Source organism: Heptranchias perlo, unplaced genomic scaffold, assembly GCF_035084215.1.
Source record: "Heptranchias perlo isolate sHepPer1 unplaced genomic scaffold, sHepPer1.hap1 HAP1_SCAFFOLD_73, whole genome shotgun sequence".
Classification (NCBI taxonomy): domain Eukaryota; kingdom Metazoa; phylum Chordata; class Chondrichthyes; order Hexanchiformes; family Hexanchidae; genus Heptranchias; species Heptranchias perlo.
The window spans coordinates 93,072-237,250 of NW_027139761.1; the positions used below are offsets into that span (position 1 = coordinate 93,072).

General features: G+C 45.4%; 17 non-coding genes across 17 annotated transcripts; 13 read left to right on the forward strand and 4 right to left on the reverse strand.

Moving 5' to 3' along the window:
• Window positions 1-6,672: 6,672 nt before the first annotated feature.
• On the forward strand, window positions 6,673-6,762 carry trnap-ugg (transfer RNA proline (anticodon UGG)). The gene is given in 2 exon segments: window positions 6,673-6,708; window positions 6,727-6,762. It is a non-coding gene; the product is annotated as a tRNA-Pro (tRNA).
• A 6,842-nt stretch (window positions 6,763-13,604) lies between these two features.
• trnar-ucu (transfer RNA arginine (anticodon UCU)) lies at window positions 13,605-13,696 on the reverse strand. The gene is given in 2 exon segments: window positions 13,605-13,640; window positions 13,660-13,696. It is a non-coding gene; the product is annotated as a tRNA-Arg (tRNA).
• Window positions 13,697-35,248: 21,552 nt separating this feature from the next.
• On the reverse strand, window positions 35,249-35,333 carry trnak-uuu (transfer RNA lysine (anticodon UUU)). The gene is given in 2 exon segments: window positions 35,249-35,284; window positions 35,297-35,333. It is a non-coding gene; the product is annotated as a tRNA-Lys (tRNA).
• A 10,154-nt stretch (window positions 35,334-45,487) lies between these two features.
• trnaw-cca (transfer RNA tryptophan (anticodon CCA)) lies at window positions 45,488-45,559 on the forward strand. The gene has a single exon. It is a non-coding gene; the product is annotated as a tRNA-Trp (tRNA).
• Window positions 45,560-56,887: 11,328 nt separating this feature from the next.
• On the forward strand, window positions 56,888-56,961 carry trnai-gau (transfer RNA isoleucine (anticodon GAU)). Its single transcript has one exon. It is a non-coding gene; the product is annotated as a tRNA-Ile (tRNA).
• A 3,808-nt stretch (window positions 56,962-60,769) lies between these two features.
• trnaf-gaa (transfer RNA phenylalanine (anticodon GAA)) lies at window positions 60,770-60,842 on the forward strand. The gene has a single exon. It is a non-coding gene; the product is annotated as a tRNA-Phe (tRNA).
• A 2,847-nt stretch (window positions 60,843-63,689) lies between these two features.
• On the forward strand, window positions 63,690-63,762 carry trnak-cuu (transfer RNA lysine (anticodon CUU)). The gene has a single exon. It is a non-coding gene; the product is annotated as a tRNA-Lys (tRNA).
• A 1,025-nt stretch (window positions 63,763-64,787) lies between these two features.
• On the forward strand, window positions 64,788-64,860 carry trnaf-gaa (transfer RNA phenylalanine (anticodon GAA)). Its single transcript has one exon. It is a non-coding gene; the product is annotated as a tRNA-Phe (tRNA).
• Window positions 64,861-67,696: 2,836 nt separating this feature from the next.
• Window positions 67,697-67,769, forward strand: trnak-cuu (transfer RNA lysine (anticodon CUU)). The gene has a single exon. It is a non-coding gene; the product is annotated as a tRNA-Lys (tRNA).
• Window positions 67,770-68,795: 1,026 nt separating this feature from the next.
• Window positions 68,796-68,868, forward strand: trnaf-gaa (transfer RNA phenylalanine (anticodon GAA)). The gene has a single exon. It is a non-coding gene; the product is annotated as a tRNA-Phe (tRNA).
• Window positions 68,869-71,704: 2,836 nt separating this feature from the next.
• trnak-cuu (transfer RNA lysine (anticodon CUU)) lies at window positions 71,705-71,777 on the forward strand. Its single transcript has one exon. It is a non-coding gene; the product is annotated as a tRNA-Lys (tRNA).
• A 1,018-nt stretch (window positions 71,778-72,795) lies between these two features.
• Window positions 72,796-72,868, forward strand: trnaf-gaa (transfer RNA phenylalanine (anticodon GAA)). Its single transcript has one exon. It is a non-coding gene; the product is annotated as a tRNA-Phe (tRNA).
• Window positions 72,869-75,719: 2,851 nt separating this feature from the next.
• Window positions 75,720-75,792, forward strand: trnak-cuu (transfer RNA lysine (anticodon CUU)). The gene has a single exon. It is a non-coding gene; the product is annotated as a tRNA-Lys (tRNA).
• A 1,018-nt stretch (window positions 75,793-76,810) lies between these two features.
• Window positions 76,811-76,883, forward strand: trnaf-gaa (transfer RNA phenylalanine (anticodon GAA)). Its single transcript has one exon. It is a non-coding gene; the product is annotated as a tRNA-Phe (tRNA).
• Window positions 76,884-88,570: 11,687 nt separating this feature from the next.
• Window positions 88,571-88,652, reverse strand: trnal-uag (transfer RNA leucine (anticodon UAG)). The gene has a single exon. It is a non-coding gene; the product is annotated as a tRNA-Leu (tRNA).
• Window positions 88,653-90,151: 1,499 nt separating this feature from the next.
• On the reverse strand, window positions 90,152-90,225 carry trnat-cgu (transfer RNA threonine (anticodon CGU)). The gene has a single exon. It is a non-coding gene; the product is annotated as a tRNA-Thr (tRNA).
• A 42,763-nt stretch (window positions 90,226-132,988) lies between these two features.
• On the forward strand, window positions 132,989-133,082 carry trnay-gua (transfer RNA tyrosine (anticodon GUA)). The gene is made up of 2 exons: window positions 132,989-133,025; window positions 133,047-133,082. It is a non-coding gene; the product is annotated as a tRNA-Tyr (tRNA).
• The last annotated feature ends 11,097 nt before the right edge of the window (window positions 133,083-144,179 follow it).

Consider the following 144,179-nt stretch of genomic DNA (forward strand, 5'->3'; position numbering starts at 1 on the left):
ATGACTGTGACTGACTGTCTGCCCATTTATGGCCCTGAATGGCCACATTTCTGAGTTCCTGCCTTCGCTCTGTGTCGCAGGCCTGTCTCTGTGACTTAGGATGACAACACACACACAAGCTTTACGACTGAACGCAGGTTTGGTCAGTCTGTCCTCGCAGCTCCTTCCGAAGCTAATAATTTTGAAATGAATTATTTTCCCTGGGTGCCTTGTGAAATTTTGTTCAGTTAATTATTTGCGAAAGAGAACGGAGGGAAAGGATTGCGAGCCTTTCATGAGGGACAGGAGTGATGTTGTTTAACGGAGAAGCAACCCGATCACAATCAATGCAGAGAGAAACAAGAGCAGCAGGCACATGGGAATAACACCACCTGCACGTTCCCCTCCAAATCACACACCATCCCGACTTGGAAATACATCGCCGTTCCTTCATCCTCGCCTGGTCAAATTCCAGGAACTCCCTACCTAACTGCACTGTGGGAGAACCGTCACCACACGGACTGCAGCGGTTCAAGAAGGCGGCTCACCACCACCTTCTCAAGGGCAATTAGTGATGGGAAATAAACGCTGGCTTTGCCAACGACGCCCACATCCCGTGAACGAATAAAAAAATGGACTCAGTGGTTTATGTTCCAGCGAAACACATCCAATGAGGTGCGTTTGATCAGCTCAGGTTCCCGTCGTGTCGTGATCATCCCCTTTGTTTTACAGCCGCAAAGTCTCCGGTTCGATTCCGGCCTCAAGTGTTGTTTGGGAACTTGCTCCAGACGAAACTTCCGCGATAAACTTGCTCTCCAAAAAGGAGTGGTCACTAGTCGCTCATGTTAAATTTAAGAACGGTTGCACCAAATTCCTTGTGTCCTTAACATTTTTAACCAGATTTTTACAATACGGTCTGGAAAACGAAAATCGGTGAAAGTTCATCACATACAAAACACAAACACTTATTTAAAGTTTCACTATCCATGTTAATATTTCCGTGATTCTGCAGCAGAAAGTTATCGGTTGACCAATGGCGATTACAACAATTATTCTTCTTTCACAGACTTTCATTAGTTTAATTAATTAATTTAATAACGTTCGTTGCTCACTACAACCTCAAGCTTTAGCTCGGTGACATAGTACTTTTGTTTAAAATGAGATATGTTGCCTCTCTCTGGCGCAATCATTGAGCGCCTTAACCGAAAAGTTGGTGGTTGGAGACCACTCAGGGACGACTCAATATCCAGGATTTCAATGTGTGTTTTCACTGCAAGAAAATGCACCATAAATGAATTTGATGAAGAGAGGTGAATATTGTTAACTTGAAATAGTTAGTGTACAACTTGAGATTAGCGCACATCGGAATAGAAAGTGAGATTAGGGACCAAAAAGGAGATGTTTGCACGGAGGGAGCGGGCATGGCTGAGATACGAAATGAGCACTTTACATCTGTCTTCACCAAAGAGGAAAATGCTGCCAAAGTCAGGAAAACAGGGGGTATTTGAGATATTGGATGGGATAAAAATTGATAAAGAGCAGGTACTAGAAAGGCTCGCTGTAATTAAAGTAGGAAAGTCACCCGGTCCAGTTTGGATGCACCCTCGGTTGCTGAGGGAAGGAAAGGTGGAAATTGCGGAATTGCTGTCCATAATATTCCAGTCATAGGGGAGTTGTGCCTGACGGCTGTTTAAGCATTTCTCAGTCCGACTACTCCCATTAATAACACTTACTGATGCTAAATTCTGCGTAATTCAATCATGTCTCATTGTCCTCACAGTGAAAAAGTCTGTAATTTTAGCCCAGTATAAAATTAAAGAAAGTCTTGTATTTATAAAGCGCTTTTCACGACCTCAAGACGTCCCAAAACGCTTTACAACCAATGAAGTATTTTTGAAGTGTAGTCACTGTTATACTTGTGGTAGAGTGGATAATCTGCGGATGCCAAGATGGATAACAATGTAGCTTTAGAGCAATTAACTCCGCAGAGTCTCACTTGAAAATACAAGTCGCACATTCAAAGCGAATGTGGTAACGAGAGGCTAATATTGTTGATATGAAATAGTTAGTGTACAACTTGACATTGCTGTCCATCGGAATAGAAAACGTGATTGGATGGATAGAAGAGGCCTGAAAGGATGGCCGATCGACGATGGGTGCAGTGGCTGCAGTGTTTTGTTACCAATGACTGGTTGGTCTACCGTATGATTCTCGTTTTGGGGATTTGTTGATTAATATGCGACAGATCTTAGCGACAAATTCCGGACGAGCCCTGCGTTATCATTTTAAGTGTACATTCACTAATTGGCTTCACACGTCTTGATAGTGTGTCAAAGGCAGGAATGAGCATTTTGGATCCCGAGAGTATAGAGTGTAGAGGTTCTGTCGACGCAACACACCTGGAGAAAAGAAGCTGTCTCAAGATGGTGTGTAGATTGAAGCTGAATATGAACATAAATGTATCCCAATTCACATGAAAGCAGAATAAAAATACTCCGATATTAACCGGTAACCGAACTGGGGCCTCCCGCGCAGCCAGCAAGATTTATATTCCTGAAACAGCAATGTCCGCACGGCAGCCGGCTGCATGAGTGCAGCTGGAAACCTGTCCGAACAAACATACGGTCTCATAGGTCTCCTGTGATAACCCTTCGCATTCTGATCTGCGGCCGTGTCGGATTTGTTGCATGCAGCTGCGATGACGCAATGATTAAGGCGTTGGACTTGCAATGTAATTTTTCGACGCAATACACGTGGAGGAAGGAGAATGTCTCAAAATGTTGTGCAGATTAAAGCTGTTTGCGAACGTATCCCATGTCACGCGATCTCATGAATGCAGAATGACAATTGTCCTGAATTGGACGAAAATCGAACCCCAGCCTCCCTCTTGGCAGTCGAGAATTCTATCACTCGAACAGCAAAATCTGCATGGTGAGGGGCTGCAAGGGTATAGTTGCAAACCTGCCTGAAAGTACATTGTGCACAGATCGCTTGTGATAATCCGACGTATTCTGATTTACAGCCGTGCATCGCAATTGCTTGCAGCTGTGATGGCCGAGTGTTCAGGCGTTGGGGGTTTTTATACGCAGGTTCGAATCCTGCTCGCAGCGCCGTTTCTTTTAGTGTTGTTCAATGCTCAAATAAATATGAACTGGAGTTCACCAATCGTGTTTCTCTCCTTCAAAGAGATATTTCAGCGCGGCAGACGAGGCTAATTCGGAGCCCAGTGATCTCTTACAAGACACTTCAATGAATCTCTCTCAAGCTCGTTCGCAGAACTTGACATTTATATTATTTGTTTCTGTACTTTAATCTATCCCTGTCTCTGCCTCTGACTCTCTGTGTTTTGTCCTGATGGACTTCTCAGGCTTTCTTGAACGCCCATGGATGACCGAACCTGCAACACCAGCAGAGAAGTGTAAAGACTGAAAGACTGAGACGGTAGGATAAGCAAAGGTGCAACCCAACAGATGAATTCGTAACTAATGTCTACACATTTATGTCTCTTCACCCTCACAGTGAAAAAATCAGCAATTTGATTACAGTACACTTATAGCAGAGTGTATAATAGGCAGATGTTCAGGCAGACAACAATCGAACCATTGCCTTGGTGATAAAAGTGCCGAATGCGAACCACGAGACCACAAGGTAACGCTGAAAATTATTTGCTGCGAACAAGCAGATCCACGCGGCCTTTCCTACATGGCCCTTGATCATTTAGATCATTTTCGGGCCATACAAGCTGCTCGCACAAAATGGCATTTTCTGTTCGACAGAAGATGTTGCTGAGGCAATGACAGCAACAAGTGCAAGTAGACATGTACATGAAATAGAAAGTGAGGTAAAATACTACCACAAGCTGCTGATGGACATGTTTCCATTTCCAAAATTCACGCACCGAATCAATGCAGCTCCTGGGAAAGCTGCAAGGCAGTGCAGGTCTATCGGGCGTCGTGTGAAGCAACTGGCAGTTTAAAGTGATATCGCCTGCTGTTTCTGTGGGGATTGAGGGAGAGACACTGTCGGTATCTGCGTACAGTTTGATTTTGTACAGAACTGCAGAGAGAAACAGCAAATATACCGGGGCTGTGAGATATAGTATCTTATTCACATTTAACGATCGGAATATCCGCAGTCAGAAGCTGAAAGGAAGGGCGAGATAAGAGGCCTGAGAATAAACACAGAGCTGAATGAATCACGGAAGTGTAAAAGATAAATAAATGTCATCAGTTCCACTTCGTCCCGTGCACAATCTTGGGAGCTCCCCGGTGGACTAGTCGTGAAGATTCGCCGCTTTCACTACCGCTTGGTTCAATTCGCGGTCAGGGAATTAACGTCAACTAAAAGGGAGAACCTATTGAATTAACTGTATGAAACTAATTAATCGCAGTTTGTAGTTCAATCAATGCTTTAATCAACTGATAACTTTCGATTTCAGACTGAAGGAGATATTGACATGGTCATCAAAAGACAGTCAAAACGTTAATAAGATTTTTGTGCTTTGCATGTGATGAAATTTTATCGCTTTACAAACTATCGAAAGCCATAAACTGTTACAAAAACTTCAGAAGCCTTCAAACCAGGTAGGAATCCAATCTAGAATATTTTGACCCACAGGCTCAGATTGAGGAGAGCAAATAGCAGCTCACACTCCCACAGCGCTGCAGTATGAACATGTGCCGAGTTAGCCTGGGTCACGACCACGGGAATCCACGAGTCTGGGAACATCAAAAGGCGCTCACTAAACAATTACCAACGATAGGTGCATATTTCTCCGGCAGACGATAGCTCTGCTGGTCGAGCAGAGCACTTCAAAAGAATAAATCTTTAGATCCTTGGTTCAATTCTATCTCAAAGGATCGAACAAACAGCGATTCGCTCAAGGCCGCTCTTGCAAGTTTGCATTTTAACATTTTAGCGCGATGGCACAGGACGCCTCTTTTCCTTTTTCAAACGTTAAGGCTTTCTGTGTCTGCTCGAACACGGCTGTTTTGCTGGAGCATTTGCCTCTCCTCACCAGCAGGGAGTGCCTTCGAGCTGCAACACTTCAAACTGCACTCACTTTCAGGCAAAAAAACTTCCACCAGTCAGTCAGACAGACAGACTCTCGCTGCTCCCTCAAGCTCCGGGCGGCTGGTCCTTTCCGGTGACCTCGTCTGCCTTCCACAGGCTCGGGCTCTTCTCAGCATCATTCATGATTACTGTGGTTTTCCGTTCTGCTGTTGTTCACTTGCTGATGCTCGATACCGCGGATTGAAGCAAAGTAATTAATGTATTCAGTGAGCTGGCCAATCCAAAGCAAAATTTATCTGCTGGTCGTGGAGATGCTTGGAGGCGAGTGCGAAGCAGCTGCTGTGAAGGACAATCCGTTCTTATATTTCTTGCTGGTTTACTTAAAAATAAACCTGCCGGGGACGGATATCGGGTTGATTTTATGGAAGGATCAAATCAACAGCTCAGAAAAATCACCCCCCGCCAAAGGAACAAAAAATATCTCCGTATTTGTTAAGGATTAAATGCCGGAATTCAGAATCGAACCCACGCCTCCAGGAGAGGAGGAGACCGAAAAGCAACGCCTGAGACCCGCCAGGCGATCCAAACTCCGAAACTGTGATTTACTGACCCTGATTTGCCCAATGAGGCGCCAAGAAAGTTTCACGTCGTCCGATTTTCGGTGGATGCTGTTCGAAGGCAAAAAGATCCCACATTAGTCAGAAATCAAACCTTTCAGGTGGTGAGCGAGAATTCGACCCCTGAACCACCAATACTTACATGATCAGTAAATGCATGTGTCCTTATGGAATCTTATCTGAAAGAATATGCAGTCGGACAGAACTCCTGTGATAACCCAACTCAGTCTGATCGACAGCCATGCAAGTACTGCCATGTGCCGCTGCGATCACCGAGTGGTTGAAGCGTTAAATTCAAGATCAAATGGAGTTTTCCTTCGCAAGTTTGAATTCTGCCCGCTGAATTATTGTTTAAAGATCCGTTCAATGTTCAAATGAATGAACTGGATCTAATTCACTTCATTTATCTCTCTCAGAGCATGTGAGATAATCGAGCGTGGCCGGCGCTTTCAATTGGTTGCCCAATGTACACTTGCAAAATTCAAATACACAAGAAAGAATCTTGCCCAATCTGCAACTGAAATTCTGCTACTTTGCAGAACCACCCATTTATACTCGACTTTATTTACATGCATCTCTCTATCTCTCCCTGTCTCTTGTCTCTATGTTTTGTCCCCTGATGAACTTCTCAGTCTTCCTGGAATGGTAAAGGCTGATCTAACCTGCAACACCAGCAGGGAAAGGTAAAGAAAAAAAAGACTGAGACGATAGGAAAAGTAAAGGTGCAACCCAGCTGATAAATTGGTAGCTAATGTCTCCACATTTTTGTCTCTTCGCCCTCACAGTGAAAGAAAACAGCAATGTGAGTAAAGTATACTTATGGTAGCTTGTATACTCTGACGATGCCGAGACAGATGCCAATGTAGCTTCAGATTAACTAATTCTGAAAATTCTTCTTTAAAAAAACAAGCCGTACATTGGAAACGAATTTGGTAAAGACAGGCTAATATTGGCGACTGGAAATAGTTTGTCCACAAATTTCTGTACATAGGAACAGAAAACGAGATTGGATGGACAGAAGCGGTTTGAAATTTTAGACTGGCTGCACGACCTTTTACCCAGCGGCTCGTTGGTCTAGGGGTATGATTCTCGCTTTGGGCGTTTCACTAATTAAATATGCGAGAGGTCCCGGGTTCAAATCCCGGACGAGCCCTGTTATTTCACTGCTTTTTAGTGAAAAGTCATCAATTGGATTCTGATATCTTCGCAGTTGTGAGAATTGAATTATATTTGAGCTCCAGACGACAGAGTGCAGTATTTTCCTCGGCGCAACACAAGCGATGTAAATAAAATGGCTCAAGATGATGTGGAGATTGAAGCTGAATGTGAATTTACCCCAATTTAGGCGGGCTCATTGATATTCGATGACGGGATCGAGAACCACATATCCAAGTTTGTCGATGACGTAAAGATAGACAGAATTGTAAGCAGTGTAGATGGAAGAATAAGATTACAGAGAGATATTACTAGATTAAGTGAATGGTAATGCCGTTGAATGTCAAGGGGAGGTGGTTAGAAAGTATCCAGACTGGCACTTGTCTGGCTCCAATGTTACTTGCCCCTTATCAGCCAAGCCTGGATGTTGTCCAGGTCTTGCTGTATGCGGGCACGGACTGCTTCATTATCTGAGGGGTTGCGAATGGAACTGAACACTGTGCGATCATCAGCGAACATCCCCATTTCTGACCTTATGATGGAGGGAAGATCATTGATGAAGCAGCTGAAGATAGTTGGGCCGAGGACACTGCCCTGAGGAACTCCTCCAGCAATGTCCAGGGGCTGAGATGATTGGCCTCCAACAACCACTACCATCTTCCTTTGTGCTCGGTATGACTCCAACCACTGTAGAGTTTTCTCCCTGATTCCCATTGACTTCAAATTTACTCGGGCTTCTTGATGTCACACGGTCAAATGCTGTCTTGATGTCAAGGGCAGTCACTCTCACCTCACCTCTGGAATTCAGCTCTTTTGTCCATGTTTTGACCAAGGCTGTCATGAGATCTGGAGCCTATTTGTCCTGGTGGAACCCAAAATGAGCATCGATTAATAGGTTATTGGCGAGTTCGTGCTGCTTGATAGCACTGTCGACGACATCTTCCATCACTTTGCTGATGATTGAGAGCAGACTAATGGCGCGGCGATTGGTCGGATTCGAATTGTCCTGCTTTTTGTGGACTGAATAGCGGAACAGGCTCGATGGGCGAAATGGCCGACTCCTGTTCCCGTGTTCCTCATTGGTGCAGAATGTAAAACGATCCTGCATTGGCCAGGTATCAAACCCGGGTCGCATGATAAACAGGCGAGAATTCAACGCCAATAGCACCAGTCCTCGCATGGCCATTTGCTGCATGTGTCCATTTGGAATCTTGTTTGAAAGCACATGCAGTCTGGCGGAGGCACTGTGATAACCCTAAGCAGTATGACCTACAGCTGTGCAAGAACTGCTGTGTGCAGCTGCGATGGCCCAGTGTTTGAAGCGTGAGACTCATACCCCACTGGGGTTTTCTTGCACCGGTTTGAATTTTACTCGGTGAGTTACTGTTTAACGATCTGTTCAATGTACAAATGAATAAACTAGCTCTAATTGACCGGGTTTCCCTTTTTCAAAGCAATAGAGACATTCCACCGTGGCGGGCGCCCAATATTCTCTTTCAAGATTTCAAGACATGAGAAGGAATATCTCCCAATCAGCATCTTAAATTCTGCTAGTGTGCAGAACCTGGCATTTATATCCTTTGTTTATTTTCTTGCATCTCTGTATTTGTCCCTGACTCTGTCTCTTGTCTCTCTGTTTTGTCCCCTGATAGAATTCTCAGGCTTCCTTGAATGGTGAAAGCTGATCTAACAGGCAACACCAGCAGGCTGAGACGGTAGAAAATGTAAAGTTACAGCCCAGCTGATGAGTTCGTAACCAATGTCTCCACATTTATGGAGCTTCAGAGCAATCTATTCTGCAAACTGATTATGATAATTCAAGTCGTGCATTCAAAACGAATTGGTGAACAGAGGATAATATTGTTCACTTGAAATAATTAGTGTTGAATCCGATATCGCTGTATATCGTGCATTGTACAAGAAAGCAAGTTTGGATGGGCACAGTGTTCCGAAAGGATGACCGATCGCCTGCGTGGCAGCGAAATTTTACAGTGGCTGCACGGATCTGTTGCCTTTGGATCTGATTCCCGCTCAGGCAGTTTCACTGGTTCAAATCCAGGAGCTCTTATTCACATTCACTGGATTTCCCACGAAAGCCCAAATAAAGTTTCACTCTCTCCGGTCCTCCATAAATCCTGCACTCGCAGCCTCACTCACCCCGGGAGCTGGGGAACAGCGGAAAACTGATGGCTTTGTTGTCGCATCTGAAATGCGGCTTAGAACTGTTGTTATTCGCCGAGACAGCGCTGCAGGAGCCTTTAATGATCTCTCACAAATCAGCTGAACCCGGTCGGAATGTGCAAACCATGTTGCTTTTCCAAAATAAAGGAGTGACATTCATTGTGGAAACACGATAGCAGTCTGGTCTCGCTCACTGCACAAGTATCCATATCTCTGGCAACCAGCTCTCCGGCAACCATTGAGTCCTCCCTTCGGACCCTGTCTGTGAAGAAGAATTCTGAGTTCCGTGCAGCCAATCTCGGATTTTTAAATATTTTTCATGTGCCTGCTATCGGACCGTAGGGTCAATGGTGGAATATCAGCCGTGCTCCGCTGGCAATTTTTACCCTGCATTTTCTTGCAGACAAAACACACATTGGAAATCTGGCGCAGTGAGTCAATGAATCCTGAGGTAAAAGTTATCCTGGGCGGGCTTAAACCACCAACCTTTCAATTAACAGCCGAACGCGCTGACCGATTACACCACAGAGACACCACGTGCTTGATACTAAACCATTAATTCACCGCGCTGAAGCTTGTGGTTGCAGCGACCAATACAGCAGCTGTCTTCAATCGGTTTACTTTTATAAAATAAAGGGTGTGCAGCTTGCACGAGTGAAGATCTGCGCGGTATTATTTCTGAGCATCAGACTCAACTTGCCCCATAAATATCTGTATGGTTGAAGGATCAGCTCTTGGTGGTAGAGACGATTGTTTTTTTGAGCTGTTATTTGACCAGGCTCCATTTCAGTAATATTCCCGTTACCAGAAAATGAGATGAGATGAAACGAGCAGGTCCAACCTGCCGTTCTGTAACACTACACGGCATCTACAAAGTTGCCTCTTTACACTTACAGTGAAGCGGAGGACAGTTTTCACCACTAACCCAGCAAGATAGGTGACACGGTAAATAGTGCAGATTGGAGCAGAAAGTAGCAAAGGGCCATTGATGATTAAATTAGAGAACAAAACTGTGACAGATGGAGTTCAATGTGGGGAAGTGTGATATAACCCACTGAGAAACGAAAATAGATCACAGTATTTTCTAAATGGAGTGAAGTTCGGAAATGTCGAGGAGCGGAGAAATTCAGGGGTCCATCTCCAGAAATCTTTGCGTTAACTGATTTTTTACTGATCTTCTGGCTGGCAGCTGGTGTTTACGAGAGAATGGTTTCACCTTTGTGCTGCGGGTTCGATTCTCGGTCAAGGAAATAATTTTAACAAACCAATTGTAATCGTCATTAATGAACCAATAACTTTCTGCTGCAGACCGGTGGAAATTCTGACGTAGTTAACGAGTGACAGCGAAACTTTGTGTTTTGCATGTTACGAACTTTCATCCGTTCTCATTTCCCAGACAATAATTTAAGAGTCTGTTTAAAAATGTTCAGTGTTTATGACACCAGGACTGTGATAGAGCCGTTGTTAAATTGAACAGGAACAAACAATTAGCGGCGCCTTTTCACAGGTGAAGCTCAGCCCTGGAGGGTCATCAGGAGTAACTTCCCAAATAACTTTTCCGCCTGGGATCTAACCGGATGTGAGGCGAACCTGACGACCGCTAAACTAGAGAAACCTTTGCTCAGTTCATAGCACTGTTTCGCATCTCCGTTAGACAACATCGCTTCTGTCCCACACTAAGCGCCGCCAATCCTCTTCCGCTTTCCCTCACAAACATCTCAATGATCAAAACCTCACAAGTTACACAGGAAAAAATCTTCAAAATTTCAAAATCATTCAACTCCAGAAGGAACTAAGATGTTAATTCAAGGGATTTAGGCATCGCTGGCAAGGCCAGCATTAATTGCCCATCCCGAATTGCCCTTGAGAATGTGGTGGTGAGCCGCCTTCTTGAACCGCTGCAGTCGGTGCGGTGAAGGTTCTCCCACAGTGCTGTTAGATTGGGAGTTTCAGGATTTTGATCCAGCGACGATGAATGAATGACGAATGACACCATTCCAAGTCGGGATGGTGTGTGACTTGGAGGTGAACGTGCTCTTCCCATGTGTCTGCAGCCGTTGTCTTTCTAGGTGTTGGAGGTCGCAGGCTTGGGAGGTGCTGTCGATGAAGCCTTGGCGAGTTGGTGCAGTGCATCTTGTGGATGGTACACACTGCAGCAGATTAAAGTTGCGTTCAGTCAAAGTCGGTGTGTGAATGTTGTGTGTGTATTGTCTTCCTGAGAGACAGAGACAGGATTGTGACACAGAGCGAATACATGAACTCAGAAATGTGGCCATTCAGGTCCATAAAAAGGCAGACAGTTAGTCGAAGTCATTCATTCTGACACATGATCCGGTACTTGGGCATTCAGTCGGGTAGGGATGCCTGCAGCCAAAAATCAAAAAGCCTGACAATAATGCAGAGACGCATTCAGACGGATATACAGGTAGACAGGCAGATAGACAGACAGACAGGCAGAGAAGCAGACCGTATCCTTTGCCTTTTATCCTGATTTGTCAGTAATAATTTTAAACAGCTTCTGGGTCCGTCTCTTCCTTTGATCCTGTGCAGCAGCAGTGACAATAACTTTGTGGATTTGAGGGTTGAGCAGCAAAAAGTGTTACTAATGGGAGTATTGGGACTGAGAAATGCTTAAACCGCCTGCACCCTGTAAAACAGAGCTCCAAGTATCGGTTTAAATAAAGTCCTGAACTGACAGAGGGGAGGGAAGATGAGGATTGAATTAAATCCCAATTCACTGAATCTAAACAAGGTTTAAATAAGTGAATCTTTCAGGAGTTGGATTCCTGAGCCTGTGTGTGAGCTGAAACTGGATCGGTCCCGTTCAGTAAAAGAGACTGACAGGCGGATCCCAGACAGGGCTCAGGCCGGGACCGGGCAGCGGCTGGATGAGAGAGCGGGGCTCCTGCGCTGTTGCTGCGACTGCTTCCGCCTCTGTGAGTCCCTGCGGCGGCCGGTACTGATTTCCCTCTTATGGATCCGGCTCCAAGCTTTCGTTGTGAACCTCGTGGCGCAACAGTAGCGCGTCTGATTCCAAATCCCAAAAATGCGTGTTCGAATTATGTTGGGGTTGTTGCATTTTCACCACTCTTCAGTGTCACTCTGTTTTATCGCGGGGCAGTCTTTTTGGGATGGTCCATTCACTGTGTGTAAAATAATATTTATCATCGAATGAACACACCACAGAAGGAGGCCATTCGACCCATCAATTCCTTACCTGCCTTTTGTCAGAGCAATCCCATTGGTCCCATTCCCCGTCCCTTTCCCCGTGGCTCTGCATTTTCCCCTTCAAGAATTTATCAAATTCCTTTTTGAAAGCCACGATTGAATCTGCTTCCATCACCTTTTCAGGCAGCGCATTCCAGATCATAGCTACTCGCTGCGTAAATAAGATTTTCCTCATGTCGCCTTTGGTTCTTTTGCCAATCACCTCAAATCTGTGTCCTCTGATTCTCGACACTTCCGCCAATGGGAACAGCTTCTCTTTATTAACTTTATCTGAACCCTTCATGACTTTGAACACTTCCATCAAATCTCCTCTGAACATTCTCTGCTCCACGGAGAATAACCGCGGCACAGCGTAAGTGCGGTCAATTAGCTCCAATTTATTTATTTGGGCATTATACAAAACGTGACAGACTGGCAAGGCGTTGTGCGAACGGAGCTCACTGCTTGAGTATAATAAATCCAATCGCTGCGTGGGCGCTGGGTTCAAATCCTACCACTGATAGAATTTCTGGCAATGTTCATTTTGACCTGTTCGCAGAAAACCCGATTGCAGTGCGATGGAGCAGAGGATGTGAAAGAAGCTGAAAGTGGAAGTGCAGATATTAATTCCATCACAGTGACTGGACACGTTTCCACAGGTAAAGGCCTCTTACCTTAAGATTCTTTCCAGCAGAAGGGGACAGGTGATCAGAGTGACCGGGCTCTCGCGGCGCAATCGGTCAGTGCGCGGTCCTGACATGACAGTACAGGATCAGGAAATACCGAGGTTGTTAATTCGAGTCTCACCGAGATCAAGCAATCATTTTGCTTGTGAACATTTCGATCGGAGTTAAAGGTACAATTGGTGTGTTCCAAAATGCATCTATTCATTTGTATTGCCACGTGGTTCCTCCGGACTACGCTGTTGCAATAGCAGATGAGATGTTCAGTATTACTTGTTTGTCGGAGGGAGGCTGCGGTTTTGGAGACGCAAACTACGATTTTGATTCATCGACAAATCGTGGGATTTAACGAGAGCTTTAAATCAGCGCCTTAGACCGCTCAGCCAGGATACTTTCCATCCGAAACTTCTGGAGCTAGTTTTACAGGAACAGAATTACTACAAGCAAGAATTCTACCCCTCAAGCACCAATGCTCGCACGGCAGCAGGATGCATGTGTCCAGTTAAAAACCTGTCTGAAGGAACATGCAGTCTGACAGAACCGGAAGTCCAGCAGATTGACTTTCGGTCTGAGATGATGTTGAGTCTCCTCCTTGAGAGTGCTTCTCCAATCCAGCTCAGAATGGATTTAGAATCATAAATTCTGGTTTGACTGGAGCCACTTGTGTAAGATGAAGTGTCGGGGGCAGTTTGCCGTCCTTGACGGACATTAATGATCCTGTTGCGGTTTTGCTGCAAAATTTCACTTCCCAGCTCCCGAAACTAAAATTCAACTCTGGTGGGACTCGAACCCACAACGTTTGAATATTTCCTCCAATCATTAAGTAGAAGTCCAACACGCTATCCATTGCGCCACAGAGTCCGTTAGACAGTGCGATCGAAAGCGGGGATCTTGTGCTGTGGTTGAGGCGGCCATACTGCTCCTGCTTCCGCCTTTCACATTCCGAGAGCCGCGGCGGCAGTCTGCACCGATCACCCTCCAATGGATCTGGTTCTTGCCGCTTGTTGTGGGCCTGGTGCAAGAACAGTCGCGTCTGACTCCAAATCAGAAGGCTGCGTGTTTTGAACCAGGTTGAAATCACAGCATTTTCACCGTGGCTCAGGGTCCTGCCGATAGATTTTAGATCGGGACAGTGTTTTAGTGATGGGATGTTCAGTGTTTGTGCAACAATATCAAAATTAAGTTTGAGACATTAATGAGCTTTTTTTCTGTTACTTTCGATTTACACCCTCTCCAGTTTTATGTAGAAACAGTTAACAATGTTTAAGTGATGTGGTGTGCAGTGTTTGTGGAATCAGTGTAATTAAATTTGATACTTTCATCTGTTCCTTCTCTAACCCAGACCCTTATCATTCGATTTGTACCTTCACCCTGTTTAAAATAGGTTACTCAGTGATATAAATAAATCAGTAACAACCCCGAAACCTCAGCGGGTATATTTGTTTCAATGCTTTGTTATGATCTCTATTTCCATTGAAATTTTCAATCAGCAAATCCCAACGGGTGTTTTGGGTTTGACAAACTAATTTTTTACTTGTCTGATTCCTGGAAATGATCCAGTGGGGATTTCCGTACCCGTACAGATATAGAAATAAATACATTCCATCATTTCACAAATGACAGTTGTGTAAATAAATATATCGCGATATCCAACATGGAACAGCAGCTCTTCATGTTCTTCAACAAATTTCCTCATTTTATTTTATGAATCCACTTACGTTTCAATGTAGAACATATATTCAGAGCATTTCTCTAAACTTAAAGAATGGTAAAACAATTGCAGGTTTTACAAACACATAACATGCGATCGTATAAGTAAGATTAAGGCTGACTTTGTGAAATTTGTATTCTAATTGTCTTTATGATGGTGCGAAAAATATTTCTAGATGTCCGTCCCCAACTTAACGGAGAAACTAAGACGAAAACCAAAAGGGTTTTTCAAAAACTATTTGGAGCGATTTGATCAGTTCCACTTCTCCTTTCTTCAATTGTTACCTTTTGCTAATTGTTCATCTTGATCCGTTTGCTTCATTTTTTTCAGTCATTTATGGTGAATTTTCCATCCATTAACGTTCTTAAATATTTGATTTGTTTGTTCCCTTCCTCTTGACTTGTGATTTGTCGACCTTCAGGTAAAAATCTGAAACAGAAATGTGTTTATATTCAGGCGTGACTCTGAAGTGTGAGACCGAGAGGTGATGCCGGATGTGTGACCGAGAGAACAAATGCTGGAGGCAGAACTGTCTCCTAACATACCCCGTGTGGCATTGCTCATGGTAGGTCGGATGACAATGTTTTATATTGACTGAACGGCGATGTGTATAACACACAACGGATTTTACTGCTGCTTTAACTCCACAAAGTATAATCACCATAAATGACCAAAGTCTCAGATCAGTTAGAATTGAATTGCTGTTGGTGAGGGGAGTTTGTACATTGGAAGGAGTTTATACATTTACAGCTCCAGGAAAACTTGCAAACCTCTCTCGCCTGTAGGTGACGTCACCATGAGGTGTCCACCTTCCTTTGCGCTTCTGGACTTCTGAAGTCTAATTGAACCTTCCCAAAAGTTTCCTATAATTAGTGAGGAAGGAAGGTATCAGTGTAAATGGGAGATATAAACGTGGATGTTTCATTGGGTACCATGGGAACCTGATACACTGCTCATTCCAGTTATTTGTCCAGCAGGAAACAGAAATCATTCTCTTCAACTGTACTCGCCCAAAGGAAAGAAACAAAACTGTTCGGTTCTTTGTTTTAGCTTCTTCTGCTGGTTTAGGTTCACTCACCGAGAAAGTGACAGAGAGAGACTGATAGATTGGATTGGCTTTTTCACTTTGTAATCGATTATACTTTGTACTTATTACAAGAGACGGTTTCATCCCAATTGTCATGTGCCTGATAGTCTCATTAACACTAAGATGTGTTCAAAATGAGTTTCTGCTAATCTTACAAAAGCTGAAAAGCGAAAACTGCTCTGAAACGAGTATCGCTTCGCAACTTTTAATGGAGATTGGTTGCTGGTTGTAACTAAAGTAGTTTGTAAAATCAGCCCTCTGGAACAGTATCCTCGAAACGTGTTTCAGACGCATTGTATGAGAGTTCCGTCTGTACAATGAAGGAGCACTTCCGCACTGCAGTTCTGGAATCCTTTCCTTGTTGACTCTGAAACTAATACAAATATTATTTTGTTAAAGATCATTTTGTTGCTGAACTCACAAATTGGGTAAATATCACATCGGAGGCTTAAGTCAATAAAGGACCGGACGAAACAGGCACTTTGAGCAGCGAAGCCACGGAGCCAAATCAAGCTGCAAAATCACCATCTCCCCTCACTGATACCTGTCAGATACTCGCGACTGTGTGTTGGAGTTTGAAGCCGTTTGGTTCATTTCTGTTTCTCTTGTCGATTTCGCTGTGTTTATCTGTGTCAACCTGTCGGTTGATTCTGAATGAAAAATGAAATAAAATACAATCACTGACATCACATGGGCCAGTGGCGCAATGGATAACGCGTCTGACTACGGATTAGAAGATTGTAGCTTCGACTCCTCCCTAGCTCGGGTTCGTGCAATTTTATCTCTGACACTGGGGACATAAGAATCAAATTTCGTAATAAGATATTGTTTATGGGAAAGCAGCAAAGAAAACATTCCATCTTGAAAGATTTAGGTTCAATTACAAAAATAAACTGTGACCACAACGTTTTCCAACAAGCCGCCTTTTAGTTTCATGTCAGACACACGAACATTGCAGCACGAGGTGGAGGCACCGCGCTGATGACCTTCAGGTGTATCCGGGCCGTTCAGACACTTCGTGTGACACAAGAGCTTTCCAATCCCCGCTTGCTCCTGGACGCCGAGACTTTCGTGAAAAGCAGCATTCACCGGCAGCACCGCTATTCCGCTCCCTTTGCCGGTCTGCGGGAAATCCGATGCCGAAAAACACAAAGCAGGACGGACAGTATCTGGAAAACAGTTGAACTTTCAGTGTTCAGAATTTGATGAGAACTACAAACAAGACTTTGGGTACATATAAAGTGGGTGTGGAGTAGGAGTGCGCTGTTCTTTTATAAACTGTGGGAGTGTAGATATGAGTGCGATGTTTATGTATGAACTGTGGGAGTGTAGACATGAGTGCGATGTTTATATATGAACTGTGGGAGTGTAGATATGAGTACGATGTTTATATATGAACTGTGGGTCTGTATATATGAGTGCGATGTTTATGTATGAACTGTGGGAGTGTAGACATGAGTGCGATGTTTATATATGAGCTGTGGGTCTGTATATATGAGTGCGATGTTTATACATGAAGTGCGGAATGACCGGGAGGGGCAATTCCTCCCGGGGTTATACGTTCTTCCAACAGAAGGACACAACGTTCAATTAACAGTGGGGCGGAAATAGCTCAGTTGGGAGGGCGTTAGAATAAAGGTCTTCTGATCTCGTGTTTCGGCAGTTTGAGTTATTTAGTTTCTGCTTCTTTGAATCCTAGAATCATGGAATGGTTTCAGCACGGAAGGAGACCATTTGGCGCGTCGGGTCCGTGCTTGCCCTCTGCAAGAGCATTCCAGCTCGTCACACTCCCCCGCAGTTTACCCGTAGCCCAGCACCTTTTCCCTTCAAGTACTTATCCAGTTCCATTTTGAAAGCCACGATTGAATTTGCCTCCAGCACTCACTCAGGCAGTGAATTCCAGATCTTAACTACTCGCTGTGCAAAATCGTTTTACCTCATGTCGACTTTGATTCTTTTGCAATCACCATAAATCTTTGTCCTCTGGTTCTTGACTCTTCCGACCATGGGAGCAGTTTCTCTCCATCTACCCTGTCTGGACTCTTCATGATTTTAAATACATCGACCAAATCTCCTCTCAACATTCTCTGCTCTAAGGAGAACAACCCCAGCTTCTCCAGTCCACCCACCGAACTGAAGTCCTTCATCCCTACAACCATTCTATTAAATCTCTTCTGCACCCTCTCTAAGGCCTTCACAGCCTTCCTAAAGTGCGGTGCCCAGAACTGGACACAATACTGCAGTTGTGGCCGAAGCATTGTTTTATAAAGGCTCATTGTAACTTCCTTGTTTTTACACTCTATGCCTCTATTTGTAAAGCCCACAATCCCGTGTGCATTTTTAACCGCTTTCTCAATTTGCCCTGCCACCTTTAAATATTTGTTCAGATTTCTCGGTTCTTGCAACTCCTTTCGAATTGTGCTCTTTAGTTTATTCCGCCTCTCCTCGTTCTTCCTCACAAAATGTATCGCTTCGCACTTCTCTGCATTAAATTTGATCTGCCATGTGTCCGCCCATTCCACCAGCCTGTCTTTGTCCTATCACTATCCCCCTCGCTGTTCACGACACTTCCAAGCTTTGTGTCATATGCTAATTTTGAATTTGTGCCCTGTACACCAAAGTCCAAGTCATTAATATATATCAAGAAAAACAGTCGTCCGAGTACCGACCCGTGGGGAACACGACTGTCGACCTCCCTCCAGTCTGATAAACAACCGTTCACCACTGCTCTCTGTTTCCTGTCACTTAGCCAATTTCATACGGTCACAGCCCCTTTTATTCCATGGGCTTCAACTTTGATGACAAGCCTATTATACAACACTTTATCAAACGCCTATTGGTAGTCCATACATATCATGTCAACCACATCGCACTCATAGACTCTCTCTCTTACTTCAACAAAAAACTCAATCAAGTTAGTTAAACACGATTTGCCTTCAACAAATCCGTGCTGCTTTCCTTAATTAATCCACACTTATCCAAGTGACGATTAACTTTGTCTCGGATTATCGTTTCTAAAAGTTTCCCCTTCACCGAGGTTAAAGTAACTGGCCTGTAGTTCCTGGGTTTTTCCATACACGCCTTTTTGAACAAGGATGTAATATTAGCAATTCTCCAGTCCTCTGGCACCACCCGCATATCTAAGGATGATTGGAAGATTATGGCCTGTACCTCCACAATTTCCACCCTTCATTCCCACAGCAACCTTGGATACATCCCATCCGGACCAGGTGACTGATCTACTTTAAGTACAGCTGGCCTTTCTAATACCTCTTCTTTAACAATTTATAGCCCGCCTCGTATCTCAACTACTTCTTTTACTGTAACTTTGCAGCATCTTCTTCCTTGGTGAAGACAAATGCAACGTACTCATTTAGTACCACAGCCATGCACTTTGCCTCCATGCGTAGCTCTCCTTTTTGGCCCCTAATCGGTTCCACCCCTCCTCTTCCTACCCGTTTACTGTTCATGTGCCAAAAGAAGACTTTTGGATTCCCTTTTATGTTTGCCACCAGTCTATACTTATACTCTATGCCCCTTTTTCACTTTTCAGTTCCCCTCTGAACTCTCTACATTCTGCCGAGTTCTCACTTGTATTATCAACCTGACATCTGTCCTACGCCTCTTTTTTTCTGTTTCACCTTACTCTCTGTCTCTTTCGTCATCCAGGGAGTTCTGGCCTTATTTGCCCGACCTTTCCCCCTCGTGCGAATGGACCTAGACTGTACCTGAACCATCACTTCTTTAAAGGCCGCCCATTGTTCAATTACAGTTTTGCCTGCCAATCTTTGATTCCAATTTACCCTGGGAGACCCGTACCCAACCCACTGAAATTGGCCCTCATCAATTAACTAATTTTACTCGAGATTGCTCCTTGTTCTTTTCCATAAACCTTATGGATTCTAAATCTTATGATGAAATGATCGCTGTTCCCTAAACGTTCCCCCACTGACATTTGCTCCACTTGGCCCATCTCATTCCCCAGAATCAGATTTGGGTCGATTCTTGCATTTATTTACAGTGATATTTTATATCCGCCACTGAAGGATTGAGGATGGAATAGAAAGGAATGAAGTTTGGGAAAATTTCGATCGTATTCCTTTAGCTTTTATTTCTCTATTCCCCTCTGCCTTTTTCTCTTGGTTTTGTCTCCCCCGGTTCCAGGTGACCATTTTATTTGATGCATTTGTCCTAAACTGATGTCTTTTCCAGATCTCGGGGCGGTCAGACCCGCTCTGTCTGTCTGTTACTGCTTCTGGCCATTAATGGGAACAGGCCGCGATTTAAACGTTTATCTGCAAACCAGAGGAAGACAAATAAAAAGAAAGATCTGTTTTTTCCGCCCCGGGGGCAAAGATGCAATCGATGTTAACCAGAAAAATTCCCTTGACTCGGAGTGTGGATTTGCTTGTAAAGGTTGGATTTTAAGAGTTGCAAAAAACCGGAACAAATGCAGTGAGCTTCTGATTGCCCGCACAGGGATCAAACCCGCGATTTTGACTAATCACGTGAGCTAACGAACCATTCAAATAGTCCGTTATTGATCTGAATTATGTTTTGTACCTGCACGCTCGTTGGCAGTGGTTTCTGTGATTAGACCCCTAAATCTGTCTACTCCGCCACAATTCCTAGCTTCTCGTCATTTAGAAAATACTCTGATCTATCTTTCTTCGGACAAAAGTGGATGACCTCGCACTTTCCCACATTGAACTCTATTTGCCGCAGTTTTGCCCACTCTTTTAATCTGTCAACGTCACTTTTCAACTTCCTGCTTCCATCCACATTACTTATTGTGTCACAGGAAAGCTGCGTGTTCAAATCACGCGGGGCTAACAGTTGTTTTTAGAGTTGATCGGATTCTGGATGTTCCAGAATTAATGTTTTATTTGCTCATTCTAATTATACAGAACCTTACTCTAAAGTCTGTCTCCCGAGTTCCCAAGTTTCAGGGAGGTGTCGCTTTCTGCCCTCGACTTTTACATAGAGTCTACAGCACCGAAACAGGCCATTCGGCCCAACTTGTCAATGCTGGCGTTGATGCACCACACGAGCCTTCTCTCACCCTTCCACATCCATCCCGATCAGCATATCCTTCTATTCCTTTCTCCTTTGTGTGCTTAACTAGTTTTCCTTTAAATATATCTGTGCTGTTTGTCTCAACTACTCTTTGTGCTAGCGTGCTCCACATTTCGACCACAGCCTGGGTAAAGAGGTTTATCCTGAATTGACTATTGGATTTATCAGTGACTATCTTATACTTATGATCACTAGTTTTGGACACCTCCACAAGGCAAGTGGAAAGATTTTCTCCATGTCTACCGTATCAAACCATTTCATTATCTTCATTACTTCTATCAGGTCACATCTCGGCCTTCGCTTTTCTAGAGAAAAGAGCCTTAGCCTGTTCAGCCTTTCCTGATAAGTATATCCTCTCAGCCCTGGTAGCATCCTTGTGAATCTTATTGCACCTTCCCCATTACCCCTATATCCTTCTTATTATATGGAGACCTGAACTGTAGCCAGCACTCCAAATGTTGTCTAACCTAGGCTCACTGAAAGTTTAATATAACTTCTCTGCTTTTCAATTCTATCCCTCTAGAAATGAACCCCGGTGCTTGGTTTGTTTTCTTATAGCCTTATTAACCTGCGTCGTGACTTTTAATGATTTGTCTATGTACCCATAGATCCCTTTGCTCCTCTCCTCCATTTCGACTCTTATTATCCAGCAGTATGTGGCCTACTTATTCTTTCTACCAAAATTCACCCCCTCACACTTAACTATATTGAAATTAATATGCCATTTACACGCCCATTCTGCAAGTTTACTAATGTCTTCCTGTATTTTTCGCATTTTTCTTTTGTATTAACTACAGCACCCAATTCGGTGTCGTCCGCAAATTTTGAAATTGTACTTCCGATTTCCATGTCCAAATAATTAATACAAATTGTGAACAACAGTGGCGCCGGCACCGATAAATTGTGAACAACAATCGTCCCAGCACCGATAAATTGTGAACAACAGTGGTCCCTGCACGATAAACTGTGAACAACAACTGTCCCAGCACCAATAAACTGTGAACAACAACGGTCCCAGCACAGAAAAATTGTGAACAACAATGGTCCCAGCACCGATAAATTGAGAACAACAGTGGTCCCAGCACCGATAAATTGAGAACAACAGTGGTCCCAGGGCTTTTGACCTTGAACTTCAGTTGAAACTTTTGCATAAAATGAAACGAAGTCCCCAAATCGCCCCACGTGAATCTCAAACGCTTTGGGAAGAAGTTCAGTGCAAACAATCAGAACTTTAAAGGCACCTCAGTGACCTGCACTTGCTTTGAATGGGTTTTGTTGGCTATTACATTCGACCGTGAAATCGGCCTCGGCTTTCATCTCACCGAAGCTCACTGTCGCCGCTTTGTCCCTGTCAGCGTGTAAGTGACGAGCTTGGACCAGGCACGGGTCTTATCCAATTTTTGAAATATCACAAGCGCCAGGGAAAAGGAACTTGGAGTCGAACTGTCCCTGTTCGTGATGAGTTGAAGGGACATCGATCCAAGCAGATCTGGACAGCGCGCAGTGCAGTCTCACAGGAATTCCATATCCACTGTTCAGCTGCTCGGCAATCATAATTTTTAACTGAACTTTACTCTGGCCCGGAGTCACCCTCTGAAATCCAGTCTTTCTCCGACACATTTTTTTCTTAACATTACAACCACTGGTTTAAAAGTGAAAACTACGGTCCGCTTCACTGTGAGTGCAAGAGACAACTTTATAGATGCCGTGTAGCGTTATAGGCCGGTTCGTTGGATTTGCTCATTTCAACTCATCTTATTTTCAGCAAACCTGAATATTACTGAAATGGAGGATGGTGAATCACAGCTCGAAAGATCAATGCTGTCCATCACTGGGTGACTGAGTCTTCCAACATAGAGGCATTTAGGGGCAAGGGGAGTTTGAAGTTCAGAAATATGACAGCACCGATTTTCAATCGTGCAAGCTGCACAGCCTTTATTTTTGAAAAGTAAACTGATGATAAGACAGCAGTTATATTTATCGCTGCAAGCTGAAGCTTTCGCTCCGAAAATTAATGGTTCAGTTCGTAAGGCATCGTGTTTCTGTCGCACAATTGCTTATTGATAATGGTTGTTGGTTCAAGTCCACTCACAGAGAGAAGGGAGTAACTGTTACCTTAACATTCATTGTCTCGCATTGCCGGGTTTCTAATGTGTCTCTTATTTGCTGCTATCAGCTGAGCACGGCTGATATTCCACCAATTAGCCGGCGATCGGAGAGCAGGCACACGAACAATAAATAAAAAACCGAGATCGGCTTCAAGGAAATCAGAAATCTTCTTGACAGACCAGGTCCGAAGAGAAGACTCATTGTTTGACGGAGAGCTGTTTCGCTGTGACGTGGATATTTCTGCAGTGAGCAAGACGCAAACTGTTTCCCATTTTTCCGCAATGATTGTCACTCCCCTTACTTTGGAAAAGTCAAATTGTACTCACAATCCGACAGGTTTCAGTTGATTTGTGAGGGATCATTCAAGGATCCTGCAGCGCTGCCTCCGTTAACAACATCAGTTCTGACCCGCATTTCAGACGCAGCAACAATCCCATCAGTTGTTCGCTGTTCCCAGCTCCCGGAGTGCGTGAGACCGTGACAGCAGCGCCATTCAGGCCGCCTGTCCGGCCTTGCTCTCTCCAATCACCGGCTGCCAACTGAAAGCAGCGAATACAGTCTCAGACCGAGCATTATTGCCCTTCCCTGGGAAACTGGATACCACGGCCCGACCAAACCTTCACATACACCGAGCACAGGCAGAGGAAGCTCCGCGAAGTTTATATACTGATCACTTGGCCTTCCAGCAGGATTGACCGAGAACCAAAGTGAGTGAAACTGTCATTAGGCCTCATTGAGACAATCAGGGTCGGTAAATTACAGTTGTTGGAGTCAGGATGAGCGAGCGGTCTAAGGCGCTGTATTCAGATCGCAATTTCCCCTCGTGGTGTGGTTTCAAATTCTCACATTCAGTCCTTCACATGTAGGATTTTTTTTGTTCCCGATGCTGGAGGTGATTTTTCCGCGCAATTGATTTGCTGCTTCCAGAAAGCCAACCCGACATCCATCCACGGCAGGTTTGTTTTTATTGGTTGTAAGAATGTGTAGTGTTTGGGGTCAGCAGAACACGGCCCGTGGAATCAATCCATTGTGACATTGACCAGTTGTTCCAATACCTCAGCCACTCGCCTCATCTGGCGAAATGGGAATCCAGATGTGGTTAATTGCAATTGAGATTATTAAATAAGAATGATTAATGGGCACAGTCTTTGGGCCTGTGATCTCAATACTCATATTCGCATGACGTATGCATGTGGACTTTAAACGTTTTGTGTGTTTTTGATAAAATGGTGAAAAGCAGAGTGTGCGGGTGTTTTTGCTCGTTGTGAGTGCTTTACTTCCTCGGTTACTGAATGGTGGGAGATGTTTGCTATGAAATGTACACACGTGAAGTATTGTATATTGTTTGTGTGTAAGATGTTTTCTACTAAAATTCGTTCATGCGCCAAAAACGATGTCACCATAGACACGCCTGCGGCTCGTCAGCAATTTCTCCTGGACAACACTGCATGGAGGCATAGAGCATGGCCGAGTGGATTGAGCCCGGACATTGATATTCCAAGATTGTCCGGGTGGGTTTCGATTTTCGTCGCTCACAAACGTTCCATTGACACGGAGTGATTGGCGGCTGCTGTTGCATAATATCACAGTCAAGCAAACGCACACACACTTTGTATGTACACATTTGTGGTTGTGCAATAGTGGGGGGCAATATTTCATGTACTTTAATTGAGGCGGCACGAGTTGGGGTTGTACGATAAAGTGGAGCATTCGTCGCCCTTCTGTGTAATTGAGGTGAGGAATTTAACTGCACCAGATTCGTCGAATCATAAACATGGAACATTTTTAACCAAGTCCGAAAGTCACGACTGTAAAATGGGAACGGATGACAATTCAACTCAGGCAAAACACAAAAAAACTTATTAAAGTTTATACTGTCACTTGGTCACCAAGGTGGAAAACCGACAACGTTGATAATTGCTCAGGTATGTCCTCTACAGAAAAAGCAGGAAAAATCCAATCCAGTCAATTACCGCTCCATCAGTCTCCTCTCAATCATCAGCAAAGTGATGCAAGGAGTCGTCGGCAGTGCTATCAAGCAACACGTACTCACCAAGAACCTGCTCACCGAAGCTCAGTTTGGGTTCCGCCAGGACCACTGGGCTCCAGACCTCATTACAGCCTTGGTCCAAACATGGACAAAAGAGCTGAATTCCAGAGGTGAGGTGAGAGTGACTGCCCTGGACATCAAGACAGCATTGACCGAGTGTAGCATCATGGAGCCTTAGGAAAGTAGAAGTCAATGGGAATCAGGGGGAAACTCTCCAGTGACTGGAGTCATACCCAGCACAAAGGAAGATGGTATGGTTGTTGGAGGCCAATCATCTCAGTCCCAGGACATTGCTGCAAGAGATCCTCAGGACACTGTCCTAGTCTCAACCATCTTCAGCTGCTTCATCAATGACCTTCTCTCCATCCTAAGGTCAGGAGTGAGGACGTTTACTGATGATTACACATTTTTCAGTTCCATTCGCAACCCCTCAGATAATGAAGCAGTCCGTGCCTGCATGCAGCAAGACCTGGGCAACATTCAGACTTGGGCTCATAAGTGGCAAGTAACATTCAACAGCCAGGCAATGATCATATCGAAAAAGATAGAGTCGAACCACCTCCCCTTAATATTTAACGGCAACACCATCGCCGAATCCCCCATCATCAACATCCTGGGGGGCAGGATTGACCATAGACTTAACTAGCTTTGCACGGTAACATAGTGGTTATGTTACTAAATTAATAATACAAGCAGCCTGCACTAATTTATCCAAAAATATGCGTTCAAATCTCGCTACGGCAAGTGGGAAATTTAAATTCAATTCAATAAAATCGGGAATTTAAAAAACTGTAATCAGTAAAGACGACCATGAAACTTCTGGATTGTCGCAAAAACCCATCTGGTTCAGTAATGCCCTTTTGGGAAGGAAACCTGCCGTCCTTACCCGGTTTGGCCGATATGTGACTCCAGACCCACAGCAATGTGCTTGATTCTCAATTGCCCTCTGAAATGGCCCAGGAAGCCACTAAGTTGCACAATCTCGCCAAAAAAAATCATAATAAGAATAAAACCGGAAGGAACACTCGGCACCGGATACGACAAAGGCAAACCAAGCCCTTGTTCACCCTCCAAAGTCCTCCTCACTAACATCTGGGGACATGTGCCAAAATTGGGAGAGCTGTCCCACAGACGAGTCAAGCAACAGCCTGACATAGACATACTCACAGAATCGGACCTTTCAGCCAAGGTCCCAAACTCTTCCATCACACATCTCTGGGTATGCTCTGTCCCATCGGCAGGACAGATCGACCGGAGGTGGCGGTACAGTGATCAACAGTTAGGAGGGAGCCCTCAACATCGACCCCGAACCGCATGAAATCTCATGACATCAGGTAAAACATGGGCAGGGAAACCTCCTGCTGATTACGACCTAACGTCCTCCCTTAGCTGATGAATCAGTCCTCTTCCATGTTGGGAAGCACTGAGGGTGGAAAGGCCACAGAATGTACTATGGCGGGGGACTTCAATGTCTATCACCAAGAGTGGCTCGGTAGCACCACTAATGAACGAGCTGGCTGAGTCCTGAAGGCCATAGCTGTCAGACCCGGCATGCGGCAGGTGGTGAGTGAACCAAGAGGTGGGAAAAACCTGTTTGACCTCGTCTCTCACCAGTCTTCTTGTCGCAGATGTATCTGTCGATGACAGCATTGGTAGGAGTGACCACCGCACAGCCCTCGTGGACACGAATTCCCGTCTTCACAATGACGACACCATCCAACGTGTTTTGTGGCACTACCACCGTGCTAAATGGGAAAGGTTCAGAACAGATCTGGCAGCTCAAAACTAGGCATCCATGAGGTGCGGTGGGCCATCAGCAGCAGCAGAATTGTATTCCAGCACAATCTGTAACCTCATGGCCCGGCATATTCCCCACTCTAACATTACCAACAAGCCAGGGGATCAACCCTGGTTCAATGAGGAGTGTAGAAGAACATGCCAGGAACAGCACCAGGCGTACCTAAAAATGAGGTGCCATCCTGGTGAAGCTACAACACAGGACTACATGCATGCTAAACAGCAGAAGCAACATGCTATCGACAGAGCGAAGCGATTCCACAACCAACGGATCAGATCAAAGCTCTGCAGTCCTGCCACATCCAGTCGTGAATGGTGGTGGACAATTAAAAAACTAACGGGAGGAGGAGGCTCTGCAAACATCCCCATCCTCAATGATGGCGGAGTCCAGCACGTGAGTGCAAAAGACAAGCCTGAAGCGTTTGCAACCATCTTCAGCCAGAAGTGCTGAGTGGATGATTCATCTCGGCCTCCTCCCAATATCCCCACCATCACGGAAGCAGGTCTTCAGCCAATTCGATTCACTCCACGTGATCTGAAGAAACGGCTGAATGCACTGGATACAGCAAAGGCTGTGGGCGCCGACAACATCTCGGCTGTCGTGCTGAAGATTTGTGCTCCAGAACTAGCCGCGCCTCTAGCCAAACTGTTCCAGTGCAGCTACAACACTGGCATCTATCCAACAATGTGGAAAATTGCCCAGGTATGTCCTGTCCACAATAAGCAGGACAAATCCAATCAGGCCAAATACGCTCCATCAGTCGACTCTCAATCACCAGCAAAGCGATGGAAGGTGTCGACGACAGTGCTATCAAGAGGCACTTACTTACCAATAACCTGCTCACCGATGCTCAGTTTGGGTTCCGCCAGGACAACTCGGCTCCAGACCTCATTTCAGCCTTGGTTCAAACATGGACAAAAGAGCTCAATTCCAGAGGTGAGGTGAGAGTGACTGCCTTTAATATCAAGACAGCATTTCACCGAGTGTGGCACCAAGGAGCCCGACTAAATTGAAGTCAATGGGTATCAGGGGAAATCTATCCACTGGCTAGAGTCATACCTAGCAAAAAGGAAGATGGTAGTGGTTGTTGGAGGCCAATCATCTCAGCCGCAGGGCATTGCTGCAGGAGTTCCTCAAGGCAGTGTCCTCGGTTCAACCAACTTCAGCTGCTTCATCAATGACCTTCCTTCCATCATAAGGTCAGAAATGGGGATGTTCGCTGATGATTGCACAGTGTTCAGTTCCATTCGCAACCCTCAAATAATGAAGCAGCCCGAGCCCGCATGCAGCCAGACCTGGACAATATCCAGGCTTGGGCTGATAAGTCGCAAGCAGCATTCGCACCAGGCAAGTTCGAGACAATGACCATCTCCAACAAGAGAGAGTCTAATCACCTCCCCTTGACATTCAACGGCATTACCATGGCTGAATCACCCACCATCAAAATCCTGGGGGTCACCATTGAATAGAAACTTAACTGCACCAGCCGCATAAATATTGTGGCAACAAGAGCAGGTCAGAGGCTGTGAATTCTGCGGCGAGTGACTCACCAAAGCCTTTCATAAGAACATAAGAAATTGGAGCAGTAGGAGGCCAATCGGCCCCTCGAGCCTGCTCCGCCATTCAATAAGATCATGGCTGATCTGATCCCAACCACAAATCTAAAGAACACAGGAAGTAGGAGCAGGACCCGGCCGCACAGCCCCTGGGCCCTCTCCGACAAACACAGGGCATTGACCGATCCGAACTCAGCTTCATGTCCAATTTCCTGCCAGCTCCCCATAACCCCTAATTCCCTTTACTTCTAGAAAACTGTCTATTTCTGTTTTCAATTTATCTAATGATGTAGCTTCCACAGCTTCCTGGGGCAGCAAATTCCACAGACCTACCACCCTCTGACTGAAGAAGTTTCTCCTCATCTCAGTTTTGAAAGAGCAGCCCCTTATTCTAAGATTATGTCCCCTAGTTCTAGTTTCACCCATCTTTGGGAACATCCTTACTGCATCCACCCGATCAAGCCCCTTCACAATCTTATATGTTTCAATAAGATCGCCTCTCATTCTTCTGAACTCCAATGAGTAGAGTCCCAATCTACTCAACCTCTCCTCATATGTCCGCCCCCTCATCCCCGGGATTAACCGAGTGAACCTTCTTTGTACTGCCTCGAGAGCAAGTATGTCTTTTCTTAAGTATGGAGACCAAAACTGTATGCAGTATTCCAGGTGTGGTCTCACCAATACCCTATATAACTGCAGCAATACCTCCCTGTTTTTATATTCTATCCCCCTAGCAATAAAAGCCAACATTCCGTTGGCTTTCTTGATCACCTGCTGCACCTGCAGACCAACTTTTTGATTTTCTTGCACTCGGACCCCCAGATCCCTTTGTACTGCAGTACTTTCCAGTCTCTCGCCATTTAGAAAATAACTTGCTCTCTGATTTTTCCTGCCAAAGTGCATAACCTCACATTTTCCAATATTATATTGCATCTGCCAAATCTCCGCCCACTCACCCAGCCTGTCTATATCCCCCTGCAGGTTTTTTATGTCCTCCTCACTCTCTACTTTTCCTCCCATCTTTGTATCATCTGCAAATTTTGATATGTTGCACTCGGTCCCCTCCTCCAAATCGTTAATATAGATTGTAAAGAGTTGGGGACCCAGCACCGACCCCTGCGGAACACCACTGGTTACTGGTTGCCAGTCCGAAAATGAACCATTTATCCCAACTCTCTGCTTCCTGTTCGATAACCAATCCTCCACCCATGCCAGAATGTTACCCCAATCCCGTGATTTTTTATCTTAAGTAATAATCTTTTATGTGGCACCTTGTCGAATGCCTTCTGGAAGTCTAAACACACTATGTCCACTGGTTCCCCTTTATCCACCCTGTACGTTATATCCTCAAAGAACTCAAGCAAATTTGTCAGACATGACTTCCCCTTCATAAAGCCATGCTGACTTTGTCCTATTAAATTATGCTTATCTAAATGTTCCGTTACTGTCTCCTTAATAATAGACTCCAAAATTTTACCCACCACAGATGTTAAGCTGACTGGCCTATAATTTCCAGCCTTCTGCCTACTACCCTTTTTAAATAACGGTGTGACATTAGCAGTTTTCCAATCTGCCGGGACCTCTCCTGAGTCCAGGGAATTTTGGAAAACTATCACCAAAGCATTCACAATCCCTACTGCCACTTCCCTCAAGACCCTAGGATGGAAGCCATCAGGTCCAGGGGATTTATCTGCTTTGAGTCCCATTATTTTACTGAGTACCATCTCCTGAGTGATTTTAATCGTATTTAGCTCCTCCCCCCGTAGAGTCCCCTGTTTGTCCAGTGTTGGGATATTCTTAGTGTCCTCTACTGTAAAGACTGAAACAAAATATTTGTTCAGCATTTTTGCCATCTCCATGTTTCCCACCATTAATTTCCCGGTCTCATCCTCTAAGGGACCGACGTTTGCCTTAGCCACCCTTTTTCTTTTTATATAACTATAGAAACTCTTGCTATCTGTTTTTATATTTTTTGCTAATTTCTTTTCATAATCTAACTTCCCTTTCTTAATCAATCCTTTAGTTACTTTTTGTTGTCTTTTGAAGAATTCCCAATCTTCTATCCTCCCACTAAGTTTGGCTACCTTATATGTCCTTGTTTTTAGTCGGATACTATCCTTGATTTCTTTACGTAGCCACGGATGGCTGTCATTTCTTTTACACCCTTTTTTCCTCAGTGGAATATATTTATGTTGAAAGTTGTAAAATAACTCCCTAAATGAACACCACTGCTCATGTACCGTCTTACCCTTTAATCTATTTTCCCAGTCCACTTTAATCAATTCCGCTCTCATACCATCATAGTCTCCTTTATTCAAGCTCAGTACGCTTGTGTGAGAATCAACCTTCTCACCCTCTAATTGGATATGGAATTCAACCATGTTGTGGTCGCTCGTTCCAAGGGGATCCTTAACTTGGACATTATTAATTAATCCTGACTCATTACACAGGACCAGGTCCAAGGTTGCCTGCCCCCTAGTAGGATCAGTTACATACTGCTCAAGAAATCCATCCCTGATGCACTCAATGAACTCGTCCTCAAGGCTGCTCTGCCCAATTTGATTTGTCCAGTTAATATGATAATTAAAATCCCCCATAATTATAGCTGTTCCCTTATTACATGCCCCGACTATTTCCTGATTAATACTTCTTCCAGCAGAGTTGCAACTATTAGGAGGCCTATATACTACGCCCACTAATGTTTTTTTCCACTTATTATTCCTTATCTCCACCCAAACTGTTTCATTATCTTGATGCTTTGTCCCAATATCATTTATCTGTATTACAGTGATTCCTTCCTTTATTAACATAGCCACCCCACCTCCCCTTCCTTCCTGCCTGTCCTTCCTGATTGTTAAATACCCTGGCATATTTAATTCCCAATCGTTGTCACCCTGCAGCCATGTTTCTGTAATGGCCACAAGATCATACCCATACGTAGTTATTTGTGCCGTTAACTCGTCCATTTTGTTACGAATGCTACGTGCATTCAGATAAAGAACTTTCAAATCTGTTTTGTGACGCTTAGTTCCTGCTTTTTCCTTTTATAACACTTTACCTCTTACTCCATACCTTCTGTCCCTTCCTGTTACGCTTTCCTCTCTCTCCCTGCTCAGGTTCCCAACCCCCTGCCACTTTAGTTTAAACCCTCCCCAACAGCACTAGCAAACACTCCTCCTAGGACAGCGGTCCCGGCCCTGCCCAGGTGCAGACCGTTCGGTTTGTACTGGTCCCACCTCCCCCAGAACCGTTTCCAGTGTCCCAGGAATTTGAATCCCTCCCCCTTGCACCATTCCTCTAGCCACGTATTCATTTGAAATATCCTCCTATTTCTACTCTGACTAGCACGTGGCACTGGCAGCAATCCTGAGATTACTACCTTTGAGGTCCTATTTTTAAATTTACCTCCTAACTCCCTATATTCTGCTTTTAGGACCTCATCCCCTTTTTTACCTATATCGTTGGTGCCTATGTGCACCACGACAGCTGGCTGTTCGCCCTCCCCCTCCAAAATGTTCTGTAGCCGCTCCGAGACGTCCTTGATCCTTGCACCAGGGAGGCAACGCACCATCCTGGAGTCTCGGTTGCGGCCGCAGAAACGCCTGTCTATTCCTCATACAATTGAGTCCCCTATCACTATAGCTCTTTCACTCTTTTTCCTCCCAGCCTGTGCAGCAGAGCTACCCGTGGTGCCAGGAAGTTGGCTGCTGCTGCCTTCCCCTGATAAGTCATCCCCCACAACAGCATCCAAAGTGGCATATCTGTTTGAGAGGGGGATGGCCACAGGGGACCCCTGCACTACCTGCCTGCATCTCTTACTCTTCCTGGTGGTCACCCATTCACTTCCTGCCTGTATACCCTTTACCTGCGGTGTGACCAACTCGCTAAACGTGCTATCCACGAGTTTCTCTGCATCGCGGATGCTCCACAGTGAGTCCACCCGCAGCTCCAGCTCCGAGATACGATCGGTCAGTAGCTGCAGGTGGACACACTTCCCGCACACATGGTCGGCAGGGACACTGGTAGTGTCCATGACTTCCCACATCTTGCAGGAGGAGCATATCACGGGTGCGAGGTCTGCTGCCATGACTTGCCTTAGCTTAGTTACCCCTTTTAAATTACGTTGAAATTAGAAAATGTTAACTATACTAGGGACCTAGGTTCACGAAAAAAAAACACTATCTGCTATAAAACCTGCAGATCTTCCCTTTCTTATTACTTTACTTACAGTAAAATGGTAGAAATACTCACCTGAACCTACTCACCAATCAGCTGCCTCCCCTGTGCCGCGTCACTTTCTGACTGGTGACGTCACCCCGAACTGCCGCTGGTCTCAGAGTCTCGCTCTCAGAGTAAGCTCCGGTCTCACTCTCTCCGCGCTGTTTATATCCCCGCTCTGGTCTCGCTCTCTCCGCACTGTTTATATCCCCGCTCTGGTCTCCCTCTCTCCGCGCTGTTTATATCTCCGCTCTGGTCTCACTCTCTCCGCGCTGTTTATATCCCCGCTCTGGTCTCGCTCTCTCCGCGCTGTTTATATCCCCGCTCTGGTCTCACTCTCTCCGCGCTGTTTATATCCCCGCTCTGGTCTCACTCTCTCCGCGCTGTTTATATCTCCGCTCTGGTCTCACTCTCTCCGCGCTGTTTATATCTCCGCTCTGGTCTCGCTCTCTCCGCACTGTTTATATCCCCGCTCTGGTCTCGCTCTCTCCGCACTGTTTATATCTCCGCTCTGGTCTCGCTCTCTCCGCACTGTTTATATCTCCGCTCTGGTCTCGCTCTCTCCGCGCTGTTTATATCCCCGCTCTGGTCTCACTCTCTCCGCGCTGTTTATATCCCCGCTCTGGTCTCACTCTCTCCGCGCTGTTTATATCCCCGCTCTGGTCTCACTCTCTCCGCGCTGTTTATATCTCCGCTCTGGTCTCGCTCTCTCCGCACTGTTTATATCCCCGCTCTGGTCTCACTCTCTCCGCGCTGTTTATATCCCCGCTCTGGTCTCACTCTCTCCGCGCTGTTTATATCCCCGCTCTGGTCTCGATCTCTCCGCGCTGTTTATATCCCCGCTCTGGTCTCGCTCTCTCCGCGCTGTTTATATCCCCGCTCTGGTCTCGCTCTCTCCGCACTGTTTTTATCCCCGCTCTGGTCTCGCTCTCTCCCGCCGCTCACCGACTGAACTCTCGCTCTCTCCGCACTGTTTTTATCCCCGCTCTGGTCTCGCTCTCTCCCGCCGCTCACCGACTGGACTCTCGCTCTCTCCGCACTGTTTTTATCCCCGCTCTGGTCTCGATCTCTCCCTCCGCTCACCGACTGGACTCTCGCTCTCTCCGCACTGTTTTTATCCCCGCTCTGGTCTCGATCTCTCCCGCCGCTCACCGACTGAACTCTCGCTCTCTCCGCATTGTTTATATCCCCGCTCTGGTCTCGCTCTCTCCCGCCGCTCACCGACTGAACTCTCGCTCTCTCCGCGCTGTTTTTATCCCCGCTCTGGTCTCGCTCTTTGCCGCCGCTCACCGACTGGACTCTCGCTCTCTCCGCGCTGTTTATATCCCCGCTCTGGTCTCGCTCTCTCCCGCCGCTCACCGACTGAACTCTCGCTCTCTCCGCGCTGTTTTTATCCCCGCTCTGGTCTCGCTCTCTCCCGCCGCTCACCGACTGAACTCTCGCTCTCTCCCGCCGCTCACCGACTGAACTCTCGCTCTCTCCGCGCTGTTTATATCCCCGCTCTGGTCTCGCTCTCTCCCGCCGCTCACCGACTGAACTCCCGCTCTCTCCGCGCTGTTTTTATCCCCGCTCTGGTCTCGCTCTCTCCCGCCGCTCACCGACTGAACTCCCGCTCTCTCCACGCTGTTTACATTTCAAAAGGCATTCGACAAGATGCCACACAAAGGTTGTTAAACAAGATGAGGGCTCATGGGATTGTGGGTAATCTATTAGGATGGATTGGGGATTTGTTGACGTCCAGAAAACGGAAAGTAGGAATAAACAGGTAATTTTCGGGTTGGCAGGTTGTAACTAGTGGGGTGTCGTGAAGATCAGTGCTCGGACCTCAGCGATTTACAATCTATATTACTGACTTAGATGAGCTGACCGAGTATAATGTATCCAAGTTTGCTAACGATACAAAACTAGGTGGGAAGGTAAGCCGTGAGGAGGACGCAAAGAGGATGCAAAGTGATACAGACAGGTTAAGTGAGTGGGCTCGAAGTTGGCAAATAAAGTATAAAGTGGGGAAATGTGAGATTATTCACTTTGGTTGGAAGAATAGAAAAGCAGAATATCTTTTAAAAGATGAGAGACAACGAAATGTTGGTATTCAGAGGGATTTGTGTGTCCTTGTACACGGATCACAGAAAGTTAACGTGCAGGTGCAGCAAGCAATTCGGAAAGCAAATGGTTTGTTGGCCTTTATTGGGAGGTGGTTGGATTCCAAAGATAAGGAAGTTTTGCTGCAATTATATAGGGCTTTGGTGAGACCGCATCTGGTGCACTGTGTACAGGTTTGATCTGTGGAACAATACACTTGCCTTAGAGTGGGTGCAACAAAGGTTCACTAGATTGATTCCTGGGATGGGAGGGTTGTCCTGTGAGGGGAGATTGAGTGGAGTGGGCCGACATTCTCTGCAGTTTACAATAATGAGGTGATCACATTTAAACATGTAAAATTCTTGGAGGGCTTGACAGGGTAGATGCTGGGACGCTGTTTCCCCTGACTGGAGAGTCGAGAACATAAGGGGCCGGCCATTTGGAACAGAGATTTCATCACTGAGAGGGTTGTGAGCCTTTGGAATTCTCTCCCCCAGAGGGCTGTGGATGCTGAGCCATTAAATCGATTCAAAACTGAGTTACGTCGATTTTTGGACACGAAGGCACATGGGGATCGGTCGGGAAAGTGGAGCTGAGGTCGAAGATTAGCGATGACTTTATCAAATGGCGGAGCAGTCTCGTTGGACTGGATCGCTGACTCTGAGCTCCTTTCGCTGATGTTGGTCCGCTGGAAAAGCAGAACTTGCCAGCTGTTTTAAATTTTTTAACCTGAACAGGGACTTGAACCCTGGACCCTCAGATCACTACCTGTTTTAAAAATCTGATGCTCTACCGACTGAGCTATCCAGGCTCGCTGTTGGATGGGTTTCCATCACACAGATACATGGTGGGTCTCTGAATTATCCCTGTCGATGCCGAATTTTGGGGAGGATCCCTTTGAAAAATTTTCAGCAACGTGTTGAGGAGAATCCTTGTTTCTGTTGAACATGATGTAAGAAACATGGGCAGCGAAATCGTGATTTTGCAGTTCTTCTTGGTTGTACAAAATGTCTTGTTATTCGTTAGCAGCAATTAAATAAAAACACTTTACCCAATGGCTCAAAAGCTAAACTTGTTCCACACGGGAGCTGGAAAAGGCCTCTCGACCTTTCAGCGGATCAACAATTGAAAGCTGAATAATTTCACCCGTTGCACCGTGACACCAGGCAGCAAGTTTGCCTCCCGAATTTTCCCTACACGACACTTCAAATCGATCAAAACCTGCTTCACGGAAAGAAGAATTGTGTTTGGTTCTTTGGATTCAAAGATCTCGTGCCGGCCGCTTGACCATTTCAGTTGTCGCCAATCGCACCCTCTCCTCTGAAAACAAATAAACTCGCACCTGCTATTGCAAGACGGTCCGCCAGAGGAGCCTCAGTGCCCACATGGGGACATGAAGAAGTGGATGCGTTATGGAACCGGATGTACCTTGAACTCCAGTCAAGATGTTTGGAAGGTTCAACTACTTTCGATGGCGCTGGAGCTCACAACTCCAGCATTTCTCCAGCGTATAATTATTTTTGAAGTAACGCGCGTTGACCGATTGCGCCACTGGAGCCGCGCACGGTCTGTGTCACCAGTGCTCGCATCAAACAGCTTCATCCTCGGTCTCTCAATTATCGCTTCGTGATCTTTCCCACACAGAAGCCTCCAAACAAGAGGCGATTCGTTAAACATCCGCAGTGACCTTTAAAAACCGTGGAATCTGAAACAAAACCCCAGACGATAAGAACTTTGAATTATATTATTATTATTAACTTAAGGACAATTATTTCCATGCTACTTTGAGGATTTGGGGAAATTGGGAGCTGAAACTAAGTAACTCTCTCTGGGCTATCGTTGATTGAAGAGATGGGCGTATTTTCATTTGGAAACCGAGACTCTGAACTTTCTGATGGAGAAATGTGACAGAAGATTGTGGTTAGTGGCAGTTGCCGGGGAGATTTAGAGGAGAGAGAGAAAAGTTAAAGTCACACCTGTGACAGCTCAAGTGCTCTGCTTATCTGTAATATCCGGAAAGTAATGTAAAATACAGGACAAACCAGTTTGTTCTCGGTTATCAAAAATACCAAAACTCCCGGGTTCAAAGGTGGATTCGGAAAGAGGGAACGGATTTGACCGCCAGACCGAAATCATTCCACATGAATCTGAAGCGCCTTGGGGAAAACGGCAGTGCGAACTGTTATGTTCGTGTCATGACTTGAAAGACCCTCCAATTACCGACAGTATCTTTGAAGGAGTTGTGCAGCCAAGCCACGATAGAAGCTGCTTTGCATTCGTCAAACGTGTAGGTGACGATATTGGGGTTGATAAGGGTCGATCTCAATTATTTGAAATCTCACCATGTGACCCGAAGATTGACCGCAGAATCGAGTTTTTCCTGTAAGTCCTGAATTGAAGGGAAAGGCGCAACAAGCAGGTCGGAGAAATGAAGAGCAGAAAATGTGGATGAAACTTACACGAGTGAAAATCCCTGTATGTTGGAAGACTCAGTCCCCAGTGGTGGAGAGGATTGGTATTTCAAGCTGTCTCACAGCTCACACACACACGATTGGTTCATTTAATCACCTTCAACAACTCGATTACATCAACACTTAATCTTCTATACACAAGGAAATACAAACCTTTTCTATGCAACTTGTCCGCATAAATTAACCATTTTAGCCCCGGTATAATTCTGGTCAATCTGCGCTGCACCCCCACCAAGGCCAATATATCCTCCCTGAGGTGTGGTGCCAAGAACTGAATGCAGTACTCTAAATGTAGTCTCAGCAGAGTTTATATAACTGGAACATAACTTCCACCCCTTTGAATTCCAGCTCCCTTAAGATAAAGGCCAAAGTTCCATTAGAATTTTAAATTATTTTTTGTAACTGTCCACTGACATTTCATGATTTCTGCACTTGGACTCGGAACATCTTTCCTCCCCCACAGTTCCTAGCCTCTCACATGTTAGAAAATATCTGATCTATCTTGCTGAGGTCCAAAGTGTATGACTTCACATTTCCCCATATTGAAAGATTGAACAATCTTCGGTTCTTTTCCATAGAAAATAGAATGCTGAGGGTGAGCTGAAATAGGACTTTAAGATTATGCAAGGGTTTGATAGGTCAGACGTAGATAAGGTGTTTGCAATTTTGGGGGGAGGAGTCCAAAATTGGGGCCATAAATATCAGATAGTCACAATTTAATCCAATATGGCATTCAAGAGAACCACATTTGCAAAGATGCTCGCTAGAATGTGCAACTCGCTACCACAAGGAGCAGTTAAGGCGAAAAGCATGGATGCATTTACGGGGAAGAGAGATAAACACATGGAGGAGAAAGGAATATTAGGGTTTGCTCATTGGGTTCGATGAAGCGGGGTTGGATGAGGTTCGTCTGCAGCATAAACACCGGCGTCGTCTAGTTGGGCCGAATTGTCTGTTTCTGAGATGTACATTCTATGTAATTCTATGTAAACTCCATCTGCCACAGTTTTACCAACTTACTTAATCTATCAATTTCGCTTTGCAACTTTATGCTCCCATCTACATTACTCACCGTGTCACCTAAGTTGGTGTCGTCGACAAACTTGGATATATGGCTCTCTATTTCTTCATTTGCCTCATTTATGCATATAGTAAAAAGCTAATGCCCCGGTACAAATCCCTGGGGGACACCACTAATCACAGCCTGTCAATTTGAGCACAGATCCATTATCCCTACTCTCTGACGCCTACCTTCCAACCAACTCCCCAACCATGTCAATAGGTTGCTTTAATTTCCATGTGCTCTCATTGTTAACAGTCTCTTATGTGGTACCTCATCGAATGCCTCTGGAAGTCAATATGCATATAACACCCATAGACACTGCATTTTCTACCACGTTATTACATCTTCAAGATGTAATAACGTGGAGATGAAATCCCGTCTTCGCACTGAGGACACCATCCAACGTGTTGCGTGGAACTACCACCGTGCGAAATGGGATAGATTCAGAACAGATCCAGCAGCTCAAAACTGGGCATCTATGAGGCGCTGTGGGCCATCAGCAGCAGCAGAATTGTATTCCAGCACAATTTGTAACCTCATGGCCCAGCATATTCCTCACTCTACCATTACCAACAAGCCAGGGGATCAACCCTGGTTCAATGAGGAGTGTCGAAGAGCATGCCAGGAACAGCACCAGGCGTACCTAAAAATGAGGTGCCAACCTGGTGAAGCTACAACTCAGGACTACATGCATGCTAAACAGCGGAAGCAACATGCTATAGACAGAGCGAAGCGATTCCACAAGCAACGGATCAGATCAAAGCTCTGCAGTCCTGCCACATCCAGTCGTGAATGGTGGTGGACAATTAAACAACTAACGGGAGGAGGAGGCTCTGCAAACATCCCCATCCTCAATGATGGCGGAGTCCAGCACGTGAGTGCAAAAGACAAGGCTGAAGCGTTTGCAACCATCTTCAGCCAGAAATGCCGAGTGGATAATCCATCTCAGCCTCCTCCCGATATCCCCACCATCACGGAAGCCAGTCTTCGGCCAATTCGATTCACTCCACGTGATATCAAGAAACGGCTGAGTGCACTGGATACATCAAAGGCTATGGGCCCCGACAACATCCCAGCTGTAGTGCTGAAGACTTGTGCTCCAGAACTAGCTGCGCCTCTAGCCAAGCTGTTCCAGTACAGCTACAACACTGGCATCCGCCCGACAATGTGGAAAATTGCCCAGCTATGTCCTGTCCACAAAAAGCAGGACAAATCCAATCCGGCCAATTACCGCCCCTCAGTCTACTCTCAATCATCAGCAAAGTGATGGAAGGTGTCGTCGACAGTGCTATCAAGCGGCACTTACTCACCAATAACCTGCTCACCGATGCTCAGTTTGGGTTCCGCCAGGACCACTCGGCTCCAGACCTCATTACAGCCTTGGTCCAAACATGGACAAAAGAGCTGAATTCCAGAGGTGAGGTGAGAGTGACTGCCATTGACATCAAGGCAGCATTTGACCGAGTGTGGCACCAAGGAGCCCTAGTAAAATTGAAGTCAATGGGAATCAGGGGGGAAACTCTCCAGTTGCTGGAGTCATACCTAGCACAAAGGAAAATGGTAGTGGTTGTTGGAGGCCAATCATCTCAGCCCCAGGGCATTGCTGCAGGAGTTCCTCAGGGCAGTGTCCTCGGCCCAACCATCTTCAGCTGCTTAATCAATGAACTTCCCTCCATCATAAGGTCAGAAATGGCGATGTTCGCTGATGACTGCACAGTGTTCAGTTCCATTCGCAACCCCTCAGATAATGAAGCAGTCCGAGCCTGCATGCAGCAAGACCTGGACAACATCCAGGCTTGGGCTCATAAGTGGCAAGTAACATTCGCGCCAGACAAGTGCCAGGCAATGACCATCTCCAACAAAAGAGAGTCTAACCACCTCCCCTTGACATTCAACGGCATTACCATCGCCGAATCCCCCACCATCAACATCCTGGGGGTCACCATTGACCAGAAACTTAACTGGAACAGCCATATAAGTATTGTGGCTACGAGAGCAGGTCAGAGGCTGGGTATTCTGCGGCGAGTGACTCACCTCCTGACTCCCCAAAGCCTTTCCACCATCTACAAGGCACAAGTCAGGAGTGTGATGGAATACTCTCCACTTGCCTGGATGAGTGCAGCTCCAACAACACTCAAGAAGCTCGACACCATCCAAGATAAAGCAGCCCGCTTGATTGGCACCCCATCCACCACCCTAAACATTCACTCCCTTCACCACCGGCGCACTGTGGCTGCAGTGTGCACCATCCACAGGATGCACTGCAGCAACTCGCCAAGGCTTCTTCGACAGCACCTCCCAAACCCGCGACCTCTACCACCTGGAAGGACAAGGGCAGCAGGCGCATGGGAACAACACCACCTGCACGTTCCCCTCCAAGTCACACACCATCCCGACTTGGAAATATATCGCCGTTCCTTCATTGTCGCTGGGTCAAAATCCTGGAACTCCCTTCCTAACAGCACTGTGGGAGAACCGTCACCACACGGACTGCAGCGGTTCAAGAAGGCGGCTCACCACCACCTTCTCGAGGGCAATTAGGGATGGACAATAAATGCCGGCCTTGCCAGCGACGCCCACATCCCGTGAACGAATGAAAAAAAAACTAGTTTTGTTAGACTTGACTTACCCTTTACAAATCCATGCTGGCTTCTCTGATCAATTCATATTTATCCAAGTGCTCAGTCACTCTTCCCTAATAACATATACTGGTAACTGCCTCACAACAGACAACAGACTAATAGGTCTATAATTTCCTACCTTATCTCTCCTCCCGTTCATAAATAATGGAATGACATTGGCAATTTTTCAATCCATGGAACAATTCCTGAAACAAGAGAGTTTGAACGATCATGAATGAAGCATGTACAATTTCCTCACCTACTCCATTTAATCCCCTGGGATGGTAAACATCGGGTCCTGGAGATTTGTCTATCTTTAATCTAATTTTTTTCTCCAATACCATTATTTTACTTAGACTGAATCCCCTTGACTTATTTCTGGGCGCGATTAGGTAGGTGTATAATTCTCGATTCGAGGTTCATACCCGGGAGGAGCCCAAATTTAGCCCTCGACTTTTGATCTTGACGTGTGGTTCAAACTTTTGGAAAGAGGGAAAAGAAGTCCCCAAATTACTCCACCTGAATCTCAAGCGCTTTCGGAAGAAGTTCAGTTCAAACAATCTGGACTTTAAAGGCACCTCAATGACCTGCACTTTCATTGAACGAGCTTTCTTTGCAATTGCCTTCCGCCTTGAAACCTCTCTGGGCTTTCATCTCACTGAAGCCGAGTTTGGTCGCTTTGTATCTGTGAGCATGTCGGTGAAGAGGTTAGCTTTGATATGGGTCTCTTTCAATTTTGAAGATCTCGTCAAGTTCAGCGAAAAGAAACCGAGAATCGAATTGTCCCTGTAAGTGATGAATTGAAGGGATTGGTGCTCCAAGCAGATCTGGAAAATGCGCAGTGCGGTCGATCAGGAGTTCCAAATCCACCCTCTCGCCACTCGGCGATCATATTAACTGAACTTTACTCTGGCCCAGTGTCACCGCGCTGAAATCGAGTATTTCTCCGGCACGTTTCTCTTAACTTCATTGTTGCTGGTTTAAGAGTGAAGACCGGCTCGTTGGATTTTAACTCCTGCAAGCTTCAACCATTCATTTTGGAAAAGTAAACTGACAGGAGACAGTTGTTTTTTTGGTCGCTACAATCTCAAGGTTTAGTTGAGTGAATTACTGGTTTAGAAGGTGACCTCTTCACCTTTCTCGTTGGTGCTATTGGTAAGATTGATTCGAGCCCTTATTTTATTTTTCCTGAGGATTCATCGCCTCAAAGTTCCACGGTTTCAATGTGTGTTTTGTCTGCAAGAAAATGTACCGTGATCATTGCCGGCTGAGCAGAGCTGTTAGTCCAACATTTACCCTGTGGACTAAAAAAAACCTTGTGATCGGAGAGCAGGCACATGAAACTTATAAAGGAATGGAACATTGGTTTCACGCAAATCACAATTCATCTTGATAGACAAGGTCACGAAAGGCTAATTCGCTGTGACGTGGAGATTTCTGTCGTGAACGATACCAGACTGTTTCGATGTTCAGAGAATAAATGTCACACCCTTTATGTTGGAAAAGAAAAACGGTGGGGATTTTTGTCAGAGCCCGATGCCTTTCGTGTTGTATCAGATGCTTCTCGTTGCGTTCCTTTCAACTTGACCGCATATCCGGTTAGGGCGTTCTTGTGATAAACGGCGACAATTGCCTGCTTTGATAAATTTAACAACGGCTGCACAAGATTCCTGGTGTCATAAACACTGAACTTTTAATCCCACTCTTAAGATACAGTCGGTAAAATGATGACATTTCTTCACATGCAAAGCACAAAAAGCAAAGATTCCAACCACTCGCTGTGTGAAGAAGTTTTTCCTCATGTCACCTTTGGTTCTTTTGCCAATCACCTTAAATCTATGCCTTTTGTTTCATGTCCCTTCCGCCAATGGGAACAGTTTCACTCTATCTACCCTATCTAGACCCTTCATGATTTTGAATATCTCTATCAATTCTCCTCTCAGCCTTCTCAGTTCCAAGGTGAACATTTCCAGCTTCTTCAATCTATCCATGTAACTTAAGTCCCTCATCCCTGGAATCATTGTAGTAAATCTCCTCTGCACCCTCTCAAGGCCGTCACATCCTTCCAAAAGTGCACTGCCCAGAACTGGACACAATATTCCATTTGTGGCCGAAATAGTGTGTTATGAAGGTTCATCATGACTTGCTTGTTTTTGTACTCTATGCCCCTCTTTATAAAGCCCAGGACCCCGTCTGCTTTTTAAACCGCTTTCTCAACCTGCCCTGCCACTTTCAACGATTTGTGCACATATACCCCCAGGTCCCTCTGTTCCTCTAACCCTTTTAGAATTGTGCCCTTTAGTTTATATTGCCTCTCCTCGTTTTTCCCACTGAAATCCATCACCTCGCATTGTTCCGCGTTAAACTTCATCTGCCACGTGTCCGTCCATGCCACCGGCGTGTCCATATCCTCTTCAAGTCTATCCACCTCACTGTTCTCTACTCTTCCAAGTTTTGTGTAATCTGCAAATTTTGATATTGTACTCTTTACTCCAAAGCCCAAGTCATTAATATATATCAAGAAAAGCAGTGGTCCCAGCACCGACCCCTCTGGTACACCATTGCCCACCTCCCTCCAGTCCAAAAAAACAACAGTTTTCTGTTTCCTGTCATTTAGCTGGTGTTGCATCCATGTTGCAATTGTCCCATGTGTTCCATGGGCTGCAATCTTGATCGCAAGCCTACCACGTGGCACTTTATCAAACGCTTTTTGAAAGTCCATATACACCACGTCAACTGCATTGACCTCATCTACCCTCTCTGTTACCTCATCAAACAACTCTATCAAGTTGGTTAAACACGATTTGCCTTTAACAAATCCGTGCTGGCATTCCCTAATCAATCCACACTCGTCCAAGTGACTGTTAATTCTGTCCCGGATTATCATTTCGAAAACTTTCCCCATCACCGAGGATAAACTTACTGGCCTATAGTTGCTGGGTTTATCTTTACACCCTTTTTTTGAACAAGGTTGTAACCTTTGCAATTCTCCACTCCTCTGGCACCATCCCCATAACTAAGGATGTCTGGAAGATAATGGCCAGTACCTCTGCAATTTCCCCCTTTACTTCCCTCAGCATCCTCGGGTGCATTCCATCCAGACTAGTTGACTTATCTATTTTAAGTACAACAAGCCTTTCTAGTACCTCTTCTTTCTCATTTTATAGCCCATCCAGTATCTTAACTAAATCTTCCTTTATCGAGAATCTGGCAGCATCTTCTTCCTTGGTAATGACCAATGCGAAGTACTAATTTAGTACCTCTGCCATGCCCACTGCCTCCATGAGTAGATCTCCTTTATGGTCCCTAATCGTCCCCACCCCTCCTCTTACTACCCGTTTACTGTTAACATGTCTGTAGAATACTTTTTGATTCCCTTTTATGTTTTCCGCTATTCTTATGCTCTCTCTTTGCCCCTCTTATTTCCTTTTTCACTTCCCCTCTGATCTTTCTATATTCTCTCTGGTTGGCACTTGTGTTATCAATCTGACATCTGTCATACGCCACTTTTCCCCGCTTCATCTTATTCTCTATCTCTTTTATTATCCAGGGAGCTCTGGCTTTAGTTGCCCTACCTTTCTACCTCGTTGGAATGTACCTTCTCCATACCCGAATCATCTTTCTAAAAGCCGCCCACTGTCCAATTATAGTTTTGCCTGACAATCTTTAATTCCAATTTACCGGGGCCAGATCTGTTCTCATCCCACTGAAATTGACCCTCCTCCAGTTGAGTATTTTTATTTTAGAGTGGACAGAGTCCATTTCCATAGCTATTCTAATCCTTATGATACTGATCGCTGCTTCCTAAATGATCCCCCACTGACACTTGCTCCACTTGGCCCGCCTCATTATCTTGAACCAATTCCAGCAATGCCTCCTTCCTCAGTGGGCCAGAAACGTACTGGTCGAGAAAGTTATCCTGAACACATTTCAAAAATTCTTCCCCTTCTATGCGCCTTATATTATTGTTATCCCAGTCTATATTAGGGTAGTCATGATGTGGAGATGCCGGTGATGGACTGGGGTTGACAATTGTAAACAATTTTACAACACCAAGTTATAGTCCAGCAATTTTATTTTAAAACATTTACCTGAGGAAGGAGGAAGCCTCCGAAAGCTTGTGAATTTAAAATAAAATTGCTGGACTATAACTTGGTGTTGTAAAATTGTTTATATTAGGGTAGTTGAAATCCCCAGTTATTACTGCTCTATGCCTTTTGTACCTCTCTGTAATTTCCCTGAAAATGTGCTCATCTATATCCGTCCCACTAGCTGGTGGCCTATAGAATACACCAAGCAGTGTAATCGCACCTCTAATGTTCCTTAACTCGAACTCAGTACCCAGGAGAAATTCCCTCGTTCCTGGGAACTTTGTATTAAGCAGAAGTTAGCAGCAAAAGGTGTTTGTAGTGGGACTGAGAAATGCTTAAACAGTCGGCACCCTGTGAAACAGAGCTCCAAGTGTCGGTTTAAATAAAGTCCTGAACTGACAGAGCGGAGGGCAGATGAGGATTGAATTAAATCCCAATTCACTGAATCTAAACAAGGTTTTTCTAAGTGAATCTGTCAGGAGTGGGATTCCTGAGCTTGTGTGTGAGCTGAAACTGGATCGGTCCCGTTCTGTGAAGAAAGAATGCCAGGCGGCTCCCAGACAGGGCTCAGGCCGGGACTGGCAGCTCTCCGCTGGGAACGGCTGGATTCGAGAGCAGGGCTCCTGCGCTGTTGCTGCTGCTGCTTCCGCCTCTTCGAGTCCCTGTGGCGGTTGGTACCGATCTCCCTCCTATGGATCCAGATCCAGCTACTTGCTGTGGACCTCGTGGCGCAACGGCAGCGCGTCTGACTCCAGATCAGAAGGATGCGTGTTCGAATCACGTCGGGGTCATCGCATTTTCGCAACATTACAGCGTCACTCTGTTTGATCGCGGGGCAGTCTTTTTGGGATGGTCTGTTCACTGCATGTAAAATAATATTGAACACAGAATGAACACACCACAGAAAGAGGCCATTCGACCCATCAATTCCTTACCTGCCTTTTGTAAGAACAATCCCATTGGTCCCTTTCCCCGTGGCCCTGCATTTTCCCCTTCAAGTATTTATCAAATTCTTTTTGAAAGCCACGATTGAATCAGCTTCCACCACCTTTACAGGCAGCGCATTTCAGATCATAACCATTCGCTGCATAAAAAAGATTTTCATCCTGTCGCCTTTGGTTCGTTTGCCAATCAACTCAAATCTGTGTCCTCTTGTTCCCGACACTTCCGTCAATGGGAACAGCTACTCTTTATTAACTTTATCTAAACCCTTCATGACTTCGAACACTTCTATCAAATCTCCTCTGAACCTTCTCTGTTCTAAGCAGAACAACCCCAGCACGGTGTAAATGCGGTCAATTTGCTCCAATGTATTTATTTGGGCATTAAACAAAACGTGAAAGACTGGCAAGGCGATTTGCGAACAAAGCTCGTTGCTTTAAGACAATAAATCTAATCGCTGTGTGGGCGCTGGGTTCAAATCCGACGACTGATAGAATTTCTGGCAATGTTCATTTTGACCTGTTCGCAGAAAACCCGCTTGTAGTGCGATGGAGCAGATGATGTGAAAGAAGCTGAAAGTGAAAATGCGGATATTAGTTTGATCACAGTGACTGGACAGGTTTCCACAGGGAAGGGCCTCAAACACTGAAGATTCTTTCCAGCAGAGTGGGACAGGTGATCAAAGTGACCGGACTCTAGCGGCGCAATCAGTCAGTGCGCGGTCCTGAAATGACATTACATGATCGGGAAATGGCGAGATTGTTAATTCGAGTCTCAGCTAAGTCAAACATTCCTTTTGCTTGTGAACATTTCGACCAGAGTTGAAGGTACAATTGGTGTGCTCCAAAATGCATCCACTTATTTGAATTGACATGTGGTTCCTCCGGACCACTCTGTTGCAAAGTTTAGTATTTTTTTATTCGTTCATGGGATGTGGGCGTCGCTGGCGAGGCCAGCATTTATTGCCAATTCCAAATTGCCCTTGAGAAGGCGGTGGTGAGCCGCCTTCTTGAACCGCTGCAGTCCGTGTGGTGACGGTTCTTCCACAGTGCTGTTAGGAAGGGAGTTCCAGGATTTTGACCCAGCGACGATGAAGGAACGGCGATATAGTTCCAAGTCGGGATGGTGTGTGACTTGGAGGGGAACGTGCAGGTGGTGTTGTTCCCATGTGCCTGCTGTAGTCCTTCTAGGTGGTAGAGGTCGCGGGTTTGGGAGGTGCTGTCGAAGAAGCCTTGGCGAGTTGATGCAGTGCATCCTGTGGATGGAACACACTACAGCCACAGTGCGCCGGTGGTGAAGGCAGTGAATGTTAAGTGTGGTGGATGGGGTGCCAATCAAGCGGGCTGCTTTATCTTGGATGGTGTCGAGCTTCTTGAGTGTTGTTGGAGCTGCACTCATCCAAGCAAGTGGAGAGTAGTCCATCACACTCCTGACTTGTGCCTTGGAGATGGTGGAAAGGCTTTGGGAAGTCAGGAGGTGAGTCACCCACCACAGAATACCCAGCCTCTGACCTGCTCTCGTAGCCACAGTATTTATATGGCTGGTCCAGTTAAGTTTCTGGTCAATGGTGACCCCCAGAATGTTGATGGTGGGGGATTCGGCGATGGTAATGCCGTTGAATGTCAAGGGGAGGTGCTTAGACTCTCTCTTGTTGGAGATGGTCATTGCCTGGCATTTGTCTGGCGCGAATGTTACTTGCCAGTTTTGAGCCCAAGCCTGGATGTTGTCCAGGTCTTGCTGCATGCGGGAACGGACTGCTTCATTATTTGAGGGGTTGTAAATGGAAGTGAACACTGTGCAATCATCAGCGAACATCCCCATTTCTGACCTTATGATGGCGGGAAGGTCATTGATGTTGCAGCTGAAGCCTTGAGGAACTCCTGCAGCAATGTCCTGGGGCTGAGATGATTGGCCTCCAACAACCACTACCATCTTCCTTTGCGTTAGGTATGACTCCAGCCACTGGAGAGTTTTCCCCCTGATTCCCATTGACTTCAATTTTACTCGGGCTCCTTGGTGCCAAACTCGGTCAAATGCCGCCTTGATGTCAAGGGCAGTCACTCTCACCTCACCTCTGGAATTCAGCTCTTTTGTCCATGTTTGGGCCAAGGCTGTAATGAGGTCTGGAGCCGAGTGGTCCTGGCGGAACCCAAACTGAGCATCGGTGAGCAGGTTATTGGTGAGTAAGTGCCGCTTGATAGCACTGTCGACGACACCTTCCATCACTTTGCTGATGATTGAGAGTAGACTGATGGGGCGGTAATTGACCGGATTGGATTTGTCCTGCTTTTTGTGGACAGGACATACCTGGGCAATTTTCCACATTGTCGGGTAGATGGCAGTGTTGTAGCTGTACTGGAACAGCTTGGCTCGAGGCGCAGCTTGTTCTGGAGCACAAATCTTCAGCATTACAGCTGGGATGTTGTCGGGGCCCATAGCCTTTGCTGTATCCAGTGCACTCAGCCGTTTCTTGATATCACGTGGAGTGAATCGAATTGGCTGAAGACTGGCTTCCGTGATGGTTTGGATATCGGGAGGAGGCCGAGATGGATCATCCACTTGACACTTCTGGCTGAAGATGGTTGCTAATGCTTCAGCCTTGTCTTTTGCACTCACGTGCTGGACTCCGCCATCATTGAGGATGGGGATGTTTGCAGAGCCTCCTCCTCCCGTTAGTTGTTTAATTGTCCACCACCATTCACGACTGGATGTGGCAGGACTGCAGAGGTTTGATCTGATCCGCTGGTTGTGGAATCGCTTAGCTCTGTCCATAGCATGTTGCTTCCGCTGTTTAGCACATATGTCGTCCTGAGTTGTAGCTTCACCAAGTTGGCACCTCATTTTTAGGTACGCCTGGTGCTGCTCTTGGCATGCTCTTCTGCACTCCTCATTGAACCAAGGTTGATCTCCTGGCATGTTGGTAATGATAGAGTGAGGAATATGCCGGGCCATGAGGTTACAGATTGTGCTGGAATACAAATCTTCTGCTGCTGATGCTCAGTTTTGAGCTGCCAGATCTGTTCTGAATCTGTCCCATTTCGCACGGTGGTAGTGCCACACAACACGTTGGATGGTCTCCTCAGTTCGAAGGCGGGACTTGGTCTCCACAAGGACTGTGCGGTGGTCACTCCTACCAATACTGTCATGGACAGATGCATTTGCGACAGGTAGATTGGTGAGGACGAGGTCAAGTAACTTGTTTACAGGAGGGAGGTTGCGGTTTTGGAGACGCAAACTATGATTTTGATCCATCTTTCAATCGTGGGATTTAACTGGAGCTTCAAACCAGCACCTTTGACCGCTCAGCCAGGATACTTTCCATCCTGCACTGCAGGAGTAGTTTTACAGGAATAGAATTACAGCAAACAAGAATTCTACCCCTCAAGCACCAATGCTCGCACGGCAGCAGGATGCATGTGTCCAGTTCGAAACCTGTCTGAAGGAACATACAGTCTGACAGAGCCGGAAGTCCAGCAGATTGACTTTCGGTCTGAGCAGAGGATGAGTCTCCTCCTTGAGAGTGTTTCGCCAATCCAGCTCAGAGTGGATTTAGAATCATAAATTCGGGTGTGACTGGAGCCACTTGTGTAAGATGAAGTGCAGGGGGCAGTTTCACATCCTTGACGGACATTTATGATCCTGTTGCGGTTTTGCTGCAAAATTTCACTTCCCAGCTCCCGAAATTAAAATTCAATTCTGGTGGGACTCGAACCCACAACCTTTGAAGATCTTCTCCAATTGATTAGGTAGAAGTCCAACACGCTATCCATTGCGCCACAGAGTCAGTTATGCAATGGGCGGGAGAGCGGGGATCCTGTGCTGTGGTTGAGGCGGTCAGGCTGCTCCTGCTTCCGCCTCTCACATTCCGAGAGCCGCGGTGGCGGTCTGCACGGATCACCCTACAATGGATCCGGCTCCAGTCGCTTGTTGTTGGCCTGGTCCAAGAACAGTCGCGTCTGACTCCAAATCAGATGGCTGCGTGTTTTGAACCAGGTTGAAATCACAGCATTTTCACTGTGGCTCAAGTTCCTGCCGAAAGATTTTAGATCGGGTCAGTGTTTTAGGGATGGGATGTTCAGTGTTTGTGCAACAATATCAAAATTAAATTTGAGACATTAATGAGCTTTTTTTCTGTTACTTTCTTTTTACACCCTCACCCGTTTTATGTCGAAACAGTTAACAATGTTTAAAGGATGTGGTGTGCAGTGTTTGTGGAATCAGTGTAATTAAATTTGATACTTTCATCTGTTCCTTCTCCAACACAGACTCTTATCATTCGATTTGTAGCTTCACCCTGTTTAAAATAGGTTACTCAGTGATAGAAATAAATCAGTAACAGCCCCGAAGCCTCAGCGGGTATATTTGTTCCAATGCTTTGTGATGGTCGCGATTTCCATACAAATGTTCAATCAGCAAATCCCAAAGGGTGTTTTGGGTTTGACAAATTAATTTATTACTTGGCTGGTTCCTGGAAATGAACCAATGGGGATTTCCTTACCCGTACAGATATAGAAATAAATACATTCCATCATTTCACAAATTACAGTTGTGTATATAAATATATCGCGATATTCAACATGGAAAATCAGCTCTTCATATTTTTACACAGATTTCCTCATTTTATTTTATTAATCCACTTACGTTTCAATGTAAAACACATATTCAGAGCATCCCTCTAAACTTAAAGAATGGTAAAACAATTGCAGATTTTACAAACACATAGCATGCTATCGTATAATAAGATTAAGGCCGACTTTGTGAAATGTTTATTCTAATTGTCTTTATGATGGTACGAAAAATATTTCTCGATGTCCGTCCCCAAGTTAATGGAGAAACTAAGATGAAAACCGAAAGGATTTTTCAAAAACGATTTGATCGGTTCCCACTTCTCCTTTCTTTAATTGTTACCTTTTGCTAATTGTTCATCTTGATCCGTTTGCTTCATTTTTTCCTCAGTCATTTATGGTGAATTTTCGATCTGTTAACGTTCGTAAATATTTGATTTGTTTGCTCTCTTCATCTTGACTTGTGAATTGTTGACCTTCAGGTAAAAGTCTGAAACAGAAATGTGTTCATATTTAGGCGTGACTCTGAAGTGTGAGACCGAGAGGTGATGCCGGATGTGTGACCGAGAGACCAACTGCAGGAGGCAGAACTGTCCGTAAGTAACATTCCCCCTGTGGCATTGCTCATGGTAGGTCGGATGACAATGCTTTATATTGACTGAACTGCGATGTACACAACACTGAACATATTTACTGCTGCTTTAAATCCACAAAGTATAATCACCAATAATGACCAAAGTCTCAGATCAGTGAGAATTGAATTACTGTTGGTGAGGGGAGTTTGTACATTAGAAGGAGTTTATACATTTACAGCTCCAGGTAAACCTGCAAACCTCTCTCGCCTGTCGGTTAGGTCACCATGAAATGTCCACCTTTCTTTGTGCTTCTGGAATTCTGAAGTCTGATTGAACCTTACCAAAAGTTTTCTATAATTAGTGAGGAAGGAAGGTTTCAGTGTAAATCTGAGATATACACGTGGATGTTTCACTGGGTAACCATGGGAATCAGATACATTGCTCATTCCAGTTATTTGTCCAACAGGAAACAGAAATCATTCTCTTCAACTGTACTCGTCCGAAGGAAAAGGAAACAAACAAAACTGCTCAGTTCTTTGTTTTAGCTTCTTCTGCTGGTTTATGATCACTCACCGAGAAAGTGTCAGAGAGAGAGACTGAGAGATTGGATTCGCTTTTTCACTTTGTAATCTATTACACTTTGTAATTATTGTAAGAGACGATTCCATCCCAACTATCCTGTGCCTGACATTCTCATTGATTTTAAGATGTGCTCTAAATGAGTTTCTACTAATTGCACATTGTGGAGAAAAGCTGAACGCCGAAAACTGCTCTGAAACCAGCTTCACTTCACAACCTTTAATGGAGATGGGTTGCTGGTTGCAGGTAAAGAAGTTTGTAAAATAAGCCCTCTAGAACAGTATCCTCAAAACGTGTTTTGGACACATTTGCAGGTCAAACATCTTACATTAAATGCAACAAATATTCAAATACGTCACAAGTGTTAATATTAACGAGGAAGGATCTGGTTCTGGGGAATGAGGTGGGTCAAGTGGAGCAAGTGTCACTTGGGGAATATTTAGGGAACGGTGATCATAGTATCATAAGGTTTAGATTAGTTATGCAAAAGGAGAAGGAGCTATTTTAAGTAAAATACTTGATAGGAGGAGGGCCAATTCAAGTGGGTTCAGAACGTACCAGGCCCGTGTAAATTGGAATCAAAGATTGGCAGGCTAAAATGTAATCGAACAATGGGTGGCATTTTAAGAGAAGATGTTTCGGGTGCACTCTAAGTAGATTCCCAGGAGGGGGAAGGCAGGGCAACTAAAGCCAGAGCCCCATGGATGAGGAAAGAGATAGGGGGTTAAATGAAGCAGATAAAGGGGGTTAATGACAGATGTCAGTTTGACAATACAAGTGAGAACCAGGCTGAATATAGGAAGTACCGTGAAAAAGTAAATAAGAGGGGTAAAGAGAGAGTATGAACATAGATTGGCGGTTAACAGAAGAGGTAATCCAAAAGTCTTCTGCAGGCATATAATTAGCGAAATGGGAATAAGAGGAGGGGTGAGGCCGATTAGGGACCAAAAAGGAGATCTACGCATGGAGGCAGATGGCATGACTGAGGCACTAAATGAGTACTTTGCGTCTGTCTCTACCAAGGAAGAAGATGCTGCCAAAGTCACAGTAAAAAGGGAGGTTGTTGAGATACTGGATGGGGTGAAAATTGATACAGAGGAGGCATTTGAAAGGCTGGCTATGCTTAAAGTTGATAAGTCACCCGGTCCAGATGGGACGCTTTCAAGATTTCTGAGGGAAGTAAGGGTGGAAATTTCAGAGGTGCTGGTCATAATCTTCCAATCCGCCATGGAAGCGGGGGTGATGCCAGAGGACTGGATAATTACCAATGGAACATCCTTGTTCAAATAGGGTGTAAGGATAAACCCGGCAACTACAGACCAGTCAATTTAAACTCGGAGGTGTGATGCGTTTAGAAACGATGATCTGGGCCAAAATGAATAGTCACTTGGGCAAGTGTGGATTAATAAAGGAAAGCCAGCATGGATTTGTTAAAGGCAAATCATGTTTGACTAACTTGAATGAGGTAACGGAGAGGGTTGATGACGGCAATGCGGTTGATAAAATGCCACACAACAAGAAGAACAACTTGCATTTATATAGCGCCTTTAACGTAGTAAAACTTATCAAGGCAACTCACAGGAGCGTAATCAAACAAAATGTCACACTGAGCCACGTAAGGAGGTTTTAAGATAGGTGAATAAAATCTTGGTCAAAGATGGAGGTTTTAAGGAGCATCTTAAATGAGGAGAGAGAGGTAGAGAGGCGGAGAGATTCAGGGCAGGAATTCCAGAGCTTAGGGCCGAGGCAGCTGAAAGCACGGCCGTCAATGGTGGAGCGATTAAAATCGGGGATGCACAAGAAGCAAGAATTGGAGGAGCACAGAGATCTCGGAGGGTTGTAGGGCTGGAGGAGGTGATAGAGATAGGGAGGGGCGAGGCCATGGAAACATTTGAAAACAAGAAGGAGAAATGTACGGCTGGTGGAAGTTACAGAGATAGGAAGGGGGACGCCATGGAGGGATTTGAAAACAAGGATTGGAATTGGTGGGCTGTAGGAGGTTTCAGAGATAGGGAGTGGCGAGGCCATGGAGGGATTTGAAAACAAGGAGGAGAAATGTACGGCTGGTGGAAGTTAGAGAGATCGGGAGGGGTGAAGATGTGGAGGGATTTGAAAACGAGGATGAGAACTGTAGGGCTGTAGGAGGTGACAGAGATCGGGAGGGGCGAAGCCATGGAGGGATTGGAAAACAAGGATGAGAATTTTAAAATCGAGACTTTCCCGTACTGGGAATCAATGTCGGTCAGTGATCACAGGGGAGATAGGAGAACGGGGTTAGGTTACGGTCAGCGGAGTATTGGATGTAAGGGGGAAGATGGGAGGCCAGCCAGGAGACCATTGGATTAGTCCAGTCTTGAGGTAATATAATACGCTTGTCAGCAAAATTGAAGCTATTGGAATAAGTAGGGGCAGTGGCAGCATGGATGCGAATTGGCTAAATGACAGGAAACAGAGTGTAGTGTTGAACGGTTGTTTCTTGAAGATATACAGTGGTGTTCTCCAGTGGTCGGTACGAGGACCACTGATTTCTTGATATATAATGATGACTTGGACTTGGGTGCACAGGGCACAATTTCAAAAATTGCAGGGAACTCAAAAGTTAGAAGTGTAGTAAACAGTGATGAGGATAGTAATAGACTTCAAGAGGACATAGACAGGCTGGTGGAATGGGTGGACACGTGGCAAATGAAATTTAATGCAGAGAAGTGCGAACTGATATATTTTGAAAGGAAGAACGAGGAGAGGCAAAATAAACGAAATGTTACAATACTGAAGGGGGTGCAGGAACAGAGACCTGGTGGGATCTGGGCACAAATCTTTGAAGGTGGCAGGACAGATTGAGAATGAAGTTAAAAAGGAGACTGGATCCTGGGCTTTATAAATAGAGGCGTAGCGCACAAAAACAAGGAAGTTATGTTAAACCTTTATAAAACACTGGTTCGGCCACAACTGGAGCATCTGGGCACCACAGTTTAGGAAGGATTTGAAGGAATTAGAGACGGTGCAGAAGAGCTGCAGAAAAGAAGGTGCAGAAATGGTTCCAGGGATGAGGGACTTCATTTCCACGAATAGACTGGAGAAGCTGGGGTTGTTCTCCTTCGAACAGAGAAGGTTGAGAGGAGATTTGATAGAAGTGTTCAAAATCATGACGGCTTTCGATAAAGTAACTATGGAGAAAGTGTTCCCATTGGCGGAAGGCTCAAGAACCAGCGGACACAGATTTAAGGTGATTGGCAAAAGAACCAAAGGCGACATGAGGAAAAAAGAATAAGCAGCGAGAAGTTCTGATCTGGAATGCACTGCCTGAAAGGGTGTTGCAAACAAATTCAATCGTGGCTTTCAAAAGGGAATTGGATAAATAGTGTAAGGGAAAATATTGCAGGGCTACGGGAAAAGAGCATGGGAATGGGACTAATTGGAATACTCTTACAAAGAGCCGGTACAGACTCGACGGGCCGAATGACCTCCTTCTATGCTCCAACAATTCAATAATTTGTCAAGCTCAAAGTGCTTGCTACTTCAATGAGAGGTCCGTCTGTACAAAGAACAAGCACTTCCGCATTGCAGTTCTGCAGTCCTTTCCTTGTTGGCTCCGGAATTAATACAAATTCCGCCCTGTGTTATTTTGTCGTTTAATCCACAAATGAGGTAAATATCAGGGAGAATAAAACGGCTCCACTGTGAATCGAACCGATGACCACTTGTTACGAAAGAGGCAATTTGCCCAGCTTCGCCAAGGAGACAAATTCAGCTGCAAACGTCCCAGCTCCTCTGACTGACACCGAGCAACGACCTGTCATTGTCTGTTAGCGTTTGAGACAGTTTGTATTTTTCCATTTCTCTTGTCTATTTCGCTGTGTTTACCGATACTCTGTATCTCTCGCTCTGTTTAGGGATGCTCTGTATCTCTCGCTGTGTTTACCGATACTCTGTATCTCTCGCTCTGTTCAGGGATACTCTGTATCTCTCGTTGTGTTTCCCGATATTCTGTATCTCTCTCTTTTTTTACCGATACTCTGTATCTCCCGCTTTGTTTACCGATACTCTGTATCTCTCGCTGTGTTTAGCGAGACTCTGAATCTCTCGCTGTGTTTACCGATACTCTGTATCTCTCGCTGTGTTTACCGATACTCTGTATCTCTCGCTGTGTTTACCGATACTCTGTATCTCTCGCTCTGTTTAGGGATACTCTGTATCTATCGCTGTGTTCACCGATACTCTGTATCTCTCGCTGTGTTTATCTCTCTGTGTCAATCCGTCGGCTGATTCTGAATGAACAATGAAATAAATGAAGGGTTTTAGACAATTCTCCCTCTGACACTGAGGAACCAATGAGCGAAACTTTATAATCAGATATTGTTTATTGTGATGCAGCGAAGAAAACATTGCATTTTGGATGTTTTAGGTTCAGTTATGTACAAAAAGAAACCGTGTTTGCAACAAGCCGCCTTTTAAGTTGATGTCAGGCTCGCTAACATTGCAGCACGAGGTACAGGCACCGCACTGATGATCTTCATGTGTATACCGGCCTTTTAGATACTTCCTGTGACACAAGAACTTTCCAATCCCCGATCTCCTGGACACCGACAGATTCGTCGAAACAGCATTCACCGGCAGGACCGATATCGCGCCCCCTTTGCCGGACTTCAGCAAATTTAACGTTGAAAATACAAAGCAGGGCGGACAGTATCTGGAAAACAGTTAAACTTTCAGTGTTCAGACTTTAGTAAGAAATATAAACAGGACATTGGGTAGATATTAAGTGGGTGTGCAGTAGGAGTGCGCTGTTGTTTTATAAAGTGTGGGAGTGTAGATATGAGTGTGATGTTCACATATGAACTGTGGATGGGTATATATGAGTTTCTTGTTTATGATGAGTGCGGTGTTTATCTCTGAACAGTGGGAGTGTATCTATGAGTGCGATGTTTATATATGAACTGTGGGTGTCTATACATGAGTGCGATGTTTACATTTGAACTGTGGGTGTCTATACAAGAGTGTGATGTTTATATTTGAACTGTGGGTGTGTATATATGAGTGCGATGTTTGTATTTGAACTGTGGGTGTGGAAATATGAGTGCGATGTTTACATATGAACTGTGGGTGTCTATATATGAGTGCGATGTTTGTATTTGAACTGTGGGTGTGTATATATGAGTGCGATGTTTGTATTTGAACTGTGGGTGTGTATATATGAGTGCGATGTTTGTATTTGAACTGTGGGTGTGTATATATGAGTGCGATGTTTATATATGAACTGTGGGTGTGTATACATGAGTGTGATGTTTATATATGAACTGTGTGTGTGTATATATGAGTGCGATGTATATATATGAACTGTGGTTATGTATATCTGAATGCGATGTTTTTATTTGAATTGCGGAATCAACAGGAGGGGTAATTCCTCCTGGGGTTATTTTTTTTAAGACAATGACATAAAGTGAAACGTATACATGGGGCCGAAATAGCTCAGTTGGGAGAGCGTTAGACTGATGGATCTCAAGGTCCTTATTTCAATCCCGAGTTTCGGCAGTTTTTGGTTATTGAGTTTCTTCTTCGATTCTCACATTTATTTACAGTGAAATTTGATACCCGCCACTGAAGGATTAGGGATGGAATAGAAAGGCATCAAGGATGGGACATATTTATATCGTCTGCAGTTGATTTTTAATTCTCTGTTACCTTCTGCCTTTTTCTCTTGCTTTTTTCTCTCTCGGTGCCAGGTGACTATTTGATTTGATGCATTTGTCCGAAACTGATCACTTTTCCACATCTCGGGGCGGTCAGACTCGCTCTGTCTGTCTGTTGCTGCTGATGATCATTAATGGGAACAGGTCGCGAGTTGAACGTTTAACTGCAAACCGCAGAAAAACAAATAAAAAGAAAGACTTGTTTCTCCGGCCCAGAGGTAAAGTTACAATGGATGTGATTCAAAAAGCTGGCCCGTGAATTTGTCTGTGGATATTTTTACAAAGCTTCGATTTTAAAAGTTGCAAAAACATGAAATAAATTAAGGTAAATTACAAGAATCGAATCCATGATCACGACATCACCGGAAACTCGATGCAAATGAGTTAACCGGCCCTACTAACGGCACATTCGGCTGTTTAATTAATTTTTGTACCTGCAGCGAATTCTGTACTTGGACCCCGAAATCTCTTTGCTCCTCCACAGCACCGAGTTTCTCACCATTTATAAAATACTCTGATTTATCTTTCTTAGATTTAAAGTGTTTGACCTCCGTCTCCCCCACATTGAACTCTATTTCCCACAGTTTTGTCCACACAATTAATCTATCAATTCCCACTATTCAATTTCCTGCTACCATCTGCATTACTTCCTGCGTCACCAGAAGGCTGCGTGTTCTGGTTCTCTGGTTCTCAAATTACAGAAAATCGTTTCATTTTGCCCTCGACCTTTGATCTTGTGCTGCGGATGAAACTTTTGCAAAGAGGGAGAAGAAGCCCTCAAATCGCCCCACGTGTATCTCAAACGCTTTGGGAAGAAGTTCTGTGGAAACAATCAGGAATTTAAAGGCACCTCAATGACCTGCACTTTCATTGAATGAGTTTTTTTCGCCATTGGAATCGACGTGAGATCGCTGTCGGCTTTCATCTCACTGAAGTGCAGAGTGTGGCCGCCTTGTATCGGTCAACGTGTTAGTGACGAGTTTGGGGTAAGCACGGGTCGCGTTTATTTCTGAAATCTCACCAAGCACCGGGGAAAAGAAACTTAGAATCCAAGCAGATCTGGACAATGCGCAGCGCAGCCGCACAGGAGTTACAAATCCAACCTCTCACCACTCGGCAATCGCATTAACTGAACTTTACTCTGGCCCGTGTCACCGCGCTGAAATCGAGTCTTTCTCGGCCACATTTTTTGTTAACATAATAATTACTGGTTCAAGAGTGAAGATTGTCGGCTGCTGAACTGAAAGGGCAAGAGACAACTTTGTAGACACCGTGTAGTGTCACAGATCTGCTGGTTTGTCCTGCTCATTTCATCTTACCTCATTTTCAGCAAACCTGAATATTACTGGAACAGAGAATGGCGAATCACAGCTCAAAAATCAATCCTCTCTTCCACGAGCGGACTGAGTCTTTCAACATACAGGTGTTTAATGGCAAGGTGAGATTAATTTTCAGAAATAATACAGCACAGATTTTCACTCGTGCAAGCTGCACACTATTTTGGAAAAGTAAACTGATTGGAAGAAAGCTGTTGCATTGAGCGCGGCAACCTGAAGCTTTAGCTCGATGAATTCGTCCTTGAACATTTACAAGCTCTGTTTCTGTGGCGCAATTTGTTTGCGCGTTCGGCTGCCAACTGAAAAGTTGGTGGTTCGAACCAACGAGAGGACGCGATAGCAACCTTTTGCCTTAACATTCATTGTCTCGCATTTCTTGGGTTCGAATGTGTGTCTTGTCTGGCAGAAAATGTACCGCAAACATTGCCAGCTGAGTGCGTCTGATTTTCCACCATTTATTCTGCAGTTGGATAAAAGGCATCTGAAAAAATCCAAAAAAACCGAGATTGGCTTGAACGAAGTCGGAATACTTCTTGACAGAGAAGGTTCGAAGGTTGCAGGCGAGCTCCTTCAGACTGAATCACACTGACATGGATATTTCTGCAGTGAGCGACATCAGACTGTTTCCACAATGAATGTCACTCCCTTTATTTTGGAAAAGTGAAATGGTATTCACATTCCGACTGGTTTCAGTTGATTTGTGAGAGATCGTTAAAGGACAATCTCCGGTTAAGACGGCCTTTTTCTCTCTCTTTGTTGGCCGAATCCAAAATGAAATTGGAGCTGGACTAATCAGGCAAGAAATCAGGAATCACTTTTGCAAACAAAATACGGCCGAAATCTGGAACTCTCTCATCCCAAAGGATGATGATTGTGGCTCAATTCATAATTTGAAATCTGATATTGATACATCGTTTTTCGATTCGGGTACCAAGGAATATGAGTCCAAGGCGGAGAAACAGAGATGAATTGCAGATCAACTCATGATCTAATTGAATGGGGCAGCAGGTTCGAGGGGCTGAATGGCCTTCTCTTGTCCCGATGTTCCGATACTGCTCAGCGCGGGGCTGGACGAATGGTAAAAGACATCACACGAGCTCCAGAATGAAAAAACGGGTGTTCAGAAGCAGATACCCTGAGATTGTGGAACGAACTGAACTCCTGCAGCAAAGCCAACAGCTGTCTCTCTGCAATAATAGGATGCGAAGAATTTCAGCACTCGGCACGGCAAGCGCAGTCGGGAGAGCATGAGACTCTTAATGTCAGGGTCGTGGGTTCGAGCCCCACGTTGAGCGATTTGTGTTCTACTTTTCACACTGTGTGATAAAAGTTTCAAAGTGCAACCTCTTGTCTCCAGATTCGAACCAGACACAACCCTGAGCTGCGTGAAAGGAAACCGTGAGCGTTGCCAAATATCCACTCCCTCCGGATTCGACCTCCTCGTTCCCTCCACATGGGACACTGACATGTTATCGGTTCAATCGGATTCATTTTTTGCTGTTATTAAAAATGTTGATGGTCTGAAAATGTAATATTTAGGAGATGCCAACTCTGGAACAATTCGCCTCTCTGAGACCTCCTGATCTCCCCTTACCCTATTTGATTCTCCCTGCGCTCCTTATCATCGCTGATACGCTCTGTCTCTTACCTTCTCCGATACCCTCAGAGAGTCCATGATCCACTTTGTACCTTGTCAGCGCCATTCACCTGCTCTGATACCTATTGATTGCCCCTGACACAGATGCGCCCTGAGCCGCCTTACACTCTCCCATACTCGGCAGTCCTTCCCCTCTCTCAGATCTTAAAACACTCTCTGATGCCATCTGACTGCCCGCTCTCCTCTTTGAGCCCCCTTGCACTCTCTGATGCCATCTGATAGTACCTTCCCCTCTCTGAGATGCCCTTGCCACAATGGATCGCCACTAAGAAGCGATTAGACGCCCTGAGGCCTTCTCAGAAGCAATTACCGTCCCTGCTATGAAAGTGCGGTGTAACTTCACAGGTGGATCTACCGGTCTGTGTTAAGGATGAGATCAAGAGGTTGATCGGTCGCTGCTGCTTCCGCCTCTGAGAGCTCTATCGGCGGTCGGTACCGATCTTCCTCCCACAAACTGGGTGTGGATGTATGAGTGCGCTGTTGATTTATAAACTTTGGTAGTTTAAGTATGACAACGATGTTGATATATGAACTGTGGGTGTATCTCTACGAGTACGATGTTTATATATGAATTGTGGAATGAACAGGAGGGGCAATTCCTCCTGGGGTTATATTTTCTTCCACGACAATAACACAAAGTAATCGTTGGATATAGAGCCGAAATAGCTCAGTTGGGAGAGCGTTAGACTGAAGATCTGAAGGTCCTTGGTTCAATCCCGAGTTTCGGCAGTTTTTGTTTGTTGACTTTCTTCTTCCTTGCTTCGATTCTCGGATTTATTTGCAGTGAAATTTAATTCCCGCCACTGAAGGATTGGGGATTGAATAGAGAGACATCAAGGATGGGAATTATTTATATCGTTTGTACTTGGCTGTTATTTCACTGTTACCTTCTGCCTTTTTCTCTTGGTTTTGTCTCTCTCGGTGCCAGGTGACTATTTGATTTGTCCGAAACTGTTCCATTTTCCACATCTCGGGCCGGTCAGACCCGCTCTGTCTGTCTGTTGCTGCTGATGATCATTAATGGGAACAGGCCGCGAGTTAAACGTTTATCTGCAAATTGGAGAAAGACAAATCAAAAGAAAGACGTGTTTATCCTGCCCAGGGGCAAAGTTACAACGGATGTAATTCAAAAACGGTCCCCGTGAATTATTCTGTTGATTTTCTTTTTAAAGCTTCGATTTCAAAAGTTACAAAAACGCGAAATAAATAAAGTAAATTACAAGAATCGAGTCCGTGATCATTATGTTACAGTATACTCTTTGCAAACGAGTTAACCGGCCGTACCAACGGCACATTAGGCTGTTTAATTAATTTTTGTACCTGCAGCGATTTCTGTACTTGGACCCCTAAATTTCTCTGCTCCTCCACAGCACCGAGTTTCTCACCATTTAGAAAATACTCTGATTTATCTTTCTTAGATTTAAAGTGTATGACCTCGGTCTTCCCCACATTGAACACTATTTGCCACAATTTTGTCCATACACTTAATCTATCAATTCCCACTTTTCAATTTCCTGCGATCATCTGCGTTTCTTCCTGCGTCACCAGAAGGCTGCATGTTCAAAACACGGGGTAACCGTTGCCTTTAGAGCTGATAGGATTCTGTATCGTTCCGGAATGAATGTTTCATCTGCTTTTCTCAATAAACAGAACCTTGCTCTAAATTCTGGTTTTCTGGTTCTCAAATTTCAGCAAATCGTTTCATTTTGCCCTCGACTTTTGATCTTGTGCTGCGTCTGAAACTTTTGCAAAGACGGAGAAGAAGTCCCCAAATCGCCCCACGTGTATCTCAAACGCTTTGGGAAGAAGTTCTGTGTAAACAATCAGGAATTTCAAGCACCTCAATGACCTGCACTTTAATTGAATGACTTTTTTTCGCCATTGGAATCGACGAGAAATCGCTGTCGGCTTTCATCTCACTGAAGTGCAGAGTGTGGCCGCCTTGTATCGGTCAATGTGTTAGTGACGAGTTTGGGTTAAGCAAGGGTCGCGTTTATTTCTGAAATCTCACCAAGCACCGGGAAAAAGAAACTTAGAATCAAACTGTCCCTGTAAGTGATGAATTGAAGGGAATATCGCTCCAAACAGATCTGGACAATGTGCAGCGCAGCCGCACAGGAGTTACAAATCCACCCTCTCGCCACTCGGCAATCGCATGAATTGAACTTTACTCTGGCCCGTGTCACCGCGCTGAAATCGAGTCTTTCACCGCCACATTTTTTCTTAACATAATAATTACTGGTTTAAGAGTGAAAATTGTCGTCCACTTCACTGTAAGTGCAAGAGACAACTTTGTAGACACCGTGTAGTGTCACAGACATGCTGGTTTGTCCTGCTCATTTCATCTCATCTCATTTTCCGCAAACCTGAATATTACTGGAACAGAGAATGGCGAATCACAGCTCAAAAATCAATCCTCTCTTCCACGAGCGGACTGAGTCTTTCAACATACAGGTGTTTAATGGCAAGGTGAGTTTAATTTTCAGAAATAATACCGCACAGATTTTGACTCGTGCAAGCTGCACACATTTTATTTTGGAAAAGTAAACTGATTGGAAGAAAGCTGTTGCATTGAGTGCGGCAACCTGAAGCGTCAGCTCGATGAATTCGTCCTTGAACATTTGCAAGTTCTGTTTCTGTGGCGCAATTGGTTAGCGCGTTTCGCTGCGAACTGAAAAGTTGTTCGTTAGAGGACACGAAGGCAACCTTTTACCTTAACATTCATTGTCTCGCAAATTCTTGGGTTCGAATGTGTGTCTTGTCTGCCAGAAAATGTACCGCAAGCATTGCCAGCTGAGTGCGTCTGATTTTCCACCATTTATTCTGCGGTTGGATAACAGGCATATGAAAAATATCCAAAAAAACGAGGTTGGCTTGAACGAAGTCGGAATACTTCTTGACAGAGAAGGTTCGAAGGTTGCAAGCGAGCTCCTTCACACTGACATGGATATTTCTGCAGTGAGCGACATCAGACTGTTTCCACAATGAATGTCACTTCCTTTATTTTGGAAAAGTGAAATGGTATTCACATTCCGACTGGTTTCAGTTGATTTGTGAGAGATCGCTAAAGGATCAATCTCCGGTGAAGACGGCCTTTATCTCTCTCTCTGTTGGCCGAATCCAAAATGAAATTGGAGCTGGACTAATCATGCAAGAAATCAGGAATCACTTAAGCAAACAAAATACGGCCGAAAGCTGGAACTCTCTCATCCCAAAGGATGTGGATTGTGGTTCAATTCATAATTTGAAGTCAGATATTGACAGATCGTTTTTCGATTCGGGGACCAAGGAATATGAGTCCAAGACGGAGAAACAGAGATGAATTGCAGATCAACTCATGATCCAATTGAATGGGGCAGCAGGTTCGAGGTGCTGAATGGCCTTCTCTTGTCCCGATGTTCCGATACTGCTCAGCGCGGAGCTGGACGAATGGTAAAAGACATCAGACTAACCCCAGAATGAAAAAACGGGTGTTCAGAAGTCGATACCCTGAGATTGTGGAACGAACTGAATTCCTGCAGCAAAGCCAACAGTTGTCTCTCTTCAATGATAAGATGGGAAGAATTTCAGCAGTCGGCCCGGCTAGCTCAGTCGATAGAGCATGTGACTCTTAATCTCAGGGTCGTGGGTTCGAGCCCCACGTTTGGCGATTTTCTTCTACTTTTCACACTCGGTGATAAAATTTTTAAAGTGCAACCTCTTGTCTCCAAATTCGAAACAGGCACAACCCTGAGCTGTGTGAAAGGAAACCGTGAGCGTTGCCAAATATCCACTCCCTATCGATTCTACCTTCTCGTTCCCTCCACATGGGACACGGACAGGTTATCGGTTCAATTGGATTCACTTTTTGTTGTTATTAAAAATGTTGAAGGTCAGAAAATGCAATATTTAGGAGATGCCAACGCTGGAACAATTCGCCTCTCTGATACCTCCTGATCCCCCCTTACCCTATTTGATTCTCCCTGTGCTCCTTATCATCGCTGATACGCTCTGTCTCTTACCTTCTCCGATACCCTCAGAGAGTCCATGATTCACTTTGAACCTTGTCAGCGCCATTCACCTGCTCTGATACCTATTGATTGCCCCTTACACAGATGCGCCCTGAGCCGCCTTACACTCTCCCATACTCGGCAGTCCTTCCCCTCTCTCAGATCTTAATACACTCTCTGATGCCATCTGACTTCCCGCTCTCCTCTTTGAGCCCCCTTACACTCTCTGATGCCCTCTGATAGTACCTTGCCCTCTCTGAGATGCCCTTGCCACAATGGATCGCCACTAAGAAGCGATTAGACGCCCTGAGGCCTTCTCAGAAGCAATTACCGTCCCTGCTATCAAAGTGTCAAAGTGCGGTGTAACTTCACAGGTGGATCTGCCGGTCTGTGTTAAGGATGAGATCAAGAGTTTGATCGGTCGCTGCTGCTTCCGCCTCTGAGAGCTCTATCGGCGGTCGGTACCGATCTTCCTCCCACAAACTGGGTGTGGATGTATGAGTGCGCTGTTGATTTATAAACTTTGGTAGTTTACGTATGACAACGATGTTTATATATGAATTGTGGGAGCATCTCTACGAGTACGATGTTTATATATGAATTGTGGAATGAACAGGAGGGGCAATTCCTCCTGGGGTTATATTTTCTTCCACGACAATAATACAAAGTAATCGTTGGGTACAGAGCCGAAATAGCTCAGTTGGGAGAGCGTTAGACTGAAGATCTGAAGGTCCTTGGTTCAATCCCGAGTTTCGGCAGTTTTTGTTTGTTTACTTTCTTCTTCCTTGCTTCGATTCTCGGATTGATTTGCAGTGAAATTTAATTCCCGCCACTGAAGGATTGGGGATTGAATAGAGAGACATCAAGGATGGGAATTATTTATATCGTTTGTATTTGGCTGTTATTTCACTGTTACCTTCTGCCTTTTTCTCTTGGTTTTGTCCCTCTCGGTGCCAGGTGACTATTTGATTTGTCCCAAACTGATGCATTTTCCACATCTCGGGGCGGTCAGACCCGCTCTGTCTGTCTGTTGCTGCTGATGATCATTAATGGGAACAGGCCGCGAGTTAAACGTTTATCTGCAAATTGGAGAAAGACAAATAAAAGGAAAGACGTGTTTATCCTGTCCAGGGGCAAAGTAACAACGGATGGAATTCAAAAAACGGTCCCCGTGAATTTTTCTGTGGATTTTCTTTTTAAAGCTTCGATTTCAAAAGTTACAAAAACGCGAAATAAATAAAGTAAATTACAAGAATCGAGTCCGTGATCATTATGTTACAGTATACTCTTTGCAAACGAGTTAACCGGCCGTACCAACGGTAAATTAGGCTGTTTAATTAATTTTTGTGCCTGCAGCGACCCCGAAATCTCTCTGCTCCTCCACAGCACCGAGTTTCTCACCATTTAGAAAATACTCTGATTTATCTTTCTTAGATTTAAAGTGTATGACCTCGGTCTCCCCCACATTGAACTCTATTTGCCACAGTTTTGTCCACAAACTTAATCTATCAATTCCCACTTTTCAATTTCCTGCTACCATCTGCGTGACTTCCAGCGTCACCAGAAGGCTGCGTGTTCAAAACACGGGGTAACCGTTGCCTTTAGAGCTGATAGGATTCTGTATCGTTCCGGAATGAATGTTTCATCTGCTTTTTCTCAATAAACAGAACCTTGCTCTAAATTCTGGTTCTCTGGTTCTCAAATTTCAGCAAATCGTTTCATTTTGCCCTCGACTTTTGATCTTGTGCTGCGGATGAAACTTTTGCAAAGAGGGAGAAGAAGTCCCCAAATCGCCCCACGTGTATCTCAAACGCTTTGGGAAGAAGTTCTGTGTAAACAATCAGGAATTTGAAGGCACCTCAATGACCTGCACTTTAATTGAATGACTTTTTTTCGCCATTGGAATCGACGAGAAATCGCTGTCGGCTTTCATCTCACTGAAGTGCAGAGTGTGGCCGCCTTGTATCGGTCAATGTGTTAGTGACGAGTTTGGGTTAAGCACGGGTCGCGTTTATTTCTGAAATCTCACCAAGCACCGGGAAAAAGAAACTTAGAATCAAACTGTCCCTGTAAGTGATGAATTGAAGGGAATATCGCTCCAAACAGATCTGGACAACGTGCAGCGCAGCCGCACAGGAGTTCCAAATCCACCCTCTCGCCACTCGGCAATCGCATTAACTGAACTTTACTCTGGCCCATGTCACCGCGCTGAAATCGAGTCTTTCACGGCCACATTTTTTCTTAACATAATAATTACTGGTTTAAGAGTGAAAATTGTCGTCCACTTCACTGCAAGTGCAAGAGACAACTTTGTAGACACCGTGTAGTGTCACAGACCTGCTGGTTTGTCCTGCTCATTTCATCTCATCTCATTTTCCGCAAACCTGAATATTACTGGAACAGAGAATGGCGAATCACAGCACAAAAATCAATCCTCTCTTCCACGAGCGGACTGAGTCTTTCAACATACAGGTGTTTAATGGCAAGGTGAGTTTAATTTTTAGAAATAATACAGCACAGATTTTGACTCGTGCAAGCTGCACACATTTTATTTTGGAAAAGTAAACTGATTGGAAGAAAGCTGTTACATTGAGTGCGGCAACCTGAAGCGTCAGCTCGATGAATTAGTCCTTGAACATTTGCAAGTTCTGTTTCTCTGGCGCAATTGGTTAGCGCGTTTCGCTGCGAACTGAAAAGTTGGTCGTTAGAGGACACGAAGGCAACCTTTTACCTTAACATTCATTGTCTCGCAAATTCTTGGGTTCGAATGTGTGTCTTGTCTGCCAGAAAATGTACCGCAAGCATTGCCAGCTGAGTGCGTCTGGTTTTCCACCATTTATTCTGCGGTTGGATAACAGGCATATGAAAAATATCCAAAAAAACGAGGTTGGCTTGAACGAAGTCGGAATACTTCTTGACAGAGAAGGTTCGAAGGTTGCAAGCGAGCTCCTTCACACTGACATGGATATTTCTGCAGTGAGCGACATCAGACTGTTTCCACAATGAATGTCACTCCCTTTATTTTGGAAAAGTGAAATGGTATTCACATTCCGACTGGTTTCAGTTGATTTGTGAGAGATCGCTAAAGGATCAATCTCCGGTGAAGACGGCCTTTTTCTCTTTCTCTGTTGGCCGAATCCAAAATGAAATTGGAGCTGGACTAATCATGCAAGAAATCAGGAATCACTTTAGCAAACAAAATACGGCCGAAAGCTGGAACTCTCACATCCCAAAGGATGTGGATTGTGGTTCAATTCATAATTTGAAGTCTGATATTGACAGATCGTTTTTCGATTCGGGTACCAAGGAATATGAGTCCAAGACGGAGAAACAGAGATGAATTGCAGATCAACTCATGATCCAATTGAATGGGGCAGCAGGTTCGAGGGGCTGAATGGCCTTCTCTTGTTCCGATGTTCCGATACTGCTCAGCGCGGAGCTGGACGAATGGTAAAAGACATCTGACAAACTCCAGAATGAAAAAACGGGTGTTCAGAAGTCGATACCCTGAGATTGTGGAACGAACTGAACTCCTGCAGCAAAGCCAACAGCTGTCTCTCTGCAATGATAAGATGGGAAGAATTTCAGCAGTCGGCCCGGCTAGCTCAGTCGGTAGAGCATGAGACTCTTAATCTCAGGGTCGTGGGTTCGAGCCCCACGTTGGGCGATTTGTGTTCCACTTTTCACACTCGGTGATAAAATTTTTAAACTGCAACCTCTTGTCTCCAGATTCGAAACAGGCACAACCCTGAGCTGTGTGAAAGGAAACCGTGAGCGTTGCCAAATATCCACTCCCTATCGATTCTACCTTCTCGTTCCCTCCACATGGGACACGGACAGGTTATCGGTTCAATTGGATTCACTTTTTGTTGTTATTAAAAATGTTGAAGGTCAGAAAATGCAATATTTAGGAGATGCCAACGCTGGAACAATTCGCCTCTCTGATACCTCCTGATCCCCCCTTACCCTATTTGATTCTCCCTGTGCTCCTTATCATCGCTGATACGCTCTGTCTCTTACCTTCTCCGATACCCTCAGAGAGTCCATGATTCACTTTGAACCTTGTCAGCGCCATTCACCTGCTCTGATACCTATTGATTGCCCCTTACACAGATGCGCCCTGAGCCGCCTTACACTCTCCCATACTCGGCAGTCCTTCCCCTCTCTCAGATCTTAATACACTCTCTGATGCCATTTAACTTCCCGCTCTCCTCTTTGAGCCCCCTTACACTCTCTGATGCCCTCTGATAGTACCTTGCCCTCTCTGAGATGCCCTTGCCACAATGGATCGCCACTAAGAAGCGATTAGACGCCCTGAGGCCTTCTCAGAAGCAATTACCGTCCCTGCTATCAAAGTGTCAAAGTGCGGTGTAACTTCACAGGTGGATCTGCCGGTCTGTGTTAAGGATGAGATCAAGAGTTTGATCGGTCGCTGCTGCTTCCGCCTCTGAGAGCTCTATCGGCGGTCGGTACCGATCTTCCTCCCACAAACTGGGTGTGGATGTATGAGTGCGCTGTTGATTTATAAACTTTGGTAGTTTACGTATGACAACGATGTTTATATATGAATTGTGGGAGCATCTCTACGAGTACGATGTTTATATATGAATTGTGGAATGAACAGGAGGGGCAATTCCTCCTGGGGTTATATTTTCTTCCACGACAATAATACAAAGTAATCGTTGGGTACAGAGCCGAAATAGCTCAGTTGGGAGAGCGTTAGACTGAAGATCTGAAGGTCCTTGGTTCAATCCCGAGTTTCGGCAGTTTTTGTTTGTTTACTTTCTTCTTCCTTGCTTCGATTCTCGGATTGATTTGCAGTGAAATTTAATTCCCGCCACTGAAGGATTGGGGATTGAATAGAGAGACATCAAGGATGGGAATTATTTATATCGTTTGTATTTGGCTGTTATTTCACTGTTACCTTCTGCCTTTTTCTCTTGGTTTTGTCCCTCTCGGTGCCAGGTGACTATTTGATTTGTCCCAAACTGATGCATTTTCCACATCTCGGGGCGGTCAGACCCGCTCTGTCTGTCTGTTGCTGCTGATGATCATTAATGGGAACAGGCCGCGAGTTAAACGTTTATCTGCAAATTGGAGAAAGACAAATAAAAGGAAAGACGTGTTTATCCTGTCCAGGGGCAAAGTAACAACGGATGGAATTCAAAAAACGGTCCCCGTGAATTTTTCTGTGGATTTTCTTTTTAAAGCTTCGATTTCAAAAGTTACAAAAACGCGAAATAAATAAAGTAAATTACAAGAATCGAGTCCGTGATCATTATGTTACAGTATACTCTTTGCAAACGAGTTAACCGGCCGTACCAACGGTAAATTAGGCTGTTTAATTAATTTTTGTGCCTGCAGCGACCCCGAAATCTCTCTGCTCCTCCACAGCACCGAGTTTCTCACCATTTAGAAAATACTCTGATTTATCTTTCTTAGATTTAAAGTGTATGACCTCGGTCTCCCCCACATTGAACTCTATTTGCCACAGTTTTGTCCACAAACTTAATCTATCAATTCCCACTTTTCAATTTCCTGCTACCATCTGCGTGACTTCCAGCGTCACCAGAAGGCTGCGTGTTCAAAACACGGGGTAACCGTTGCCTTTAGAGCTGATAGGATTCTGTATCGTTCCGGAATGAATGTTTCATCTGCTTTTTCTCAATAAACAGAACCTTGCTCTAAATTCTGGTTCTCTGGTTCTCAAATTTCAGCAAATCGTTTCATTTTGCCCTCGACTTTTGATCTTGTGCTGCGGATGAAACTTTTGCAAAGAGGGAGAAGAAGTCCCCAAATCGCCCCACGTGTATCTCAAACGCTTTGGGAAGAAGTTCTGTGTAAACAATCAGGAATTTGAAGGCACCTCAATGACCTGCACTTTAATTGAATGACTTTTTTTCGCCATTGGAATCGACGAGAAATCGCTGTCGGCTTTCATCTCACTGAAGTGCAGAGTGTGGCCGCCTTGTATCGGTCAATGTGTTAGTGACGAGTTTGGGTTAAGCACGGGTCGCGTTTATTTCTGAAATCTCACCAAGCACCGGGAAAAAGAAACTTAGAATCAAACTGTCCCTGTAAGTGATGAATTGAAGGGAATATCGCTCCAAACAGATCTGGACAACGTGCAGCGCAGCCGCACAGGAGTTCCAAATCCACCCTCTCGCCACTCGGCAATCGCATTAACTGAACTTTACTCTGGCCCATGTCACCGCGCTGAAATCGAGTCTTTCACGGCCACATTTTTTCTTAACATAATAATTACTGGTTTAAGAGTGAAAATTGTCGTCCACTTCACTGCAAGTGCAAGAGACAACTTTGTAGACACCGTGTAGTGTCACAGACCTGCTGGTTTGTCCTGCTCATTTCATCTCATCTCATTTTCCGCAAACCTGAATATTACTGGAACAGAGAATGGCGAATCACAGCTCAAAAATCAATCCTCTCTTCCACGAGCGGACTGAGTCTTTCAACATACAGGTGTTTAATGGCAAGGTGAGTTTAATTTTTAGAAATAATACAGCACAGATTTTGACTCGTGCAAGCTGCACACATTTTATTTTGGAAAAGTAAACTGATTGGAAGAAAGCTGTTACATTGAGTGCGGCAACCTGAAGCGTCAGCTCGATGAATTAGTCCTTGAACATTTGCAAGTTCTGTTTCTCTGGCGCAATTGGTTAGCGCGTTTCGCTGCGAACTGAAAAGTTGGTCGTTAGAGGACACGAAGGCAACCTTTTACCTTAACATTCATTGTCTCGCAAATTCTTGGGTTCGAATGTGTGTCTTGTCTGCCAGAAAATGTACCGCAAGCATTGCCAGCTGAGTGCGTCTGGTTTTCCACCATTTATTCTGCGGTTGGATAACAGGCATATGAAAAATATCCAAAAAAACGAGGTTGGCTTGAACGAAGTCGGAATACTTCTTGACAGAGAAGGTTCGAAGGTTGCAAGCGAGCTCCTTCACACTGACATGGATATTTCTGCAGTGAGCGACATCAGACTGTTTCCACAATGAATGTCACTCCCTTTATTTTGGAAAAGTGAAATGGTATTCACATTCCGACTGGTTTCAGTTGATTTGTGAGAGATCGCTAAAGGATCAATCTCCGGTGAAGACGGCCTTTTTCTCTTTCTCTGTTGGCCGAATCCAAAATGAAATTGGAGCTGGACTAATCATGCAAGAAATCAGGAATCACTTTAGCAAACAAAATACGGCCGAAAGCTGGAACTCTCACATCCCAAAGGATGTGGATTGTGGTTCAATTCATAATTTGAAGTCTGATATTGACAGATCGTTTTTCGATTCGGGTACCAAGGAATATGAGTCCAAGACGGAGAAACAGAGATGAATTGCAGATCAACTCATGATCCAATTGAATGGGGCAGCAGGTTCGAGGGGCTGAATGGCCTTCTCTTGTTCCGATGTTCCGATACTGCTCAGCGCGGAGCTGGACGAATGGTAAAAGACATCTGACAAACTCCAGAATGAAAAAACGGGTGTTCAGAAGTCGATACCCTGAGATTGTGGAACGAACTGAACTCCTGCAGCAAAGCCAACAGCTGTCTCTCTGCAATGATAAGATGGGAAGAATTTCAGCAGTCGGCCCGGCTAGCTCAGTCGGTAGAGCATGAGACTCTTAATCTCAGGGTCGTGGGTTCGAGCCCCACGTTGGGCGATTTGTGTTCCACTTTTCACACTCGGTGATAAAATTTTTAAACTGCAACCTCTTGTCTCCAGATTCGAAACAGGCACAACCCTCAGCTGTGTGAAAGGAAACCGTGAGCGTTGCCAAATATCCACTCCCTCTCGATTCTACCTTCTCGTTCCCTCCACATGGGACACGGACAGGTTATCGGTTCAATTGGATTCACTTTTTGTTGTTATTAAAAATGTTGAAGGTCAGAAAATGTAATATTTAGGAGATGCCAACGCTGGAACAATTCGCCTCTCTGATACCTCCTGATCCCCCCTTACCCCATTTGATTCTCCCTGTGCTCCTTATCATCGCTGATACGCTCTGTCTCTTACCTTCTCCGATACCCTCAGAGAGTCCATGATTCACTTTGAACCTTGTCAGCGCCATTCACCTGCTCTGATACCTATTGATTGCCCCTTACACAGATGCGCCCTGAGCCGCCTTACACTCTCCCATACTCGGCAGTCCTTCCCCTCTCTCAGATCTTAATACACTCTCTGATGCCATCTGACTTCCCACTCTCCTCTTTGAGCCCCCTTACACTCTCTGATGCCCTCTGATCGTACCTTCCCCTCTCTGAGATGCCCTTGCCACAATGGATCGCCACTAAGAAGCGATGAGACGCCCTGAGGCCTTCACAGAAGCAATTACCGTCCCTGCTATCAAAGTGCGGTGTAACTTCACAGGTGGATCTACCGGTCTGTGTTAAGGATGAGATCAAGAGTTTGATCGGTCGCTGCTGCTTCCGCCTCTGAGAGCTCGATCGGCGGTCGGTACCGATCTTCCTCCCACAAACTGGGTGTGGATGTATGAGTGCGCTGTTGATTTATAAACTTTGGTAGTTTACGTATGACAACGATGTTTATATATGAACTGTGGGTGTATCTCTACGAGTACGATGTTTATATATGAATTGTGGAATGAACAGGAGGGGCAATTCCTCCTGGGGTTATATTTTCTTCCACGACAATAACACAAAGTAATCGTTGGGTACAGAGCCGAAATAGCTCAGTTGGGAGAGCGTTAGACTGAAGATCTGAAGGTCCTTGGTTCAATCCCGAGTTTCGGCAGTTTTTGTTTGTTTATTTTCTTCTTCCTTGCTTCGATTCTCGGATTTATTTGCAGTGAAATTTAATTCCCGCCACTGAAGGATTGGGGATTGAATAGAGAGACATCAAGGATGGGAATTATTTATATCGTTTGTATTTGTCTGTTATTTCTCTGTTACCTTCTGCCTTTTTCTCTTGGTTTTGTCTCTCTCGGTGCCAGGTGACTATTTGATTTGTCCGAAACTGCTCCATTTTCCACATCTCGGGGCGGTCAAACCCGCTCTGTCTGTCTGTTGCTGCTGATGATCATTTATGGGAACAGGCCGCGAGTTAAACGTTTATCTGCAAATTGGAGAAAGACAAATAAAGCGAAAGACGTGTTTCTCCGGCCCAGGGGCAAAGTTACAATGGATGTAATTCAAAAAACGGTCCCCGTGAATTTGTCTGTGGATTTTCTTTGTAAAGCTTCGATTTTGAAAGTTACAACAACGCGAAATAAATAAAGTAAATTGCAAGAATCGAATCCTTGATCATGATATTACGGTATACTCTTTGCAAACGAGTTCACCGGCCGCACCAACGGCACATTAGGCTGTTTAATTAATTTTTGTACCTGCAGCGATTTCTGTACTTGGACCCCTAAATCTCTCTGCTCCTCCACAGCACCGAGTTTCTCACCATTTAGAAAATTCTCTGATTTATCTTTCTTCGATTTAAAGTGTATGACCTCGGTCTCCCCCACATTGAACACTATTTGCCACAGTTTTATCCACACACTTAATCTATCAATTCCCACTTTTCAATTTCCTGCTACCATCTGCATTACTTCCTGCGTCACCAGAAGGCTGCGTGTTCAAAACACGGGGTAACCGTTGCCTTTAGAGCTGATAGGATTCTGTATCGTTCCGGAATGAATGTTTCATCTGCTTTTTCTCAATAAACAGAACCTTGCTCTAAATTCTGTTTCTCTGGATCTCAAATTTGAGCAAATCGTTTCATTTTGCCCTCGACTTTTGACCTTGTGCTGCGGATGAAACTTTTGCAAAGAGGGAGAAGAAGTCCCCAAATCGCCCCACGTGTATCTCAAACGCTTTGGGAAGAAGTTCTGTGTAAACAATCAGGAATTTAAAGGCACCTCAATGACCTGCACTTTCATTGAATGACTTTTTTTCGCCGTTGGAATCGACGAGAAATCGCTGTCGGCTTTCATCTCACTGAAGTGCAGAGTGTGGCCGCCTTGTATCGGTCAACGTGTTAGTGACGAGTTTGGGTTAAGCACGGGTCGCGTTTATTTCTGAAATCTCACCAAGCACCGGGAAAAAGAAACTTAGAATCAAACTGTCCCTGTAAGTGATGAATTGAAGGGAACATCGCTCCAAACAGATCTGGACAATGTGCAGCGCAGCCGCACAGGAGTTCCAAATCCACCCTCTCGCCACTCGGCAATCGCATGAACTGAACTTTACTCTGGCCCGTGTCACCGCGCTGAAATCGAGTCTTTCACGGCCACATTTTTTCTTAACATAATAATTACTGGTTTAAGAGTGAAAATTGTCGTCCACTTCACTGTAAGTGCAAGAGACAACTTTGTCGACACCGTGTAGTGTCACAGCCTTGCTGGTTTGTCCTGTTCATTTCATCTCATCTCATTTTCCGCAAACCTGAATATTACTGGAACAGAGAATGGCGAATCACAGCTCAAAAATCAATCCTCTCTTCCACGAGCGGACTGAGTCTTTCAACATACTGGTGTTTAATGGCAAGGTGAGTTTAATTTTCAGAAATAATACAGCACAGATTTTCACTCGTGCAAGCTGCACACATTTTATTTTGGAAAAGTAAACTGATTGGAAGAAAGCTGTTACATTGAGTGCGGCAACCTGAAGCGTCAGCTCGATGAATTAGTCCTTGAACATTTGCAAGTTCTGTTTCTGTGGCGCAATTGGTTAGCGCGATTCGCTGCGAACTGTAAAGTTGGTCGTTAGAGGACACGAAGGCAACCTTTTACCTTAACATTCATTGTCTCGCAAATTCTTGGGTTCGAATGTGTGTCTTGTCTGCCAGAAAATGTACCGCAAGCATTGCCAGCTGAGTGCGTCTGATTTTCCACCATTTATTCTGCGGTTGGATAACAGGCATATGAAAAATATCCAAAAAAACGAGGTTGGCTTGAACGAAGTCGGAATACTTCTTGACAGAGAAGGTTCGAAGGTTGCAAGCGAGCACCTTCACACTGACATGGATATTTCTGCAGTGAGCGACATCAGACTGTTTCCACAATGAATGTCACTCCCTTTATTTTGGAAAAGTGAAATGGTATTCACATTCCGACTGGTTTCAGTTGATTTGTGAGAGATCGCTAAAGGATCAATCTCCGGTGAAGACGGCCTTTATCTCTCTCTCTGTTGGCCGAATCCAAAATGAAATTGGAGCTGGACTAATCATGCAAGAAATCAGGAATCACTTTAGCAAACAAAATACGGTCGAAAGCTGGAACTCTCTCATCCCAAAGGATGTGGATTGTGGTTCAATTCATAATTTGAAGTCTGATATTGATAGATCGTTTTTCGATTCGGGTACCAAGGAATATCAGGCCAAGACGGAGAAACAGAGATGAATTGCAGATCAACTCATGATCGAATTGAATGGGGCAGCAGGTTCGAGGGGCTGAATGGCCTTCTCTTGTCCCGATGTTCCTATACTGCTCAGCGCGGGGCTGGACGAATGGTAAAAGACATCAGACTAACTCCAGAATGAAAAAAACGGGTGTTCAGAAGTCGATACCCTGAGATTGTGGAACGAACTGAAATCCTGAAGCAAAGCCAACAGTTGTCTCTCTGCAATAATAAGAATGGAAGAAATTCAGTAGTCGGCCCGGCTAGCTCAGTCGGTAGAGCATGAGACTCTTAATCTCAGGGTCGTGGGTTCGAGCCCCACGTTGGGCGATTTGTGTTCTACTTTTCACACTCGGTGATAAAATTTTTAAAGTGCAACCTCTTGTCTCCAGATTCGAAACAGGCACAACCCTGCGCTGTGTGAAAGGAAACCGTGAGCGTTGCCAAATATCCACTCCCTCCCGATTCTACCTTCTCGTTCCCTCCACATGGGACACGGACAGGTTATCGGTTCAATTGGATTCACTTTTTGTTGTTATTAAAAATGTTGAAGGTCAGAAAATGTAATATTTAGGAGATGCCAACGCTGGAACAATTCGCCTCTCTGATACCTCCTGATCCCCCCGAACCCGATTTGATTCTCCCTGTGCTCCTTATCATCGCTGATACGCTCTGTCTCTTCCCTTCTCCGATACCCTCAGAGATTCCATAATCCACTTTGAACCGTGTCAGCGCCATTCACCTGCTCTGATACCTATTGATTGCCCCTTACACAGATGCGCCCTGAGCCGCCTTACACTCTCCCATACTCGGCAGTCCTTCCCCTCTCTCAGATCTTAAAACACTCTCTGATGCCATCTGACTGCCCGCTCTCCTCTTTGAGCCCCCTTACACTCTCTGATGCCCTCTGATAGTACATTCCCCTCTCTGAGATGCCCTTGCCACAATGGATCGCCAATAAGAAGTGATTAGACGCCCTGAGGCCTTCTCAGAAGCAATTACCGTCCCTGCTATCAAAGTGCGGTGTAACTTCACAGGTGGATCGACCGGTCTGTGTTCAGGATGAGATCAAGAGTTTGATTGGTCGCTGCTGCTTCCGCCTCTGAGAGCTCGATCGGCGGTCGGTACCGATCTTCCTCCCACAAACTGGGTGTGGATGTATGAGTGCGCTGTTGATTTATAAACTTTGGTAGTTTACGTATGACAGCGATGTTTATATATGAACTGTGGGTGTATCTCTACGAGTACGATGTTTATATATGAATTTTGCAATGAACAGGAGGGGCAATTCCTCCTGGGGTTATATTTTCTTCCACGACAATAACACAAAGTAATCGTTGGGTATACAGCCGAAATAGCTCAGTTGGGAGAGCGTTAGACTGAAGATCTGAAGGTCCTTGGTTCAATCCCGAGTTTCGGCAGTTTTTGTTTGTTTGCTTTCTTCTTCCTTGCTTCGATTCTCGGATTTATTTGCAGTGAAATTTAATTCCCGCCACTGAAGGATTGGGGATTGAATAGAGAGACATCAAGGATGGGAATTATTTATATCGTTTGTATTTGGCTGTTATTTCACTGTTACCTTCTGCCTTTTTCTCTTGGTTTTGTCTCTCTCGGTGCCAGGTGACTATTTGATTTGTCCGAAACTGTTCCATTTTCCACATCTCGGGGCGGTCAGACCCGCTCTGTCTGTCTGTTGCTGCTGATGATCATTAATGGGAACAGGCCGCGAGTTAAACGTTTAACTGCAAATTGGAGAAAGACAAATCAAAAGAAAGACGTGTTTATCCTGCCCAGGGGCAAAGTTACAACGGATGTAATTCAAAAACGGTCCCCGTGAATTTTTCTGTGGATTTTCTTTTTAAAGCTTCGATTTCAAAAGTTACAAAAACGCGAAATAAATAAAGTAAATTACAAGAATCGTGTCCGTGATCATTATGTTACAGTATACTCTTTGCAAACGAGTTCACCGTCCGTACCAACGGCACATTAGGCTGTTTAATTAATTTTTGTACCTGCAGCGATTTCTGTACTTGGACCCCTAAATCTCTCTGCTCCTCCACAGCACCGAGTTTCTCACCATTTAGAAAATACTCTGATTTATCTTTCTTAGATTTAAAGTGTATGACCTCGGTCTCCCCCACATTGAACTCTATTTGCCACAGTTTTGTCCACACACTTAATCTATCAATTCCCACTTTTCAATTTCCTGCTACCATCTGCGTTTCTTCCTGCGTCACCAGAAGGCTGCGTGTTCAAAACACGGGTTAACCGTTGCCTTTAGAGCTGAGAGGATTCTGCATCGTTCCGGAATGAATGTTTCATCTGCTTTTTCTCAATGAACAGAACCTTGCTCTAAATTCTGGTTCTCTGGTTCTCAAATTTCAGCAAATCGTTTCATTTTGCCCTCGACTTTTGATCTTGTGCTGCGGATGAAACTTTTGCAAAGAGGGAGAAGAAGTCCCCAAATCGCCCCACGTGTATCTCAAACGCGTTGGGAAGAAGTTCTGTGTAAACAATCAGGAATTTAAAGGCACCTCAATGACCTGCACTTTCATTGAATGACTTTTTTTCGCCATTGGAATCGACGTGAAATCGCTGTCGGCTTTCATCTCACTGAAGTGCAGAGTGTGGCCGCCTTGTATCGGTCAACGTGTTAGTGACGAGTTTGGGTTAAGCACGGGTCGCGTTTATTTCTGAAATCACACCAAGCACCGGGGAAAAGAAACTTAGAATCAAACTGTCCCTGTAACTGATGAATTGAAGGGAATATCGTTCCAAACAGATCTGGACAATGTGCAGCGCAGCCGCACAGGAGTTCCAAATCCAACCTCTCGCCACTCGGCAATCGCATTAACTGAACTTTGCTCCGGCCCGTGTCACCGCGCTGAAATCGAGTCTTTCTCGGCCACATTTTTTCTGAAAATAATAATTCCTGGTTGAAGAGTGAAAATTGTCGTCCACTTCACTGTAAGTGCAAGAGACAACTTTGTAGACACCGTGTAGTGTCACAGACCTGCTGGTTTGTCCTGCTCATTTCATCTCAACTCATTTTCAGCAAACCTGAATATTACTGGAACAGAGATTGGCGAATCACAGCTCAAAAATCAATCCTCTCTTCCACGAGCGGACTGAGTCTTTCAACATACAAGTGTTTAATGGCAAGGTGAGTTTAATTTTCAGAAATAATACAGCACAGATTTTGACTCGTGCAAGCTGCACACATTTTATTTTGGAAAAGTAAACTGATTGGAAGAAAGCTGTTACATTGAGTGCGGCAACCTGAAGCGTCAGCTCGATGAATTAGTCCTTGAACATTTGCAAGTTCTGTTTCTGTGGCGCAATTGGTTCGCGCGTTCGGCTGCTAACTGAAAAGTTGGTGGTTTGAACCCACCCGGGGACGCTGAAGCGAAATTTTACGTTAACATTCATTGTTTCGCATTTCTTCGGTTCGAATGTGTGTCTCGTCTGCCAGAAAATGTACCCCAAACATTGCCAGCTGTATTGCGTCTGATTTTCCACCATTTATTCTGCGGTTGGATCACAGGCATCGGAAAAATATCCAAAAAAAACGAGATTAGCTTCAACGAAGTCGGAATACTTCTTGACAGAGAATGTTCGAAGGTTGCAGGCGAGCTCCTTCAGACTGAATCACACTGACATGGATATTTCTGCAGTGAGCGACATCAGACTGTTTCCACAATGAATGTCACTCCCTTTATTTTGGAAAAGTGAAATGGTATTCACATTCCGACAGTTTTCAGTTGATTTGTTAGAGATCGTTAAATGATCAATCGCAGGTTAAGGCGGCCTTTTTCTCTCTCTCTCTGTTGGCCGAATCCAAAATAAAATTGGAGCTGGACTAATCAGGCAAGAAATCAGGAATCACTTTAGCAAACAAAATACGGCCGAAAGCTGGAACTCTCTCATCCCAAAGGATATGGATTGAGGCTCAATTCAAATTTTCAAATCTGATATTGATAGATCTTTTTCCGTTTCGGTTACCAAGGGATATGAGACAAGGCGGGGAAACATTGATGAATTAATGGTCACCTCATGATCTAATTGAATGACACAGCAGGTTCGAGGGGCTGAATGGTCTTCTCCTGTCCCGATTTTCCTCTCCTGCTCAACGCGGATCTGGACGACTGGTAAAAGGCATCAGACTGACTCGAGAATGAAAATCGGGTGTTGAGATTCACCCACCTTGGGATTGTCGGACAAACTGAACCCCTACAGCAACGTCACCACCTGCCTCTCTGCAATAATAGGATGAGAAGGAGCCCTGCCGCTGGCCCGGCTCGCTCAGTCGGTAAAGCACGAAATTCCTAATCTCAGGGTCGTGGGTTTAAACCACACATTGGGCGTTTTGTGTTCTTTTTTTCACAATGGGTGATGAAAGGTTCAAAGTGCAACCTCTTATCTCCAGTTCAAGAAATCCAGTTATATCAACAGACACAACACTGAGCTGTGTGAAAGGAAACCGTGAGCGTTGCCAAATATCCAGCCCCTCCCGATACTATCTTCTCATTCCCTCCACATGGGACAAGGCCGATACCGTTTCAATCGGCTTCATTTATGCTGTTATTAAAAATGTTGATGGTTAGGAAGTGTAATATTTAGAAGATGCCAACTCTGGATCCATTCGCCTCTCTGATACCTCCTGAGCCCACGTTACCCTCTTTGATTCTCCCTGAGCTCCTTATCTTCTCTGATACCCTCAGAGAGTCCATTATCCTCTTTGAACCTTGTCAGCGCCCTTTACACTCTCTGATACACGCTGAGTGCCCCTCACCCCCTGATACGCCCTGAGCGTCCTTACACTCTCTGATACCCTCTGGCAGTCTTTCTTCTCTGCGAGATCTCAATAAACTCTCTGACACCCTCTGACTGCCCGCTCCCCTCTCTGAACCCCGTAACACTCTCTGATGCCCTCTGACTGTCTCTTCCCCTCTCTGAGATGCCCTTGCCCCAATGGATCGCCACCAAGAAGCCATTAGACCCACTGATGCCTTGTCAGTTCCCATTACCGTCCCTGCTATCAAAGTACGGTGTAACTTCACAGGTGAAACTCCCGGTCTGTGTAAAGGATGAGATCCAGAGTTTGTTCGGTCGCTGTTGCTGCCGCCGCTCCCACCCTGATTGCTCTATTGGCAGTCGGTCCCGATCGACGGCCGTTAAACTGGGTGTGGATCTATTAGTGCGCTATCGATTTATAAACTTTGGGAGTTTATGTATGACAGCGATGCTTAGATATGAACTGTGGGTGTGTATATTTGAGTTCGACATTTATACCTGCACTTTGGGTCAGTATATATGAGTGCGATGTTAAAATATGAACTGTGGGTGTGTATATATCAGTTCGATGTTTAAAAATGAATTGTGGAATGAACAGGAGGGGCAATTCCTCCTGGGGTTATATTTTCTTCCACGACAATGACACAAAGCAAAGGTTGGATGTGTCGTCGAAATATTTCAGTTAGGAGAGCGTTGGACGAAAGATCTGAAGTTCCTTGGTTCAATCCCGAGTTTCGGCAGTTTATGGTTGTTTCGTTTCTTCTTCCTTGATTCGATTCTCGCACTTATTTACAGCAAAATTTGACACCCGCCACTGAAGAATTGTGGAGGGAATAGAAAGGCATCAAGGATGGGAAATATTCATATCGTCTGTATTTGGCTTTTATTTCTCTGTGACATTCTGCCTTTTTCTCTTGGTTTTTTCTCTCTCGGTGCTGGGTGACTTTTTGATTTGATGCATTTGTTCGAAATTGATGCCTTTTCCACATCTCGGGGCGGTCAGACCCGCTCAGTCTGTCTGTTGCTGCTGCTGATCATTAATGGGAAAAGGCCGCGAGTTAAACGTTTATCTGCAAACCGGAGAAAGGCAAAAAAAAAAAAGACGTGTTTCTCCGGCCCCGGGGCAAAGTTACAATGGATGTTATTCAAAAAACTGTCCCCTTGAATTTGTCTGTTGTTTTTTGTGTGAAGCTTCCATTTTAAAAGTTACAAAAATCCGAAATAAATAAATTAAATTACAAGAATCGAATCCGTGATCAAGACATTACGGTATACTATATGCAAATGAGCAAACCGGCCCGACTAATGGCACATTCGTCTGTTTAATTAATTTTTTACCTGTACGCTGGCTGGTAGCGGTTTCTGTACATGGGTCCCGAAATCTCTCTGCTCCTCCACAGTTTCTGGATTCTCACCATTTAGAAAATACTCTGATTTATCTTTCTCATATTTAAAGTGGATGACCTCGCCCTCCCACACATTGAACTCTATTTGCCGCAGTTTTGCCCACTCGCTTAATCTATCAATTCCCACTTTTCAACTTCCTGCTTATTGCTACATTACTTATTGCGTCACCAGAAGGCTGCTTGCACAAATCACGGGTAACCGTTGCTTTTAGAGCTGATAGGATTCTCGCTCGTTCCGGAATGAATGTTTTATTTGCTTTTTCACAATAAACAGAACCTTGCTCTAAAGTCTGCTTCCCGAGTTCTCAAAATTTCAGGAAGGCGTCTCATTCTGCCCTCGACTTTTGATCTTGACCTGCGGTTGAAACTTTTGCAAAGCGGGAAAAGAAGTCCCTAAATCACTCCCCCTGAATCTCAAACGCTTTGGGAAGAAGTTCAGTGCAAACAATCAGGACTTTAAAGGCCCCTCAATGACCTGCACTTTCATTGAATGAGTTTTTTTCGCCATTGCATTCGACCGTGAAATCGCTCTCCGCTTTCATCTCACTGAAGTGAAGAGTGTGACGGCCTTGTATCTATCAACGTGTAAGTGACGAGTTTGGGTTAAGCACGGGTCGCGTTTATTTTTGAAATCTCAGCAACCACCGGGGAAAAGAAACTTAGAATCAAACTGTCCCTGTAAGTGATGAATTGAAGGGAATATCGCTCCAAACAGATCTGGACAATGTGCAGCGCAGCCGCACAAGAGTTCCAAATCCACCCTCTCGCCACTCGGCAATCGCATTAACTGAACTTTACTCCGGCCCTTGTCATCGCGCCGAAATCGAGTCTTACTCGGCCACATTTTTTCTTAACATAATAATTACTGGTTTAAGAGTGAAAATTGTCGTCCACTTCACTGTAAGTGCAAGAGACAACTTTGTAGACACCGTGTAGTGTCACAGACCTGCTGGATTGTCCTGCTCATTTCATCTCATCTCATTTTCAGCAAACCTGAATATTACTGGAACAGAGAATGGCGAATCACAGCTCAAAAATCAATCCTCTCTTCCACGAGCGGACTGAGTCTTTCAACAGACAGGTGTTTAATGGCAAGGTGAGTTTAATTTTCAGAAATAATACAGCACAGATGTTCAATCGTGCAAGCTGCACACCCTTTATTTTGGAAAAGTAAACTGATTGGAAGAAAGCTGTTACATTGAGTGCGGCAACCTGAAGCGTCAGCTCGATGAATTAGTCCTTGAACATTTGTAAGCTCTATTTCTGTGGCGCAATTGGTTCGCGCGTTCTGCTGCTAACTGAAAAGTTGGTGGTTTGAACCCACTAGAGGACGCAAAAGCAACCTTTTACCTTCACATTCATTGTCTCGCATTTCTTGTGTTCGAATGTGTGTCTTGTCTGGCAGAAAATGTACCGCAAACATTGCCAGCTGAGTGCGTCTGATTTTCCACCATTTATTCTGCGGTTGGATAACAGGCATCTGAAAAATATCCAAAAAAAACGAGATTGGCTTGAACGAAGTCGGAATACTTCTTGACAGAGAAGGTTCGAAGGTTGCAGGCGAGCTCCTTCAGTCTGAATCACACTGACATGGATATTTCTGCAGTGAGCGACATCAGACTGTTTCCACAATGAATGTCACTCCCTTTATTTTGGAAAAGTGAAATGGTATTCGCATTCCGACTGGTTTCAGTTGATTTGTGAGAGATCTTTAAAGGATCAATCTCCGGTTAAGACGGCCTTTTTCTCTCTCTCTGTTGGCCGAATCCAAAATGAAATTGGAGCTGGAATAATCATGCAAGAAATCAGGAATCACTTTCGCATACAAAATACGGCCGAAAGCTGGAACTCTCTCATCCCAAAGGATGTGGATTGTGGCTCAATTCATAATTTGAAGTCTGATAGTGATAGATCGTTTTTCGGTTCGGGTACCAAGGAATATGATTCCAAGGCGGAGAAACAGAGATGAATTGCAGATCAACTCATGATCTAATTGAATGGGGCAGCAGGTTCGAGGGGCTGAATGGCCTTCCCTTGTCCTGATATTCCTATACTGCTCAGCGCGGGGCTGCACGAATGTTAAAAGACATCAGACTAACTCCAGAATGAAAAAAACGGGTGTTCAGAAGTAGATACCCTGAGATTGTGGAACGAACTGAACTCCTGCAGCAAAGCCAACAGCTGTCTCTCTGCAATAATAGGATGGGAAGAGTTTTGGCAATCGGTCCGGCTCGCTCAGTCGGGAAAGCATGATATTCTTCATCTCAGGGTCGTGGGCTCGAGCCCCACGTTGGGCGATTTGTGTTCTACTTTTCACACTTGGTGATAAAAGTTTCAAAGTGCAACCTCTTATCTCCAGATTCCAACCAGACACAACCCTGAGCTGTGTGAAAGGAAACCGTGAGGGTTGCCAATTTTCCACTCCCTCCCGATTCTACCTTCTCGTTCCCTCCACATGGGACACGGACAGGTTATCGGTTCAATCTGATTCATTTTTTGCTGTTATTAAAAATGTTGAAGGTCAGAAAATGTAATATTTAGGAGATGCCAACTCTGGAACAATTCGCCTCTGATACCTCCTGATCCCCCCTTACCCTATTTGATTCTCCATGTGCTCCTTATCATCGCTGATACGCTCTGTCTCTTACCTTCTCCGATACCCTCAGAGAGTCCATTGAGATGGTTGCGGTGTGTGCGAGAGGTCCAAAGGCAGATTCTCTCAGCGTAGTCTGTGTTGTATATCGACTTGAGTGGGTTCGTGATCTGTAGTCCTTTCGGGATCTTGTCTGCTTTCTTTCAGCTCTGTAGAAACTTATGCGTGATCTTCTTGGAGATTCTCTCCACTTTTAGCCGGCAGTTTGTGGTGTCGATAGTGGCCACGATGTGGAGATGCCGGTGATGGACTGGGGTGGACAAATGTAAGGAGATGCACAACACCCGGTTATAGTCCAACGAAGAAAGTCAAGGCTAAACCTTTACCAATTACTCGTTAGGCCTCAGCTGGAGTACGTTGTTCAATTCTAGGCACCACCATTGAGGAAGGATGAAAATGCTTTGGAGACGGTGCAAAGGCAGTTTACCAGGATGATACCAGGGATGAGGGACTTCAGTTATGTGGAGAGATCGGAGAAGCTGCGATTGTTCTCCTTAGAGCAGAGAAGGTTAAGTGGAGACCTAATAGAGGCATTCAATATCATGAGGGGTTGTGATAGAGCAAGGAGGGCGAGACTGTTTCCTCTGGCAAGCGGGCCGGTAACCAGAGGTCTTAGATTGAAAATAGTTGTCAAAAGGGGAATTGAGGAGAATTTCTTTCCACACAGAGGGTTCTTAAGAGATGGGATGCACCACCTGATAGGGCGGTGGAAGCAGATTGCACATGATCTTTCAAACGGGAATTGAACATTTATGTGAAGAGGACTAAATTGCAGAGCTATCGGGGTAAAGTGGGACTAAACTGGACTGAACTTTCGAAGAGCCGGCACAGGCACGACGTGCCGAAAGGCCTCCTTCTGTGCTGTAAAATTCTATGATTCTATGGTTCCACAAACCTAAAACTTCTCTCATCTAGAAGATGTCACCAGGCGGTGGCTATATTTTTCGTGTTTCTGTCCTTCTGAAGTGTGATCGAACCGTACCAAACGTTTCCTACAATTAGTAAGGAAGGAAGGTGTCTGTGTAAATATCAGATATACACGTGGATGGTACCGTGGGAACCAGATACAATGCTCATTCCAGTTACTTGTTTAGCAGGAAACAGCGATCATTCTCTTCATCTGTCCTTGCCTGAAGGAAAATGAAACAAACTAAACTACTCAGTTCTTTGTTATCGCTTCTTCTACTGGTTTACGTCCACTCACCGAGAATGTGACGGAGAGATTGAGAGATTGGATTGGCTTTTTACTTTGTAATCTATTATCCTTTGTAATTATTGCAAGAGACGGATCCAACCCAAATGTCTTGTGCCCGACATTATCATTGATACTAAGATGTGCTATAAATGAGTTTCTCCGAATTGCACATTGCGGACAAAAGCTGAACACCGAAACTTGCTCTCATACCAGTTTGGCATCGCATCTTTGGGTGGGAGGTGGGTTGCTGTTTGAAAGTAAAGAATCTTGTAAAATCAGCCCTCCAGAACAGTAACCGCGAAATGTATTCAGGACACTTTCTGTGAGAGGCCTGTCTGCAGAACGAAAGAGGACTTCCGCACTGCAATTCTGGAATCCTTTCCTTGTTGGCTTCTCAACCGATACAAATACTGAGCAGTGATATTTTGTTGCTGAAATTCACAAAGTGCGAAATATCACTCAGGAAACAAAAAGACACGACTGGGAGTCGAACGCACGATCGCCTGTTGAAAAAACAAGCGCTTTGACCAGCTGAACCACGGCGCAGAACCACGTTGCTAAACAAACACATCTTCGGACTGATACCTGTGAGCTGCCGAAGAGCAGAGAAGGTTAATTTGAGGAATGCGGGTCCATTTTGAAGTCATCCATTTCTTTTGTCGATTTCTCTGTGTTTCCCGATACTGTCTGTGTCTCTCGCTGTGTTTTTCTTTGTGAGTCCATCTGTGAGTTGATTCTGATCTAATGCATGTGTTTGTGTTTGTGTTTGTGTTTGTTTCTTACGTGAAATAAATGAGGAGATCAAACAGTGCTCCCTTTAAGACTTGTAAAACATTTTACAACACCAAGTTATAGTCCAGCAATTTTATTTTAAATTCACAAGCTTTCGGAGGCTTCCTCTTTCCTCAGGTGAACGTTGTTGGAAATGGGGAATTTAAGACTGAGGAACTAAGAAACCAAACTTAATCGCAAGATATTGTTTGTTTTGTAGCAGTAAATGAAATATGACACCTTGAATGATTTCGGTTCAGTTATGTGCAAAAAGAAACTGTGACCCGAAGATATTTAGAACCTGTAAGTTGTTGCCAGAAACGTTACGTTTGCAACTCAAGGTGTGTTTAATTTCGACAGGGCATGTTTCGCTAGTTTCGTATTATTTAATTTGCGTTAAATGAATGAAATCGGAAATAATCGCAGCGACCATTACAACAGTCTAAACCATTCTAATATTAAAGGTAACAGAAGATGTTGAGAACAGTATCGAATATTCTGCAGGATAATGAATATAAACAGAAGGAATAGTCGCCAATAATTCCAATAGGGAATTCAACAGAAACCTCTTTACCCAGAGAGTGGTTAGAATGTGGGACGTGCTCAGAAAAGGAATAGATGAAGAAAATAATATTGATGCATTGAAGAGGAAGCCAGATAAGCCCATGAGGGAGACAGGAATAGAGGGGTATCCTGATATGTTTAGATGAAGTAGGGAGGGAGGAGGCTCGTGTGGAGCATAAACGCCGGCAGACACCAGTTGGGCCGAATGGCCTGCTTCTGTGTTCTTGTTTCGATGAAACTCGATGAATATTTTTTGGTGTTCTGCTCCCACGTGACGCTGAGAGCCACAGTCACTACTTCCTTCCCGCCGACTGCAGAAATATTGGGCGGGAGGTTAGGCCGTTGTACTCGACACTCACTGCGGTTTTCCTCGCTCAGGTTGTCGCCTTGATTGCAGAGCATTCTCTCAACAATCTAAGTTTCTGCTTTGAATTTGAATCCTCTCCCTGTGAAGAACAGGATTCAAAAAACGGCTAGAATTCGTTCGGCTGCGTTTGGTTAAAAAATCCCGTTTATATGTTGATGCACAAGCTTGTTGCAGTTAATTGGAAACATGAATAATATTTCAGCGTAAATCGGATTTCGTGGCAGTTATTAATTAGAAATATTTCTGTCTTCTTCAATGTTTTTTTATGAATTGGAGATTTTTGATTAAAACTGTCCGCTTTATGCGGGACTTGGACACTGGGCTTCTCGCATTTCAATCAGTGCAAGTCCCTATGCTGGCGACTCATGCAACTTTATTAGAATCATTCAATTGTTGGGATTGGAACCCACGCCTGCAGGGAAGATTGCGACATGAGCTCAGCACCTTACACCCTGTAGGCCATTCTGATCCCTGGAGCTGTTACACTGAAGCCCAGAGAACACGCAAAAAGGAGCCTCATCATCTGCTTCACACAAAATTCAATCTGCTGGACGTCCAGCTCTGCCAGGCTGCATGTTCTTTCATACAGGTTTCCAACTGGACAAAACACTCTTCTGCCGTGCGAGCATTGGTGCTTCAGATGTACTATTCTTGCTTGTAGTATTTCTATTCCTGTAACAGTAGATCCTGAAGTGCAGGGTGGAAAGTATCGTGTCTGAGTCGTCTCAGGCGCTGTTTTAAAGCTCCAGATAAATCCCACATTTTGTAGATGGATCAAAATCATAGCCTATGGCTCCAAAACCACAGCCTCCCTCCTGTAAACAAGTAATGCTGAAGCGCTGCTTTTAACCTCTCATCTGCTATTGGAACACGATAGGCCGGAGGAACCACATGGCAACACCAATAAGGAGATGTCGTTGGAAGAAGACCAATTGTTCCTTCAACTCCGTTCGAATTGTTCACAAGCAAAACGATTGTTTGTTCCAAGTGGGAATCGAACTCACAATCTCGGCATTCCCCGAACCTTTACTGACATACAAATACCGCGTATTTCCATGTCCCACTCTGCTGGAAAAGATGCGGACATGAGCCGCACTTACCTATGAAAACGTGTCTTGTCCCCTTGATGAAACGAATCCTGGATTAGAGCTAAAGTCTCTCTGGGTACATGATATAGAATCGCAACGCTGCAATCATTTGAAAGCGGCACGGACACGATGGGCCGAATGGTCCACCTTTGTGCAGCAACTGTCCATGATTCTCATTGCTGCACTTTTCGCTTCTTTTGCATTCTCCGCTGGACCACACTCCACCATGATTTTCTGTGAATACGTCAAAACAAACATTGCGACTAACCCTGACAGCAGTGGGATTCGAACCCACGTCTCCGCAGAGACTGGAGCCTAAATCCAGCGCCTTAGACCGCTCGGCCATGCTGCCACGAACAAAGCTCATCATTACTGAAACATGAGGCTAGTGATTGAAATCAGGCTTTCTTGCTCTTTATCATCTGGGTCCAGTGCTTTTGAATTGTGCAGGAAGGAAATTAAAGGGCTTTCTGAGCCCTTCCTGCATTTAACACTTGATCAAAAAACTTGTCATCGAGCTCCACGTTGATAAACATAGAAAATTGAGGACAGGAGAAGACTATTCAGCCCCTCGAACCTGCTGCGCTATTGAATTAGATCAGGGGTTATCTGTGTACCAACTCTATTAACCCGACTGTGACACATATCCCTTGATACACTTTCGTGGAAAAATCCATCGATGTCAGTCTTCAATATGTGAATTGACCCAACATCTTCAGCCTTTTGTTGAAAAGAGTTCCAGATTTCTAAGACACTTTCTGTGATAAAGTGCTTCCTGATTTATCAGATGAATGGTTTTGCTCTACGTTTCAGATTAAGCCCCCTCATTCTGGATTCTCCCAACAGAGAGAGCTGCCGAAACCCGAGATTGTACAATAAACCTGTAAATCTTCTGAGAAGGTATCAGGGAGTTTAATGGCTTCTTCGTGGTGATCCGGTCGGGCAAGGGGATCTGAGATAGGGGATCGGATTGTCAGAGGGTGTCAGATAATGTAAGGGGTCTCCGTGCATATTAGTCAATAAGGGGCACTCAGTGTATCAGAGAACGTAAAGGACGCTGAAAAGGTATCAAAGGGGATCAGGGACTCTCTGAGGGGATCGGAGAAGGTAAGTTACAGAACGTATCGGAGAAGACAATGAGCTCAGGGAGAATTAAAGGGGGTAAGGGGCGGTCTGGAGGGATCAGAGAGGCTCATGGATCCAGAGTTATCATCTTCTAAACATTATATTACTTAATATTTAATAACAGCAAAAAATGAATCCGAATTGAACAGATAATCTGCCGTGTCCCACGTGCAGGGAATCAAAAGGTCGAATCGGGACGGGACTGGATGATTGCCAGTGCTCACCGTTTTCTTACACACAGCTCATTGTTGTATCCGTTTATAAAACTGGATTTCATGAATTGAAGATAAGAGGTTGCACCTGGAACCCTTTGTGAGCAATAAAATGTGAACCACCCAACGTGGGGCTCGAACCCTCGACCCTGAAATCAAGAGTCACATGCTCGAACGACTGCGATAACCGGGCCCACTGACAACATTTGTTGCCTCTTCTGGCAGGGAAGGAGCAATTGGTTTTGCTTCATTGCGTCAATTTGTCCAACAATCTGAGGAAACTTCCTTCTGAACACCCGATCTTCAATCTGGAGTCAGTCTGATGATTTTTTTTTACTTGTCGTACAGCCCCGCGTTGAGCAGTATGGGAACATCGGGACAGGAGAATACAATTCAGCTCCTCGAACCTGCTGCGCTCTTCAATTTGATCATGGGTGATCTGGACATCAAATGTGCCCTGTGATATTTTGTTGCTCAAATTCACAAAGTAGTAAATATCACTAAGGAAACAAAAAGGTACCGCTGGGAATCGAACCCAGGATCTCCTGTTAACGAGACAAGCGCTTTGACTAGCTAAGCCACGGCGCCAAGTCACGTTGGTACAGTATTACATCTTCTCACTGATATCTGTCAGCTTCCTTTGAGCACAGACGGTGAGTTTGAGGAGTGTGGGGCCATTTTGCACTCATCCATTTCTTTTGTCTGTTTCTCTGTGTTTCCCGATGCTGTCTGTGTCTCTCGCTGTAATTTTCATTGTGAGTCCATCTGTGAGTTGATTCTGATCTAATGCATGTGTTTGTGTTTGTGTTTGTTTCTTACGTGAAATAAATGAGGAGATCAGACAATTCTCCCTTTGACACTGAAGAACGAAGCAGCCAAACCTGACAACAAGATATTGTTTATTTTGATGCAGTAAAAAAAATGCCATCTTAAATGATTTAGGTTTTGTTCTGTGCAAAAAGAAACTGTGACCCCAACGTGTTTCAAATACTTCGCTTTATAAGTTGTTGTCAGACACGTTACGATTGAAACTCAAGGTGTGTTTAATATCGGCAGGGAATGTTTCGCCAGTTTAGTATTGTTCAATTTGCATCAAATTAATGAAATCGGAAATAATCGCAGTGACCATTACAATCGTCTAAACCCCTCCAATATTAACGGTAGTAGAAGATGTTGAGAACAGTATCGAATATTCTGCAGGATAATGAAAATGTACAGAAAGTATAGTCGCCAATAATTCCAATAGGGAATTGAACAGAAACCTCTTTACTGAGGGATTGGTTTGAATGTGGAACTCGCTACGACAAGAAATAACTGAGGCCAATCGTATGGATGCATTGAAGAGGAAGCGAGATAAGCACATGAGGGAGAAAGTATTGAAAGGTTTGAAACCCGCACCTCCAGTGAAATTTGCGACCTGAACTCAGCACCATCCACCCGTTCGGCCATTCTGACCCCCGGAGCTGTTACACTAAAGTCCAAAGAACTCTCAAGATGGAGCCTCATCATCTGCTTCGCGCAAAATTCAATCGGCTGGACGTCCAGCTCTGCCAGACTGCATGTTCTTTCATACAGGTTTCCAACTGGATAAAACACTCTTCCGCCTTGCGAGCATTGGTGCTTCAGAGGTACTATTCTTGCTTGCAGTAATTCTATTCCTGTAACAGTAGATCCTGAAGTAGAGGATGGAAAGTATCGTGTCTGAGTGGTCTAAGGCGCTGGTTTAAAGCTCCAGTTAAATCCCACATTTTTCAGATGGATCAAAATCAAAGCCTGTGGCACCAAAACCACAGCCTCCCTCCTGTGAACAAGTAATGTTGAAACGCTACTTTAAATCTTTCATCTTCTATTGGAACACGATAGGTCGGAGGAACCTCATGGCAACACCAATAAGGAGATGTAGTTTGAAAAACACCAACTGTACCTTCATCTCCGTTCGAATTGTTCAAAAGCAAAACGATTGCTTGTTCCAAGTGGGAATCGAACTTACAATCATGGTATTCCCTGAGTCTCAACTAACCGATAAATACCGCATATTCACTTGTCCCACTCTGCTGAAACGGATGCAAACGTGAGCGGCCCTTACCTATGCAAACGTGTCTTGTCCCCTTGATGGGACTCATCCTGGATTAAAGCTCCAATCTCTCCGGGTACATGGTATGGAATCCCACCGCTGCAAGAATTTGAAAGCGGAACGGACACGATGGCCCGAATGGTCTCCCTTTGTGCAGTCAAAGTCCATGGTTCTCTCTGCTGCACATGCAGCTTCTTTGAAATCCTCCGCTGGACCACACTCCACCATGATTTTCTCTGAATTTGTCAAAACATACATTGCGGAAAATCCTGGCAGTAGTGGGATTCGAACCCACGTCCCCGCAGCATAAATCTAGCGGCTTTGACCGCTCGGCCATGTTACCATACAATGCACTCATCATTACTGAATCATGAGGCCCGTGATTGAAATCCGGCTTTCTTGCTCTTTGTCATCGGGGTCCAGTGCTTTTGAATTGTGCAAGAAGGAAATTAACGGGCTTTCTGAGCGCTTTCTGCATTGATAACTTGATGAAAAAAACCTTTCCTCGAGCTCCACGTTGATAAATGTAGAAAATTGGGGACAGGAGACGACTATTCAGCCCCTCGAACCCGCAGCGCCATTTAATTAGATCAGGGGTGATCTGTGCATCAACTCTATTTACCCGACTGTTACAGATATCCCTTGAAACCTAGTTATTACAACGGCCAGGCAATGGGGGTGTTTATTAAATATGATTCACCATCCCCACCCCCTTTAGACAATGTGTCTTATTTCCTTCTCCTGCCTCTCTTCAACCTCTTCCTAGATCTTGTCTTTTCCAGGTGAAGCAAAATGTCCAAAAGAAAATACAGAAAATTGCCCCAACCGCAGACCTCTTCTTCCACCTCCTGTGATGTGTTGATAGATACAACCAACCCCGCGCAATCGAGGTTGGGATAAATCAGAATGAGTCAGTCAATCTCCCTCCTTCCAGGTAGATGTAGTTCGCCTTTATCCTTTCCCTTCCCTCTCCCCTCTCCTCCAATCTTGAGAGCAAAAAGCCCACTCTCCTTGAACCCATCTCTTTGACTGAGCTTTTGGTCATCCCTCCTAATATCTCCTTCCTTGGCTTAACTTTTTCGTCGCCGCACCCTGAAGCCCTTCAGGATGGTTTTTCCGCATTTAAGGCGTTGTATTGTACAAGTTGTTGTTCCCTCCTTCGTCAGATACCCTCTCTCCTTCCCTCATTTCCTTCCCTCTCTCTCTCTCTGTCGAGAGAGCACCGTTTTTTGTTTGTTTAGGGAAGTGAGAAAGCAGCTCTGACAACTCGGGTTGAGGTGTTGCCTCTTGTGAAGACTCCAGAATACAAGAGCCATTTTACAACCAGGCCTGAGAATCGGGGTGAGGGTAGCTCCGAATAAATATCAATATGGCTGCTCCACCTTGGCCTGTGCCACGTCCTAACCGGACGTGCACGGGCTTGGCCTCCACAACTGCTCCTGCTGCCTCGGCACCTTTCTGGGGAAGAGATGTTGGTTTGTGATGTGGGTTTGTGATGTGCTGTTTCGGATCTGTGGTCGTGATGCCAGTGAGATGTGATGTTGTGATGTGTGGTTGTGATGTGGGTTGTGGTGATGTGGGTTTGTGATGTAATTTGTGATGTGCGTTTGAGATGTCAGTTGAGATGTGGGTTTTGATGTGGGGTTGAGATGTGTAGTGAGGCCAGGGCCATGGGATGGTAAGGTTCATGGGCAGATAGATCTTTTCTCCGGTACTTACCCCAGTTCACTCTACAGATGGAATCGAAACGTCTCCTACAATTATCCTTCCACGACAGCCATAATTTTGTGGTGGAGATGTTGCAGCCGGCTTATGTAAAAGTCTATGATTACTACGAAACAGGTCGGGCCCCTCAAACAGTACACTTACACCTCTCCCTGTCAAACCCTCGGGTATTTTTTCCCTTCCATCTTTCTCGGTCCAATCTCTTGGTGTTTATTACGTTCGATCTCTCCCTGTCCAATCCTCGTGTGTTTATTCAGTTCGATCTCTCTCCGTGCAATCCCCTGGTGTTCAATTCGGTCGATTTCTCTCTGCGCAATCCCCTGGTGTTTATTTCGTTCGATCGCTCTCTGTGCAATCCCTGGGTGTTTATTCCGTTCGATCGCTCTCTCTCTGCAATCCCTGGGTGTTTATTCCGTTCGATCTCTCTCTGTCCAATTCCCAGTTGTTCATTCCCCTCCACCTCTCCTTGCCCATGCCGGCATGTTTCTTCTCTTCATTCTCCCCCTGTCCAATCCCGAGTGTTTAATCCCTTCCATTAATCGCTATCCAATTCCTGGTTTTAATTCCCGGCCACTTCTCTCTGTCCACTTCCCGTGTGTTTATTCCTTTCGATCTCACTCTGCACAATTCCAGGGTGTTTATTCCCTTCGACCTCTCCCTGTCCAATTAGTGGGTGTTTTTTCCTTACTGTTTCTCTCTGTCCAATTCCTGTGTATATTGCCTTCGTTATTTCACTGTCCAATTCCCTGGTGTTTTCTCCCTTCCATGTTTCACTGTCCAATTCCCAGGTATTTTATCCCTTCCATGTCTGTCTGACCAATTCACATGTATTTTCTCCCTTCCATCTCTACCTGTCCAATTTCCGGGTGTTAATTCATTTTGATCTCTCCCTGTCCAATCACTGGGTAAATATTCGCCTCTACCGCTCCCTGTACAATTCTCGGGCGTCCTTCCTTCGGTATCCCTGTGTCCAATCCCCGTGTGTTTAATCTCTTCTATCTCTCACAATCAACTTGCTGGGTGTTTATTCCCTTCGATATCTCCCTGTCCAATTCCTGGCACTTTTCTCCCTTTGGTCTCCCTGTGTCCAATATCCGATGTTTATTCCCTTCGAATTCTCCCTGTCCAATCCTCCGGTGTTGATTCGCTTCGAACTCTCCCTGTCCAATCCCCGGGTGTTTAATCCCTTCTATCTCCCCCTATCCAATTCTTCGCTGTTTATTCCCTTCGATCTCTTCATGTTTCATTCGCCGGCCCTTATTCCCTTCCATCTCTCTCTTTCAAAATTCCAGGGTATTTACTCCCTTCGATCTCTCCCTTTCCATTCCAGGGTGATTTTTCCCATCAAGCTCTCCCACTCCAATCCTTGAGTGTTTCTTGCACTATACCTCTCACTGTCCAATTTCCGCGAGTTTATTCCCTTTGATCTCTCCCTGTCCAATTCCCGTATGTTTATTCCCTTTGATCTCTCCTCTATCCAATTCCCGTGTGTTTATTCACTTTGATCTCTCCCCTGTCCAATTCCAGTTTGTTTATTCTCTTTGATCTCTCCCTGTCCAATTCTAGTGTGTTTATTCCCTTTGATCTCTCCCTGTCCAATTCCCGTGTGTTTATTCCCTTTGATCTCTCAATGTCCAATTCCCCTGTGTTTATTCCCTTTGATCTCTCCCTGTCCAATTCCCGTGTGTTTATTCCCTTTGATCTCTCCCTGTCCAATTCCCGTGTGTTTATTCCCTTTGATCTCTCACTGTCCAATTCCTGGGTGTTTATTCCCTCCCACCTCTCTTTATCCAAGCCCATGCTGTTTATTCCCTTTAAACTCTCCATGTCCAATTCCTGGATGTTTCATCCCTTCGATCACTCCCTGTACAATTCTAAGGCGTTTATTCCCTTCGATCTCTCCCTGTCCAATTCCCGGATATTTCTTCCCTTAGATCTCTTCATGTCCAATTCCCGGGTGCTTGTTGCATCCGATCTCTCTCTGTACAATATGCGTGTGTTTATTCCCGTCGATTTCTCCCTTTTCAGTTATCGGTGTTTATTCCCTTCGATTTCTCTCTATCCAATCCCCAGGGGTTTAATCCCTCAGATCTCTCCTTCTCCAATTCCCGGGTGTTAGTCCCTTGTATCTCTACTTGTCCAATTCCCGAGTGTTTAATCACTTATATCTCTCCTTGTCCAATTCTCGGGTGTTTAATCCACTTTATCTCTCCGTGTCCAATTCCCGGGTGTTTAGTCCCTTCCATCCCACCCTGTCCAATTCCTGGGTGTTTATTCCTTTCCATCTGACCCTGTTCAATCTCTGGGTTTATTCCCATTTATCGCTCCCTGTCTGTTTCCCGGTCATTTATTCCCTTCAATCACTCCCTGTCAAATTCACGAGTTTTAATTCCTTTCATCTCTCCATATCAAATTCACGGGCGTTTATTCCCATTGACCTCTCCCTGTCCAATTCATGTGTTTATTTCCAGTGATCGCTCCCTGTTTCATTCCCGATTTATCCCTGGGTGTATATTCCCAGGAGTTTATTCCCTCATGTGTATTCAATCACGTTAATTCTCGGGTGTTTATTCCACCGCTTTTATTTCCTGGTGTTCATTCCCAAAATGTTATCCCTTTCTTTATTTCCCAATTGTTTATTCCCAGATGTCTCTCCATGCGTGTTTATTCTCGGTTGTTTTTTCCCGGTTGTTCATTCACAAGATTTTATTTCCTTCCTCCTCTCCCTTTCCCTTTCAGGTGACTCGGCCATCGCTGAATACCACAGACCAATCAGAACGGAAAGTGTGTCTCGAATCACTGTCACGAGATGACAAAACCTCAAGTGAATTTGGAGCATTTTCACTTGCCTCAGAATCCACTCTCACTCCCTCTCTCCCTGGCCGCAGAATCCAATTCTCACTCCCTCTCTCCCTGTCCACAGGTTCCACTCTCACTCCCTCTCTCTGTCCACAGGTTCCACTCTCACTTCCTCTCTCCCTGTCCACAGAATCCACTCTCACCCCCTCTCTCCCTGTCCACAGAATCCACTCTCACTCCCTCTCTCTGTCCACAGGTTCCACTCCCACTCCCTCTCTCCCTGTCCACAGAATCCACTCTCACTCCCTCTCTCTGTCCACAGGTTCCACTCTCACTCCCTCTCTCCCTGTCCACAGAATCCACTCTCACTCCCTCTCTCTGTCCACAGGTTCCACTCTCACTTCCTCTCTCCCTGTCCACAGGTTCCACTCTCACTTCCTCTCTCCCTGTCCACAGAATCCACTCTCACTCCCTCTCCCTGTCCACAGAATCCACTCTCACTCCCTCTCTCTCTGTCCACAGAATCCACTCTCACTTCCTCTCTCCCTGTCCACAGAATCCACTCTCACTCCCTCTCTCTCTGTCCACAGAATCCACTCTCACTTCCTCTCTCCCTGTCCACAGAATCCACTCTCACTCCCTCTCTCCCTGTCCACAGAATCCACTCTCACTTCCTCTCTCCCTGTCCACAGGATCAACTTTCACTCCCTCTCTCTGTCCACAGGTTCCACTCTCACTTCCTCTCTTCCTGTCCACAAAATCTACTCATTCCCTTTCTACCTGTCCGCAGAATCCATTCTCACTCCCTCTCTCCATGTCCGCAGAATCCACTCTCACTCCCTCTCACCCTGGCCACAGAATCCACTCTCACTCTCTCTCTCCCTGTCCACAGAATCCACTCTCACTCTCTCTCTCCCTGTCCACAGAATCCACTCTCACTCCCTCTCTCCCTGTTCACAGAATCCACTCTAACTCCCTCTCTCTCTGGCCACAGAATGCACTCTCACTCCTTCTCTGCCTCTCCCACTTCCTCTCTCTCCCCTCTCTATCTCCTTTGTCGCTCTCTCCCATGTCTGTCTCTCTCTGTCTCGCCCTTTCTCTCGCTCTCTCTCGCTCGCTCGTTCAGTCTCTCCGTCTCTCTCACTCCCCCTCTCTCTCTGCCTCTCTCTCTTTCTATCCCTCTCCCTCCCCATCTCACCCTCTCTCTATCTCTCTCCCCCTCTCCCTATCTCTCTCTCCCTCTGTGTCTCTCTGTCTGTCTGTCTGTCAGTCTCTCTCCCTCTCTCTCTTTCTCTTTTGCTCTCTCTCCATCTTCCCGTGTGTCTGTCTTACTGTGTCTCTCTACCTGTCTCTCTCCCTGTCTCTGACTGTCCCTCTCTCTCTTTGTCTCTCCCTCCATCTCTCTCTATCTGAACCTCTCCGTTTCTCTCACACCCTCTCTCCCTTTGTCGCTCGCTCTGTCTGTCGCTGTCTCCGTCTCTCACTCTGTCACTCTGGCTCTCTGTCTCTCTCTCGCTGTCTCTCGGCATCTGTATCTCCCTGATTCCCTTAATACCCCTTAATCCTCTCTATTAATACGCTGTGAGCTACCTTGTCCTAAAGTCCATGTATTCTACATCCACTGCATTGTCAGTCTACGCTCTCTGTTTCCTCCTCAAATTAACTCGTGGAGGTTTGTCACACACGATCGTTACTTTTGAAATCCGGACAGGTTCCTTCTAACTATTGTCTCATTATCTGGAAAGGTGGTCATTTCATCCACAATTAAAGACGAAAATATTCCCTGTTTATTCATAGGAACAGGAGGAGGCCATTCAGCCCATCCAGTCGAACTGTTCCCCTCAGCTCAGATTCCGTGTTATATTGTCTGGTGTTTTTTTGCACAGTGAACTATCCCTCTGAGAGATCGCCGGCAACAGAGGCCTAGGGGTAGAGCGCCACCAGATTCTCCACCTTGGACCAGGCCCGTGATTAACGTCTAACCTGTAACCGAGTCTCACAATAAACGTGTTGAGCCATGAGTCTCGAGTCTCTCCCTCACTCTCTCTACCACACTCTTAGACACACTCACAGCCACTCACACACACAATTACAGACACTCACACAGACAAACTCACAGACACTTACACAGACAAACTCACAGACACACTCACAGACACATTCAGAGCAACTCACACACACACACAGCCACACTCACAGACACACTCAGACACACACACACAGACACTCACACAGACACAATCACTGCAACACTCAAAGACACACACAGGGAAACTCACAATCACAATCACAGACACGCTCACAGCCACGCATACACAACCAGACTCTCAGACACACTCACAGACCAACTCACAGGCACACACACAGACACTCACACAGACACAATCACTGCAACACTCACAGACACACACAGGGAAACTCACAGACACAATCACAGACACGCTCACAGCCACGCATACACAACTACGCTCACAGAAACACTCACAGACTAACTCACAGATAAACTCACAGACAAAGTTACAGTCACGCTCACAGCCACGCACAGGCACAATCACAGACAAACTCACAGACACGGACACTGCCACACTCACATACACACACATGGACATTCGCAGTCACAATCACAGACACACTCACAGCCCTGCACACACAACCACACTCATAGACAAACTCATGTAAAAACTCACATTCACACTCAGCCACAAACAGACACAATCAAAGACACACTCAGACACACTCCCAGACATGGACACTCACAGCCACAACCACAGCAATACGCACAGCCACACACGCAGCCACACTCACAGACACACAGGGACACTCACAGACACACAGGGACACTCACAGCCACACACACACACACACACACACACTCACAGACACACTCAAAGACAAACTCACAGTCACACTCACAGTCACACTCATTCACACTCACAGACAAACTCACAAACACACTCATAAACACAATCACCGACACTCACAGACAGAATCACAGTCACACACACAGAACAAATCACAGCCACAATCACAGACACACTCACAGACACATTCACAAACACACACAGCCACACTTACAGACACACTCGCAGACACACGCAGCGCCATACTCACAGACACAATCACTGCCACACTCTCAGACACACAGGGACTCACACAGTCACACTCACAGACACAATCACAGCCACACTCACAGACACACCTACACACTCACAGCCACATTCACACACGGACAGACACACTGACAGACAGATCTACACACTCACAGCTACATTCACACACTGACAGACACACTGACAGGCACACACACTCACAAACGCACTAAAACAGAAAGCAGACTGACCTCACCAGTACTTAATACTAATACCCAAGCTAGGACATGGAGGGAAGGAGAGGGGGAGGGTTCAAGGAGGGCACGAGAAATAGGGGTGGAGGGGGTGAGTCTCTATCAGGGAAGGGGTGGAACAGGCATTTGTAAGGGGCCCCTCTCATTCCTCACTCAGTCCATCATACGCCTGTATGAGAACCCCTCAAATTTCCCCACTCAATCTCTTATGCCACTCCAAAAGGATCTCTCTCATTCCCATTTAGACCTTTATAACCCTTTATAAGGCCCTCTCTCATTCCCGACACATTCCCTCTTACCCCTCTATAAGGACCCCTCTCATTCCCCACTCAGTCCGCTATACCCCTCTATAAGGACCCCTCTCATTACCACTCAATCTCTTATACCCCTCAATAAGGAACCCTCTCATTCCCCACTCAGTCCCTTAAACCCCTTTATGAGGACCCGTCTCATTCTCCACTCAATCCCTTATACCCCTCTAGAAGGACCTCTCTCATTCCCCACTCAGTCACTTAAACCCTTTTATGAGGACCTGTCTCATTCTCCACTCAATCCTTTATACCCCTCTATAAGGACCTCTCCTTTCTCCACTCAGTCCCTTATGCCCCTCCATAAGGACCTGTCCCATTTCCCACTCAGTCCCTTAAACCCTTTTATAAGGACCCCTCTCATTGCCCACACAGTCCCTCATACCCCTCTATACGGAACACTCGCAATACGCATTGAGCCCTTATACGCCTCTATAAGGGCCACTCTCATTCCCCACACAGCTCCCATACCCCTCCATAAGGACCCTTCGCATTCCCAAACAGCCCCTTATCCCACTTAATAAGGTCCTCTCTCATTCCCCACTCTGTCGTTTATGCCCCATTTAGCAGAGTAACTGAGGGCCCTGATCCCCGAGCAAGGATATAGCCCTTTAAGGGAACCTCGCCTTTCAGAGGAAATGTGTGGCTCTTTTAAGGGAACTTACCTTTAAGAAGTAATTAAGGCTGGAGTGGGTGGAGACCTTCCCGAGACAGGTGAGAGTTAAAAGGGTGAGGCACAAGAGAAAGAAGGCTGCTGCTGTTGCCGAGAGACAGCCACCTGTCAAAGCCCAGAGAGGACGCTGTCAAGTAGCTGGGGTACGGTGTATTGAAAAGTGTACTAGGCATCGCCAAAGGTACAGAGTATTGAAAAATGTGCTTGGCATCGCCAAAGGGACTGTAGTGTGAATTTGTTTGGAGTGAATTAACAGAAACGTGGTCTGAAGTATGAATTAGTCAAACTCTATCGTTGGTTGTATGAGGAAGGTTATGAGATGGTCGGACTCAGTAACAATATATAAAGGTATATTATACATACAAGAAGTTGTAAAATAGAAATAGCAGTTGGTCCGAATGGCCTCTGTGCTGTACTATGCATTCGATGCAAAATATACATAATATAATAGAATTACTTATTGATCATAGAAAGTTACCGCACAGAAGGAGGCCATTAGGCCCATCGTGTCCGTGCTGGCCGAAAGAGAGCTGTCCAGCTTAATCCCACTTTCCAGCACTTGGTCCGTAGAACTGTAGGTTACAGCACCTCAGGTGCACATCCAGGTACTCTTCAAATGAGTTGAGGATTTCTGCCTCTCTGGTCAAGACATTGTTGTTGTCAATTATGATTTCAGGGAAACCTTGTTACCCAGTTGGGCCGAACGGCTAATACCTGTGCCGTGCTGTATTCCATGCGATAGATATACGATATCCAGGATTTGGGACGTGTAGCGCCCATTTTTCAGGCGCTATGCGGCCTCCTAACACCTCAAAATGGCGTCCGGAATGAGCGTGCACGTTTCTCGTGTGACGTGCGCTGGACGTCATTTTGATAAAGGCGTTTGAGCACGTGCGGATAATAAACACCGGCATCATGTAAAGTAAGGAGAATGGGGGTTAAATTGAATATGTCCCAAATAGCATGATTTGCTCCAACCACTTAAAGGCAGGCTGCACCTTTTAACGGCACAGAGTCTGAACGGAGATCAGAAATCGCACACGGACAACACAGAGGCCGGTCCCGTCCTTGTTTACAAACTGATGATCTCTGTTAAATCATTAAATAAAGGCTGCACACGACTAAACCCCACATCCTCCAATCTGCACGCCAGACCTCAACAATCTGCCGATCTGAGTTTGTACCATGCCTGCGAGAGAGCGTGCACCAAGGTTCTCTGATGATGCACTGGAGACTTTGGTGCAAGAGGTGGACAGAATGAGTGGCATCCTATATCCGCAGAGGGGCAAGAGGCCCTGCAGGCATATGCTGCCAAGGCAGTGGGAGGCAATGGAAGACAGGAGCATAGCAACACGAACATGGATTCAGTGCACGAAGAATTTCAATGATTTGACCTGAGTGGTCAAGGTGAGTGAGGTCAACTGTCAAGTGGCATCTCCGACCAAATGCATCACTCGCCTCATCCACTGTTCCACGCTCTACACCCGCCATCACTCACCTACCAACAAACTCTTTCAAGCAGTACTCAACTCTTGCTATCAGATGCTTCCCCTCACCTTCACACATTACCACTGCTGCAAGGCCACACAAACTGGCAGCTACTCAACCTTGAAAGGCACATCACCCAGACATTCCGGTAGACGATCACCGACACAATTTCGCTTTCTTGCTGGAGCAGGTGGTGCATAACAGGAGATAGCGAGTGTCAGTGACATTTGGCCCCTCGAGCCTGTTCCGCCATTCAATGAGTTCATGGTGGACCTGTGATCGAACTCTTAGCCCCTTATTCCTTAATATCTATGGTTCACAGAAATCTATGAATCTCAGATTTACAATTCACAATTGAGCTAGCTTCAACTGCTGTTTGCAAAAGAGCGTTCCAAACTTCTTCCACACTTTGCGTGTAGAAGCGTTTCCTAACTTCACTCCTGCACGTCCTGGCTCTAAACGTACGGTTAAGTCCCCATGTCCGAGTATTCAATTATTGGAGACCTCCAAAAAATGGGACAAATGCATCAGTAGCCAGAAGCAATAATCCAGCAACTAATCTGTAAATCCTTCATGGTCCCTTTAAATAGCGCCGTTGGGGGTCGTTCAGTCACTCTAAGACACGTTCAGATGGTTGGGGTTAAGACTGTGCGTTGAGTTGTGCGTTATTCTCAAAATGGTGTCTATCACTTTAAATCAGCGTTGCACACTGATCGAACGCATCTTCTCCCAACTTTACATGTTGCCGGCGTTCGTCATCTGCAGGAACGCGAAACCCTTTACCAAGATGGCGTCCGGCGCACAAAAGGCTGGAAGCCCCTCAGCAATCCTAGAGATCTGCTGGAGAATGGAGCGTGTAACTCAAAAGTCTGAGCTTCCAAATGAAGCATACACACATTTGACATCGGTTTCTGCTGCAATGGAAGCTGCGACATTGGTCAACAGGCTCTGCATCATGGTTGGTTCCACAGGTGTGCTGTTGGAGGTGACCACCCGTTCTGTGTAGGAAGGGATGGGCTCCAAGCTCTGTGCAAAGCCCTGTGACAAGTTCCAGTGGACTCCTCCATGCCCCTTGATATTGTGTTCAGGCTTTCCAGTGCACCAAGCTATCGGTTTTTTACGCCCATCAGCCGCCTTCTGCAGCCTGGCCCATCTGAGTCCTCGGCAGCAGAACAAGTGCCCTCTGGCGATCTGGCACCTGTGGGACCTGCTCCCCCTGCCCCAGCTCCTGTGCACTTGTGCCCGGTGTCTCACCATGCGCCGAAGCGTCCTCTAAACTACGCGCAGTGTGAGTCTCTGAGTTGGTGGCTGGGAATATAAGATCGAGTGACGGTGTGTCTATAACATCACTCTCATCTCCCTCTGCCTCCTCCGACTGGGCAGGTTCCAGTTCTCGGGTATCTGCAATGACAACTGGACACGGGTTGAGTTGTGGTGCGGGGAGAGGAGACAGTAAGATGTGCGTGCTTACATCTTCTACAGCACGTGAGCCAGAACAGCTTGTGGGGTGAGGGAGAAATGGGAAGCGAGAAGGAGCATGAGATATGCATTGTCGGGACCCCCTTCGTCGATGCCTCCAGCACCGCCACGGCCGCAGCGACGGCCCGCTCAATAATGGCCAGCACTGCCTCCTCCAGTGAGTGTCCTGCAAGATGTTTGGGAGATGTGGCTGTCATGATTGTCGTTAATGGTGCAGTTGGTAGGAGACGCCACTTGACAGTTGAATTCACTCACCTTGACCACTCGTGTCAAATCGTTGAACATTTTCGTGCACTGCATCCATGTGTCTGGTGCAATGCTCCTGGCATTGAATGCTCGCGCAGAATATGACTGGTGGGCCTATTGCCCCCCACCCTCCGCGGATACAGGATGCCCCTCTGTGCGTCCATCTCCTGCACCAAGGCCTCAAGTGCTTGGTCTGAGAAACGTGTTGCACGGAGTCCCAGCCATTACTGCAGAATTGTTCATAAACACAGAAAGCTGTCACATCGGGTGAGACATCACAGATCTGGACACTGGGTGAAATATATTGAGGTGTTTATAAACACAGAAAGCTGTCACATCGGGGGAGACCTCACAGATCTGGACACTGGGTGAAATATATTGAGGTGTTTATAAACACAGAAAGCTGTCACATCGGGGGAGACCTCACAGTTCTGGACACTGGGTGAAATATATTGAGGTGTTTATAAACAGAGAAAGCTGTCACATCGGGTGAGACCTCACAGTTCTGGACACTGGGTGAAATATATACAGGTGATTCTAAACACAGAGGTGCTTTAATTGTATAACCACAGAAAACATTCGCTGGGATTGTGGTGCGCAATTTATCTGCACCGGTTGGTTGCGATACAGGCGGCACCTAACATACTTGCTGCCTCATGATTTCAATGATTGCTGCCTTCAGACTGTGCTACCTACGCAGTTGAGAAGCTTCAGGCACCAGCAGGGTTTCCCAATATCGGGAGTGGCGAGTTCTACTTAAATGCAGCCTGCACCTCTTAAAGGGGAGGTGCAATGTGGCTGCAGGAATTGGTGGAAGCCGATTGGGAAGTAAATCTATGTTGGAATATATTGAAGGAAACAAAACGAAAGATTTGCATTTATATACCGCTTTTCACAACCTCAGGACATACCAAAGCGCTTTCCAGCAAATGAAGTGCAGTCAATATTGTAATGTGGGTAACCTGGCAGCCAGTTTATCACAGCAAGCTCCCACAAACAGAAGTTTGATAATGAGTAGATAATCTGTGCTTCAGTGATGTTGGTTGAGGGATTAATATTGGCCCCAGGACACCAAGGAGAACACCCCCTGCTCTTCTTTGAAATAATGCCATGGGATTGTTTATGTGCACCTGAGAGGGCAGAACGGGGCCTCCGTTTCACCTCTCATCCGAAAGACGGCTCCTCCAACAATGCTGCACTCCCACAGTACTGCAATGGAGTGTCAGCCTAGATATTGTGTTGAAGTTTCTGGAGAGGGTCTTGAACCCACGACCTTCTGACTCTGATGAGAGGGCGACCCACTGAGCCCCAGCTGATACTATGAATGGCTGTGCCTGTGAGAGCGTTCACCAAGGTTCTCTGGTGGAAGAGGTGGAGAGGAGGTGGGGCATCCTTTATCCGCTGGTCGGGGGTGTTGGGCAAGAGGCCCTCCGGGCACATACTCAAATGGCAGTGGGAGGAAGTAGTGAACGAGGTCAATGCAAGGAATGCAGCACCAAGAACATGGAAGCAGTGCAGGAAGAAGTTCAATGATTTGACACGACCAGTCAAGGTGAGTGAACGTCAACTGTCAAGTGGCGTCTCCGACTGTTGAGACATGAATGAGGGAAAGAGAAACAATGAAGGCTGAGAGGGTTGAACAGCCACCCAACCAAAGTCATGTCGAGACCATGTCCATGCCTAGCAATTGATTTCCTGTTGTACCGATGTAAATTGGGTATTACTCAAAGCCCGGGGAAAATATACATAAGATTGAACTTGCTGCCTGGTGAACGATGAACGGAGACAACCAGTCTCGGAAACAAAGACCAGTCAAATACAGGGAAGCCACACGTTACTCTAAATAGGACACAGCAATCGGGGCGAGATTGAGCTTGACGGGAGAAAACTCACACCTAATTGTGTTGAACAAAGACAGACTGGTCTTTGTGGGGGAAATGACTGTTCCAAAGCCAGTTGGTTTTAAGTGGTGTTTGAGTGACAGACAAAGATACCCAGTCTGTGTATATTAAGATGGGTTCGGTGGGCGTGTCCAAGGTGTGAGCAAAGGTTGCATAATGGGACCAGGACCACGCTTTGGGTGTTGTGGGGGGTACTGTCCAAAGAGCTCGTGCCTAGGCTTGACTGTATCCTGCTTATCGCACAGTAACATTGAAATATAGGCAAGACAAGGAACTGCCTATCATTTCATCCAACTTCAGCTACCAACACGATGGGTCGAATGGCCTCCTTGTGTGCCAGAACTTTCTATGATTCTATGAACTGTACCATTCGCCTCATCCACTGTTCCACGCACGAAATCCCCCATCACCCACATACCGACAAATTCTTTCAAGCCGCACTCTACTCGTCCAATCTTCCTCTCACTCTCATGCATTACCACTGCTGCAAGCCGCACACCCCCAACTCACAGGTCACACACACTTACCAGCAATTCAACCATAACAGCCACATCATCCAAACATTTTGCAGGGCACTCACTGACACACTTCCCTCTATCTTGCAGGAGAAGGTGGCGCATTTCGGGAGGTAGCAAGAAAGAACTGGAGGAGGACAAGGCCGACAAGTCCTTACCCCCATGGAGGAGCCAGTGCTGGCCATCATTGGATGGGCCAACGCTGCGGCCATGGCCACTGGCGGTGCTGGAGGTCTGCACTGGAGCTCAGACTGCTGTTTTGGAAGCCCAGACTGCAGCGCTACAGACTGCTGTTATCATGGCTCTGGGGACCGCCGTGAAACGGGACTTCCAGGACGTTAGATCACTCCAGCAATCTGTTCTCCAACGAGAAGTGCTGACGCGCTGCTCCGAGAGTGTGGCAATGGTGCCATGTCAGTCGAACCTGCTGTCCTCTCTCCGGTCGACATCATTCCTGCTACCACCCCTGCCACTCTGCCAGTGCCATTGCCGTTGCCTGTCAGCCAACCAGGCCAGACTGCTGCAGCCCATGCCGAGATGATGCAGTCTGCAGCCAGACCCTGTCACCTAGAAATGTTCGAGGTCGTCCGCCACGGCCATCTGCACTCTCCTCCATTGAAGGTCAGCAGCCTCTCACCACCCATGCTCCAGTCACAAGGATGCACCATGAATGAGCACGAGGATAGGTAAAGGCACACGAGTGACAGGCACTGAATTAATGCACAAGGTGAAATAGTACAATGGTGTTCACATGATTTCATGTGTTAGTTTATAAATTTGTATTTGAAGTCGCAGTTTCTTTTAATTCGTTCATGTGATGTGGGCGTCGCTGGCAAGGCCAGCAATTATTGCCCATCCATAATTGTCCTTGAGAAGGTGGTGGTGAGCCGCCTCTTGAACCACTGCAGTCCGTGTGGTGAAGGTTCTCCCACACTGCTGTTCGGAAGGGAGTTCCAGGATTTTGACCCTGCGACGATGAAGGAACGGCGATATATTTCCAAATCGGGATAGTGTGTGACTTGGAGGAGAACATGCAGGTGGTGTTGTTCCCATGAACCTGCTGCCCTTATCTTTCTTGGTGGTGGAGGTCGCGGGTTTGGGAGGTGCTATCGAAGAAGATTGGTGAGTTGCTGCAGTGCATCCTGTGGATCGTACACACTACAGCCACATTGCGGCGGTGGTGAAGGGAGTGAATGTGTAAGGTGATGGATGGGGAACCAATCAAGTGGGCTGCTTTGTCCTGGATGGCGTCGAGCCTCTTGAGTGATGTTGGAGCTGCACTCATCCAGGCAAGTGGAGAGTATTCCATCACACTCATGACTTGTGCCTTGTAAATGGTGGAATGGCTTTGGGGAGTCAGGAGGTGAGTCACTCACTGCAGAATACCCAGCCTCTGACCTGCTCTTTTAGCCACAGTGTTAATGACCCCCAGGATGTTGATATTAGTGGATTTGGTGATGGCAATGCTGTTGAATGTCATGGGGAGGTGGTTTGACTCTCTCTTGTTGGAGATGGTCATTGCGTGGCACTTGTCTGGTGCGAATGTTACTTGCCACTTATCAGCCCAAGCCTGAAGGTTGTTGATTGTAGTTTTTATTTAGGCGCTGCAGGAGGAAGCGATGTGTAATGATGAGGAAGACGATTGGAAGAGGACACGTGGGGAGTGTCCGACTTTTGTTTGTGGCTTGGGTGGTGTTGTTGAGGTTACTGATATCACTCATTAATAAGGTGAGCACGCAGAGTCCTGGCAGACAGGGCCTGTGCATCTTATTGCCTCCTTGGCCCGTCCTCCATTTCCTGCACTTCCTCCTCTTCTTGCTCTCTTACCTCTTTCTCTGCCTGCTGCTCAGGTTCTCGCCAGATCGGCGGTAGCCAGGGCTGTTCCCTCATCAGTGCGAGGTTGTGCAGCATGCAACGCCGAATCTTGACACCGAATCAGCGGAGTGCTCCTCCAGAATGGACCAGGCAACGGAAGCATTGCTTTCGGACACCTACGGTGTGCTCGATGACGTTTTGTGTGGGTGCATGCCTCCGTCAGTCGGACTGCTCTGCGTGTGTGCGTGCATTCCCGATCGGACTCATGAGCCACCTCATGTGGGCATAGATCTGGTCGCCAAATAGCAAGCCTTTGACCTGCCGTGCTGGTTGGACTGCCGTGTAATGAAAGCATCATGGCTGCTGCCAGGATAGCGGGCATTGACCTGTATGATGAGTTGCGTGTGGTCGCACACCAGTTGTATATTGAAGGAGTGAAACCACTTTCTGTTCATGAAGATGGCCGAGTTGATATGTGGAGCACACATGGCAATGTGGTTGCAGTCAATTGCACCATGGGGAAGCCTGCAAACCCTCGAACTCGTTCATTCTGCTTATCTCGGTCAAGAGGGAATGTGATGAACCTTTTACACAGCTCGTACAGTGCATCAGTGACCTCCCTTATGCAGCAGTGTACTGCAAACTGTGAGGTGTTGCTCACATCGTCAGTAGCGGCCTGAAAGGATCCAGATCCTAAAGGTTCAGCGCTGTGATTACCTTGACAGCCGCAGGCAATGCTGTCCTTGCCCTGCTCTGAGGCTGCAGTTGTGGCTGCAGCAGTTGACAAATCTCCGGCACGACCTCTTCCATGAACTTCAGCCATCGGATGCAACAACCTCTGCTTATGTTGAGGTAAGAGTATTGTTCCCTGAAGGCCTTCATGAAATACGGCCTCCTGCTCAGTGCCCTGCACCTCCTCCTCCTCCTTCTCCTCGCAGCTTAATCTGCTCTGCGTGACCCCTCTGCGTGCTCCCAGTCGTCTTTTCTGGCCAACGAGAGCCCCAGCAGGTCACCCATGGCTGCCAGGAATCTTGTTCAGTGCACTGTTGTAAATGACACCAACAATGTAAGACCTGCCAAACCGCCACTCTTTATGTACTGTAGCAACTCTATCCAAGTCTAGGAAGCTTCAACAAACAAGTACAATTGTACCAGCAGCCAAAAGCAATAATCCAGCTTCAATGCTGCCAGACCGCTGGTCTCATAGTTTCTGTTGTTCCAAATATTTATTAAAATAATATACTGGGCTTTGAGCTTTCCATCTGTGTAATATTTGATTAAATATATGTTTTGATGTCATATTCGTTCAGTTTAAAGTTGCTAACCGACTCTGTTTGTTCAGTGACTGAAATTAATGTAAATCTCCATGGGCCCTAATTGTCTCACTGGAATGTTTTCCTGTGCTATAATAAGCGACTACATTCAATGTGTTATCCCATAGTGTCAGTGGGAGAATTACCTCCGGCACGAACAGGGATTAGCGGCTCTACAGAGAGGGAGAGACTCGATCGGAACCTGGGAACAATAGATTGGAATGTTAAACAATGGGTCAGAATCTTAGAACAATAGATTGGAATGTTACAGCAATGGGTCGGAATCTTGGAACAATCGACTGGAATGTTGCAGCAATGGGTCGGAATCTTGGAACAATAAATTGGGACAGTTCATTCTGGGTGCTTCAATATCTGTTTGTATATTTTGGTTCAATGTCATTTGTGGGGCGGACATATTTTATGCTTCGGAGTATACAACTAATATACTATCCGCTCCTCGCTACTGTCGGTGTTCCTGGTAAGTCTCAAAATCCAACTATTAATTCCATAAACCGTATTCCACTGTATTACTGTTCTTATTATTTACTATCCCCTCCTGGCTGCTGTCGGTGTTCCTGGTAAGTCTCTATATCCAAATATTAATTCCATAAAACGTGTTCCACTGTATTACTGTTCTTGTCATTCCCTGTGCCATACTCTCTGCTGTTCAAGTTTCCGGTAAGCCTCTATAGCCACCGTAAAAAAAGTGTTAACGTGGGATGGGAAATATAGCGATAGGGGGAACATGGATGGGAAATATATTTAAGGGGGTTTTATAGGTGTTAGGTTTTATTTAGGACGGGTCCCTGGGAGTGAGTTTTTATGTTCAGGGAGCTCTAGCATGAGCCTGTTTTTACGGAGCCCTTAGGGTGTGTCAGTATTTACAGAGGGGTCCAGAGATGCTACTAATATTTCCAGGGGATCCAGGAACGATCGTAAAATTTACAGGGGATCCATAGATTGTGCTAATATTTACAGGGGATCCAGAGACCACAACAATATTTACAGGGGATCCAGAGACATTACTAATATTCACAGGAGATCCAGAGATGGTACTAATATTTACAGGGGATCCAGAGACAGTACTAATATTTACAGGGGATCCAGAGACGGTTCTAATAATTATAGGGGATCCAGAGACAGTACAAATATTTACAGAGGATGCAGAGACGGTTCCAATATTCACAGGGGATCCAGAGACTGCATTAATATTTAAAGGAGGTCCAGAGACTGTACTATTATTTACATGGAATCCAGAGACAGTACTTGCATTTACAGGGGATCCAGAGACGGTAGTAATATTTTCAGGGGATCCACAGCCTGTACTAATAATTACAGGGGATCCAGAGCCTGTACTAATAATTACAGGGGATCCAGAGCCTGTACTAATAATTACAGGGGATCCCGAGCCTGTACAAATAATTACAGGGGATCCAGAGACGGTAATAATGTATACACGCGGTCCGGAGACGGTGCTAATATTTGCACATGTTCCAGAGACGGTGCTAATATTTGCACATGTTCCAGAGACGGTGCTAATATGTACACATGTTCCAGCGAGGCTGCTAATATTCACACATGTTCCAGAAACGGTGCCAATATTTACACATGTTCCAGAGACGGTGCTAATATTTACACATGTCCCAGAGACGGTGCTAATATTTACACATATTCCAGAGACGGTAGTAATATTCACACATGATCCAGAGACGGTGCTAATATTTACAAATGTTCCAGAGACGGCGCTAATATTTACAAATGTTGCAGAGACGGTGCTAATATTTTCACATGTTCCAGAGACGGTGCTAATATTTACACATGTTCCAGAGATGGTGCTAATATTCAAACATGTTCCAGAGACGTGCTAATATTCAAACATGTTCCAGAGACGGTGCTAATATTCAAACATGTTCCAGAGACGGTGCTAATATTTACACATGTTCCAGAGACGGTGCTAATATTTACACATATTCCAGAGACGGTGCTAATATTTACACATGTTCCAGAGACGGTGCTAATATTTACACATATTCCAGAGACGGTAGTAATATTCACACATGATCCAGAGACGGTGCTAATATTTACACATGTTCCAGAGACGGTGCTAATATTTATACATGTTCCAGAGACGGTGCTAATATTCAAACATGTTCCAGAGACGGTGCTAATATTCAAACATGTTCCAGAGACGGTGCTAATATTTACACATGTTCCATAGACGGTGCTACTTTTTACACGTGGTCCAGAGACGGTGCGAATATTTACAAATGTTGCAGAGACGGTGCTAATATTTACACATGTTCTAGAGACGGTGCTAATATTTACAAATGTTGCAGAGACTGTGCTAATATTTACACATGTTCCAGAGACGGTGCTAATATTTACACATGTTCCAGAGATGGTGCTAATATTTACACATGTTCCATAGACGGTGCTACTTTTTACACGTGGTCCAGAGGCTGTACATTTTTTACAAGGGTTCCCGTGACGGTACGAATATTAAAGTGTGCTAGAGATGGTATTAATATTAACAGTGCGTCCTGAGATGGTACAAATATTTACAGGGCATCCTGAGATGTTACAAATATTACAAGAGGTCCATAAACCATACTAATATTTACAGACAATCCAGATATTATGCAATTATTTACAGTGGATCCAAAGACTTTACTATTATTTACAGGGGATCCAGAGGCTGTACTGATATTTTCAGGGGCTCCAGAGACTGTACTCATATTTAGAGGGGATCTAGAGGCTGTACTGTCATTACAGGGATCCAGAGTCTGTACTAATACTTAGAGGGGGTCCAGAGACTGTACTAATATTTACAGGGGATCCAGAGAGTGTACTAATGTTTACAGGGGATCCAGAGACTATACTAATATTTACAGGGGATCCAGAGACTGTACTAATATTTACAGGGGATCCAGAGAGTGTACTAATATTTACAGGGGATCCAGAGAGTGTACTAATGTTTACAGGGGATCCAGAGACTATACTAATATTTAAAAGGATCCAGAGTCTGTACTGATATTTATAGGGGATCCAGAGACTGTGCTAGTATATATAGGGGATCCAAAGACTGTACTAATATTTAAAGGGATCCAGAGTCTGTACTAATATTTATAGGCGATCCAGAGACTGTACTAGTATATATAGGGGATCCAGAGACTGTACTAATATTTATAGGGGATCCAGAGACTGTACTCGTATTTATAGTTGTAAACAATTTTACAACACCAAGTTATAGTCCAGCAATTTTATTTTAAATTCACAAGCTTTCGGAGGCTTCCTCCTTCCTCAGGTAAATGTTCAGGAGCTCCTCGAAGCCTACGCATTTATACATATAGAACAATACATGGTGTTTACAGAATGCCCCTGCAACTGCCCGTTGCCAAGGCAATCACCGTGTTCAGACAGAGAGGTGTCACCTGCAGAACCCCCGAATACACATTCAACAAAAAAACAAACAGGAAAAAAAACAGAGAGAGGCAGAAACATCCGGAAGGCAGAGAAAGCCAGCAAATGACCCGTTATATTAAAAACAGATAACATTTGTTCGCTGGTGGGGTAACGTGTAGCGTGACATGAACCCAAGATCCCGGTTGAGGCCGTCCTCATGGGTGCGGAACTTGGCTATCAATTTCTGCTCGACGATTTTGCGTTGTCGTGTGTCTCGAAGGCCGCCTTGGAGTACGCTTACCCGAAGGTCGGTGGATGAATGTCCATGACTGCTGAAGTGTTCCCCGACTGGGAGGGAACCCTCCTGTTTGGCGATTGTTGCGCGGTGTCCGTTCATCCGTTGTCGCAGCGTCTGCATGGTCTCGCCAATGTACCATGCTCTGGGTCATCCTTTCCTGCAACGTATGAGGTAGACAACGTTGGCCGAGTCACAGGAGTATGAACCGTGCACCTGGTGGGTGGTGTCCTCTCGTGTGATGGTGGTATCTGTGTCGATGATCTGACATGTCTTGCAGAGGTTGCCGTGTCAGGGTTGTGTGGTGTCGTGGACGCTGTTCTCCTGAAAGCTAGGTAATTTGGTGCGAACGATGGTCTGTTTGAGGTTGGGTGGCTGTTTAAAGGCGAGTAGTGGAGGTGTGGGGATGGCCATAACGAGGTGTTTGTCCTCATTGATGACATGTTGAAGGCTGCGGAGAACATGGCGTAGTTTCTCCGCTCCGGGGAAGTACTGGACGACGAAGGGTACTCTGTTGGTTGCGTCCCGTGTTAGTCTCCTGAGGAGGTCTATGCGATTTTTTGCTGTGGCCCGTCGGAACTGTCGATCGATGAGTCGAGCGTCATATCCCGTTCTTACGAGGGCGTCTTTCAGCGTCTGTAGGTGTCCACATCGTATTTATAGGTGGTTCGAGAGATTTTATTATTGTTTACAGAGTGTCCCTGCTTGATCTAGAATTTCAATCTTTATTTCGCTTCCTTACAGTTAATTTATTGACAATTGTGATCCTGTCTCGTGGAAAGTGCGCTCTCTCCAAATGTGTCACTCGCTACCTGGTGTCCATGGCAGCGGCGGATCTACTGGTCGTTATCATCGATCTGATATTGAGGCAGATTCCAATTATTTATCGTTCACAGTTCACTTTTCTAGACCACTTTCCCGTGTGTAATATCCACGCCGTCCTGCTTTATGCAGTCACGGACTGTTCTGTCTGGTTCACCGTCACTTTCACCTTTGATCGATTTGTGGCCATTTGTTGCCAGAAGCTGAAAACTAATTATTGCACCAAGAAAACGGCAGATGTAGTTTTAGGAACAGTGAGTGTGCTGAGCTGTTTAAATAACATTTTCTGGTACTTTATGTTCAAAGGTCAATATCTGCTTTCCAATAACCCTTGGTTTTGTATTGATGTAACGGGTGTTTCAACATCCCCGGTATGGGCAGTAATCGAACTCCTTCATTATATCCTCACCCCGTGTGTCCCATTTATTCTGATTCTGTTCCTCAATGTTTTTACAGTCAGACACATTTTAGTGGCCAGCAGAGCCCGCAGGAGACTCCGCGGTCACAGAAGTGGGGACAGTCCCAGAGACCCAGAGATGGAGAGTCGCAGGAAATCAATGATTTTACTGTTTGTTATATCAGGAAACTTTATCGTGTTATGGGTGGTGTTTATGTTGTATTCTATTAATCGACGATTGTTGTATTTGGACTCTTCGTCTGTAATTCTACATCCACTTATACAAGAACTGGGATTTATGCTCCAGCTCCTGAGTTGCTGCACAAACACCTGTATTTATGCCGTGACACAGGCGAAATTCAGAGAGCAGTTGAAGAACGTGGTGAAACATCCCTTTACTCTAATTGTTAAATTCATTAAATAGTGCGAAGATCTGGAGACTGCAGAGTGAGATCTGTATCATTCCGATAGGCTGCGGTGCTGCAAACACTGGGTGTTTCTGTAATCGCTGAAACGTTTATAAACTGAGGCTATTGATAGACTCATTTTACAGATCTTGTCAAAGTGTGTATCACATGCAAGGACAAATTGTAAAATAACATGTGGTCACCTATCGCTGGAAATGTTTGTCCATATAGGATAAATTAAAAGGTAATTATGTAAACAACACAAGCTGACGGTGACTAGAGTGTGAATGGGCGGGAGGTAGACGAGATCCCATGACTGTAGGGGTCGGTGATCAATGTGTTAATGGGGAGAGAGGTAGAGGAGATCTCGGTACTGTTTGTGTCGGTGGTTAGTCTGTTAATGGGGCGGGAGATACACGAGATCCCGGGACAGTGGGTCCCGGTGACCAGTGTGTTGATGGGGAGGGAGTTAGAGGAGCTCCTAGGACCGCGGGTGTCGGTGATCAGTGTGTGAATGGGGCGGGAGACACATAGAAACATAGAAAATAGGAGCAGGAGTAGGCCTTTCGGGCCTTCGAGCCTGCTCCCCCATTCAATATGATCATGGCTGATCTGAATATCTATTTCAATACCATTTACCCGCTCTCTCTCCATACCCCTTGATGCATTTTCTGTCTAGAAATCTATTTAGCTCCTTCTTAAATCTATTCAGTGACTTGGCCTCAACAACCTTCTCTGGTAGATAATTCCACAGGTTCACCACCCTCACAGGGAATAAATTTCTCCTCATCTCAGTCCTAAATGTCCTACCTCGTATCCGGAGACTGTGACCCCTCGTTTTGGACCCACCAGCCAGGGGAAACATCCTCCCTGCATCCAGTCTGTCTAGCCCTGTCAGAATTTTATGTGTTTCAATGAGATCCCCTCTCATTCTTCTAAACTCGATTGAATACAGGCCGAGTCGACTCATTCTCTCCTCACATGACAATCCTGCCATCCCAGGTGTCAGTCTGGTGAACCTTCGCTGCATTCCCTCTATGGCAAGTATATCCTTTCTTAGGTAAGGAGACCAAAACTACACACTATACTCCAGGTGTGGTCTCACCAAGGCCGTGTATAACTGCATGAAGACATCCTCACTCCAAAACTCAAATCATTTTGCAATGAAGGCCAACATCCCATTTGCCTTCCTAACTGCTTGCTGCACCTGCATGTTTGCTCTCAGTGACTGTTGTACAAGGGCACCCAGGTCTCTTTGTACATCAACATTTCCCAATCTATCACTATTTAAATAATACTCTGCCTTTCTGTTTTTACTCCCTTCACATTTATCCACATTATACTGCACCTGCCATGTATTTGCCCACTCACTCAACTTGTCTAAATCGCCTTGAAGCCTCTTTGCATCCTCCTCACAACTCACGATCCCACCTAGTTTTGTGTCGTTAGCCAACTTGGAAATATTACATTTGGTTCCCTCATCCAAATCATTGATATATATTGTGACTAGCTGGGGTCCAAGCACTGATTCCTGCGGTACCCCACTAGTCACTGTCTGCCACCCCGAAAAGGACCCATATATTCATGCTCACTGTTTCCTGTCTGTGAACCAATTATCAATCCATGCCAATATATTACCACCAATCCCATGTGCTTTCATTTTGGACACTAATCTCTTGTTTCGGACTTTAACAATGGCCTTCTGAAAATCCAAATAAAGCACATCCACTGGTTCTCCCTTATCTGTTCTACCTGTTACATCCTCAAAAAACTCCAGTAGGTTTGTCAAATATGATTTCCCTTTCATAAATCCATGTTGACTTTGTCTAATCCCGTTGACATGTTTTAACTGTGCTGTTGTCACATCCTTTATAATAGAATGTAGCATTTTCCCTAATACTGACGTTAGACTAACTCTCTCCCCCCTTTTCTAAATAGTGGGCTTACATTTGCCACCCTCCAATCAGGAGGAACTGTTCCATAATCTATAAAATTTTGGAAGATGACAACTAATGCATCCATTATTTCCATGGTTACCTCTTTTGGTATTCTGGGATGTAGATTATCAGGCCCTGGAGAGTTATCGGCTTTCAGTCCCATTAATTTCTCCAGCGCTATTTTTTTTTACAAATACTAATTTCCTTTAATTCCTTCTTTTCTTTAGTCGCTTGGTTCCCTAGCATTTCGGGAAAATTATTGGTGTCCTCTTCCGTCAAGTCAGAACGAAAGTACATGTTTAATTACTCTGCCATTTCCTTGCTCCCCATTATAAATTCTCCTGTTTCTGACTGTAAGGGATCGACATTTGTCTTCACTAATCTTTTTATTTTTACATACTGTGATCAATGTGTTAATGAGGCGGGGTGGGGGGGAGGGGAGGTAGAGGAGATCCCAGGACTGTAGGTGTCAGTAATCAGGTTGTTAATGGAGCGGGAGGTAGAGCAGATCCCGGGAATGCAGATGTCAGTGATCAGTGTGTTAATGGACCGGGAGGTAGAGGAGATCCCTGGACTGTAGGTGTCGGTGATCAGTGTGTTAGTGGGTCATGAGTTGGAGGAGAACCCGGGACTGTCGGTGTCGGTGATCAGTGTGTTAATGGGGCGGGAGGTAGAGGAGATCCCGGGACTGTCGGTGACAGTGATCAGTGTGTTAATGGGACGGGAGATAGAGGAGATCATAGAATAATGAAATCTTAGATTCTAACAGCAGAGCTGTAGGCCATTCGGCGTCTTCGTGCCTGTGCCTGTTCATTGACAGAGCCGTCTAATTTAATCCCACAACCCAGCAATTTAGTTGACTTCGACTACATGTCCGATTGCCTTTTCATACATCCTCCACCACCAGTTTCCATCGCCCTTTCAGCTGGTGAAAAAATTCTCCTCTTTTCCCCTCTAGTTCTTTTGCCAATTATTTGAAATCTGTGACCTTTTGCACTGACCCACTTACCACAGGAAACAACTCCTACCGACTTGCTCTATCAAGACCCTTCATCATTTTGAATGCCTTTGTTTTGTCTCCCCTTTAATCTTCTCTGCTCTAGGGACAACAACCCCAGCTTCTCTAGTCTGCACTCCTCTGTACTCTCTCCAAGGCCTTGACATCCTTCCTAAAGTGAAGTGCCAAGAATTGGACACAATACTCCAACTGAGGCATAACCAGTGATTTATAAAGGTTTAGCTTGACTTCCTTGTTTTTTTCTGTATGCCTTTAGTTACAAAGCCAAAAATCCCATATGCTTTCTTAACTGCCTTATCAACTTGGCCTCCCACGTTCAAAGATTTGGAATATCCACCCCCCGGTCCCTTTGCTCTTGCTCCCCCCTCAAAATAGTCCCATTTAGATTATACTGCCTCGCCATGTTGTTACTCCCAAAGTGCATCACTTCACACTCATTAAATTGCATCTTCCATGTGTCTGCCCATTTCACCAGTCTGTCTGTGTCCTCATGATGTATGCTACTATCATCCTCACCATTTACTACGTTGCCAAGTTTTCTATTACCCGCAAACTTGGGAATTGTACGACCGAAACACAAGTGCAGGTTATTTCTATATAACAAGAAAATTAATTTTCCTAATACCGATGCTTGGGGAACCCCACTGCTTCTCTCCAGTCAGATCAATATCCGTTCACTGTTACTGTCTGCACCCTATCCCTTAGCCAATAATGTGCTCAAATAACCACGTCCCTTTAATCCAATGCACTTCTATTTTCCGAATCTGTTCAAAGATTGCAGAATACGAAACTCGGAAATGTCGTTAACAATGTCGAGGATAGTAACAGATTCAGGAGGACATCGACAGACTGGGGAAATGGGCAGACAGATGTCAGCTGAAATTTGACATAGAGAAGTGTGAGGTGATGCATTTTGGTGGGGGCAATGAGGAGAGGCAATATCAACTAATTGGGACAATTTTAAAGTGGGTGCAGGAACGGAGAGATCTGGAACAGTATGTCGGCTAATCTTTGAAGGTGCAAGGACAAGTTGGGAAGTCTGTTTTTAAAAAAACATATGGGACACTGGGCTTTATTAATACAAAATTAAGGAAGTTGCTCCAACACCTAATCTCAATGGTATTATTTTGAGGGGGAACACGAGGCCTGAAACTTTTTTCTTCAACCCCCAAACCTAAATTTCCCAGTACTTATTCTCGGCTTATATCTGCTTTAGACATCCTGCACCACCCTCTTTCCCTGAAATAACCCTTCTTTACCCTCGCAGTTCAGCGACCGCTCTATCCACACAGCAAACCATTCTGATTTCAAATACAGAAACCATCCCCATCAATCCCAGCTTGTTTATAAAGCTGCCAATGAGCTCATTGATTGCTCAGCTGAAGCAGCAATTAGGTAGAGATTGAATGCAATGTGGCCTTAAATGGATGGAACTGACACAAAAAAACAAGATTAAAGAGATAAATAGATAAATTAGAGAATATGGAAGAAAGCTGAGGGGGAGGCTAATTAATGTTTTAGAAATATATTTAAATCGATGAACTATATTCTATTAATATTACAGTCCTAAGGTAACTCCGAATTTCCCAGTACCATTTTTAATATTTAATATTTCAACATTCAGGTCTAGTTAATACAACAGCAACAACAACTTGTATAATACAACGCCGTAAATGTGGGAAAAAAACATCCTGAGGGGCTTCAGGGTGGGGCGAGGAAAAAGATAAGCCAAGGAAGGAGATATTAGTAGGGGTGAACGAAAGATCATTCAAAGAGATGGGTTGAAGGAGATCCACCTTTATGTTCTCAAGATTGGAGGAGAGGGGAGAGGGAAGTGAAAGGATGAAGGCAAACTACATCTACCTGGAAGGAGGGAGTTTGACTAACTCATTCTGATTCATCCCAACCTCGATTGCATGGGGGTGGTTGTATCTATCATCACATCACAGGAGGTGGAAGAAGAGGTCTGCGTTTGGGGCAATTTTCTGTATCTTTTCTTGGACTTTTTTGCTTAGCATTGAAAAGAAAAGATCTAGGAAGAGTTTGAAGAGGGGTAGGGGGAGGAAATAAGACACCACAAGACCTAAAAAGGGAGCGTGAATCATATTTAATCAAAACCCCCATTGCCTGGCCGAAGTTTTGCTGCAAAACCCATCCTGTGTAATACTGAGCCTAGGCTGTTCCAGCTGTCTGAGGTGACGAGATCTCCTCCACCTGTCCACTCCAAACAAGAAGTCGACATCGGCCAATGGAAAAGTGAACCCCACCGAACCCACCGTCCACTAATTCGTCAGCTATCCACCCTCCTTCCCTCATTTCCATAGAACCATATAAAAGATACAGCAGAGAAGGGGACCATTCGGCCCATCCTGTTCGCGCCGGCTCAAAGAGAAACCAGGTGCCCATTTTCATCCCACCTTCCAGCATCCTGTCCTGAGCCCTGCAGCTTACAGCACTTTAGGTCCAGGTCAAGGTACTTTTTAAAGAGTTGAGGGTCCCTGCCTCTCCCACAAATTCGGGCAGCGAATTCCATACGCCCACCACCCTCTGCGTAATTTTTTTTCCTCATGTCCCCTCGAATCCTTCCGCCAATCAGCTTAAATCGATATCCTCAAGTTCCTGAACTCTCCGCTGGGGGAACAGGTACTTCCTGTCCACACTATTTCGATCCTTCATAACTTTGTTCACCACAATCAAGGCTCCCCTCAGCCTCCTCTCCTCCAAGAAAAACAATCCCAGCCCATCCATTCTCTCCTCGTATCTGTAATTTTCAAGATCTGGCAACATTCTTATATTCTTCTCTGCACTCTCTCCAGAGCAATTACGTCCTTCCTGTAATGTGATGACCAGAACTGTGCACAATGCTCCAGCTGTGGCCTTACAGCGTTTATACAGTTCCATCATTATATCCCTGCTTTTGTATTCTATACCCCGGCTAATAACGGAAAGCATTCCGAATGCCTTCTTCACAACCTTATCTACCTGTCCTGCCACCTTCAGGGACCTGAGCACATTCTCTCCAAGGTTTCTCACTTCATCTACACCTCTCAATATATTCCCGTTTACTGCGTATTCCCTTTTACTGTTTGCCCTCCCTAAATGCATTACTTCACACTTCTCCGGGTTGAACTCCATTTGCCACTTTTCTGCCCACTCCACCAAACCATTGTTATCTTCTTGGAGTCTACAGCTATCCACTTCACTATCAACTGCACGGCCAATTATTGTGTCGTCTGCAAATTTGCCAATCATGCCCCCAACATTCAAGACCAAATCATTAATATATAAAACAAAGAGCCAGCGACTCAACACTGAGCCATATGGCACACCACTGGAAACGGATTTCCATTCGCAAAGACATCTATCGAATTTTAGCCGTTGTTTCCTGTTACTGAGCCAAATTGGGATCCAATTCGCCACATTTCCCTGTATCCCATGGGCTTTTATCTTTCTGACCAGTCTCCCACGTGATACCTTGTCAAATGCCTTACTAAAATCCATGTAGACAACATCCACTGCACTACCCTCATCAATCCTCCTTGTCACTTCCTCAAAGAATTCAATCAGTTTCATAAGGCATGACCTTCCCTGAAAAAATCCATGCTGGCTATCCCTGATGAAACCATGCCTTTCCAAGTGACAGTTTATCCTATCTCTCAGCATTGATTCTAATAGTTTGCACACCAGCGAGGTAAGACTGACCGGCCTGTAATTGTTCAGCCTTTCCCTCGTACCCTTTTTAAACAATGGTATTACGTTTGCAGTCTTCCAGTCCTCCAGTACCTCCCCTGTATCGAGTGAGGATTGGAAAATGATCCTCAGAGCATCCGCTATTTTCTCCCTGGCTTCCTTCAATAGCCTAAGAAACAATCCATCCGGCCCTGGTGACTTATCAACTTTCAAGGATTCAAGTCCCTCCAGTACTTCCTCTCTCGTTATGTTTACCTTATCCAATATTTCACACCACTCCTCTTCAACTACTACGTCTGGATCATCCCTTTCCTTTGTGAATACGGAGACTAAATATTCATTTAAAACCCTACCCACATCCTCTGCTTCTACACACAAGTTACCCTTATCATCCCTGATTGGTCCCACCTTTTCCTTAGCTATCCTCTTGTTCTTAATGTAGGGATAAAACATATTTGGGATTTCTTTAATCTTACCAGCTAATATTTTATCTTGCCCTCCCTTTGAGTTCCTTATTTCCTTTTGTACGTCATCCCGATACTTTCCCTACTCCCCTAGGCTTTCTGCATTATTTAGTTTTCTGTGACAGTCATAAGCTTTCTTTTTCTGCTTTATCTTGCCCCGTATACTTCTAGACAATAAGTGGCTCCAAATTTGGCAGTGTCACCCTTTTTCTTTGAGGGGACGTTTCTGAATTGTACCCGTAGAATTCCACTTTTTAGTGCCTCCCTTTGGCTTGCCACTGACTTCTACTCAAGTAGTTGTGTCCAGTCCACTTCTGCCAAATCACCCCTTAGTGATGTAAAATTTGCCTTCCCCCAATTTAAAACGTTTTTGCCTGATTTAACTCAGTCCTTTTCCATAATAATGCTAAAACTAACTGAATTCTGGTCACTATCCCCAATATAGTCACCCACTGTCACTTCACCCACTTGCCCATCTTCATTTCCCAGGATTAAATCTAGAATTGCATCCACTCTTGTTGAGCTTGTCACGTACTGGCTAAAAAAGTTGTCCTGACACCGATCAAGAATTTTGCGCCCTCTGTGCCCCTCACACTGTTTGAATCCCAGTTAATGTTCGGGGAGTTGAAGTCCCCTACTATTATTGCCCTCTTATTTTTGCACTCAGAAATTTGCTTACTTATTTGTTCTTCTATCTCCCTTTCGCTATTCGGGGGTCTATAGTCCGCTCCTAGTGGTGTGACTGCCCCTTTTTTATTTTTTTGCTCAACCCATATGGCCTCGATTAATGATCCATTTAGCATATCATCCCTTCCCACAACTGTAATTGATTTTTTAACCAATAATGCTACCCCCCTCCATTTTAACACCCACTCTATCCGACCTGAAAACTCTATATCCAGGGATACTGAGCTGCCAATTATCCCCCTCTTTAAGCCAGGTTTCCATTATAGCAATGATATCATGCTGCCATGTGTCTATCTGTGCCCTCAGTTCATAGATCCATAGAAAAGAAACAGCACAAAAGTGGGCCATTCGGCCCATTGTGTCCACGCTGGCTCGAAGAACAACGAGGTGCCCATTCTAATCCCAACTTCCAGCACCCAGTCCGTAGCCCTGCAGCTTATTGCACTTTAGGTGCAGGTCCAGGTACTTTAAAAAAGAGCTGAGGGTCCCTGCCTCTACCACCAATTCGGGCAGCGAATTCCATACACCCACCACCCTCTGGGTAAAAACGTTTTTCCTCATGTTCCCTCCAATCCTTCCGCCAATCAGCATAAATCTATGTCCTCCAGTTCTTGAACTCTCCGCTAGGGGAAACAGGTACTTCCTGTCTACTTTATCTCGGCCCCTCATAATTTTGTACACTATTTATATCACCCCATCTGCTTTGTTTGTAATACTCCTTGCATTGAAGTATATGCCCTTTAACCCCGTCAAATTCCTGTGCTGAACACTATTTAACCTTTGCTTCTTTTGCCTTTCTGCGTCGCTAACTACGTCACTAACTGCTTTTCTACTCCCCGTTTCCTGGTCTGAATTTGTCCTATCTGTACCTGCCCTTTGGTACCCAACCCCCTGCGATACTAGTTTAAACCCTCCCCAACAGAACTAGCAAATGCCCCTCGAGGATATTGGTCCCGGTTCTGCTTGGGTGCAACCCGTCTCAGAAGGTGGGATGAATGAGTGAATCCCTTCCCACACACGGAGCAGTTGAACAGTCTCTCCCCAGTGTGAGTGCGTTAGTGTTTCAGCAGATCATTTGTGCTTTTAAAGCCCTTCTCACGGTCAAAACAATTAAAGGTCCCTCCACAGTGTGAACTCGCTGGTGTGACAAAGGTGGGATGACTGAATAAATCTCTTACACATGGAGCAGGTGAACGTCCTCTCCGAAGTGCGAGTGCGTTGGTGTCTCAGCAGTTCGTTTCCACTTTTAAAGCTCTTCTCACAGTCAGAACATTTAATGGGTCTCTCATCAGAGTGAAATCGCTGGTGTGACAGAAGGTGGGATGACCGAGTGAATCTCTTCTTACACACCGAGCAGGAGAACGGCCTCTCCCCAGTTTGAGTGCGCTGATGTCTCCACAGTTTGTTTCTGCTTTTAAAGCTCTTCTCACAACCGGAACATCGAAATGGTCTCTCATCAGAGTGAACTCTCTGGTGTGTCAGCAGGTGGGATGACTGGGTGAATCTCTTCCCACACACGGAGCAGGTGGACAGATTCTCCCCCGTATGAACTCGCTGGTGTGACAGAAGGTGGGATGACCGAGTGAATCACGACTTACACACGGAACAGGTGAACAGTCTCTCCCCAGTGTGAGTGCGTTGCTGTCTCCACAGTTCGTTTCTGCTTTTAAAGCTCTTCTCAGTCAGAACATTTCAAAGGTCTCTCCACAGAGTGAACTAGCTGGTGCATCAGCAGTTCAGATAAAATAGTGAATCCCTTCCCGCACACAGAGCAGGTGAACGGCCTCTCCTCAGTGTAAACAATTTTACAACACCAAGTTATAGTCCAGAGGAGCAGGAGAATGGCCTATCCCCAGTGTGAGCGCGCTGGTGTATCAGGTGGCCGTATGACTGAGTGAATCCCTTCCCACACATGGAGCAGGTGAATGGCCTCACCCCAGTGTGAGTGCGTCGACGAATTTCCAGCTCAGACGGGTAATTGAATCCCTTCCCACAGTCCCCACATTTCCACGGTTTCTTCGTGGTGCGGGTGTCCTTGTGTCTCTCCAGGTTGGACGATCAGTTGAAGCCTCGTCCTCACACAGAACGCGTGTACCGTTTCTCCCCGCTGTGAATGGTGCGGTGATTTTTCAGGCTGTGTCACTGGTTAAAGCTCTTTCCACAGTCAGTGCACTGGAACACTCTCACTCGGGTGTTTGAAATCTTCTCCCAGAGACAGAACAGACGAACATTTCTGCTTCCACATTCAAAGGCCGATGATATTCAGGTCCTGATGAATCGAGTGACTCTGTCAGATCTTGACGTGGTCTTTGGTTTGAGTTTGCCGTCTGCACATCCTCCCCTTCTAATACACTGTAAAATGAATTTACAAAAGTCATCACTGTCAGTACAGGTTAGAAATTCAGTTCAGATCACTCTACTTTCTATGGAATATTCCTTCCTCTATTGTTCCCCCAAAGCTATAAATTCCCGGCCCACACACTCTGCCTCCTCCCTGTGCTGAAATCCAAACCCATTGCATCATCTTTCAGTGATCCTAAACCATAAGTGAAAGGTTGAGAGAGGAATGTGAGTGTGAGAGAGTGCATGTGAGAGAGTGAATGTGAGACAGTGCATGTGAGAGAGTGAATGTGAGAATGAATGTGAGAGAGTGAATGTGAGTACAGCAGTGGGCTCGGTGTGGAGAATGAAGTGGGGCAGGTGGAGCATGTTTCAGTGGGGCAGCAGTGATCATAATCTCATTAGGTTTGGAATATTTATGGAAAAGGAAAAGGAACAAACAAATGTGAAAATACTTAAATGGAGGAGGGCCAATTTCATTGAGTTAAAAAGGGATCTTGTCCAGGTGGATTAGAATCAAAAATTGGCAACAAAACAGTATTTGAACAATGGGAGGCCTTGAAGGAGGAGTTGCTTTGGGTACAGAGTAGACAGATCCCCACGGGGGAGAAAGGAAGGGCATCCAAAGCTAGAGCTCCCTGGATGGCTAAAGAGATAGAGATTAAAATGAAACAGAAAAAGGAGGCTTATGACGAATGTAAGGTTCATAATATAGTAGTGAACCAGGCTGAACAAAGAAAGTACAGAGGAGATCTACAAAAGGGAATAAGGGGTGCAAAGAGAGATCATGAGAATAGATTGGTGGTTAACATAAAAGGGAATCCAAATGTCTTTTATAAACATATAAACAGTAAAAGGGGAGTCAAAGGAAGGGTGGGGTCGATTAGGGACAAAAAAGGAGATCTTCTTGTGGAGGCAGAGGGCATGGCTGAGGCACTAAATGAATACTTTACATCCGTCTTCACCAGAGAAGAGGATGCTGCCATTTTACAGTAAAGGAGGAGGTAGTAGTGATATTGGAGACGATAAAAATAGAGAAAGAGGAGGTACTTAAAAGATTGGCAGTGCTCAAAGTAAAAAAGTCTTTCGGTCCAGATGGGATGCCTCCGAGATTACTGAGGGAAGTAAGGGTGTAGATAGTGGAGGCTCTGACCACAATCTTCCAATCCTCCTTGGATATGGGAGTGGTGTCTGAGGACTGGAGGATTGCAAGTGTTACACCCCTGTTCATAAATGTGGGAGAGGGATCAACCCGGCAATTACAGGCCAGTCAGCCTAACGTCGGTGGTGGGAAACTTCTGGAGACCAGAATCCGGGACAAAATTAATTCTCACTTGGAAGAACGTGAGTTAATAAATGACAGTCAATATAGATTTGTTAAAAGTAAAACCATGTCTGACTAATTTGATTGAGTTCTTCAATGAAATAACGGAGAGGGTTGATGAGGGTAATGACTCGATGTTGTGTACATGGACATTTAAAAGGCAATTGGTAAAATGGCACCGAATGGACCTGTTGGTAAAATTGAAGCCCATGGCAGCATGGATACAAAATTGGCGGAGAGACAGAATGTGGAGATCAGTGGTGATCCATTGTTTTACAGACTGGAAGGAAGTATACAGTGATGTTGAACAGGCGTTGGTATTAGGATCATGACTCTTTTTGAGATATATTAATCACCTCGACATGTAACCAGTGGGCTGCCGCAAGGATCAGTGCTTGGGCCTCAGCTATTTACAATATATATCAATGACTTAGATGACGGAACTGAGTGTAATGTATCCAAGTTTGCTGATGATATCAAGCAAGGTGGGAAAGTAAGCTGTGAGGAGAACACAAAGAGTCTGCAAAGGGATATAGACAGGTTAAGTGAATGGGAAAGTAGGTTGTAGATAGAGTATTATGTGGGGAAATGTGAGGTTATTCTATTTGGTAGGAAGAATAGAAAAACAGAATACTTTTTAAATGGTTAGAAAATATTAAATGTTAGTGTTCAGAGAAATTTGTGTGCCCTCACACAAAAAACACTGAAAGTTAACTTGTTGGTACAGCAAGCAACCAGGATGGCAAATAGAATGTTGGAATTTATTGCAAGGGGGTTGGAGTAGCTCCCTGACGGATCACTATTTGTCCTTTATTTACAGACGCTCTTTGACCGATCACCGTTTCACCTTCATTTACAGACGCTCCCTGAAAGATCAACATTTCTCCTTCATTTACAGACGCTCCCTGGCCCATCACCATTTCTCCTTCATTCAAAGATGCTCCCCGACCGATAATCAGTTTTCCTTCATTTACAGACGCTACCTGATCGATCACTGTTTCTCCTTCATTTACAGACGCTCCCTGACCGATCACATTTTCTCCTTCATTTACAGACACTCCCTGACCGATCACTATTTCTCCTTCATTTACAGACGCTCCCTGACCGAATACTATTTCTCCTTCATTTATAGACGCTCCCTGACCGATCACCATTTCTCCTTCATTTACAGACGCTCCCTGACCAATCACCATTTCTCCTTCATTTACAGACGCTCCCTGACCAATCAGCATTTCTCCTTCATTTACAGACGCTCCCTGACGCATCACCATTTCTCCTTTATGTGCATACGCTCCCTGACCGATCACCATTTCTACTTCATTTACAGACACTCCCTGACCGATCACCATTTCTCCTTCATGCACAGACGCTCGCTGACCGATCACCATTTCTCCTAAATTTACAGACGCTCCCTGACCGATCACAATTTCTCCTTCATTTACAGACACTCCCTGACCGATCACAATTTCTCCTTCATTTACAGACACTCCCTGACCGATCATCATTTCTCCTTCATTTGCAGGATCTCCCTGACCGATCACCATTTATCTTTCATTTACAGACGCTCCCTGACCGATCATCCTTTCTCCTTCATTTACAGACGCTCCCTGACCGATCACCATTTCTCCTTCATTTACAGACGCTCCCTGACCTATCACCATTTCTCCTTCATTTACAGACGCTCCCTGACCGATCACAATTTCTCCTTCATTTACAGACACTCCCTGACCGATCTCCATTGCTCCTTCATTTACAGACACTCCCAGACCGATCATCATTTCTCCTTCATTTGCAGACGCTCCCTGACCGATCACAATTTCTCCTTCATTTACAGACACTCCCTGACCGATCTCCATTTCTACTTTATTTACAGACACTCCCTGACCGATCATCATTTCTCCTTCATTTGCAGACGCTCCCTGACCGATCACCATTTCGCCTTCATTTACAGACGCTCCCTGACCGATCACCATTTCTCCTTCATTTGCAGACGCTCCCTGACCGATCACAATTTCTCCTTCATTTCCAGACGCTCCATGACCGATCATCATTCCTCCTTCATTTACAGACGCTCCCTGATTTGATGAGTCACGAGGTTTGACGTTGACACTGCGCATGCTCGGAGGCCGCGGGCCGTTTGTTGAGTTTCCGGTCTGATCTCAACCGGAGCCCCCGGAGTGTCGAGAGAGAGAGGAGAATGTTCACTGTTTGATATTCGGGCCCGGGGCCGCACTCGGGGTTTGTGAAGCCCCCGCCCCCGCCCCCGGGGTTTATTAACCCGCTCCCCCCGCCCATCTCTCACCTGTTGCGGACACGATCTCTGCCTCAATCCCCGCCCGCCGCGCATGCTCAGCTCACACTGCCCGGGTGATTGACGGTAGCTCCGGACCAATAGGAAGAGCGGAGACGGACTGGAGGACCGAGCGGGCGTTTGGTCCTCCAATCAATGGGAGTGTGTGAGGGGCGGGACTTGCGGCACCGAGTGGGCGGGGCTGAGCCTGGATCTCCCTCATTGGCTGAAACTCTGCCTCATTTTGAAAGCTGATTGGTGTGAAACTCTTGGGGAAAACTGGCCCTTTGTGTTGTGGCGAAAAACAGATGGAACCGGGTGGGTGGAGCAAAGATTTCAACATTGGGAATCAAATGGATTAATTCAGGACAGACAGCAGGGATTATTGGAGGAAATAACACAGTGTAGGGATAAAATGCAATGGATGTTGTGAAGATGGATTGTTAAAAAGTGTTTGATAAGATGCCGGACAGGAGGCTTGTTGATCAGATTAAAGCTCACGGTATTCAAGGGAGTGGGTCAGTGTGGATGGGAAGTTAGATAAAGGGGAGAGTAGTGGTTAATGGATGTTTTTCAGACTGTGGGGATGTAAACAGTGGTGTCCCCCAGGGGCAGTGTTGGGACCATTGCTCTTCTCAATACAGAGAAATGACCTGGGCTTGGGTAGGTCAACATTTCCTGACAACACCAAGATGGGGAGCATTAAGAACTGTGAAGAGGAATGTTAGCAACTTCAGTGTGACATTGGAACATTAGGAACAGGAATAGGCTGTTCAGCCCCTCGAGCCTGTTTCACCATTCAGTGAGATTGGTGTCAGTGACTGTGGGGTTGGATTATATCAGAGTGGGGTGAATTGATGACAGTGATGGTGGGACTGGTTTATATCAGGCAAGAGGAGATTGGTATCAGTGACTGTGGGGTTGGTTAATATCAGACAGGAGGATGTTGGCATCAGTGACTGTGGAGTTGGTTTATATCAGATCGGAGGAGATTTGTGTCAGTGACTGTCGGTTTGGTTTGTATCAGACAGGAGGAGATTGGTGTCAGTGACTGTGGGGTTGGATTATATCAGACAGGAGGATGTTGGCATCAGTGACTGTGGGGTTGATTTATATCAGACAGGAGGAGATTGGTGTCAGTGACTGTGGAATTGGTTTATATCAGACAGGAGGAGATTGGTGTCAGTGACTGTGGAATTGGTTTATATCAGACAGGAGGAGATTGGTGTCAGTGACTGTGGAATTGGTTTATATCAGACAGGGGGAGATTGGTATCAGTGACTGTGAGACTGGTTTATATCCGACAGGAGGAGATTGGTATCAGTGACTGTGCAGTTGGTTTATATCAGACAGGAGGAGATTGGTATCAGTGACTGTGGGGTTGGTTTATATCAGAGAGGGGGAGATTGGTGTCAGTGACTGTGGGGTTGGTATATATCAGACAGGAGGAGATTGGTGTCAGTGACTGTGCAGTTGGTTTATATCAGACAGGAGGAGATTGGTGTCAGTGACTGAGCGGTTGGTTTATATCAGACAGGAGGAGATTGCTATCAGTGACTGTGGAATTGGTATATATCAGACAGGAGGAGATTGCTATCAGTGACTGTGGAATTGGTTTACATCAGACAGGAGGAGATTGGTGTCAGTGACTGTGGATTTGGTTTGTATCAGTGTGGGGGAGATTGGTATCAGTGACTGTGGGATTGGTATACATCAGACAGGAGGAAATTGATGTCTGTGACTGTGTTTTTTTTATCAGACTGGAGGTGATTGGTGTCATTGACTGGGTTCAGGAACTGGAATTAGCCATTCAGCCCCTGAAGCCTACTCCGCCGTTCAATTGGATCAGGACTAATCTGTGTCACAACTCCATTTACTCGCCTTTGCTCCATATCCCTTGCAACCCTCATGCAACACAAATCTATCGATCTCAATATTGAAAATTTCAATCGAGCCCCAGCATCCACAGCCTTTCGGGGAAGTGAGTTTGTCATTTCCACTACCCTTTGTTTGAAAAATTGCCACCTTATTTTGCTCTCAAATGACCTAGCTCTAATTTTAAGATTATCAAGAAGGTGTCAGATGGAGTACAATGTGGGGAAATGTGGAAATTATTCACTTTGGTAGGAAGAATAGAAAAGCAGAATATTTTTTAAAAGTGAGAGTCTAAGAAATGTTGGTGTTCAGAGGGATTTGAGTGTCCTTGTACACAGATCACAGAAAGTTAATATGCAGGTGCAGCAAACAATTAGGAAAACAAATAATATGTTGGCCTTTATTTTAAGTGCTTTGGAGAATAAGAGTAAGGAAGTCTTGCTACAATTATATCGGGCTTTGGTGAGACCACACCTGGAGTACTGTGTACAGTTTTTATCTCCTTACCCGAGCAATGATAGACTTGCCTTAGAGGGGGTGCAACAAAGGTTCACTGGATTGATTCCTGGGATAAGAGGGTTGTTGTATGAGGAGAGATTGAGTAGAATGGCCCTATATTCTCTGGAGTTTAGAAGAATGCGAGATGATCTCATTGGAACATCTAACATTCTTGGATGGCTTGACAGGGTCGATGCTGAGAGGTTGTTTCCCCTGGCTGTAGAGTCTAGAACTAGGGGGCATAGTCTCAGGATAAGTGATCGGCCAGTTAGGACTGAGATTAGCAAACATTTCTTTAATCAGAGGGTGGTGAATCTTTGGAATTCTCTACCGCAGAGGGCTGTGAATGCTCAGTCGTTGAATATAATCAAGAATGAGATCGAGAGATTTTTGTGCACCGAGGAATCAAGGAATCGGGCAGGAAAGTGTAGTTAAGATAGAAGATCAGCCATGTACTTACTGAATGGCAGAGCAGGCTCGAGGGGCCGTATGGCCCACTCCTGCTCCTATTTCTGATGCCCTCTTGTTGTGGATTCCCCCTCCAGAAGAAATCATTTCTCTGTATCTACCTTATTAAACCCCTTTATTATTTTAAACATCTCGGTGAGATCACATCTCAATGTTTGAAAATCAATGGAATAAAAACTAAGTTTATGCAAACTGTCCTCATAATTTAATCCTTTTAACCCCGGCATCATTCTGGTGAATCTGCACTGTATCTTTCCCAAGGCCGATTGATCTCTGTCTTGGTTCGGTGCCCAGTTCTCCAGGTGGGGTCTGACCAAGGTTCATTACAACTGAAGCAGCACTTCTGTATTCCAACCCCACTCAAGATAAAGGTCAACATTAAATTAGACTTGTTGATTATTGTCAAGATTTGTGAGGAATTTGCAAAGGATTCGAGGGGATCTTAGAGTTGGGATTTTTCTTTATTCTTTCCACTCAAGGAGTGTGATAACAGACTTACTCCTTTGAATTTAGTGCTGGATTATTGGGCCGTGATGTGTTTACTTGTTTGTATTTTGTTAAATACATTTGCAGAGTGGAATTAAATTTAAGCCGAGATTCCCAGGCCTGATGCTCTATTCACACATTGAAGGTGAGAGAGATGCTGTGGGACACACGATAAGTCCAGTTGCTGAAAGTGATTCACAGACTGGGTTTTGTGTTTAGTGATCCCGGGTACATTACTGATACCTTCCCTGGATCCCAAGGCTGGGAGAGACACTCGGGAAGGACCGGGGAACTGGGACCTGGTCATGAGAGTAATTGAAGGTATGAGAACTGAAATAATTTACAGTGAGAAAGGAGAAAAGGCATAATAATCGGTAATTAGAACATCAGTTCGTCTCTTATCTTGAATTCATCAAGTAATTGACCCATTCTGTTTGAAACAAAGTTGATTTATTTGACATTTATCCAGAATATTGAATTTCAGCCCAGTTATAGCGGTTATTAACCTCATCAGAAACAAATCCCAACTGCCAGAATGAAATTCTGCTGCTGAAACCCTCATCCGTGCCTTTGTTTGCTTCTAGACTCGACTATTCCAATGCTCTCCAGGCCCGGCCTTCCACTTTACTCCCTCCATAAACTTGAACCCACAATCTCCAGATCAATAATCAGTCGCATTATTCATTGTGTCACTGGCCCTGGCTGTGGAGAACACGGAGCAGCTCAAACTCTCACAGCGCTGCGGTATGAGCAGGTACCGAGTCAGCCTCAGTCATGAGCACTGGAATCCACGAGTCCGGGTGTGTCAAAGGTGCACGGTGAACAATCACCAAAGTGAAACATTTTTGCCGCTTCCCTTCGATACCTCAGCTGGTCAAGTGACAAGACTGTTGCGGAAAATAAGATAAAGTCATCCTCACGTAATTTGTTCAATTCCGGCTCGAAGGAGTACGCATGATTTTGCAATAAGCAGCAATTAGTTCAAGGTCGCTCTCTTAACTTTGCAGGCACCTTACAGATTAACATGTCGCCATGAAAGCACATGACGCCTCTTTTCCTTTCACAAACTTCAGAACTTTCTGTGTCTGCCCAAACAAGGCTGTTTTGCCTCTGCTCGCCAGCAGGGAGTGCTGTTCAGCAGCAATACTTCAAAACACTCAGCTCTCGCTCTCAGGCAAAGGAAGTCTTCGAACAGCAGTGGTCTCCATGAGTCTGAACATCTCAACAGGCACACGGTGAACAATCACCAAAGACAAGAACTTTTATCGCTTCCCTTCGATAGCTCAGCTGGTAGAGCGGAGGACTGTAATGCATTAACCAAAGTAAAGTCATCCTTAGGTCGCTGGTTCAATTCCGGCTCGAAGGAGTGAGTGTGCTTTTGGAATAAGCAGCAATTACCTCAAGGTCGCTCTCTCAACTTTGCAGGCAGCTTGCAGATTAACATGTTGCCACTGAGTCACAGGACACCACTTTTCCTTTCTCGAACCGAAAAGCTTTCTGTTTCGGCCCGAGCATGGCTGTTTCATTCGAGCATTTGCCTCTGCTCACCAGCAGGGAGTGCCTTTGAGCAGCAACACTTCAAATCGCCCTCAATTTCAGGCAAAAAAGATCTTCGATCAGTCAGTCAGTCAGGGCTCACGCTGCTCCCTCAAGCTCGGGCGGCTGTTGCTTTCCGGTGATCTCGTCTTCCTTCCGCAGGCTCGGGCTCTTCTCAACATCATTCATGATTACTGTGGCTTCCCGTTCTGCTGTTCCTCACTTGCTGATGCTCGATACCGCCGATTGGAGCAAAGTACTTAATATATTCAGGGAGCGGCAACCCAAGGCAAGATTTCTCTGCTGGTCGTGGAGCAGCTTGGAGGCGAGTGCGAGGCAGGAACTGTGAAGGGCGATTTACAAACAGCAAACGAGGAATTAGCTCAACTGGTAGAGCGCTCACTTGGCATGTGAGAAGTAGTGGGATCGTTGATTATATTCTCCACTCACCGATTGTCTTGGTGCAATTATACAGAAAGAAGAGTGTTGTCAGTGAGTCCATAGCCCATGTACTTCCTAAACTTCACTGTGTGTTTGGGTACAGAGAGGTCAAGGGGCAGCAAATCTTTTGATGTGCTGCAGTAAGCAAAAGTTCTTGATTTTGCTATGCAGCAAAGATGGAAAGATGAGGTGAGAGATGGAAAAAAAAGTTTCGTAATCCTTGATGTCTTCTTTGAAGATTGAATTCAGGTCTTTCAGATTATGACACTGATGCACTGCTTGCTGCACTAAGAAGGAACTTACCAGGTATGCAGCCAGGCAGTACCAGCAATTACGACAGCTTGCAAGGTATTGAAAGCCATGAAATAATGCAGAGTTTGCAAAAAAAAATTCCAAGCCCGATAGGAGTCGAATTTATAATCTTGTGATTTTTAGTCAAATGCCTTATCCATTGCACCACTGGCCCCAGTTATAGTGAGTAAGTAGCAGTAGGAGACAGTGGGCATGGCAGAGGTACTAAATAAATACTTTGCATCTGTCTTTACCAAGGAAGAAAATGCTGCCAAAGTGTCAGTAAAGGAAGATGTAGTTGAGATACTGGATTGGCTAAAAATTCATAAAGAAGGGGTACTTCAAAGGCTGGCTGTACTTAAAGTAGAAACGTCACCTGGTCCGGATGGGATGCATCCTACGTTGCTGAGAGAAGTAACGGTGGAAATTCCAGAGGGACTGGCCATAATCTTCCAAACATCCCTAGGTATGGGTGTGATGCCAGAGGACTGGAGAATTGCAAATTTTACACCATTGTTCAAGAAGGGTGAAAGATAAAACCCAGCATCTACAGACCAGTCAGTTTAACCTCGGTAGTGGGGAAAGTTCTCGCAACGATAATCCGGGCACAATTAGCAGCCACTTGGACAAGGATTAGGGAAAGCCAGCACGGATTTGTTAACGGCAAATCGCGTTTAACTAACTTGATAGAGTTTTTTGAGAAGGTAACAGGGAGGGTCAATGAAGGCAATGGAGTTGATGTGGAGTGAATTGACTTCCAAAAGGCGTTAGTTAAAGTGCCGCATAATGGGCTTGTCATCAAGATTGAAGCCAATGGAATAAAATGGGCAGTAGCAGCATGGATACAGAATTGGCTAAATAACAGGAAACAGAGTGTAGTGGTGAACGGTTGTTTTTCGGAATGGAGGGAGGTGGGCAGTGGTGTTCCCCAGGGGTCGGTGCTGGGACCACTGCTTTTCTTGATATACATTAATGATTTGGACCTGGGTATACAGAGCACAATTTCCAAATTTGCAGATGATGCAAAACTTGAAAGTGTAGTGAACAGTGAGGATAATAAACTGTGAGGAGGATAGTGATTTACTTCAAGAGGTTCCCAATTCGATTCAGAAATGCAGTGGATCCGTGGCTCTAACGCAGGCGGACACCCTAAATGGGAAGATATGGAGGAAAAATTAAGATAAATTGGATGGTGGCCGGGTATGAGACGGGATATTAAAGATCTTGTGGTGGGATGTGTGATTTGTGCTCGATCTGACCCTGTAAGGAAACACAAACGGGCGGCTAGGAAGTGGCAACCAGCCTCGGGTCCATGGGATCGGATACAGATTGATTATATAGGGCCCTTACCGACTACCTCACCCGTTCAGCAAATCTCGTGGTTGGGGGAGATCCATTCTTAAGGCTCTTCCCACCCGCAATCAGACAGCTGAAACTACCGCTACTAAACTTGTTTATGATGTCTTTACTCAGTGTGGAATTCCTCGGATAGTGGATTCTGATAATGGATCCTCATTTGTCGGGGCTGTGGTAAAAGGTATCCTGGAAATACTCGAGATTGATCAGAAGTTACATGTTACTTATCACCCCAAGCAGCAGGACAAGTGGAAGGTATGAATGGCCCCATCAAAAAGGAATTGGTCAAATCTCTGAATCGGACCTGTTTCAATTGGGACTTGGTCCTTCCCCTTGTCTTGATGCAGATCCGTGCTAGGAATGTGCAAATCTACAGGGTTTGCACGAAGCACGGGCCGTCCAATGCAATTCTGGAAGAATCTTCTTTCACCATTTGCCCCTGATGATCAGACACAGGTGGAAGTGGAAGCAACGCTTTAAAGAGCATCTCCTCGCTGTACAAGTGAGTGTGGGAGCTACTGACGTAACGAACCGTGTCTGTCGGATTGTACGGTGTGATGATAGGTCAGATATTTCTGAAATGGAGCTTGGACAGAAGGTTATGGTCCTGAATCCAAGGCCCATGTTACCCTTTGGTTCCACAAAATGGAAAGGTCGGTTTACAGTCGTTGACAGCCTGGGCCCCTCTTTATATGCTGTCAACATGGGGTAATTGGGCGTCTCATGGAAGCATGTAACGCAAATTAAAACGTTTGGGACACAGAAGGGGAAGTGAGGAAAAAAACAGGAGCATGATTCTTTAGTCTATGGCAGAAGTTCTTTTGTTTTCAGTGTCCTGTCTCTGTAGGAAGTCGGTGTGATGCTGTCTTTTTATAAAAGCCGGTGTCAATGTTTCGATGTTATTGGCTGTCGCTACATTTTTCCCTCATGATTAAAGGATCAACTGCTGTCTCTGTGATAACAAACTGGTGAAATCTTGCAGATTGCTCTGCAGCATTGTTTCACAGAGTAGACCATTTTAAAAGAAATCCGGATTTAGTTGTATTAGGACTTTTGTGCATCTTTTGCAGGCACAAAGACTGAAAAAGTGGAAATATTTTTTCTTTTTCATTTGGCAAAGTTATTAAAAGAAAAGTGTAATTGAAAGCTGTGAGAAGCTGTGTGACACTGGTCAGTGATGTCTGGGTCCGTCTTCTTCCTGATAAGAAATTGACGCCTTCCACAAGCAGCTGTGTCTTTTTTTGGTTTCTGGTATGTGCTTGACTCGGGTTAAATCTGAGCAACATTCAGGAGAAGGACAAAATGTTGGAGTGAGCGCTGAAAACTTTGTTTCTCCTGCAGATGACCGCTGATAAAGAATCTCCGATAGTTAATCCAGCCACGATCCAAGGAGATGGAGAGAAAAGGGACCGTGGTCCAATTCTCTTGTCTGTGGTCTATTGTTGCTCATGGTGGGGACAATATTGTTGGTGTCGGTTGGCCCGCAAAAAGCTTTCATCTTTGAAACTTCTGTCTCTCTCCCATCGAGCCCTATTACGCATGGGGCTGACTGGGTGGAAGAAGTAAATGATCAATGTCGTATCTCTGCGACTGCTTTTACCGATGTGACCCGAAATGAGACTTTGTGTATAATGGCTCGGTGAAATGTTTGGAGAGTCAATGGATGAATTGTGGTCGCAGAATTAAGATCCTTCAGGAATGGAATGCGGGGACAATAATATGTTTACGCCAGGGTGCTTACTGTATAAATTAATCAATGATTCAGGCTTGATGCATTATGAAGGAGGAATGTGCGTCGCAGGTACAGTCTATTAAGCGGTGCAGTGACGATCGTAGGGGCCACTATGATCGGTTACAATATCCATTATGAAGTCGTTCACAAAAAGGCCTCCATGTGGAGTGACAACAGTGGTCTGAGGTAACTGTCTGATAAAGGAACCAGCCTCAGTGTCTTGCTCTCTGTGTGGTGGCATGATACTGAATCCTCTTACACGTAAACCTTTTCAATAAACACTAGAATATTGCCGTGAACATCTGTTTACATTCTTCACATACTCGCACAGGCAATATTGGGAGGTCACATGTAACGCTCCCACCGTCCTGACAGGCTTGTGTGGGACAGCAGGTGAAAGGATGTCGGTTTCTATAAGGGTGAACCCTTTGCCCTGCCTCAATGTGGATCCTAAACCACTCCTGTACCGGGAAGTGGCACAACAGTGTCACTGCATGATGTGAGCCCGCCCAGATCAGGGCAGGTCCTATTGTTCCGATGCTCCACCTGAATCTTACATTGTATCAGGTTATGAATTGAAAAATAGTGCACGTTTCAAATCCATTTTCTTTGCTTGATGTGTCGCGGAAGTAAAATAATTGTTCACAGTACGTGTCCAGTGTCCAAGTCAGGGTAAAACGTGAGCTTCTCGATACCCTAGCGACCGGAGTAGGGCTGGGTGCGGCATCTCTTAATATTATGATTAATGAAGTCCGAGTGAACAAATTACAAACACTGGGTAAAGATGTAAAAGTAAAGGCTCATCCCATTAAAGATGCGATCGGGGCTGAATTTATTTATTTTATTTAATTCGTTCATGGGATGTGGGCGTCGCTGGCGAGGCCGGCATTTATTGCCCATCCCGAATTGCACTTGAGAAGGTGGTGGTGAGCCGCCTTCTTGAACCGCTGCAGTCCGTGTGGTGAAGGTTCTCCCACAGTGCTGTTAGGAAGGGAGTTCCAGGATTTTGACCCAGCGACGATGAAGGAACTGCGATATATTTCCAAGTCGGGATGGTGTGTGACTTGGAGGGGAACGTGCAGGTGGTGTTGTTCCCATGTGCCAGCTGCCCTTGTCCTTCTAGGTGGTAGAGTTCGTGGGTTTGGGAGGTGCTGTCGAAGAAGCTTTGGCGAGTTGCTACAGTGCATCCTGTAGATGGTACACAGCTTGGCTACGTGGCACCGCTGGTGAAGGGAGTGAGTGTTTAGGGTGGTGGATGGGGTGCCAATCAAGCGGGCTGCTTCCTCCTGGATGGTATCGAGCCTCTTCAGCGTTGTTGGAGCTGCACTCATCCTGGCAAGTGGAGAGTATTCCATCACACTCCTGACTTGTTCCTTGTAGATGGTGGAAAGGCTTTGGGGAGTCAGGAGGTGAGTTCCTCGCCGCAGAATACCCATCCTCTGACCTGCTCTTGTAGCCACAGTATTTATCTGGCTGATCCAGTTATGTTTCTGGTCAATGGTGACCCCCAGGATGTTGATGGTGGGGGATTCGGCGATGGTAATGCCGTTAATGTCAAGGGGAGATGGAGATGTTGGAGATGGTCATTGCCTGTCACTTGTCCTGCGCAAATGTTACTTGCAACTTATCTGCCCAAGCCTGGATGTTGTCCAGTTCTTGCTGCATGCGGGCTTGGATTGCTTCATTATCTGAGGTGTTGCGAATGGAACTGAACACTGTGCAATCAGCAGCAAACATCCCCATTTCTGACCTTATGATGGAGGCAAGGTCATTGATGAAGCAGCTGAAGATGGTTGGGCCGAGGACACTGGCCTGAGGAACTCCTGAAGCAATGTCCTAGAGCTGAGATGATTGGACCCCAACAACCACTACCATCTTCCTTTGTGCTCGGTATGACTGCAGCCAGTGGAGGGTTTTCTCCCTGATTCCCATTGACTTCAATTTTACAAGGGCTCCTTTGTGCCACACTTGGTCAATTGCTGCCTTGATGTCAACGGCAGACACTCTCACCTCACCTCTGGAATTCAACTCTTTTGTCTGTCTCTGTTTGGATCAAGGCTGTAATGAGGTCTAGAGCCGAGTAGCACTGGCGGAACACAAACTGAGCATCGGTGAGCAGGTCATTGGTGAGTAAGTGATGCTTCAAAGCACTGTCGACGACACTTTCCAACACTTTGCTGATGATTGAGTGTGGACTGATGGGGCGGCAATTCGCCAGATTGGATTTGTCCTGCTAATTGTGGACAGGAAATAACTAGTTAATTTTCCAAACTGTCTAGTAGATTCCAGTGAAGCAGCTGTACTGTAACAGTTTGGCTAGAGGCGCGGCTCGTTCTGGAGCACAAGTCTTCAGCACTACAGCCGGGATGTTGTCGGGGCCTATGGCCTTTTTTGTCTCCAGTGCACTCAGCCGTTTCTTGATATCACGTGGAGTGAATCGAATTGGCTGAAGACTGGCTTCGGTGAAGGTGGGGATATCGGGAGGAGGCCGAGCTGGATCATCTGCTCCACAATTCTGGCTGCAGATGGTTGCAAACGCTTCAACCTTGTCTTTTGCACTCACATGCTGTTCTCTGCAATCATTGAGGATGGGGATGTTTACAGATCCTCCTCCCCACGGTTAGTTGCTTAATTGTCCACCACCATTCACGACTGGATGTGGCATCACTGCAGAGCATTGATCTGATCCGTTGGTTGTGGAATCGCTTAGCTCTGTCTGAAGCATGTTGTTTCCGCTGTTTAGCATGCATGTAGTCCTGAATTGTAGCTTCACCAGGTTGGCACCTTATTTTTAGGTACGACTGGTGATGTTCCTGGCATGCTCTTCTACACTCCTCATTGAACCAGGGTTGATCCCCTGGCTTGTTGGTAATGGTAGAGTGAGGAATATGCCGGGCCATGAGGTTACAGATTGTGCTGGAATACAATTCTGTTGCTGCTGATGGCCCACAGCGCCTCATTGATGCCCAGTTTTGAGCTGCTGTATCTGTTCTGAATCTATCCCATTTAGCACGGTGGTAGTGCCACACAACACGTTGGATGGTGTCCTCAGTGCGAAGACGGGACTTCACCTCCATGAGGACTGTGCGGTGGTCACTCCTACCAATACTGTCATGGACAGATGGATTTGCCACAGGTAGATTGGTGAGGACGAGGTCAAGTAAGTTTTTCCCTCGTGTTGGTTCGCTCACCACCTGCCACAGGCCCAGTCCGGCAGCTATGTCCTTTAGAACTCGGCCAGCTCAGTCAGTAGTGGTGCTACCGAGCCACTCTTGGTGATGGACATTGAAGTCCCCCAACCAGAGTACATTCTGTGCCCTTGCTACCCTCAGTGCTTCCTCCAAGTCGTGTTCAACATGGAGGAGGACTGATTCATCAGCTGAGGAAGGGCGGTAGGTGGTATTCAGCAGGAGGTTTCCTTGAATGAAGGGGAAATGGTGATGGGTCAGGGAGTTTCTGGAAATGAAGGAGAAATGGTGATCGGCCAGGGAGAATCTGCAAATGAAGCAGAAGTGGTGATAAGACACGGATAGTCTGTAAATGAAGGTGAAATGGTGACGGGTCAGGGAGCGTCCGTAAATGAAAGAGGTATGATGATCAGTCAGGGAGTGTCTGTAAATGAAGGTGAAATGGTGACGGGTCAGGGAGCGTCCGTAAATGAAAGAGGTATGATGATGTGTCAGGGAGTGTCTGTAATTGAAGGACAACTGGTGATGGTTCAGGGAGTGTCTGTAAATGAAGGAGAAATGGTGATCGGTAAGGAATCGTCTGTAAATGAAGAAGAAATGGTGAATGTCAGGACGAGTCTGTAAATGAGGAAGAAAATGTGACGGCTCATAAGAAAATAAGGAATAGGAGCAGGAATCCGCCATAAGCCCCATTGAGCCTGCGCTGCCATTCAATGAGATCAAGGCTGATCTTTGACCTCAACTCCACTTTACTGCCCAATCCCCATATCCCTTGATTCCCTTCGACTCCAAAAATCTATCAATCTCAGCCTTGCATATACTCAACGACTGTGCATTCACAGCCCTCTGAGGTAGAGAATTCCAAAGATTTACAACCCTCCCAGTGATGAAATTCCTCCTCATCTTAGTTTTAAATGGCCGACCCCTTATCCTGAGACAGTGCTAGTACTTCTACACTCTCCAGCCAGGGGAAACATCCTCTCAATATCTACCCTCTCAAGCCCTCTCAGAATCTTGCAAGTTTCAATGAAATCACCTCTCATTCTTCGAACCATAGAAAAGATACATTACAGAAGGGGGCCATTCGGCCCATCGTGTCCACACTGGCTCGAAGAACAACCAGGTGCCCATTCTAATCCAACCTTCCAGTACCCGGTCCGTAGCCCTGCAGCTTACAGCACTTTAGGTGCAGGTCCAGGTACTTTTTAAAAGAGTTGAGGGTCCCTGCCTCTACCACCAATTCAGGCAGCGGATTCCATACACCCACCACCCTCTGGGTAAAACAATTTTTCCTCATGTCCCCTCTAATCCTTCCGCCAATCAGCTTAAATTTATGTCCTCCAGTTCTTGAACTCTCTGCCAGGGGAAACAAGTACTTCCTGTCTCCTCTATCTGGGCCCCTCATAATTTTGTACACGTCAATCAAGTCACCACTCAGCCTCATCTGCTCCAAGGAAAACAACCCCAAGCCATTCAATCTCTCCTCGTAGCTGCAATTTTCAAGCCCTGGCAACATTCTTGTAAATCTTCTCTGCACTCTCTCCAGAGCAATTATGTCCTTCCTGTAATGTGGTGACCAGAACTGCACACAATACTCCAGCTGTGGCCTTACCAGCGTTTTACGCAGTTCCATCATTACATCCCTGCTATTGTTTTCTTTACCTCGGCAAATAACGGAGAGCATTCCGTATGCCTTCTTCACAACCTTATCTACCTGTACTGCCACCTTCAGGGACCTGTGCACATGCACTCCATGGTCTCTCACTTCCTCACCACTCTCAATATATTCCCGTTAACTGCACATTCCCATTTTACTGTTTGCCCTCCCTAAGTGCATTGCCTCACACTTCTCCGAGTTGAACTCCATTTGCCACTTTTCCACCCACTCCACCAACCCATTGATATCTTCCTGGAGTCGACAGCTACCCTCTTAACTATCAATTACACAGCCAATTTTTGTGTGATCTGCAAATTTGCCAAACATGCCCCCAACATTCAAGTCCAAATCATTAAGATATACCACAAACAGCAGGGACCCAACACTGAGCCCTGTGGCACACCACTGGAAACAGATTTCCATTCGCAAAGATATCCATCGACTTTTACCCTTTGTTTCCTGTTACTGAGCCAATTTTGGATCGAATTCGCCACATTTCCCTGTATCCCATGGGCTTTTACCTTTCTGACCAGTCTGCCATGTGGGACCTTGTCAAATGCCTTACTAAAATCCGTGTAGCCAACACCCACTGCACTACTCTCATCAATCCTCCTTGTCACTTCCTCAAAGAATTTAATCAGATTTGCAAGGCATGACCTTCCCTGCTCAAATCCATGCTGACTATCCCTGATTAAACCATGCCTTTCCAAGTTACAGTTTATCCTATCTCTCAGTATTGAGTCTAATAGTTTGCCCACCACCGAGCTAAGACTGACCGGCCTATAATTATTCGCCCTTTCCCTCGGACCCTTTTTAAAAATGGTCTTACGTTTGCAGTCTTCCAGTCCTCCGGTACCTCCACTGTATCTAGTGAGGATTGGAAAATTATCCTCAGAGCATCCGCTGTTTCCTCCCTGGCTTCCTCCAATAGTCTAGGAAACAATCCATCCGGCCCTGGTGATTTATCAACTTTCAGGGATTCCAGTCCCTCTGGTACTTCCTCTCTTCTTATGTTGACCTTATCCAATATTTCACAACTCTCCTCTTTAACTAGTACATCCGGATCATCCCGTTCTTTGGGAAAACGGAGACAATATATTCATTTAAAACCCGACCCACATCCTCTGCATCTACACACAAGTTACCCTTATCATCCCTGATAGATCCCACCCTCTCATTAGCTATCCTCTTGTTCTCAATGTACTGATAAAATATCTACCATTCTTCTGAACTCCAGAGAGCATAGGCCCATTCTATTCAATCTCTCCTCATAGGACAACTGTCTCATCCCAGGAATCAATCGAGTGAACCTTCGCTGCATATACCCTTCCTTAGATAAGGAGAGCACAACTGTACACAGTACTCCAGATGTGGTCTCACCAAAGCCCTGTACAATTGCAACAAGACTTCCTTATTCTTCTACTCCAACCCCCTTGCAATAAATTCCAACATTCCATTTACCTTCCGAATTGCTTGCTGTACCTGCATGTTATCTTTCGGTGTTTCTTGTACGAGGACACCGAAATCTCTCTGAACACCAACATTTAATAGTTTCTCACCATTTAAAAAATTCTGTTTTTCTATTCTTCCTACCAAAGTGAGTAACCTCACATTTCCCCACATAATACTCTGTCTGTCACCTTCTTGCCCACTCACTTAACCTGTCTATATCCCTTTGCAGACTCTTTGTGTCCTTCTCACAGTTTACTTTCCCACCGAGCTTCATGTCGTCAGCAGACTTGGATACATTACACTCGGTCCCATCATCGAAATCATTGATATATATTGTAAATAGCTGAGGCCCAAGCACTGATCCTTGCAGCACCCCACTAGTTACATCTCTCTGTCATTAATATATATCAAAATACTCATGGTCCTAATACCAATCCCTGCGGAACACCACTGTATACTTCCTTCCAGTCTGTAAAACAATTGTTCACCACTGCTCTCTGCATTCTGTCTCTCCGCCAATTTTGTATCCATGCTGCCATGGGCTTCAATTTTGCCAACAGGTCCATTAGGTGGCACTTTACCAAACGCCTTTTAAATGTCCATATACACAACATCGAGTCACTACCCTCATCAACCCTCTCCGTTATTTCATTGAAGAACTCAATCAAATTAGTCAGACATGATTTTACTTTTAACAAATCTATATTGACTGTCCTTTATTAACCCACGTTCTTCCAAGTGAGAATTAATTTTGTCCCGGATTCTGGTCTCTAGAAGTTTCCCACCACCGACGTTAGGCTGATTGGCCTG